Below are 144,179 nucleotides of genomic sequence, written 5' to 3'. Positions count from 1 at the left end.
AAAACTTTACCATCAAAGCTTCCCTACTTGTATTAGATATTTTTCTAAATGCTTTAAAAATTTTCCACTGAACCAGTATAATTTTTGTGTTTTTGTTTTTTTTTCTTATATAAAAATATGAAGTTGGATGTGTACTAAGGGAAAATTTTGGGAAAAGTTGGAGGAAGGGAAAATATATAAACAAAATATATTGTATGAAAAACAATATCAACTAACCAGACCCACCAGAGCTCTCAGGAACTAAACCATCAACCAAAGAGAACACATGGAGGGACCCATGGCTCCAGCCACATTTGTAGCAAAGAATGGCCTTTTTGGACATGAGTGGAAGGAGAAGCCCTTGGTCCTGGGAAGGTTCCATGCCCCAGTGTAGAGGAATACCAGGACATCGAGTTGGGAGTGGATAGCTGGGTGGATGAGCACCTTCATAGAAACAGGGGGAAGAAGGATGTGATAGAGGGTTTCTGGAGGGGAAACCTGGAAAGGGGATAACAGTTGAAATGTAAATAAAGAAAATATCCAATAAAAAAAGTACCTTTCAAATACAACAAAACAATGCTTGAGACAATAAAAACAGATGTGTTAGTGCACTCCAAACAGATAAATGTAAGTAAGATTTCTTTTGGATACATGGAAAAACATTTGATTTAGCATATTGAACAGCTAACCAGCTACTTTGCTCACTTCTCATAACTGTCCTCTCTGTTCATTTTCTTACAGATTCTGTTGTTAGGAGCTACATCCTGGAGTAGCTGTTAGGAACTGATCTCCTGGATCCACCCCACTTCTCATTGAGACTCCATTCTGTGGTGTGATCTAGGCTTTGGGATATAATTAGGTTACAAGCAGGGAACCTCCTAATTAGAGTGATACCCATGTAAATAGATACAGAAAAAACCTTCTATGTGCTCTATCAACTATGTATAATGTGTGTATGTGTATGGTATGGGTGTGTGTGCCTTTCTCTTTCTTTCTATCATATAGGTGTGCAAATAAAAGAGGCCCATCTGCAAACCAGGAAGACAGTCCTCGCCACCACCAAATAATGTATGTAGTACGCAAGTCTTCTCTAATTGCACATGGCCTTGCAGAGGCTCTGAAGTGTATAGGCCAGGGAAGACTAGGGGAGAGGACCTCCAACTTACATAGATGTATGTAGAAGACAGCAAACTCACTGGGTACTCACTTTTCTGGTACAACATTGCAGGGTGAAACACCTGCGCCTCTGTGTGTTGCCACTAACCTAAGCTCTGTAAGCCCTATCCTCATTGATTCCCAGAGTGGATCCTGTCAAAGTGAGTCACTGGGACCTTAGGAAGAAGTGTAGATGCTAAATCTCCCCCTTAGAAGTAATTCTACTGACAACTAATCTGGAAGGCTTTTATTTCCTTTCTTGTGTCAGAGCAGGAGATGTCCAGCAAGATTTGAATCTAGCAGGATATATAGGTAGGTGAATGACAGGAGGTGGGATGTCCAGCAGGGCCTGATACATATCCCTGTATCTCAGGGGGCACTGGAGTCAGGGGTTTGTCTAGCAGGTTTTGGTATCTGGCATTATATATGCCACAGTAGAAGAGACTTTGTCTAGGCAGGACTGATATCTAGAAAACTTTCTGATGAGTGTCCTTCATGTACTTAAGCTAAAAAATGTATATAGCATGTTAATGGGATGAGAGGTGCATGCTCAGCATATATATAAGATCCTAGGTTATCAAGCACTGTTGCATACCATATCTAACTCTACCTGCCAATATAATACTATGATCAGATGCAGCTGGAGAAACCATCTGTGCCAAACATAATAGGTTGGGGATCTGGTCTCACCACATCACACACTATACCACCACCACCCTTGAACATCTGTCCAGAGGTGACTAGATAGCCAGGCCAATGTCACACACTTTGAGGTACCTTTGTGCAATGGTGTTCTCATTGCTTGGTGAACTGAACATACCACTTGTGTGAAGATGTGCTGAGCCTGTTCCTCCTGTAGACAGCTGACATTTTCAATGTGGCTAATCAAGTCACCCTCAGGAGCAATTTCCAGCATGATAAAGATGTGTTTTCTGATGTGGAACAGCTTCAGGATGTTTGGATGGTTCAGAAGCTTAATGGTGTCAATTTCAGTCCAGTTGACTGACTCATTTTTCTCACCCCTTTCCAGACTCCTGAAATTAACCCACACCTCCTTGTGAAGGTTAGCACAGCTCTGTAAAGCTGCCTTAGCTAAGGATACTGAGGATGATAAGATGATCCAAAAGGGTCACATTTTCAGAGGGCCTACCCTCCAGGTCCAGCTACATACTTACTGAAAGCAAGTCTTGCCTCAACAATGACATTTTGTCACTTTCTAGAAAACAGGTGGAAAGAAAGGTAATGTTATATATGACAAGACAATTCTCTAAAGACAAAAGTGGTGTGTTTTCTCTCCTGTGCAGAACCTCCATGTTTGGAAGAGCCTGGACATGAAAAGGGGATAGAAAAGAGGACAGGACTCTGCTTCCCTGGTATTGTCCACAGAGAGTGAGCTTGGTAGAGCCTGGGTGTCTCAGTTACCACGGATTGTCTAAGGAGTGTGCTGCATGGAATTTTAAAACCACACTAACTCCTTTCCCAGGACTGGGGCCCACATTCTGGCTTAGTTCCACCAGTGGGGTGGAAGTGATACTAAAATCCGGTTGCCAAATTGGTTTTTGATTTGGTCAATAAAGAAGTAAGCAGCCAATTGCTGCACAAAAGGTAGAGGTTGGGTGTCTGGGTCCCAGGAGGAGAAAAGGATGCGAGAAGAGAGCGAGGTGCTTTTTGGTGCCATTCATTGGACTGAGTAGGAAACAAAATTCATAAAAGGACTTGGGTTACCTAGGCCCTGTAGCCTTCACTGAAGGCAGGGGCATGAGGAGGTTGATGAGATCTGGCTGATAGTGGTAAGATTAGGGCAGGAGATTTGTTGCCAGGACATTGTGCTAGTAGGCAAATTCTAAATCAATAAGACTAAGTGTGTGGGTTATTTTATCTGTGGACTCAAAGGTCTTTGGTGGGGCTGACAATGAAGTTCCCAGGCAAAAGTAGTAACTGATGGTTTGGAAGAGCTAATCTGAGAGGATCAGGCAAGTCAAGAGCAGGATTTGACTGTAGGTGGTCTCAGAGCTAACTCAGGAGCACAAGCCATGGTCCCTGGCAAAAGAACAATCATACGTATGACATTACACACATCAGGAATACTGCACAAAGTCTTGGATGGTTCAGAATCCAAACCTCTGCAGCCTTGAGGCATCCATTAGCCAGGCCATGGGGAGAATGGGTCAGTACCTACAACCCAACCAAAGTGATTCAACCAAGATTAGAATGCAAGTTGAGGGACCCACCTCACTAGTAAGCTTGATGTGGATGCTCATCTTCTGTCCTCTCAGTGGAAACTTCTTTTCCCCCACCTCTCTGGGAGGTTGTTCCCTCTCCACCTGGGTTCACAGAATGTAAAGGACACTGTCACATGATCCTCAGGACAACCAAATTGTTCCTCCATTGAGAAACACCCCCAGCTGTCCAGAATCCTTCTCATAACAGATATCTCAGACTCTTCATTTTCAAACACTGTTGTGGGGACTCTCTCTTTGCTGCACTCAGTGTTTGAGAGGAGTAAAGCTGTCTTACAGAAGACTTCTCAGGTGTCTGCCTTACCCTCCTTGTGCCCCAGCACTGCTAAAGTTTCTCCTGAATCTTCTTATATCCTTTCATTGCCTTACTTACATTCTTCTTGTGTCAGCACCAAGTCTAACCCTCATTGCCATCCTTGGTTATTGTCACTCTGTCTCATATCTCCACCTGCTGCTTGCTAGGTGGTAGTCCAAGATTAAAGAAATAAAATAAAAATTAAAGCCAAAAAAATTAAAAAGAATAAAACACAAAAAGGGGAATGAGACAAAGCTGGTCAGAAAACCTCTCCACAGCTGGGCGTGGTGGCTCTCGCCTTTAATCCCAGCACTCGGGAGGCAGAGGCAGGTGGATTTCTGAGTTCATGGCCAGCCTGGTCTACAAAGTGAGTTCCAGGACAGCCAGCTCTCCACAGAGAAACCCTGTCTTGAAAAACAAAACAAAACAAACAAACAAAACAAACAAACAAACAAAAAAAAAAACAAAAAAAAAAAGAAAAAGAAAAAAAAAGAAAAAAAAAAGAAAATCTCTCTAGCATGCTCCCAACTTGTCAGTAAGAACGATACTGCAACAGGATCCTTCTGCACACATTTATTGGGAGAGATTGACTGCAGAGTCAAATAGATCCCAAGCCCAGAACTGGTGCTGCTTATATAGGCCTAGGAGAGGCATGTCTCACACCCGGAATAGTTATGCATGGGTTATGCTTACCACCTCATATGCCTCATATGCATGTCTCACATCTGATTGGTTAACTTGTCTCTCATCTGATTGGTTAACTTGTCTCTCATCTGAGTGGGTAATTCTCAAAACCTCATCTTGGCAAAAAACCTTTACTGCCTATGTATGCATGGTGGCCAGTGGTGGCCAACGTCGCCCTGCAACGGCACATGTGGCTTCCCCCAAACCTCTCCACTGGGGTTTTGAAGATGGCAGACATATTGTCCTCTGAGAATAGTCCTGGGTAGGAGCTAAACTGCTACACACACACACACACACACACACACACACACACCATAATTTAAGATCCTAAGATGCAATAACAGTAACCAGGCAGGAACTGTTGTAGTTTGTTAAAAGACCCTCACTCACACAAAGACCCCAGAGACCGTCATCTTTGCAAAAAGTATGAAGATTTTTACCTATCCAACATGTTGGGGAACCCCCTCTTAGCATGCAGGCCAGAAGAGAGATCCAGAACAAAGAAAGAACATACTTTGTACACTTTTGTAAGGGCCGGATATAGGCACTAGGTAGTTTGGCTTATTTGAATTGTTATAGCTAATAACCTTTTTAGACATTGGCTGGTTTGGATAGGGTGACTCTCATTTTGTCTGTCCTTGAGGTTTTTAGTGTGAGGTGGGGCAGAGGGATTTTTCTGGGAGCTGCTATCTTGTTATGGTTATTTCTTTGAGAACAGCTAATATTGTTTTGGAAGCTTATAGGCTCAGTCATTTTGACCATTAAAACTATGTTTTTACATTTGTTTACTCAGCCAGCTTTCTTAACTGGCTCTGCACTTTGCCTGCTAGTACAGTTCAGAAAGTCCTTTACAAAGGGGGAAGGTACAGAGTGGTCTTGAATTCATTTTAAATATTACAGAACAATAAACATGTCATTCCTGGTGTTGGATGCATCTGGAGCTCCCTTCAGACTGGCATAACTTTTTGCATGACCCTTAGGCCTGAGCGAGCACACAGTAGAATGAATGTGTATGCACTATCAACAGCAGCAGGAAGAGTCACTATATCCCTGTATTTCTGATTCCTGCATATTAGCCTGAGATCACACAAAACTGCTTCTGGTACATTTGTCCCTCGGTGGTAGGAACCTAGCAATATAAATATATGTAATTCCTTCCTAGGCATCTCTTTGTCTATGGATTCTGAGGGAAGACACTCTAACAGGCCTGGCTCTTAGCCAGGGCCTCTGAGTGTGGGATCTTTAGACCATCACAGTCTTAGACCACCTACTCTCAGGGCAGAGAGTAGGCCTCAAATGTGTGTATGTTGAAGAAGGAAGATTACTAGGAGACCTGGTTCTGACCCTCTTTCTGTTTAATTAAAAGGGGGGGGGGTTCAAATGCTTTGCAGATTGTGTAGAAACCTGGGTTACATCAGGAGAGATGAACCTGGAAGCAATACCACCTGTATGTTGTTGTATAAGTAAGAGCAGAGCCTCCTGGTCCCTGGCAGGCAGATCTCTGGTGCACCTGCATAGCCAGCACTGAATGCTGGTTTGGAATACACTGCCACACTTTTAGACCAGGAAATCCAGGAGTGTGATGAGTTTGCTCTAGGAGGCTAGATACAGATCTGAAATTTAAAAGATCCAGGGGGAATGTGCCCTTCCCCAGCCTTGAATAGGCTAAACAAACCTCCAGTGGTTTTACAACCTGGCTGGAGGTTGCCCTTGGCCTTGCTGCATTTGCAACTTCCAACTTTGAGCTTTGAACTTTGAGGAGTTGACTACCTGCTGAGCTTGCTTTGCAACTCAATCCAGCTGAAACAAAAGGATGTGTCTTTGGGGTTTGCCTATATAAACACAAAGCTGAAAATTAAACTTTGAGCCCTCATCAGAAATCTCTGTCTTGGCTTCATTCTTCTCTCACCTGCCTGTCCTTTTTCATTCCCATCCTCCCTTTCAGGTGTACTCAATTCTCTGTGGCTGCTGGACAGATATAACTGGTGTCCAATGTGTGGTTGAACAAGGTTGTGGGGAGGTCAACTGAGGAACCCTGTCTTTGGTGAATCCACAGAAAATGGAAGAAATTACAGTAAACAACATACAGTATTGATACTAGCACTAGCCATAAATTTATTCTTTTGGAGGCTGTTGTTAGAGGTGCAAAAAGTCTATGGACTAGGGTAAGTTGGTGTAGACCAAGTGCTGAATTCACCTAGAGGTGTAACAGTGGGTTGGGATGAGGGAATTCTGCATAGGCATTAGTCTGCAGCCAAGAACTGCATCAGGTGAGTCCACAGCCAAGAGTTTCATCAGGGGAGAAGGGGGAGGGGAAGGAGGGAGGGAGAGAGGGAAGAGAAGCTGGGGAGAGAGAGAGAACAAATACAACAAAAACACTTGCTAGATGCTGCTGGCTAACTGCCATCCAGTGTGCTAAGCATTTTCAGACCTGACTCTGGAGGGAAAATGGAGAAAGTGAAGACAGCAGCTCTGCTCTGTATTCTTTTTGACGGAACCAGAACAGTAGAAGTAGCCAATCGTAAGACCTTCTGAAGACATTTTGAATGTCCCACTGGACTAACCTTTCTTTTGATGTGTGTTTTTAGTTTAGAAGTGCTATATTCCACAAGGGTTAAGTCAATGAGGTTGGAAGACACCACCTATTTTTTTTTTTTTTTAATTAAAAAAGCACAGTCTTTCCTTTGAAAATCTATATCAAGTACAACTTTTAGCATGATTATTTTCCTAAATACAAAGACAAATAATTTACTTATTTTATGTTAATTATGGGCATGAAGCAAAAGGTTTCTTTGGGGAAAATGCAGTTTTGTAGTGCTGAGGTTAGTTCACTGTACTGTCCTCTGGCACCCTGGCTTGTTGAAAGGTGGCTTTAGCTGTGTGCCATGTACCTGCTTATGTGGCCCGCTGTCCTCTGTGTGGTTAGGAGGGTTTCTGCTGGCCCTGCAGCTTGCTTCCCTGTGGATTAGGCCTTTGCTCATGCTATAGCCTTCGTGTGGGTGCTACCTAGGGCAGGTTGAACTACTGGGTGGTGATTGTGAGTTCAGACAACAAAAAAAATGTATTTTTTCAATACTGTATAAAAATAGTATTCTGAATACCTCAACCTCAATTTTAAATAAAAGTCCAGATTAAAAAAGAAAAAAAGAAAAGAATAGAAAAAAATCCAGCAAGTAGGGGCTGCTACCTTGTGGGGGACTACAGTTGTGGAGAGCCTTGCTGTGAGCAACGGCGTGTGTGCCGTGAGCAATTGCCATCATTAAGATGGCGCTGGCTTCCACTGCGCCTAACTAGTAAATAAGCCTTATGCGCAAGAGTAAGAGTGAACTCACCCCTGTCACTGCCCATCTCGCAGCGTAGTAATGGGGTGATGGGCGAGCAACGAATCAGGAGCTGTCACGCCACATCAGGTACTGAAACGTCACACTGCGGGCTATATAAGCAGCACCATTTTCCCGGTTCAGGGTCTTCCTGAGAAGTAAGCAATAAAGCTTTTGCCATAGAAGATTCCTGTGGTTGCATCTTTCTTGCCAGTCAAGTGGGACGCACTAAGTGGTGCCAAGAAACCCAGGAACTACCATCACACTGGCGCAAGGGAGATGCCTCGTTCGCGGGGTGGAACCAGAACTGCGGGACACATTACAGCTTTACGAGGTATGTCTGGCCTTGAACTTTCTCCAGTGTTAGAAGCCTTTTTGTTCCTTTTCACATGTCAACAAGTGGTTAAGGCAGGGCAGAGAATTCTGGACAAAATTCAAGACAGTCTATCAGAGGTAAAGCGGGGAGGGAGAGTAGGAGCAAAGAGGAAACATGGTGCACCATTTAAGCATACAGGCCTTTCCACGGGTCTTGAACCCGAGGAAAAGTTAATGTCAAGGAAGAATACCTGGGGAGAGATTGGAAGGAAGGAGAAGGAAAAAGAAAAGAAAAAAGATCAATCAGCGGAGGTTTCTAGGAGAAGGAACTTATACCCGCCACTAGATGAGTTTAAGCGGCTAGCTCTTAGTAGCTCAGAATCAGATGAAGGACTTAGCTCCTCTGAAGAAACGGACTTGGAGGAGGAAGCAGTTCGTTATAAGGGAGAAAGCTACCAGCAAGATAAAAAGCGAGCTACTCAGTCCAGATAAAGGCAAAAAGTGGCTGGCGAAAGCCAGCTTGCTGCTCAGCCTCTGGACTGTCGGCTTCAGGGTCCTAGTGCACCTCAGCCCTATGTGCAGAGGTACCATTCAGAGCCTTATGTGCAGAGGTACCATTCAGATTCATTCATCCCAAAAGAGGAACAGAGAAAAGTGCAGCAAGCATTCCCAGTTTTTGAAAGAGCTGAGGGAGGGCGTGTTCACGCTCCGGTAGAGTATATACAGATTAAGGAGCTTGCAGAAGCAGTCCGTAATTATGGAGTCAGTGCTAATTTCACTATAGCAAAAGTTGAAAGGCTTGCGAATCACGCTATGACTCCTGGTGATTGGCAGACTGTAGTAAAAGCTGCAGCCCCATTATGGGAATGTATCTTGAGTGGAAAGCCTTGTGGCAGGACTCCTGCCAGACGCAGGCAAGGGCCAATGCCACCATGGAAGGGGACCAAAGAATGTGGACATTTGAATTACTTAAAGTTCAGGGACAGCATGCTGCTAACCAAACAGATTATCATTGGGGAGCGTATGCTCAGATCTCAGCTGCTGCTGTTAAGGCATGGAAGGCACTCTCTAAAAAGGGAGAGGCAAGTGGGCATTTGACCAAGATTACTCAAGGTGCACAGGAGTCCTTCTCAGACTTTGTGGCCAGAATGATGGAGGCAGCAGGGAGGATATTTGGAGACCCAGAAGCAGCTATGCCTTTAATTGAACAATGGGTTTATGAACAAGCTACGCAGGAATGCAGATCAGCAATTACACCTAGAAAGAGTAAGGGGTTACAGGACTGGTTAAAGGTTTGCCGTGAGCTTGGAGGGCTGCTTATTAATGCTGGATTGGCAGCAGCCATTCTGCAGGGGAGGAGGTACTTGGATTCAACTGAGCTCAAACTTTGCTTTAATTGTGGCAAACCAGGACATTTAAAAAAGGACTGCAGAGCCCCTATAAAAAGGACAGCACCAGGATTGTGCAGTAAATGTGGAAAAGGATATCATTGGGCTGAGGACTGTCGTTCAATTAGAGATATACGAGGCAGACTCTTGTAGCCTACAAGGTCTTATTGTCCACCCTGGAGTTGTAGATCGGGATTATAAAGGGGAACTTCAGGTTCTCTGTTCTTGTCCTCAAGGTGTCTTTTCTATATCACAAGGGGACAGAATATCTCAACTAATAATTTTGCCAAGCCTACATGGCTGTTTTCCTTCCTCTGGTATTCCTCGAGCTGCCAGAGGGATTGGTTCTACTGGAAATGATTCTGCTTACTTAATAATGCCTTTAGATTCCAGGCCATCCTTGGAGTTAGTTATAGAAGGGGAACAATTTAAGGGAATTTTAGATACAGGAGCAGACAAAAGTATTATTTCTTCTCACTGGTGGCCAAAAACCTGGACCGTAACTCAGTCATCACACTCTTTACAAGGGCTTGGCTATCAGTCCTGCTCCACTATTAGCTCCCGTTCTTTGAGCTGGCAAATGGATGTCACGCATATTTCCTCCTTTGGGAAAAATCAATATTTACATGTTTGTCAATCTGTCTAGGCAGATTTCTTTGTATCTTGCAGGAAATTGGTCTGAAAGAATCGATGAGACCCTTGAGGCCCTGACAGCGGCTGTTCTTAGGATCAACTCGACACGAGTGGACCTGTCATTGACAGAGGGTCTCTCCTCCTGGATTTCATCTGCTTTTTCTTATTTTAAGGAATGGGTGGGGGTGGTTTTATTTGCTGCTGTCGTCTGCTGTGGACTTGTGTTTATGCACTGGTTAGTTTGCATGCTCAGAACCCAACAAACAAATGACAAGGTTGTGATTGCTCAAGCACTTGCAGCCATTGAACAAGGGACCTCCTGTGAAATTTGGCTGTCCATGCTTAAGACCTAAATGGCATCTGAGTTCTCTGCTATTGTGTCCCAAGGATTTGTGGATACATTGTACTGGGATTTAAGAGACTCAACACACATTGATCAGCACTTACACCTCGCTGAGGTTTATTAATTCGTTTTTTGGCTGGCCTCTTTTATAGAGTTCGCCCTAGGTCATTTAGCAGTTACTGTCACACAGTATGGCGGTATCCAGAGACGGGCAACTTTCCTCATGCACAGACCAACCTAAGACACGGGATCCAGTGGCGATAGGGTTACCCTATGATAGGAAAGGCTGTGACATTGGAGGAATGTCCTAAGACAGGAGCCACAGCAGATGGACATGACTGCAGAGGCTTAGACCAGCCTCAAATTTTAATAAAATATAAAGGGGGTGATGTGGAGAGCTGTGCCACGAGCAATCGCGTGCATGCCATGAGCAATCGCCATTATAAGATGGCACTGGCTTCCACTGCACCTAACTAGTAAACAAGCCTTATGCACAAGTGCAAGAGTGAACTCACGCCTAGTCACTGCCCATCTCACAGCGTAGTAATAGGGTGATGGGCGAGCAACAAATCAGGAGCAGTCACGCCACATCAGGTGCTGAAACTTCATGCTGCGGGCTATATAAGCAGCGCCATTTTCCCGGTGCAGGACCTTCCCTCCTGATAAGTAAGCAATAAAAGCTTTGCCACAGAAGATTCCGGTTGTCCTGAGTGTGTTCTTGCCGGCGGGGACAAAAGCTCGGGCAATATACAGTAAATATTTACATTTGCGTTATTGCAAAGCTCAGAGCAGCCTCAACAGAGGCTTGTGTGGCATTCTTTTTTTCTTGCAAACCCTGTGTACAGGAGTTTTAGGCCCTTGCCTCCAGAGACCTGGTGATTACATTTAGGCCAAAGCAGCATTATAATAAAAGGATGAAAATTGTGCCTGCCTCCCCCATGGCATTATGCTCCAAATACAAGGGCAGCCACATTCATTGAAGAAACTTTAGTAAAGTTCAAAGCACACATTGTACCTCACACAATAAGAGGGGGAAACCAACACCCGACTCTCACCAATGGTCAGATACTGGAAATAAAATCTAAACAGAGAGACATGGACACTAACAGAAATTATGAAACAAATGGGTTTAATAGATATTTACAGAACATTTTATCCTGAAACAAAAGAATACACCTTCTTCTCAGCACCTCACGGTACCTTTTCCAAAATTGACCACATACTTGGTCATAAAACAGGCTTCAACAGATACAAAAATATTGAAATTGTCCCATGCATCCTATCAGATCACCATGGACTAAGGCTGATCTTCAATAACAAAATAAATATTAGAAAGCCACCACACACGTGGAAACTAAACAACACTCTTCTCAATGATACCTTGGTCAAGGAAGGAATAAAGAAAGAAATTAAGGACTTTTTGGAGTTTAATGAAAATGAAGCCACAACATACCCAAACTTATGGGACAAAACGAAGGCAGTCCTAAGAGGAAAACTCATAGCCCTGAGTGCCTCCAAAAGAAACTAGAGAGAGCATACACTAGCAGCCTGACAGCACACCTTGAAGCTCTAGAACTAAAAGAAGCAAATTCACCCAAGAGGAGTAGATGGCAGGAAATAATCAAACTCAGGGCTGAAATCAACCAAGTGGAAATAAAAATAATTATTCAAAGAATCAACCCAACCAGGAGCTGGTTCTTTGAGAACCTCAACAAGATAAATAAACCCTTTGCCAGACTAACTAGAGGGCACAGGGACAGTATTCTAATTAACAAAGTCAGAAATGAAAATGGAGACATGACATAACAGAACCTGAGGAAATCCAAAACATTATCAAATCCTACTACAAATGGCTATACTCAACAAAACTGGAAAATCTGGATGAAATGGACAACTTCCTAGACAGATACCAGGTACCAAAGTTAAATCAGGATCAGATTAATGATCTAAACAGTCCCATTTCTCCTAAAGAAATAGAAGCAGTCATCAATACTCTCCCAACCAAAAAAAGCCCAGGACTAGATAGGTTTAGTGTAGAGTTCTATTAGACATTCAAAGAAGACCTAATTCCAACTCTCCTCAAACTATTCCACAAAATAGGAACAGAATGTTCTACCAAATTCATTCTATGAAGCCACAATTACTCTGATACCTAAACCACACAAAGATCCAACAAAGAAAGAGAACTTCAGACAAATTTCCCTTATGAATATCGATGCAAAAATACTCAATATAATCCTCACAAACCAAATCCAAGAACACATCAAAATGATCATCCATCATGACAAAGTAAACTCCGTCCCAGGGATGCAGGGATGGTTTAACATATGGAAATTCATCAATGTAATCCAGTATATATACAAACTCAAAGACAAAAATCATATGATCACCTCATTAGATGTGGAGAAAGCATTTGAAAAATCCAACACCCCTTCACGATAAAAGTCTTGGAAAGATCAGGAATTCAAGGCCCATACCTAAACACAATAAAAGCAATCTACAGAAAACCAGTAGCCAACATCAAACAAAAAGGAGAGAAACTCAAAGCAATCCTACAAAATCAGGAACTAGACAAGCATGCCTACCTTTTCCCTACCTATTCAATATAGTACTTGAAGTCCTAGCCAGAGCAATTATACATAAAAGGCGATCAAGGGGATAGAATTTGGAAAGGAAGAAGTCAAAATATCACCCTTTGCAGATGATATGATAGTATATATATAAGTGACCCAAAAATTACACCAGAGAACTCCTAAACCTGATAAACAGCTTCAGTGCATTAGCTGGATATAAAATTAACTCAAACAAATCAATGGCCTTTCTCTACACACAGGATAAACGGGCTGAGAAAGAAATTAGGGAAACAACATCCTTCACAATAGTCACAAAAAATATAAAATACCTTGGTGTGACTCTAAGGAAGTGAAAGATCTGTATGATAAGAACTTCAAGTCTCTGAAGAAAGAAATTGAAGAAGATCTTAAAAGATAGAAAAATCTCCCATGCTCTTTGATTGGCAGGAACAATATACTCAAAATGGCTATGAGGCAAAAGCAATCTACAGAATCAATGCAATCCCCATCAAAATTCCAACTCAATTCTTCACTGTGTTAAAAAGGGAAATTTGCAAATTCTTCTGGAACAATAAAAAAACCTAGGATACCAAAAACTATTCTCAACAAAAATGAACTTCTGGTGAAATCACCATGCCTTACCTCAACCTGTACTACAGAGCAATTGTGATAAAAAGAAAAACTGCATGGTACTGGTATAGCAACAGACAGGTAGACCAATGGAATAGAATTGAAGACCCAGAAAAGAATATAGACACCTATGGTCACTTGATCTTTGACAAGAGAGCTAAAACCATCCAGTGGAAAAAGACAGCATTTTCAACAAATGGTGCTGGCACAACTGGCAGTTACCACATAGAAGAATGTGAATTGATCCATTCTTATCTCCTTGTACAAAGCTCAAGTCTAAGTGGATCAAGAAATGCCACATAGAAGCAGAGACACTGAAACTTATTGAGGAGAAAGTGGGGAAAAGCCTGGAAGATATGGGCACAGGGGAAAAATTCCTGAATAGAACAGCAATGGCTTGTGCTATAAGATTGAGAATAAACAAATGGGACCTCATAAAATTGCAAAGCTTCTCTATGGCAAAAGACGCTGTCAATAAGACAAAAAGGCCACCACATATTGGGAAAGGATCTTTACCAATCCTAAATCTGATAGGGGACTAATATCCAATATATACAAATAGCTCAAGAGGCTGGACTCCAGAAATTCAAATAACCCCATTAATAATGGGGTACAGAGCTAAACAAAGAATTCTCAACTGAAATATACCAAATGGCTGAGAAGCACGTTAAAAAATTTTCAACATCCTTAATCATCAGGGAAAGGCAAATCAAAACAACCTTGAGATTCCACCTCACACCAGTCAGAATGGCTAAGATCAAAAATTCAGGTAATAGCAGATGATGGCGAGGATGTAGAGAAAGAGAAACACTTCTCCATTGCTGGTGGGATTTTAAGCTTGTACAACCACTCTGGAAGACAGTCTGGTGGTTCCTCAGAAAATTGGACACAGTACTACCAGAAGATCCAGCAATTCCTCTCCTGGGCATATACCCAGAATATATTCCAACTGGTAATAAGGACACATGCTCCACTATGTTAATAGCAGCCTTATTTATAATAGCCAGAAGCTGGAAAGAACCCAGATGCCCCTCAACAGAGGAATGGATATAGAAAATGTGGTACCTTTACACAATGGAGAACTACTCAGCTATTAAAAGCAATGAATTGATGAAATTCTTGGGCAAATGGATGGATCTGGAGGGTATCATCCTGAGTGAGGTAACCCAATCACAAAAGAAGTCACTTGATATGCACTCACTGATAAGTGGATATTAGCCCAGAAACTTAGAATACCCAAGATACAATTTGCAAAACACAAGAAAATCAAGTAGAAGGAAGACCAACTTGTGTGGATACTTCATTCCTCCTTAGACTAGGAAACAAAATACCCATGGAAGGAGATACAGAGACAACGTTTGGACCTAAGATGAAAGGATGGACCATCCAGAGACTACCCCACCTGGGGATCCATCCCATACTCAGGCACCAAACCCAGACACTATTGCATATGCCAGCAAGATTTTGTTGAAGGGACCCTTATATAGCTGATTCATGTGAGGCTATGCTAGTGCCTGGCAAATACAGAAGTGGATGCTCACATTCATCTATAGGATGGAACACAGGGCCCCCAATGGAGGGGCTAGAGAAAGTATCCAAGGCGCTGAAGGGCTCTGCAACCCCATAGGTTGAACAACAATATGAACTAACCAGTTCCCCCAGAGCTTGTGTCTCTACCTGCATATATAGCAGAAGATGGCCTAGTAGGCCATCATTGGGAAGAGAGGTCCCTAGGTCTTAAAACTTTATATGCCCCAGTACAGGGCAACGCCAGGGCCAAGAATTGGGAGTGGGTAGGCAGGGGAGCAGGGCAGGGGGCAGGTATAGGGAACTTTCAGGATACCTTTAAAATGTAAATAAAGAAAATATCTAATAAAATAAAATTTAAAAAAGGAATTGGAGAGATCTCCTGCTAGCATCTTAAAAGCACACCTTAAAGCTCGAGAACAAAAAGAAGCAAATTTAAGAGAAATGCACAGTAAGAAATCATCAAACTCTGGATTGAAATAAATAACCACAATAAAATAAATAAAACAATATAAAGAACCAGTGAAACCAAGCACTGCTTTGTGTGTGTGTGTGTGATAAAATCAACAAGAAATACAAACCCTTAGCTAAATTAAGGAAAAGGCAGAAAACAGTACACAAATCAAGAAAATCAGAAATTAAAAGAAGGACATATCAACAGACACTGAGGAAATCTGAAGAATCACTAGTCAAACTTCAAAAGCCTGATGCCAAAATATTTAAAAATCTATATGAAATGGATGGTTTTCTAAACATACCATTTACCACAGTTAAATCAAGACCAGGTAAACAATTCAAACAGTACCAAAAAAACTCCTAAGGAAATAAACACAGCCATTAAAAGTCTCTCAACCCAAAACTAGCCCAGGGCCAGATAGTTTTGAAGTAGAATTCTCCTAGACATTCAAAGAACAGCTAATATCAATACCCTTTAAACTACTCAAGAATATAGAAACAGAAGAAACATTGCAAAACTCATTTTATGAGGCCACAATCACACTGACACCTATCCCACAAAAGACTCAACAAAAAGAATTTCAGTCAAGTTACATTTATGAACATTGTTGTAAGAAAAATATTCAATAAAATACAGGCAAACTGGATCTAACTACATATCAAAGATTCCATCCACAATGATCAAGTAGTCTTGATCCAAGTGATGCAGGGTGGTTCAATATATGAAATTCCATCAAAGTAACCTACCATATAAAAACACTGAAAGAAAAACACAGAACAAGGATAATCTCATTAGATGCTTGATAAAAAAAAAAAAAAAAACCTTTGACAAAATCCAACAATAGTTCATGTTAATGGAGACATCAGGGGCACAAGGTATATATCTAAACGTAATGAAGGCCATATATAGCAAGCCATTCACAAAAGGACACACATGGTATAAACTTGCTCATAAGTCTATATTAGCCCAAACTAGATAGAGAAAGAACTCAAGGAGTTAGAGAAAGGACTCAAGGAGTTGAAGGGGTTCGCAACCCATAGGAAGAACAACAATATCAACCAACCAGACTCCCCTAGAACTCCCAGGAACTAAGCCACCAACCAACGAGTACACATGGCTCCAGCTGCATATGTAGCAGAGGATGGCTTTGTCAGCCATCAATGGGAGGAGAGGTCCTTGCTCTTATGAAGGCTAGATAGATGCCCAAGTGTAGGAGAATCTAGGGCAGGGAGGTAGGAGTGGGTAGGTAAGTGGAGGAACACCCTCATAGAAGCAGGATGAATGACCATAGGATAGGAGGTTTCTGGGATGGGAGGAAACCAGGAAAGGGGATAACATTTGAAAAGTAAATAAAGAAAATTAAAAAGAAAACACTGAAAGGAAAAACACCGACAGGAACATCTCATCAGTTGCTGCAACACCTTTGACAAAGTCCAACAACACTTCATGTTAATGGAGACAAAAAGGATACAAAGTGCATACCTACACATAGGGAAATATACAGCAAGCCCATAGCCAACATCAATTAAATGAAGAATAACGTAAGCATTCCACAAAAATCAGAGACAAGATGAGGCTGCCCACTCACTCCCTGTCTAACCAACATAGTACTTGAAGCTCAAGCAAAAAGACAAAAAAAGACAAAAAGACAACTAGAAGAGATCAAGAAGATACAAAGTGAAGAGGAAGAAGACAATTCAGCAGTTCAGATCACAGGTGAGCAGTAGACTCTCCATCCACTCACAGACACTTCACAGGTACATGAGCAGACAGTTCAGTATTGTCAGGATGGCAGCAGTGTAGCACAGACTAGCAGGAGGTGCTAGGCCTCAGTAGAATCTCAATGAGTCAGCAGGAGGGATTCGGGACCAGAAGGTATGCCAGGAGCAGCTGAGCCTCTCAGAACTGAGTGTTCAGTGAAGACACAAGATCAAGAAGAGTTTAGCAGCAGAAGCACAGTCCATTGTGTCCTATTTACATTCCTCCCAAAGATCACATGTGCTCCCTGGGTTTTGCCTCACCATGTGTCTTGCCTCAGCTCTTGAGTCTGTCTCAGCTGACATCGCTCTGCCAATTGGCTCAAGTGCTCCAATAAGCAAGAAAATGCAGCACAGCACACCACCAGAAATTTTGTGGAGAGTTTCTCTCAAGGAAGAAATGTAAGGTGGAAGTGGGTTGTTAGCAATGAATCACTCATCAAGTGTCCTTTCATGTGCTTGCTTTAGCAAAACATCCTTTCACCTGTGTCTGCTTCAAGGCACTGTTCCTTCATGTCTTTGCCCCAGCAAAACACCACCCAATGCAAATATTATTTTAAGAACCCTTAAGTTTCCTCATCATATCCCTGTTTCTGTTTAAGAATTGTCCTTTGGGCCAGCCCCACAACACCCAGAGGAAGCTCCACTCCCAGGTGCTCTAACATACCCAGGATCAGAGGATCACAGGATCACAGGAGCTTGGACACACCAGGATCTCAAGGTCCCAAAGGCAGCTTGACTCCCAGGAGCTCGGACATATCCAGGATCACAGGATCCCAAAATCACAGGATCACAGAGACAGCTTGATTCTGAGGAGTTCTGACACAACCAGGATCACAAGAAGGACAGGCTCCAGTCAGACATTGCTAGGACAGGTAGCACTAGAGATAATCAGATGGTGGGAGGCAAGCATAAGAACATAAGCAACGGAAACCAAGGTAACCTGGCATCATGAGAACCCAATTCCCCCTACTATAACAAGTCCTGGATACCACAACACACTGGAAAGGCAAGACTCAGATATAAAATCACTTCTCATGATGATGATAGAGGACATTAAGAAGGACATAAATAATTCCCTTAAATAAATACAGGAGAACATGGGTAAACAGCTAGAAGCCCTTAAAGAGGAAATACAAAATTTCCTTAAAGAGTTAGAGGCAAACACAATCAAAAATGCAAAGGGAAGGAACAAAACATCCAGGATCTAAAAATGGAAGTTAAAAACAATAAAGAAATCACAAAGGGAGACAACCCTGGAATTAGAAAACCTAGAGAAGAGATCAGGAGTCATAGATCACCAACAGAATACAAGAAGAAAGAATCTCAGGTGCAGAGGATACCATAGAAAACATTGACACAACAGTCAAAGAAAATGCAAAATGCAAAAGGATCCTAACCCAAAACATCCAGGAAATCCAGAACACAATGAGAAGAGGAAACCTAAGGATAATAGGTGTAGAAAAGAGAGAAGATTTCCCAACTTAAAGGGCCAGTAAATATCTTGAATAAAATTATAGAAGAAAACTTCCCTTACCCTAAAGAAAGAGATGCCCATGGACATACAAGAAGCCTACAGAACTCCAAATAGACTGAACCATAAAACAAATCCCACCTGTCACATAATAATCAAAACACCAAATGCACTAAACAAAGGAAGAATGTTAAAAGCAGTAAGGAAAAAGGGTCAAGTAACATAGAAAGGTAGACCTATCAGAATTACACCAGACTTCTCACCAGAGACTATGAAAGCTAGAGGATCCTGGACAGATGTCATACAGACCCTAAGAGAACACAAATGTCAGCTACTATGCCCAGTAAAACTCTCAACATAGGTGGAGAAAACAAGATATTCCATGACAAAACCAATTTTACACAATATCTTTCCACAAATGCAGCCCTACAAAGGGTAATAGATGGAAAACACCAACACAAGGAGTGAAACTACACCCTAGAAGAAGCAAGAAAGTAATCTTTCAACAAACCCACACAAACATAATTCCACCTCTAACAAGAAAATTAACAGGAATTAACAACCACTTTTCCTTAATATCTCAATATGAAAATTAATATTACCAACATATCCTAATCGATTGAGATTCAAAAACATAAGGAATTAGAAATTTGTTGGCTGTCATCTTGTGGTCTCTCTAATTTGGTAATGGTGAGGAATAGCTCCAATATTATACAAGCCATATACACTTTCTGCTTCTTTGTACATAACAGGGTCTTGTTGTGTGCCACATAGTGGTCTTGAAATCATGCTTCTCCTATCTCAGCCTCTCTATTAGTAGAACTGTTTATTTGATGTTTTTACACTATACTATGATTTTCAGAACACCTTACATATTTCAAAATTGTTTATACAGCCAACAGATACATAGACAATTAATTTGGTAAGTGGCTTGTAAGAGAACAGCAAAGAGTGAGACTGAAGGCTTTGCTTGATATTTATAATTATTTTATCAGTTTTGAAGAAGAGGACTTTATTTTGTCTTTTTTTTTTTTCCCAGAGCTGAGGACCGAACCCAAGGCCTTGTGCTTGCTAGGCAAGCTCTCTACCACTGAGCTAAATTCCCAACCCCAGAAGAGGACTTTATAAGTTACTCTTTTCCTGAGATGTATGCTTTTCAACATCATCACAGCCAATGAACCAGAATCTTACCCTCACCTAACATCTGTGCCACCTTCCAAGCAGAGCCATTGTTCACTGAAACAGTTGATAAATGACTTGATGGCTAGACCATCTTAATATACACACCATTTCTTTCTTTTCTTTTCTTTTCTTTCTTTTTTTTTTTTTTTTTTTTTTTTTTTTTTTTTTTTTTTTTTGGTTTTTTGAGACAGGGTCTCTCTATATAGCCTTGGCTGTCCTGAAACTCACTCTGTAGACCAGGCCGGGCTTGAACTCATAAATCTACCTGCCTCTGCCTCCCAAGTGCTGGGATTAAAGGTGTGCACCACCATCGCCTGGCCCATGCATCATTTCTTAAATGAATGTAACCTGTTCCCTGTGGTCTGAGAATGACGACAATCACTCAAGTCAAATAGCTTTGCCTATAACAGGAAATCTGTATGCAAAAATTGTGCCTACAATTCCTTGGCACAGCAGAACTGTCAAGTCTTAGCTTATCTACTATGGAGGTAAACCCCTTTGGTGATGTGAGGGACATTCAAGTACAGCCTTATTACAATGAACTCCAATCTCCAAAAACTGTTCTTATTTTGTGTTTGTACCACAGTAAGAGTCAAGATTTTAAACTCTACTAAAAACAAAACTAACAAACAAAAAGACTTTATTTATGTTCATTACAAAAACTAATAGTGACATATTATTATATTTGAAGTTATTTAAAATTTTTATTGAGAAAAATGGATGTATTTTCAGTATTGCTGTACACAAACAGCTACATAAGATTGTTCAATTGATTGTTGGTTTCTATCAACTTTTATAATACTCATTTTTATTGTTGCAACATTTTATGAATTTTAAAGAACAGGATAAAAAAATGAAAGGTTTTTGCAGGTTTTGAAAGGGGAACTCTCTGGGAGGATTTGGGGTACAAAAGGGAAAGAAGAATGTGATGTAATTCTATTTACTCACATTATGTTTTTAAATGTTAACAAATTTGGATAAATTGAAATTATATATCTTTTCTCATCATAATGCAATAAAACTTAAATAAAAAGAATTGTCTTTTATATCAACATTATCAATTTATTCATAATAGATATAAGAACCATCACATTTTATTAAAGTACTTTTTATATACAATACAGTCACAAAATAGGCTAACAAAACAAGCTTAAATCCCTATGGATATAAAATGACTAAATAAAAACCTTACATTTCTTTCAATAGAGAATACAATAATTAAACAACAACCTTAAATTTCTATTAATATACAATAATTCAAACAAACCCTCTCCATCACTATATAATAACAACCATAACACATCCAGTGACTAAAACTACCCACCTCAACTTAAGCGATTTAGGCTTCTTCTCCTGCTGTATTGGGTCAAAGGGTTCCTGTTTTGGGCCCCAAGGGGAAAATATGGTTAGTCTGAATAATGCTAGCTGTAGCATTTATTGCCCAATCTCTGTGTTTATCCAGTTTCTGTATTGTATCAGTCTATATATTGACCAATCTCTGTGTTTATCCAGTATGTGTGTGTGATCAAGAGCTTGAGCTAACCCTTTTGAAACTGATTTCCATGAATTGTTTAAAAATCAGATATTGAGACAGTCTGTGAATCACTTGGGCAATTTGCTTTGTGAAGATCTCCATGTCTCTGATGATAAGAGAACTTCCTGGATTTGATATAATCCTTAAAAGTTTTGCTGGTAAGCATATTTTTTCATTCCATGTACATACATAACTAAGACCACACCCCCACCGTGAAACTTTTGCATGTTCCATTCTACAGTCAACACATCATTAAGGTGTTTTTGATGACCTGGTTTGTTTTGGATTGAACTACCCTTCCTGATTCATGTGTGGTATCTACTCAATAGACTAGACTGCAGCTGCTGACTCATGTTTGGTGTTTGTTAGCAAACTAGACTGAGAACAACGATTGCTATGCCTGCTCCAGTGAAGTCTGCCTGTTGAGGTCAAAAGGCCTGGAGGCAGTCACGAGGAGGCAAAAAGGTTCAAGGAAACTCAGCCTCCCGAAACTTTGGCATTCTCATACCCCGTATACTCAAACCCTATCCCCACATATGGGGTATGCTCTCTTTCAATATTATTTTATTATAAGTGCCTTTAAAGATTGAATTTTAATATAGGTGAGCCTCTACCAGTTTTCCAACATCCTAGAAAATCCTTGAAGCCAATGAGCTTGGAATTCAGTAGGAATTCAGTGAGAATGGTACCTATTCAGTAACATTCAAATCTATTTCTAGGAGAGATGGTGAAACTAATTAGGCATTACAAAGATCAGAGCTACGATAGCTCAGGGATGGTCTGCAGAGTGATTACTTAGGACAGTAGCAGAGTCTCACCCAAACAAGGGAACACACAGTGGCTCAGCAAATAGGTAGAGGTTAACCATGAAAGAGTTAGGGAACCCCCCTGAGACAGGTTTCTTCACTAGGCCCAAAGGAACAGCATAATCAGGCATTTACTAAGAACCCCTGGTGGTGGGCTTAACAATAGACTAGCATTACACCTGGCTCCCTTCTTAGTGGTAAACAGCAGCTGGTCCCTGCCATCTTTTGTTGTATACATTCCTTTTGTTTTGTGTCACTGTAACTCTGGGGATGTGTCCTGCCTGGCTTTTCTTGATTTTCTTCTGCATATAAAAGTCTGGTGTTCATTTGGACAATACACTCAGAATCAACACACTCTCTCATGTCATGTCTGGCATTCGACTCCTTCACCCACCTGCAACCAGAGACCCATTCCTCGAAGATCAGAGACCCAAAAAATGGATTAGTGTGTGGCAGTTGGTGCCCAAACAGGTACTAGGACAGGAAATTCCCTAAAGAACTATTTATGAACAGTTCCACTTCCCCATATCCAAATGCCCTTCATTTCCCACTACCTCTTGTGGGTGGTAGGCCAGAGAGGAGGTTGAACTATATTAAAGTAGGTTGTGAAAAATATATGACTACAAAGAGAAATACTGGGGCTCAGAAAGAAGGAACAAAATATGGAGAGGATCTATTTCTGACTGATTCATAAGCAGTATTTGGAAGGAGGGAGCAGGGAAGGGACACAGGAAGTGCTGCTTGGTTGGAGGCTGGAAAGTGGCTGTGGCAGCCTCTCTACTGCCAGGATCCCTTTGTGATGAGGAGGCCACAGCAGTGTGATGTGCCCAGAGCCCTCCTGACACATCTCAAACTGAGCTTTAGGACTCAGTGTCCTGAGAGCTGCACTGGGTTTCAGAAGAAGGGGAATTTTCTCCTTCTGAAGAATAGTTTTATGGACTTTTGGATGAGCACCAGTTCCATGGACACAGCAATGGATGTATGCTAAGGAGCGGCTGCCTTTCCTACTATTCCCATTATTCACAGAGTATCCACTATCACCATCAGCTGAGACCTAAGGGGACATCCCAAAGGTGAGCAAACATGTGGTTCACACACAATGGAGCAGCACACTGTTGTTCACAAACTTTACTCCACATTCCATAGAAAGACAGGTGTACTGACAAATTATAGTATTTTGTTCTTTTTGTCCTGTAATGGGTGCTGTACATGGGAGTGTTGTTCAGTACATTAAACTGATGCTGTGCACCTGTAAGGAGGACTCCCAGATCCATGTAACAGCAGGTAGCTTCAATTCTCCCAGATACAAATCTCTCTCAGATAACAGCTCCGGTGGCCCTAACACTATTGTAAGGGAAAATGACAGGAGTAGAGGAAAGAGCAATGAAAGTGTAAATGGAGAGATGAGGCCCCTCCATTCCCCTGGCTCACGTTCAGTGCTCTGTCCTTACACTATGGTCCTTGAGCATTAGAGTCCTCTTGTGAGTGGAAAGTCATAAGAGAGATGCCTCACTCCTGGGTATTCTCATTCCTTGTCCTTATCCTACATCACTATCTCCAGGATGTACAAATGACAGGAAAAAAAATGTGAAAGAGACTCAGAATCCAGCACAACTTATGTAAATGTAAGAAATCTGACTTGTGAAATTTTTCATAAAAGGATGTGAGCTCAGGGCCTGGGGATCTTCATACTGAGGATGCTATGGAGGGTGAGATTGGAACACATCCCGGTTGAATGTGACACTAAGGGATATAGGATATGGAGGCAATGGAGGGAGTATATGGCTACAGGTGCCATATTTACAGAGACTGATGGGCCTCTTGATCCTCTGTTAGGGACTGATGTTTTCAACTCCTGTCTTTTACAGTCCCATCAAGCAACTTTTCCTGAACTCCACACCACAACCTTTTTCAAACCATAATAAGAAAATGGATCACTTTCCTTTCTCAGAGGTCTCAGAGGATCTTATACAGCAGAAATTTAGTGGAATTGTCTGGGGCATATCCTCTGTATTCTCAGAGACAGTTGTGGCTGCTGCCCAAGACATCTGAAGCCCTTCTTTACCAGGACATTAAACTACTAGATTTAATGCTGGATGTGGGTCTGTCAAAGGACTTTCACAGGCTCTAGGACCTCCATAGCTTTCTCAGGACAAGCCATTGCCTGAACAATTTGTAACACCAAGCTTTGTATTTGTAACAGGTTCAGAAAATGCAAGGAGTAACAAGTTCTACAGCAAACTAACACGTTTTTGTTTCCAGAGTAGGGCCCGTGGAAGAACTGTTCCTAGTACTGAGAGAGATACAGGCATACCTTCCAACTGAAAAGAACACTAGCAAAATGCAGTGAAGTGAAAAGGCGCTACAGATTCTAATGAACAAAAACATTAAGCAGCCATTAGCCAGCCCACTGGCAACTTGTTCAAGGGGGCCACACACAATAAAGCTATCAGGTCACCCTCCATCCTTCCTGAGCATTGTCAAATACTCTAGACTCATGAGGAGCCACAGAATGAAGACAAGGCAACTAATGAGGGGAACAACAAGGAACAGCTGTCAAATTACTCCCATCCAGGGAACTGAATCAGCTTCAGGAGCATTTCCAGCAGTAATCATAATTGCAATAACAGGCCTCAACTCTCCCAGCCTGTATAGCCCTCCATCTTCAACTCTAAAATCTACAAGTTGAGCCAGACGATATGGTCTGTGTCCAGGGAGATGCCCTCACAAACTCAAAAGCTAAGTGTAACATACACCATGCCTAAAATAAGAGCCTAGGTATCAGGGGAAAATACATGCCTTGCACTTCAAGCCCATGCCTGGGAAGAGGCTGACACCCAGGAACCCTGCACTGAGGACAGACAAGCTGTTCTATGTGAACACTGCGGAGCACCATTTCCAGCTTGACACCAAATACGGAGAGGAAGCTAAAATCAAACATCCCAGAGCTTCCTGAAAAATGCAGAAAAAGACTTTATCTGCAGATTCTTGAGGCCAGGGAGCTCATTCCACCTGAGTGAGTTCCAGCTGAAAACTTCCCCAGGTTGTGTATCCCTCCTCACACATCAGTGATTCCAAGGCTGAATACTATTCCAAGGCTGCTATCATCCTGGAAAATGTGCATCACCAAGATCCAGAATGGACAGGGGTAGAAAGCATATCAACTGCCAGGCTAGAGAGATCTGTATTTAAACAATCACCTGTAGACCCAAAACCCCTTCTGCCTGCTGCCAGTCATGGACCTCAAAGGTACAACCAGATTCATAGCAGAGTTACCTGAGTGAGAGTGATGTGCCCTTTGCTTCCTGCTTTCAGACAAAACTGATGAGAGCAAGACTATCTAAGGAACTGGAAAAGGAGCCTGGAACAATATACCACCTCAAAAAAGGACAAGTCAACCATAAAAGAGGCTTGAAGATGTGGACTTAGGACATCCCTGCTGACATGTGATAGTGGTTGGCCCTTAACAAAGTGTCCCACCTTCAGTGGCCAAACAAACGAATACATGGGAGGTGAAATAAGAGCCACCTCCTGCCTTGAGAGTGAGTCTGGAATCCAGTAAAATTCCCAATGGCCAAGCCATCAATATTAGTCCCAAGAATTCAAGTCTGTAGGGGCCAACAAAACACAGGACATCTGCAAACACCTACCTTAAAGCACTCACTATATTGAGCTCAAAAAACACAAGATTATAGTAACATGGACTTGGGATAAGCATGCAGTCAAAGTCTTGGACTGTGAGACCTTACCCTGATGGCCACAGAACAGTACACTGTGCCACAGTCAGCTTACCTTCACAGCACCCGCACCCAAGATTCCAGAATAATTGCCAAACCCAAAAACTTCCAGGGTTTATTTGATGTCTTCATGAGAAGACATCAGAGGTTGGAGACTCAGGAGTTCAGAATTCCCAAGGATAAGATCAATGTGAAGGATCACATGGGGTTTCATTCCCATGAAGAGAGGCAGAGTAATATAATATCTAGAGGGATAAGAAAGGGAGAAAGGATTGCGAAACTAAGGCCTTCTATTCCAAGCTCCACTAAGCTCAAGGATACAGCCAACACTTCCCTATATATATCAGGAAAAGGAGAGGCTCCTCCTAATACATTTTGAAAGAACATCTTAAGCAATGATATGGAACAATATGGAAATCTCAGCACAAAATACAAGGGGAAGGGGCATTCTTTGAAGAACAAAAGCCCAACACTAACTACTAAGCACAGAACTTACTAACAAGAGAAAAGACAATCTACTCTATGGCTGCTGAACTGCAAGCCCTCATGAATGCTCTGGTCCATATCCTGGTGTGTAACATACATAAGCCATCAAAGGTACAAAAATGAAAAGTAGAATCTGTGACATCTCAGCTGGGTGGCTCATACCACACTTCTGAGGTTCTCTATGACCTACACCATAGCAGACCAGCAAGCAGGATGAGCTGTAGCCAAGTCAGAATAGAGAGGAGTACAACCATCCATTCACATACAGGGGATTTGGAATCAAACTGCTATCAGATATTGATGCCAGAGGACCTGTGACCATCATCTAACTAAGTGAAGAGAGGAATGACCATTCATGTTGGTAGTGGGGAATTGGAGATGACCAGGAGCCAGGTCTTGCTGACCAGAGATTCTGTGACCGAGGTCAAATTAAAACAAAGATTGGAATGTGTGGATGTCCACATAGAGTCTAGAGGGGCACAGCCATGCATTCAGATATAGAGAAATTGGAGTCAACAGCAGCCAGGCATCATGCATGAAGCCATTGGTGCCAGGAGACATCTAGGAGAAACTCAAACCTAGCAAGTGATCTTCCCGAGATGGTTCCCTCATGAATTGTAAAGGATGTCAGATTTGCTTCTTTAGGCAAGGCCGAGAAGATTAAGTTGGAGAAAAGATTCCTGCTATTAATTTATTTTGGTTATTATTAAATTTATATAAGATACACTAGGCATTAGCCCACCCTTTGTACACATTTCTGAAGGGCAATGAAAATTTACGGCCTTGTAGGGATGCTATATTTCTTAATTCTTAATGATGATGATAAAAGAATTCCTAAAATTATATTACGAATTATAGAGATCTTTAATAATAGGACTGCTATTAAGACCTTTCCTATGTCAAAACTGCAATTAGAACTCTGCAAGTCTTCAAAATTTCAGAAGAGTTCATTGTTTCTGAGATAGAAAACAGGCTTTTAAAACTGAGAGCATATTCCAAGGGGTTATAAAACAATTAACCAAGGTCATAAAAATAGAACTAAGAATTTACTATAAGTGCAAGGAGAGAAGATAAAAAAAATTGACTGGGTTTACCAGTAGAAAACTTCCATAATAACTTAGTCACAAAAAGTATGTTCTTTTTACTTTCAATGAGCCTGTTGAGCTAGTGACAGATAATGTTTAGCCAGATAAATACTCCTAATTGATATGTATGTAAACATTCTCTGTTGTAAACTTCTTACTCAATTTATGATTTGAATTTATGTGTAAACTTGAGGTGATCTTTTTACCATGTGACTATATATTCTGAAAGATACATAAGTACTAAGGTCAAAGACAGTACAGAGAGTTCTTTTTTGAAATGGTATGGTTTCTCAGAGGACTTGTAGACATAGAACTTGCAAATAAAGATTAAAATCACTTTTTTCCCCCTGGGACTCCACAAGCAGGCTGAGAGTTAGATCTGAGAGGTTCCTGCAGAGAAGGCACAAAGGCTACTTTACTTAATGCCCTGCCTTTATGCTACAGATGTGAATTGCCTAAGCCAGTGGTATTTTAATCCTCAAAATGAGCAAGAATGGTTTTACAACTTCCTAGAAGGAATCAACAAGAACTCAGTATATTCAGGGAACAAGAACATCTGGAGACTCTCAGTCTTTAAAGATACACCTGCATCATATTCTTTGTCCAGCTGTGCAGGCTTCAGGCAGATTGACCCACACCAATGATAAAGAAAGGAACAGGCTGTGACTGCCTCACATTTACAATGGGAAAGGAAATTCCCAGTGAGTAAGAAAATTTTACCAGATGGTGAATCAAATTCAAACAGATAAATGTCAAGGACAGGAGTGATAGTGTCTGTGTAGAAATAAAACGACTCAAGAGGGCTTGTTGTCCTATAAAGAAATGAAACAATGTGTTGATGGCTTTCCATCACAGAGATGTAATATAAATAGCCTTTAGGGCCCAGAGGAAGGAAAGAAAACAGCTGTTCTGAAGCTGTTTTTCTATGTTATCAAAGCTAGATTACTACTAATCTGAAATAGGTTTGGGCACATCATTAGAGCATCTAGTAACTATGGTCACAAAATCAGCAAAATAATTAACATGATACAATAAATTATCTATAGAGAAAAAAGGAAAGAAGTGAGTAGTAAATATGAGCTGGAGGATGAAACAAAATATCAAAAAGAAAAATGCAATCCTAACCCCATCAGTGAACAGCCATAACAAGGTGCCTTAGAGGACAAGGCTGGTAAACTTTAAAAACAACATGGTTTGGGAAAGAAGTCTGTTTGTTCTTTCATTTTCTTTTGTTTTTAATGCAGCACATGTTGGCTAATAATGCCATAATTCTCCAGCTTAGCTTCCTTAGTTTTGGGAATGTTGGCATTGCTACCATGCCAAGATAAAAATGGTAGTAAATGTAATCTCTACTGCAGGATTCTGAGGTTGGAAACACAGAGGACTGGAAAAAGGAGGAGGTTGTATGAGAGGAGAGCAAAGAAGGAGGGAGGGAGGGAAGGAGGGAGGGAGGGAGGGAGGGAGGGAGGGAGGGAGGGAGGGGGGAGGATTAATTGTTCATCCCACTGGAACTGCTAGTAGAATATTCATTCATAAACGAAGTGAATCTATATGTTGAAAATCCCAACAAGCTCATAAAACAAAACTAAACATATCATACATAAATAAAATAACTAGAACTATTAAACTCTTGCAGGTTACAGAAAATTATATTACTATTAAAATTATGTTCCCAGAATGCTCCAGATGTCCACACTCTTGACTTGTCAAAGAGTCTCTTGGACTACAACAATTACTATCCAAAAATCTAGTCAGTGGAACATCATTTGCAGGTCACTGCCCTGGGAGAACACGCAGGCTTGGCCAGCGTTCACCTCTCAGTCTCCTCCTGTCCTGTGTCTAAAATCACAGATTAGTCTTTTGAAGCCTGCAGAAGGAATGCACAAGTGTTATGCAGAAGGCTTCAGTTGTCTCTGCTCTCCATCCTGCAGCAGGTTGGGGTCTTGTGTTCCTGAAACTCCCAGGACATACACAGCTGGGGTGGTCCATGGCAGTATGCACTCACTAATAAGTGGATATTAGCCCAGAATTTAGAATACCCAAGATACAATCCACAGATCACATGAAGCTCAAGAACAAGGAGGACCAAAGCTCAAGAACAAGGAGGACCTTCTTAGAAAGGAATCAAAACACCAGTGGGAGGAGATACAGAGACAAAGCATAGAGCAGAAATGGAAGGAAAGGCCATGCAGAGACCGTCCCACCTGGGGATCCATCTCATATACAGTCACCAAACCCAGACACTATTGTGGATTCCAACAAGTGCTTGCTGACAGAAGCCTGATATAGCTGTCTCCTGAGAGGCTCTGCCAGTGCCTGACAAAGAAGTGAATGCTCACAGCCATCCACTGGACTGAGTACAGAGTCCCCAGTGGAGAAGCTAGAGAAAGGACCAAAAGAGGTGAAGGGGTTTGCAGGCCCATAGGAGAAACAACAATATGGACCAACCATTACCCCAGAACTCCCAGGGACTAAACCACCAAACAAAGGGTACCCATGGCTCCAGCTACATATGTAGTAGAGGATGGCCTTGTGGGACATCAATGAGAGGAGAGGCCCTTGATCCTGTGACAGCTTGATGCCCCAGTGTCCAGGAATGCCACGACAGAGAAACAGGAGTAAGTGGGTTAGTGAGCCAGGGGCTAGGATAGAGGGGTTTTCAGAGGAGAAATGAAGAAAGGGATAAAATTTGAAATATAAATAAAGACAATATCTAACAAAAAAATTAAAAAAACAAACAAAACAAGTGGACCTAGCAGAATGAACTCACACCTCTCCTGTCACTGTACCCTATTCCTGTGTCTCCCTCAGAGTGGGCACATGAAGGACAGAGGTGTCCTTCTCTTGAAAGCACATTTTACCATGAATTAAGTCTGTTATATAATGTCATATATATTGTTGGGCCCCATTTTGGGCCTGGTATGGGCCTTGAGGACCAATCCCAAGCCTGGCTTAAGTTTTGAGGCCTGTCTCAGTCACTTCCCTATATGGATGACTCAGCAAGACCTCTTTGGTGTTGCCTCTGCCCTACCATTGATGATACAGAGCTATGCCATTGGCACTGTCAGTCACGCCATACCCTCCATCACCCTTCCCCTGCCTCCTACATCATCTTACCCCACCAAAAAATCCCACTATGTTCTGAAATTATATAAGTGAGAGACTGATGTCATAAAATTGAGTTTCTGCTTCAACAAGACTCCAGGCTGTGTATGTTTCTTTTGGGTCATCAACACTCACCATAATCCTCAACTCCATAGAGACCCGGCAGGACCACTCTCCTCTTGCCTGGACCTGCTAGCAAGGAGCCAGATAGAGAGATAGAGATAGAGATAGAGATAGAGATGATAGAAAGACAGAGACAGAGACAGGGACAAATAGATATAGATAGATAACAAAATTATGCATAAGGGTCTAAATATACCCATAGGTGAAAAGTTCATTGGAGGAAAGGGGAACTAGAAAGCACCTGAGGGGTACTGAGGTGCTTTCTAGTTCCCCATCACCATTTTTTACATCCTGTTTGGACACAAGTTGATGAACCTGGGGTCTAACACTGCACTGCCATTCAATCTTGGCCATCAGTGGACTGAAAACCATAATTTAGGTCCTGTTCTGAGGGCCCTGAGCAGGCCCATCTATTTCTGTTTTGGTTCTAATCAAGGGCCTTGTTTATAGGTCCTTGCTGGAACTAGCCTTCTATCTAACACAAGAACAGTGTGTCTTAGCTAAGGAAAGCCTGAGTACTCAGGCTAGTTAATGTCCTCTAAACACAATCTGTCCACCACAAGAATGGAGGATCCATCCTGGGAAAAGGAGGAGGTAGACCTGGGATTATCCCTGCACCATCACACTTCAGCAGTATAGATGGCTCATCACAGAGAATGGAGCCTTGTGGCAGGGAGATGTGCTCAACCATTGGACATCAGGCCCTCTCAGGTTTCAGGGCCAAGATGATATCCCTGCCAGAGATGCTTATAGTGGTAATTCTCAACCTGAGGGTCATAACCACTTTGGAGGTTGTAGATCAGATATCTTGCATATCAGATATTTACATTATGATTCAAAACAGTAAAATATTTACAGGTTGAAGGTAGCAATGAAGTAATCTTATGGTTGAAGTGTCACCACATCATGAGGAACTGTATTAAAATGTTGCAGAGTCAGGAAGGTTGAAAACCACAGGCTTATAGGAAGGAGATGAGGCAGGAAGGCCAAAGGGACAAGGAACTATGTAATGCTATAGTGTTTTGATCAGTGACTCCTGCTTACACTGAGTGAATTGTACATAGAATCCCAACATTACTTGAACATGAAGTCTATAAGAAACAGCTTCAAACTTCAAACAGGTCCATGTGTGCCCTGTGCCCAGGAACTGAAACAAGTCTCAGTGTCCATTGTGGTGTTCTTAGACATTGTCAGTGGTATTCTTAGCCACCCTGCAAGGAAGGAACCATCAAGAATCTGCTAAAAGGTAATGTCTTCTCTTTTGTCTGTCATTTATGTTTTTAGGGTATGTGCTCCATGAACATAAATTGAATATGCCCAGGAGTGGGGTGCAACATAGGAGTTTAGTGAACTCCTATACTGAGCATGCTCAGGGCACTAGTGTCTTCCTGCATGGAGCATGTGCAGGGAGAGAGCCACACTTCTACCCATATGCACAGGCTCATGGAGTGAAGTGCCCATGCTTTACTTGCTGGAGCAGGATGTGGCTTCCCAAATTGGATGCCAATGCTCTCCTCATCCCCTTCAGGTAATAAACCTTCCTCCTCTCTTTTGTCTCATCTCTGCTTAGTTTCTCTTTCACTCACTGCCAGGAGGATCCTTGGTGTTTGTCTTGCATTTAGACAATCAGTGTAGCCCACACAGCAGGCATTTGCCATGCTGCTCTCTACATTTCTTCTGCATCAGTGACATGACCTGCTGGGCCTACACAGTTGTGCCTACTTCAGGACGGTGAAAGTCCTTCAGAGATAAAAACTTACTGTGGACTTACTCCTCATATGCACAATAGCATTGTCCTGGGTAGGCTCACCTGGTGCTGGTGGTCCAGGTTCTAGAACATGTTGCAAACCCAAGTCAGGGGTTGGGATGAGGGAACCGTTCTTGACCAGCATGAGCAGGACATCATGGTTGGAGCTCCTAGAAGCTGATGGAACATAGATCTAGTAGCTAAATTCCAGCAACTGGAGAAAGGGCACAGGCACTTATATACAGAGTTGCATTGTTGGCTGGTGGGTGGTCAGGCATATGTCCCCTTGAATCTTGAGCCTAGCTCCTTCCTTAACCTCTCAGTCCTTGTCAGGATACTCCCTGCTCCCATGGTTCAACACCCACAGAGATGGGCCTTTTCTCCTTCATCTCTTGAGAGACACAGGAAACAGACTGTTGGAAAGGTTAAAATACCTCACTGATGCAGTCCTGAGTAGCCCTCAGCAGTATCAACAGCATCCTCTAACACTCTTGTAAATGTATTCTGGGCCAGAAAAAGCCATCACCCATGTGGGCCTGGCCAAAGACAGGTGGCAAAGGCCTCCTCTAGAATCTGAGCCTGCATGAGTAACTATGAAGGATGGATCAGTTTCTGACAAGTCCAGCTACTCTGGGTCACTCCACTTGGTCACAGAACTGTTCACCTTTACAGGAAGGTAAGGAGTACACCCAACTCTGCATTCATTCCTTGCAACCTTAAGTCTCTAGGACATTGTCTAAAACCTGTCAGCAGGCTCTACCATCTTCCATGTGTTCAATGTGTCTGACAGCAAGTTTGCTTCTCTTACTGAACAGAAATCACAGCATCAGGATTGAAGGCAAAAGCAAGTATGTGAACCTGCTGAACCTTGCCACTGCCCAAAAGTCATGTGTGAAATACATCCTCTTCCAACATGGTCCAGTAGATATGAGGACCAGTAGGGCAAACCTGCCAACACACACACACACACACACACACACACACACACACACACACACACACACACACACACACACACAAATGCTGCTAGCTATGATACCATGCTGATGCTGCCCCTCCCCCTATACTGCTAGGAATGGAACTATGAAAGAAGGAGGGAAGGCTTGTCAGAAGATGCATAACAACTCCTGAAACACAAAAGTAATGTAGCAGAGGGTGGAAGTGTGCATCAGGATGCCCAGTATGCTCTGAGAGCTGGCAGAGGGTGTGAGTTAGCTACAGGGATCAAGGGAATCCAAAGGGCTCTGATATACTAGTGTACATGGGACAAGCTGGGCAGCTGGTTAAAGGCTGGATACCTAGGAGTTTCTATGGGAAAACAGCAGGGCAGTGTCCACCATGGCTTGAATATGTGCAATGTGTGCAGATGGAAATGACTGGGAAAAGGGGAGCATGCCTCCCTAGGTCCTGTCCCTCCACACTTTGTGTATTAGGTAGGTCCAGTAGCACCTGACACACAGCACAGTGGTGGCAGGAGGAGGGGCTCCTGATTCTTCAGAGTGCCTTGAGTTTGGTAGTTGAATTCCTAACAAGACTAAATCTTAGCAGTAAACACAGGAGGTTAGGAACAGCAAGGTCTGATACCTAGCAATGTATGTGAGGTAAGGGGGTCTCACAGGGTCCCTGGATGGCCAAGAGAGATACAGAAGGGAGGAGAGGAGATTTTGCCATGTTGTGAGAGAGATAAGCCAAGCAGCCATGTGAGGTCTTGTGGGGAACGGTGGTCAGGGGTTTTTAATCAGGGATTACATGTATCTTAGCAACTCAATATAGAGCAGGAGAGAAGAGAGGAGATAAAAATTTTGTTTAGGGCACACTTTTACAGACAGGAGAAAGTAACACCCAACAAATGTGTCCAAAGTCAAGTTGAAAAGGAACTGAGTGTGTGTCTTTTATTCATGGATTCAAGGGAAGCTGGGTGGGGTCTGGTAGTGCAGCATGTTCCCAGAGCACAGGCTAGGTAGTGAAAAACTATACACAACATGAGCCCTTTCTTGGTTGTATAACTTGGCAGGAAATTTTTCCATGCAAAACACATTCCCCCTGAATACTGAGTGACAGATGGCTGTGTGCCACCATTTGAGTGCTGGGAACTGAACCCTGGTCCTCTCCAAGGCAGCCATTGGTATTAATTACTGAGCCACCTCTCCAGTCCCATAGGTCATATTAATATATGAAAGGGTTTTAACTATTTTATCCATCAAAATCATTATATTTTTCTTATTTATTTTTGTACACCTGTGAAAAAACCTTAAATTTTATCATAATATTAAATCTGAAAATAGTATTGACTTCTCGTTTTCATTACATTAGGATATATCAATTACAGTAAATAGTATATTATAAAATTGATTCTTTTAAATTATGACAAGAATGTTACTACTTTAAGATTAGGACTTTTAAATGTATCTTTTCAAAATTTGGAAAAACTTTACCTTCATAGCTTTCCTACTTGTATTGGATATTTTTCTAAATGCTTTAAAAATTTTCCACTGAACCAGTATAATTTTTGTGGTTTTTTTTTTGTTTTCCTTATATAAAAAAATATGAAGTTGGATTTGTACCTAGAAAAATTTTGGGGAAAAGTTGGAGGAAGGAAAAAAATATAAAGAAAATATATTGTATGAAAACAATATCAACTAACCAGACCCACCAGAGATCACAGGAACTAAACCATCAACCAAAGAGAACACATGGAGGTACCCATGTCTCCAGCCACGTTTGTAGCACAGAATGGCCTTGTTGGACATGAGTGGGAGGAGAAGCCCTTGGTCCTGGGAAGGTTCCATGCCCCAGTGTAGGGGAATGCCAGGACATGGAGTTCTGAGTGGGTGGCTGGGTGGATGCCAGACCTAAAAGATTGGTTGACTGCTTTCCCTAGAGCATGGGCAGAGACTGGAGGCATGGAAATGGTTGTCACAATTCCCCCTGTGGTTGTGGGACTGAAGACGGATGCAACCCCTATAGGAGTGCAACAATACCCAGTGAGCCATGAAGCAAGAGATGGAATCAGGGAACATATTCAGAGACTATTACAATTAGGAATTTTGGTATCTTGCCAGTTACCATGGAATACTCCTTTACTGCTGGTAAAGAAATCTGGCAAGAGTGACTAACAACCCATCCAAGATCTGAGAGAAGTCAATAAGAGGGTCCAAGATTTTCACACATCTGTTCCTAATCCCTATAACCTCCTCAGCTCACTCCCTCCGGAGCAAAAATGGTACACAATACTTGATTTAAAAGATGCTTTCTTTTGCCTGAAGTTACATCCCTCCAGCCAGCCAATATTTGCCTTTGAGTGGAGAGATCCTGACACTGGACAAATGGGACAATTGACCTGGACACGGTGACCCCAGAGGGTCAAAAAATCCCCCACCCTTTTTGATGAGGCTCTACATCGAGATTTAGCCTCCTTCTGAGCTGAAAACTCCCAGATAACTCGGCTTCAATATGTTGATGACTTGCTCCTTGCTGCAACCATGGAGAGAGAATGCTGGCAGGGAGCCAAGAGATTGCTAGCAGATCTGGGTGAGTTGGGTTACCGGTCCTCTGCTGAAAAAGCCCAGCTATGTCAGATAGAAGTAGTCTACTTGGGATATACCCTCCGGGATGAAAAATGAGGCTGACAGAGGCTAGAAAAAGGACTATGACTCAAATACCAAAACCGGCTACTCCAAGACAGGTGAGAGAATTCTTGGGCACTGCTGGGTTCTGCAGACTTTCTATACCTGGGTTTGCAACACTGGCCGCCCCCCTGTACCCCCTGACCAAGGAAAGTGGAGAATTCAGATGGACATCAGAACATCAGAAAGCCTTTGAAAATACTAAGGAGGCCCTGCTGACTGCACCAGCCTTGGCATTGCCAGATCTAACCAAGCCCTTCATCCTCTATGTTGATGACAATGTGGGGGTAGCCAGAGGAGTTCTTACTCAGGCTCTAGGGCCGTGGAAGAGACCGGTGGCATATTTGTCTAAGAAGCGGGGCCCAGTGGCCAGCAGATGGCCTACATGTTTAAAGGCCGTTGCTGCAGTAGCCCTACTCGTTAAGAATGCTGACAAATTAACTCTGGGACAGCAAATAACTGTGGTAGCCCCCTACTCTCTTGAAAGCATTATCTGCCAGTCCCCAGACTGATGGATGACAAATGCCCTTATGACTCACTACCAGAGTTTGCTGCTGACTGAACGGGTCGTGTTTGCTCCTCCTGCTATTCTCAACCCTGCCTGCAAAGTGATCTACGTGACCAGCCATGGCCAGGTATTCCAAACTGGTACACAGACGGAAGCAGTTTCCTAGTTTAAGTTTTTATAGATACCTTTTCAGGATGGGTGGAGGCCTACCCAACAAAAGAAGAAACTGTCAATGTTGTGGTTAAGAAAATCCTAGAAGAAATTTTTCCACGGTTTGGAATACCTAAGGTAATAGGGTCTGACCATGGACCCACCTTTGTTGCCCAGGTAAGTCAGGGACTGGCCATCCAACTGGGGATTGATTAGAAATTACACTGTGCTTATAGACCCTAGAGTTCAGGACAGGTAGAAAGGATGAATAAAACTTTAAAAAAAAATTGACTAAATTAATCTTAGAATCCAGCGGGAATTACTGACAGCCCTCCTCCCCTTTGCCTTGTTCTGCGTCAGGAACACACTGGGAACATTTAAGCTTACTCCACATGAAATCTTGTATGGGGGGCCTCCCCAGCTAATTGAAGTAGAGAGAGTGTTAGATCCTTTAAAATTTAACCCTGGTCCTTCAGTGTTTACACACATGAAAGCCCTAGAAGTGGTCAGAAACACCACCTGAGAGCAGCTCAAGGAGGCCTATGAACCAAGAGATTTGATGGTACCACACCAGCTCCAAGTGGGAGATACAGTTCTTGTCTGATGACATCGAGCTGAGAATCTGAAACCTTATTAGAAAGGACCTTGCATGGTGCTGCTGACCACCCCCACTGCTGTCAAAGTAGAAGGCATCTCTGCTTAGATTCATGCCTCTCACGTAAAGAGAGCTCCTGAAGAAAAAATCCCCTTGGTTGACTACCCTCATTTCTACTCTGATAGACCCTCTAATAATTTTGCTCTTACTGCTGGCATGTGGCCCAATAGTTCTTAATAAGTTGGTGACCTTTATTAGAGAGAAGATTGGTGCCACCCAGCTGTTAGTACTAAGACAACAATACCAGTCTCTGCAGAACATTAAAAAAGAGGTTGCAGTTTAGTTCTAAGATTAGAACTAGTAACTAGAAGAAGTGGGGAATGAAAGATCCTGACAGAATGTAAAAGGACACAGAAGCCCTGAAATTGGCAAGATAGATGTCAGTGTTAGCAGAACTAGCTTCACTGATTTAGAAAAATAGAGGTGCACAATGCTCTGGCCACTCCTTGAACCTGTGTGTCTGCCAATGTTTTGACCATTCCTTGACTCATGTGTGTGCCCACTGAAGAAGCCCATTACCAGGTTTTATGATATTGCTTGCTGAGAAAGAGTCAGAAAATCTCCCCAGCAACCACAGCCAGGCTAATCCTGAGTTGCTACACCTGCACCAGACTTGTTCCTTGTATGCCTCCCATACCCATTTCTTCAGAATAGACATTGTTTAGATCTGGAAATCCCCTACTCCCCCCCCCCTTCTCCTTACTCCCCTGAGGGCCTATAAAAACTGGATCTTCTTTCCCCTCGAGGTCAACTTCTCTACCCCTGAGTGGGATATGAGTCGTCCCCAGAGTTCTGGCTTTCCCCTAATAAAGCCTCATGTGGTTTGCAACAAGCTCAGTATATCGTGAGTTCTTGGGTGTCAGCTATTGTCCTGAGGCCTGAGCGAGGGGCTCCTTTCAGAGTCTTTCACTACATACTTACTGAAAGCAAGTCTTGCCTCAACAATGACATTTTGTCACTTTCTAGAAAACAGGTGGAAAGAAAGGTAATGTTATATAAGACAAGACAATTCTCTAAAGACAAAAGTGGTGTGTTTTCTCTCCTGTGCAGAACCTCCATGTTTGGAAGAGCCTGGACATGAAAAGGGGATAGAAAAGAGGGCAGGGCTCTGCTTCCCTGGGATCATCCACAGAGCATGAGCTTGGTAGAGCCTGGGTGTCTCAGTCACCACGGATTGTCCAAGGAGTGTGCTGCATGGAATTTTAAAACCACACTACCTCCTTTCCCAGGACTGGGGCCCACATTCTGGCTTAGTTCCACCAGTGGGGTGGAACTGATACTAAAATCTGTTTGCCAAATTGGTTCTTGATTTGGTCAATAAAGAAGGAAGCAGCCAATTCCTGCAAAAAAGGTAGAAGTTGGGCGTCTGGGTCCCAGGAGGAGAAAAGAATGTGAGAAGAGAGCAAGGTGCTTTTTGGTGCCATACATTGGAATGAGTAGAAAGCAAATTTCATAAAAGGACTTGAGTCACCTAGGCCCTGTAGCCTTCACTGAAGGCAGGGGCATGAGGAGGTTGATGAGATCTGGCTGATAGTGGTAAGATTAGGGCAGGAGATTTGTTGCCAGGAAATTGTGCTAGTAGGCAAATTCTAAATCAATAAGACTAAGTGTATGGTATTTTTTAATCTGTGAACTCAAAGATCTTTGGTGGGGCTGACAACAAAGTTCTCAGGCAAAAGTAGTAACTGATGGTTTGGAAGAACTAATCTGAGAGGATCAGGCAAGTCAAGAGCAGGATTTGACTGTAGGTGATCTCAGAGCTAACTCAGGAGCACAAGCCAGGGTCCCTGGCAAAAGAACAATCATGCTTATGACATTACACACATCAGGAATACTGCACAAACTCTTGGAGGGTTCAGAATCCAAACTTCTGCAGCCTTGAGGCATCCATTAGCCAGGCCATGGGAAGGGTGGGTCAGTACCTACAACCCAACCAAAGTGATTCATCCAAGATTAGAAGGCAAGTCGAGGGACCCACCTCACTAGGAAGCCTGATGTGGATGCTCATCTTCTGTCCTCTCAGTGGAAACTTCTTTTCCCTCACCTCTCTGGGAGGTTGTTCCCTCTCCACCTGGGTTCAAAGAATGTAAAGGACACTGTCACATGATCCTCAGGACAACCAAACTGTTCCTCCATTGAGAAACACCCTCCAGGTGTCCAGAACCCATCTCATAACAGAGGTCTCAGACTCCTCATTCTCAAACAATGTTGTGGGGACTCTCTCTTTGCTGCACTCAGTGTTTGAGAGGAGTAAAGCTGTCTTACAGAAGACTTCTCAGGTGTCTGGCTTACCCTCCTCGTGCCCCAGCACCACTAAAGGTTCTCCTGAATCTTCTTATATCCTTTCATTGCCTTACTTACACTCTTCTTGTGTCAGCACCAAGTCTAACCCTCATTGCCATCCTTGATTATTGTCACTCTGTCTCATATCACCACCTGCTGCTTTTTAGGTGGTAGTGCAAGTTTAAAGAAATAAAAAATTAAAGCCAAAAAAAATTAAAAAAGAATAAAACACAAAAACCTGAATGAGATAAAGCTGGTCAGAAAACCTTTCCACTGCGGTTTTGAAGATGGCAGACATATTGTCCTCTGAGAATAATCCTGGGTAGGAGCTAAACTGCTACACACACACACACACACACACACACACACACACACACACACACACCATAATTTAAGATCCTAAGATGCAATGACAGTAACCAGGCAGGAACTGTTGTAGTTTGTTAAAAGACCCTCATTCACACAAAAACCCTAGAGACCGTCATCTTTGCAAAAAGCATGAAAATTTTACCTATCCAACATGTTGGGGAATCCCCTCTTAGCATGCAGGCTGGAAGAGAGACCCAGAACAAATAAAGAACATACTTTGTACATTTTTATAAGGGCCGGATATAGGCACCAGGTTTGTTTGGCTTATTTTAATTAGTGTAGCTAATAACCTTTTTAGACATTGGCTGGTTTGGATGGGGTGACTCTCATTTTGTCTGTCCTTGAGGTTTTTAGTGTGAGGTGGGGCAGAGGGATTTTTCTGGGAGCTGCTATCTTGTTATGGTTCTTTCTTTGAGAACAGCTAATATTGTTTTGGAAGCTTATAGGCTCAGTCATTTTGACTATTAAAACTATGTTTTTACATTTGTTTACTCAGCCAGCTTTCTTAACTGGCTCTGCATTTTGCCTGCTAGTACAGTTCGGAAATTCCTTTACAAAGGGGGAAGGTACTGAGTGGTCTTGAATTCATTTTGGATATTACAGAACAATAAACACGTCATTCCTGCTGTTGGATGCATCTGGAGCTCCCTTCAGACTGGCATAGCTTTTTGCATGACCCTTAGGCCTGAGCACACAGTAGAGTGAATGTATATGCACTATCAACAGCAGCAGGAAGAGTCACTATATCCCTGTATTTCTGATACCTGCATATTAGCCCGAGATCACACAAAACTGCTTCTGGTACATTTGTCCCTCGGGGGTAGGAGCCTAGCAATATAAATATATGTAATTCCTTCCTAGGCATCTCTTTGTCTATGGATTCTGAGGGGAGACACTCTAACAGGCCTGGCTCTTAGCCAGGGCCTTTGAGTGTGGGATCTTCAGACCATCTGTCTTAGACCACCTACTCTCAGGGCAGAGAGTAGGCCTCAAATGTGTGTACATTGAAGAAGGAAGATTACTAGGAGACCTGGTTTTGTCCCTCTTTCTGTTTAATTAAAGGGTGGGGGGGAGTTCAAATGCTTTGCAGATTGTGTAGAACCCTGGGTTGCATCAGGAGAGATGAACCTGGAAGCAATACCACCTGTATGTTGTTGTATAAGTAAGAGCAGAGCCTCCTGGTCCCTGGCAGGCAGATCTCTGGTGCACCTGCCATAGCCAGCACTGAATGCTGGTTTGGAATACACTGCCACACTTTTAGACCAGGAAATCTGGGAGTGTGATGAGTTTGCTCTAGGAGGCTAGATACAGATCTGATATTTAAAAGACCCAGGGGGAATGTGCCCTTCCCCAGCCTTGAATAGGCTAAACAAACCTCCAGTGGTTTTACAACCTGGCTGGAGGCTGCCCTTGGCCTTGCTGCATTTGCAACTTCCAACTTTGAGTTTTGAGCTTTGAGGAGTTGACTACCTGTTGAGCTTGCTTTGCAACTCAATCCAGCTGAAACAAAAGGATGTGTCTTTGGGGTTTGCCTATATAAACACAAAGCTGAAAATTAAACTTTGAGCCCTCATCAGACATCTCTGTCTTGGCTTCATTCTTCTCTCACTTGCCTGTCCTTTTACATTCCCATCCTCCCTTTCAGGTGTACTCAGTTCTCTGTGGCTGCTGGACAGATATAACTGGTGTCCAATGTGTGGTTGAACAAGGTTGTGGGGAGGTCAACTGAGGAACACTCACTTTGGTGAATCCACAGAAAATGGAACAAGTTACAGTGAACAACATAAAGCACTGATACTAGCACTATCTATAAATTTCTTCCTTTGGAGGCTGTTGTTGGAGGTGCAAAAAGTCTATGTACTAAGCTAAGTTGTTGTAGACCCAGTGCTGAATTCACCTAGAGGTGTAACAGTGGGTTGGGATGAGGGAATTCTGCATAGGCATTTGTCTGCAGCCAAGAACTGCATCAGGTGAGTCTACAGCCAAGAGTTTCATCAGGGGAGAAGGGGGAGGGGAAGGAGGGAGGGAGAGAGGAAAAAGAAGCAGGGGGGAGAGAGAGAACAAATACAACAACAAAAACATGTGCTAGAAAAATTATTAGCTCAAGTATATTGATGCTGTGCAAGGTTCCGAGAAGTAGTGAAAGAAAATAAGATTTTGTATCTTGTGATTCATGTAAAAGAGTTGTCTATAAGCCCCCAGCCTGGGGCTGAGAACAAAGCAGAACAGACAGGGCTGTTGTTAAGACATTCCTAAGAACGGCTTGATTGTACAAGCAGGGCTATCTTGTCTGGGTCAACACCACCTGGCCGGAACCTCCCCTCTGTCTACTGCCCCTTGAAGCCTGGTAAAGTCATACATCAACTGGTTGCTATGTGAACAAAATAAGCTTCCAGCCCACAGGAACAAAGTCCTGATGCCCTTTTGATAACATGTAATCTTTCTGTTAATGTTTAAATAAGCCAATAGTGTGTCACTATGCTGAATTATACACCCCTAATCCCCTTACCCCATAAAAACCCCTAGCTTTCGAGCCACAGGGCTGACATCCGTTATCTCCTGTGTGGGATGCATGTCAGCCTGGAACTCTGTCATTAAACATCCTCATGTAATTACATCAAGAGATGGTCCTTCGTGATTTTTTTGGTGCACGCCTTATCGCAAATTGGGTGGGGTTTCCTCACTAGGTTCTTTCAGTAGGAATGGTAAATATACATATGACAAGAGAAAGAGAGAGAAAGAATAGGTTTCAGAGAAAGTCTTGCCCTCTTTGCAGGATGCATTAGCAAAAAAATGGATATAAGTTATCTCAGAGATCTCCTAGGGACAGAAGGAAATCAGATGTCCTGCTTCCTCTCTGTTTCCTGGAAACATCCTTAGTTCTGGTTACATCAAGTTCTATTCCCTCTCTGTGTATCTGTCTTTGGTGCACCAATCTGTCCACTTGTGTCTGTTTTTGTTATGTTGTTGGAATAATTGTTCTATGTTTCATGTTCTGTAGTTACCCCTCCCCCAGCCTGAAACCTGCTTGTTTAGGGGTGGAGCTTCCTGCTCAATTGTTCTGCCATGCACACTGCTGGAACCTGCCGCTTTGCTGTTTGGAGCCCTACACGTGGTCACCCTGTTACTGGACTCCAACATTATTTGGCGGGAATCAGGCACCTCCCGCTTTCTTCATAACAGAGTGCCGGAATAGTAAAAATTGAACCTTGAGCAGAGACCTTTGTCTTGGTTTTTTCCTTATCTCGTGCAGCCCAGCCCTTCTTCTCTTTCAGGTTTCTAAAATGCCTTTCTAGGCTAGAACCCAGGCTGTGATCTGCTTGCTGGGACACAATATTGGCGAAACAACGTGGGACTGAGAAACAGCAAAGGATTTTTGGAAGAGGCACTGCTGGTTTGGAGCTCCATAGAAGAAGAAAATAATTAAAAGATAAAGGAAATTCATACCAGAGAAGGTCGGTATGGGCTAAGCTGAAACAGCGTTAAACCCGAGCGCTGGTTCACTTAGGTTCAGCAGTGAACCTTAACAGGAGTTAGGTACTATAACAGGCGGTAGGCTGTGGCTCGCAGAAGCTACATTTTTAGGCGTGAGAAAAGAAAGGGTTTATTAAAAGGAAATTAATAATCAGGCAGATTACATCATGAGGGAGAAAAATGTCCCAAAATGCAGAGAGAAATTTCAGGAGTGCCATGCTTTGTTCTCTCTGGGCCTTACAGCAGAAGTAGTACTGTGTCCCCTTCTGTGTCTTGTCTAATGTCTGGTGCACCAATCTGTTCTCGTGTTCAATTCATGTATGTTCGTGTCCAGTCTGTATGAATGAATGTTCTATGTTTTATGTTGGATAATAAAGATGGTATAAAAAAAAAAAACTTTATCTACAAAGCCGAGAGCTGCCACGTGCTTCAGCCAAAAATCAGACACATGGCAAAAGGGCCCCTACTAAAAAAAACTGTTCGTTTTTTTAAAAAAAAAAAGATGAGTACCCAGCCTCTTAGTTTCGGGGTAAAAAACCTAATAAATAGTTTATAACTAATGTGTTTGACAAATGGTAAAGTGCCTTTTATTCTATGATTATAACTACAAAAATTAATATTCTCTGATTGGTCTAAATGTAACTGCTTCATTTGGTTCCTTTTTATTGATAATGTGCTCTACTTGTTTTCACATTCAGCTCATAAGTTGTTGGTTAAGATTATTAAATGTTACATTGCTACAGATGGTTAGTGTTAAATTTGATAACTCAAGTTTAGAGTCCTTCCGACATGTGACATAAGATAGGCCAAGAGCCTAGGTCTCTAAAGATATTTCTAGTTTAGATAATAATTAATGTGGTTCCTATACTAAATAGTAAAATTTAAGATAAGATTTAAAACAATACCTCTTTATTAAAGCATTAAAGCTTGCTTTAATATATATTCATAAGTATTAATTGACAGCCAAACTTTGTAATATGATAGTAATATTCTAATATTAATTTTAAAGATAATAAATTGTTTTAAACTTAAGTTTTACTTTCCCCAGATTATAAGTATTATCCTAACCTTACACAAAAAAACTTAAAAATTATGGTTAAAACTGCCAGTGTTCCATTGACTACAGCTTACAGTTTAATTACAAATTTAAGATTTTCTACTCACCCATATATTGTTAATTAAGATAATTATAAGAGTAATCATCTTTTAAAAGCGCTAATACAGCTCACTTCATACAAAACTATCACAAAGTTATTTAGTTATGTTTATCTTTATAAATAGATTAGACCCTCAAACAATCAGTTTGGCTGTAGTCACTGCCTGGCAAAAAACTACAGTATAGACAATTTTTTCACAACACTAAAGTTGTAAAAAACATTTTAACTATAAGTCATCTTAAAATAGAGTATCAAAAATTAGAGACATAGACAGTTATATTGTTCCTCTAAAATTAGTCCTTATTACAAGAGGGCCAAGGGAACTGCAACCCTATAGGTGGAACAACAATATGAACTAACCAGTACCTGGGAGCTCTTGTCTCTAGCTGCATATGTATCAAAAGATGGCCTAGTCGGCCATCACTGCAAAGAGAGGCCCATTAGACTTGCAAACTTTATATGCCCCAGTACAGGGGAACGCCAGGGCCAAAAAGGGGGAGTGGGTGGGTAGGGGATTGGGGGGGTGGGTATGGGAGACCTTTGGGATAGCATTGAAAATGTAAACGAGGAAAATACCTAATTAAAAAAAATATATATTTTTTACGTTTAAGTCAATACAGGGCTCTGGACAGCCCCAGAGCAACTTGTGGCCTTCTTGTAGTATACAAACAATACCTAAAAAAGTATTTCCCTGTGTTCAAAAAAAATTTCTTTTTAACAGTGTTACAGATCTATTCCGATATTTAATAGTGCTTAAATTCAAAGAATTTTACTTCTGGTAAACTAATAATCACTAAAAAATTTTATCTCTAAGTATAGCTAATGTAACTTTACATTATATAAAAACCTTTTTATTGTTTCTACTTCTATACAAGAAACCAAAAGTTTTAATCTTTCAGTATATACTATTTCCTAAGTAAAAAGTATTTTATTAACTAATGTTTTTCAAAAAAAGTTTACCTTAAATCCTTACTCTCACCCAAAAAATTCAGAAACAATATCCTTTTATTACTTTAGGTTTTAGTTTACTACAAAAGGTTTTACAAAAAATAAAAAATATATTTTATAATTATTATTAATTATATTCATTAATAATTAAATATTAATTATGCCCAAAACAATTCTTTGACCAAAAAAAAACCATTATTGTAAAGTCATTTTTCTCATCCTCCCAGCCTATCGTTGGCCCACGTGGGCCCAACTAACTATTGTAAAATAGAGTTTTAAGACACAGTTTCCCCTGTTTCAACACAAACAATCTAGTTGTGTACTATAAATGTTGTTTTAAAATGCTAAACAATCAAACCTTAATTTATATACTAATAGTCAATGCCATATCTCTAAGCTCACAATTACTTAAAATTGTTCGTCCCTCAGATACTATTAATTCTCAAATTTACAATTACTTATATATATTTCTAGTTAATAAATAAATAAATAAATAATACACATGTGACTCTTAATAAATTTACAAGCTTTCTAGTTACAACCACTCCTTAAAAAATAATTAAAAGTACAATTAGTCACTACCCCTTTGCAGCCAAGTATTTAAAATATTTTATCAACAAGTTATTAATTCAATAAGTTAAATATTATAAAATTTTAAAACTTTAACTTCTTAAAAGACAAAAAAGAGAAAATTATATACCCTTACATACTATTTAGTATATTCCTATACACACTATTTAAATCATACTTTATTTTTAAATTTTAAGATTTAAATATCAAAAATTTAATAAATACTTTATAATATCTTTAAAAGATCTACTTATTAGCTTATAAATTGTTCCTAAAACAACTACCTTATTAAAAAAAAAAAAAAACAAGTTCTCTCCACAAAACGCTACAAAAACATATTAGTTAATTCGTGTGACGAACTAACAAATAAGTTAACTCAGTGTCCTGATCAAAATGACTAAAAAACTAAATTAAATTCATGTTTTAAATCCATCCTTACTTGTCATTTTTCCAGTTTAAACTAGCTTCTAGCCTTTTAACTTTATGACAATAGTTCATCAGAGACTATATATACTAACTTAATAAAATTAGTCATTTAATAGAGTCATAATAATTTTTCTCTTTTCTTCAGAATAACCAGTCATTCTAACTCAATCTTAGACTGGTCTAATAATCAGTCCAATGTTAAAAATTCCTATAGTCTAAATTACCTAACAAAGTTAAATCAAAACACATCCCCCACTTCCCCTAGATCCCTAACCTCAAAAAGATTACTGGCCTTACAACTAGTAAAAAAAAACTATTAAAAAACAATTTGTCACTTATATAGATTACTCCTTGCCCCTACATCTGTTAATTTTTAATACAACTCATATACCTATAAAAATACTATAACAAAAAATTTCCTATAATGTAGATACATTCAAAGATTTCTCCTAAATATAATAACTTGCCACATCACAAAACAATAACACAAATAATAATCACTAAAAAAAGACAGACATTAACTTATTTCAACAAAAAGCCAGATATCATTGTTCAGCCTTTTAAAAAAACTATAAACAGCCACTACCCCCAAAATAAGTTAATAAAATTTTTAAATATACATAACGTAATATTTCCTAAAATCACTTCCTTATAGCCTTTATATAATACTCTATTAATTTTTACTAATAACTCCTCTAAAAGACAAGCTAAATATCTTATTAATAATCAACAAGTTATCATAAAAACTCCTAGCCTTTCGGCTCAGGTAGCCAAATTAACAACAGTACTAAAGGTCTTTCAGTCTATACATAAGGCTTTTAATATCTTTACTAACAGTTTATATGTTACACATTCAATAACCTTATTTAAGACCTGTAATACATTTAACTTCAATAAGCCGTCAAGATCCCTTCTCTACATACAAAAATGACTTCTAAAAACAAAATTAATCATTGCCTACAAGCCTTTAATACCATAAAATTGCCTAAACTTATTAAAACAAATAACGGGCCATCCTATTATAGTAAAATTTTTATTTCATTCTATAAAAAATTTAATATCAAACATAAAACTAAAATTCCTTATAACCCCATAAAACAAAAAAATAGTTAAACGTACTCATCACACCTTAAAAAAATGGTTTTTTAAAACAAAACAAAAACAGTTATATCCCCCAAGGTCACCAAAGGCTCATCTTGCCTTTACTTTATTTGCTCAAAATTTTTTGCAAACTGATATTAAGGATCAGTCTGTAGCGGATGGCAGCTGGCATCCAGTTACTTCTAATTCTTATGCATTGGTAAAATAGAAGGACCCACTGACTAACGAATAAAAGGGTCCAGATCCGGTTCTAATCTGGAGAAGGGGCTCGCTTTGTGTTTTTTCACGAGATGAAGATAGATCACAATGGCTACCAGAGAGATTAATTCGTCAGATAAAAACAGATTCTAAATCTTATTATAAGTATCACCTTAAGGACTAAAATTCCTCTATTGCTTAAAATTCAGCTAGAAACTAAAGTTCCCAGAAAAGCTGTTTTATTGCTACTCTCTGAGCCAGCTCCCCGACAGGAGGCCAAAGACTAGCCTTAGCTTTACAATTTGCAACTAAATAAAGTACCTGAACTTCCCCAAAAGAAGCTTTGTGATGTTACTCTTCACTGTCTAAGATTTTTGTCTTTCAAGCAGGTCAATCTCCACCTTCAGCTAGACTGCAGTGGACATGCATCCCAGCCCCCTAGAACATACAAGAGGCAGCTACTATTTTCATTTCAACATGTTTTGTGACTTTTGGTCTGAGTTGAGATTTAGGTTTACGAAGAAGGCTAGTAAGACAGATATTTCTAATATTAAAAGAGATTGGTTTTTATTTTGATAGACGGCCTTAGTCCCTTAACTGGCCTCTGGCTTTTCACCCTTGCTGTTATTGCAAGGTCCCCTTAGTTCCTCAGAATGTAAAAATAACAGAGATAAGGAAGATGACTTCCAGCTCCTATTTCAGCCACAAATCATGATGTTACTAATGACATAATTCTTGCCTAGGCCTTGCTAAATCTGAGGTTGACAATTCTCCTTTAAGAGCTGCACAGTACTCAGAACTGTGCATACTAGTTCGTAATCATACAAATACAGTATGGATATCGCTTAGTACAGAGAATTACTACAGGGGGAGGTCCATCCTGACCATTTCTGAGTTCCCTGTGCGATATACCCTATTTGACGGAGGTTGGTATCTATTGACAGCTAAAAACCAAAAATATCTAAGGCTCTGCGTGTTCTCCCCAAAAGATACCAAGAGCCACAGGTGTAGGTCGTGTCAACCTCCATGAGAGAAATCAGGTCAATGTCCACCCAAGCCAAGGTTAAAAGCCCACTCATCTACAGATGAGAAAATCATATAATCACCTCAGTTAAGCGTGGCCTTATTAAACTTAATTATAGGGGAGGAGAAAGGTTAGAGACCGTACTGTTAAAAGGACAAGCCCTTCACATCCTCCCACCCTAAAAAAGCCAATTGGCCTTGTACTACGGAGTCAGTCGTTACCCCCTTCTCCCTGTTTCCCACCTGTCATCCAAAAATGTGGAGGAATATCAACTCAGTGTTATTCTTAATATAGTACATTTCAAATTTGTTCAGTCAAACTTTGCCAGGGTTCCAACACCCTACTTAACATTCAACTAGGAAGTTACCTATTCAGCACTAATTAGCATTATAAAGTCAGAGCCTTCTGCTTAGGGCTTTTCTGTTAGTTGTTTACTAGGATAGAAAGGACAGTCTTATCCAAAAACGGTTTACCATAAGAAAAGTTAGGGAATCCCACAGAGATAGGTTTTTTTCTTTAGCCCTAAAAATTCAGGCAGAACAATTGAGCATAGATAATTTTTTTTTTGCCTCAGGCCAGCCTTTTCTTTTTTTATTTTTATTAACAACAGGGAGGAGATGTAGTCTCCTCTCCCCCAGCCTAAAACCCGCTTGCTCAGGGGTAGAGCTTCCTGCTCAATCGTTCTGCCATGCCCACTGCTGGAACCTGCCGATTTGCTGTTTGGAGCCATACACGTGGTAACCCTGCTACTGGACGCCAAGATTATTTGGCGGGAATCGGGCCCCTCCCCCTTCCTTCATAATGGAGTGCCGGAATAGTAAAAATTGAACCTTGAGCAGAGACCTTTGTCTTGGTTCCTTCCTTATCTCGTGCAGCCCAGCCCTTCTTCTCTTCCAGGTTTCCAAAATGCCTTTCCAGGCTAGAACCCAGGCTGTAATCTGCTGGCTGGACACAACAATGTTCAAAAGAAAAACTGGTTATATCTTTATTTGCTTGCTATCCATCCCTTGATTTAGTTTAACTTGTTTAAAAGGCAGTCTCAATTTGCACAACAAAAAATGATGAGCTACCCTGCACCCTTAGCTAGGAGTCAAGCACAGCAGGAGAAGCACTGCCAGGAGCCGAAAAGATGGTCTTAAAGGGGCCAGCAGCTTCTCAAATTCTATGGCAAGTAAGTTGATGGCTGTTTTTTCCTACCAAAATCATGACAATTGTGATTTTTAGGCTCAGGAGGTAACAGGGTGCTCCTTTCTTGAAATTATTGCTAGAAAAATAAAAATTTTGTTTGGTCTAAATATAAAAGATGTGTGTAGCTACTTCATTTTTGTTACTGACTAGTTTTATAGGTATAAAATGTTCTGCATGTCTTGGTTATAGAATATTGGCTTGTAAGTTATTGGGTGTGATAAAAAATTGTAACATTGGTAAAAAGAAAGTTAGTTTAGAACTCGTAACTCATGGTTGGAGTCATTTTAATCAACCACACATAGCATGAGCCAACCCAGGAAAGCAGGTCTCTAAAGTTACTTCAAAATTGGGATAATATTTTGTGTAATTCGTATCCGAGAAACTGAACTTATAAAGGATAGGATTTAAAACATTATTTTTTAATGAGATATTTTGTCATGCATTCATGTATAAGAACTGGAAGCAAAAAAAATCCTTTGCTATGGGAAAGTAGTGCTTTTGGTATTGATTTTAAAGAGTATGGACTGTTTAAAATTGGGCTTTGGTTTCCTAAGTTATGGTTATTATCTAATATTGCCAAAGAAACTTTAAAATTATAGTTAAACTGCCAGTGTTCCATTGACTGCAGTTTGCAGTTCAATCACAGGCTCAAGGTTTTTAGTTCACCCGTATTTGTAATTAGGAAAATATCCAGTGGTGGTCTTGTGGAGGAAGAAGCTGGGAGCTAGCAAGAGTGTGAGCGAAAGGGTGGGCAGGTGAACAAGCTAGCTAGGGCAGGTGGGAGCAGTGCACAGCACAGAGCAGTGGCAGCCCCGGCCACAGCGGAGCCTCAGTCAGAGTGCAGCCAGAGAATGCACCATGGTCCACACCCCTACTTGGCGGGGCAGTGCCCTGTGTTCCCCCGTGTGGGGGCGGCGGCTGAGCGGACCCCATGGAACCACGTGGGTGTTGCCACCTTGGCCTAGGACCCAGAGAGGTCTCAGGCGGCTGTGGCAACACCATGTCATCCCCCAATCCAGGCAAGAGGTGGATGGACATGGACTTAGTCAAGCTCATTGAAAGCAAACATGAGGTTACAATCCTAGGAGGACTCAATGAGTTTGTTGTCAAGGTTTATGGACCACAAGGAACACTATATGAAGGCGGGGTGTGGAAAGTGAGAGGGGACCTTCCTGATAAATGCCCTTTCAAGACTCCATCTATAGGATTGATTCATGAATAAAAATATCCATCCCGACATCGATGAAGCGTCAGGAACTATGTGTCTAGATGTAATTAATCAAACTTGGACAGGTCTCTGTGATCTTACCAATATATTTGAGTCCTTCCTGCCCCACTTGCTGGCCTATCCTAACTCCATAGATCCTCTCAATGGTGACTCTGCAGCCATGTACCTCCACCTACCAGAAGAGTACAAGCAGAAAATTAAAGAGTACGTCCAGAAGTAAGCAAAGGAGGAGGAACAGGAAGAGGACACTGGCAACAAAAAAACCATCATTGGAGAGTTCTATGTCTGACTTCTCAGAAGATGAGGCCCAGGACATGGAGTTGTAGTAGAAAAGGCATCTGCTTTTCAAAAAGTCTACTATTTCCTAACGGCTTGGGGGATACCATTTGAAATGTAAATGTAGAAAATATCTAATAAAAATGCCTTGTTCAAAAAATAGAAAAAGAAAAGAAAGGGATTTCATTTTCCTTACCATTCTATACCTGAAGACAAAAAGGTGTATTGTTTCAGATTATACTAAATTATGACAATGCTAAATAAATAGGAGACAAATTAAGTTTTGTGTCTGACTTGAGATGAGGTGTGATCATAGACAGACATGGATCTACAGGAAACGACAACCTGAGAGAAACAATCACTAGGTAAAAGTTGAGTTCCACAGACAAGCACATCTTGTCAAAAACTAAGAACCCGATGAACTCAAGCCAATTATCTTGCAGGAGAGAAAGGTAAATCGTAAGCTTCTGGTTTCTTTGGAGACTCAGGTAAGTTATAATGATGTTTTGCTGAGGCTGACCAGTGAAAGCCTGTTTTGCTAAAGTAGACACCTGAAAGGATGTTTGGGTGAAGCAGACACAGGTGAGGATGTTGTATACGTGTGAAGGGATGCATGGTGTTTAGAAGGAACATTAGTGTGACCCCACAGACAGGGGGAGCTCCAGCTTTGGCTCACCTTGCTCTGCCTTGCTAATCATTGCTGTTGACAAGCTTGTATTGGTTCACCCTACATTTTATTGCTGAGCTTAGCCTATGGTGTCTTCTTCAAAGACTCACCAGGGAACTTCTGATGAGATTCCAGAGGCTTCTTGCGATTTCTTTGGAAATGGCCCTACTGGTGAACCTCACAGTTTCTTCTCGAATGAACTGCCCTTGCTGACTGACTCATGTGTGGTGTCTGGAGTAGACTGGACTGGAGCTGCTAATTCATGTTTGCTATTTGCTAGGGGACTGGACCAGTAAGAAAGAAGATTGGGATTTTTGAAAAGAACCGTTTCCAAGTTGGCCTACTTCACTCATGTCCCAATAACATTCCTTCTCCACAAGTTCTGGTGGGTTGTGGGTCAGAGGGGAGAGTAAACTCTTATAAAAGTAAGTTGGGTAAAATATATGCCTACACAGAAAAATATTGATGCTCAGAAAGAAAGAACAAAGGATGGACAACGGTCTATTTGTACCTGATACAGCAACAGGATTTGGAAGGAGGGAGCAGGGAAAGGACACAGGATGGGAGGATAGGCTGGAGGCTGGGGAAGGGCTGTGGCATCCTCTCTCCTGTCAGGAGCCCTTTGTGATGAGGAGGTCACAGCTGCGTGATGTGGCCTGAGATTTCATGACACACATCAACCTGCATCCTAGGACTCAGTAGCCTGAGAGCTGCTCTGCTGTTCAGAAGATGGAGAATTTTCTCGCTCTGATGAATAGCATTAGTGACTCATCGATGAGTCCCAGCTGCATGGACATAGCAATGGACATGGGCATTACCTATGTGTGTGGAGCTGGGCTCTTTTTCCTACTACTGCCCTTCCTGAAGGACTGCCCAGTGTCACCACCACCAGAAAGTGAAAGTGACATCTCAGAGGTGAGGAGGCTCTTGGTTCACACACAATGGAGCAACATTCTGTTGTTCATGAATGCTACTCCCACATTTCATAGAAATACAGGTGTAGTGACAAATTCTGGTGTGTGTGTGTGTGTGTGTGTGTGTGTGTGTGTGTGTGTATAATTATATATATATATACTTTTCTAAACTGAGGTGTGGTATATGGGGCTTCATCAGAATGCTCACAGCAACTGACTGTGAGTGATCTCATGTTTAAGCAGTAGCATGAATTTGTCAACAGCAGCAAATTTCATTGTTCTTATGATTTTTGGAATTCTAGGAACTTTTCAGAGGATATATAAATGCTATGTCCTTGAGAGGCACATTAGGCTGTTGGTTGTTGTTGGGTGCTATCCATTGCTGGTGTTGTGGCTTCTTAACTAGTCTAGAGCACAGAAGAAACAAGAAGATATTCTGGATATCTCGACAATAAAGATTAAATTTGCCCTAAGTAACAAAACCCACCTAATCAGCAGAAAATAGCCTAAGAATAATGTCTCCCAATTTCCCCTCAATCCATTTTTTTTTTCCTATCTAGTGTTTAGGGATGGAATGGGTGGAAGAAAAATGGTGCAGAAGGATGGAAGAAAGACGAACCTACAAAGTAGCTAAATTCTAGCTACAGACTGGTGAGGGGAAATCTCCAGAAAGAGTCTGAAATGGCAGACAGGCAGGGCAGAGGTGAGAGTGGCTCTGAGGTGTCTGCCTGGAGCTCCCAGAGCATCTGTACACGGAGACCACTAAGGACCATTGAGACTCCATGGACAGACTGTATATCTGAGTTGGTGGGGACACAGGAGAAGCTCAGAGGAGATCATCTGTCCTCTGCTGAGACACTTGATTTTTCTGTGATGAGCTGACAACAAGCAGGTGATGAGACCAATGGCCTAAGATCAGGGCTTGAGTCTCCTCTGCTCTTAGGGACCAGGTATCACCTGACATCCCAAAGGCAGCTGCAGAGCTCATCCTTTGGTAGGATCCTGTCTGAGGAACACTGACTGAGGACATCTCTGGTATGTGTAGCATACATAGCCACTGTTGCTGCTTTTCCAACAGGCAATAAGGAGGTGAGTAGTGTGAATGAGGCAAGGATGGGTGAGAGAGTTCACTGGGAAATGCAGATTTCATGTATTCAAGGACCAAAGAGAGCAGGCAGCTTGTATACCAGAGAAAGGAATAACAGACCCCAGCTCATTTGTGTTGTTTCTAAATGGCAGGACGTGAGGAGGGGGCTGAGAAAGACCAGGAAGAAAACTTCTACTGGAAAAACTAGGCTTCTGCTTTCCTGTGGAGAGATATTCCATCTGGCCTGCCCTTTAGTGACCAGGTTCATGATGAGAGAGCCAAGCGTCCAAGGACATGATAGGCAGGAAGGAAGAGGGACTTCTGGGAAGGAAAGTAAAATCAAGGAACACCCAAGTTTTGTGACAGAAAGAAGCTGTGGTTGGGCTAGGATGGGAGCTACACATGTGAGTATTGTTCAAGGCACTGGACTGATGCTGTGCCCCTGTATAGGGAACTCCATGGTCCACCTGACAGCAGGTAGCTTCAATACTTCCATCTGTATTTCTCTTTCAGATAATTGATCCTGGGGGCATTATATGTTGTAAGTGGAATTACACAAGTTGAGGGAGGAGCAGGAAAGTGTAACGGAGACATGAGATCCCTTTATTCCACTTTCTCACTTTCAATGTTCCTTGCACTATGATAGTTGAGCATTAGAGTCCTCGCAGAGGTGTTCATAAGAGAGATGCCTCACTCCTCTGTGTTCTCATTCCTTGTCCTGTTCTTACTTAACTATCTCCAGGTTGTAGAGATGGAAGAAAAAAATGTGGAAGAGACAGAGACTCCATCACAACCTATGAGAACGTAAGAAATCTTTTGTCTTATGGAAAATTTCAATCCAGATTATGAGCTCAGGGTCTGGGGCTCCTCATAGTGAAGATGCTATGCAGGGTAGGATGGGAAGACAGCCCTGTTGGATGGGAGAATAAGGAACATGTGATACGGAGGCAATGAGTGGCTGTATGGCTACAGGTGCCATATTTACTCAAACTGACTTGCCTCTTGATCCTCTGCTTGGGGCTGATGCTTTGTTTTCTATCTTTTGCAGTTCCACTAATCAACATCTCCTGGACTCCTCACCAGAACCCGTGTGGAACCCTCTTCAGAATATGGATCACCTTCCTCTCTTTCAGCAGTTGTCTTACCTGAAGGTCTTGGAGCATCTTATACGAAAGGAGTTTAGTCACATATTCTGGGGCAATTCCTCTCTGTACCCTGAGTCACTTTTAGCTACTGCCCATATCCTCAGAAGCTCTACCTTGTCAGAAGGGAAAACCATGAGATTTTGTGATGCCTATGGCCCTGCCTAAGCTCTAGCCCAGGGGCAAGGACAACCACAGCTTTCCCAGGACCTGCCATTGCCTCTGAAACTTGTGACACCAAGCTTGGAAGGTGTGGCATGGTTCCAAGAAATGGAAATGGTCCCAAGCTCTACATCAAACCAAATGTCTCCTTGTTTCAAGAGAAGGACCTGTAGAATAGCATGTCCTACCATTGAAAGAGGGACACAGACACCACTAATAACTGAAAATCAGTCCTTGCCACAAGAACTATATTGGAAAAACACCACAGTGTCTGATATCCAAAAACACCAAGAAGCCATTTGTAAGCCCACTCATAACTTGTCGAAGGGCACCCAGCACACTACAGATTCAGGTCAGCATCCAATCTTCCTGAGAATTGTCAGATCATCCATAACAACGAGGAGCCACAGAATGAAGACAAGGCACCTAATATGGGAGAACCACAAGGAACTCCTGTCACACTCCACCCATCCAGGAAACTGACCCAGTTTCAGGGACATTTCCCAGCAAACAGTGATCATTATTGTAAAAGCAGGTCTCAACTTTTCCAAGCTGCCAAGCCCTCCATCGTCAACTCCAAACCCTACAAATGTAGTAAAATGATGGAGTCTGTTCCCTTGGGTGTACCTGTAAAGAAGGACATAGCAACTTGTGATATACATAACACCATCAAGAAGGGTATTGGTCTAGGAGACCAAGATGTGCCTTCCACTTCAAGCAACAACCCTGGGAAGGGGCTAAAATCCAGGAACCCTGCACTGAGGAAAGACACACTGTCCTACATGAACCCTAGGAGGAAGATTCCTTCCTTGACTCAAACACTGAAAGGAAGCTGGAATCAAACAGCACAAAGCTCCCAGAGAAACGCAGGAGACCATATCAGGAGAACCTTGAGGCAAGGGATCTGACCCCAGCTGGGGTTCCAGCCTCAAAAGTTCCCCAGGTTGCGTTTGCCTCCTCACCCATCTGTGGCTCCAAGGCTGAATACTATTCTAAGGCTGCCATGGTCCTGGAATTTTTACATCACCAGGATCCAGGAGGGACAAGGGTGGAAAGTATTTCAGATGCCAGGCTTGAGAGTGCTGAGTTTACATTCTCAGCTGCAGAGGTTCAGGAGACCCAAAGAACACCTGCACCTGCTGCCAGCGATGGGCCCTCAAAAGCACAACCAGATCCATTTCAGGGATACCTGAATGTTCAGCAACCTGCTTTTTGCTTCCAGGCAAAACCCCCACAGAGCAGAACTATCCAAATGCACAGGAAAAGGCAAGCTGCAACCAAATACCAGCCCCAAAATGCCCAAGCTTCCACCATGGAAGAGGTTTATGCATGTGGACACAGGACAACCCTGCTGGAGGGTGATAGTGTTTGACCCTGAAGAAAGTATCCCACCTTCAACAGCCAAACAAAGCAATATAGTGGAGAAAAAAGAAGAGCCGCCTCCTGCATTGAGAGTGAGTCTGGGATCCAGTGATATTCACAATGACCAAGCCATCAGTATGGATCCCAGGAACTTTGGATCTTTAGAGGCCAACAAAAATCCAGGCCATCTCCAAACACCTACCACACAGTACTCACAGGACTCAGGTCTAAAACCACAAGCATACCGTAAGGTTGACTTAATATCAAAGGAGCAGCCAGAAGCCTGGCTTGTGAAACATGAACCAGATAGACCCAGTACAGTACATTGTGCCAAGGTCAGCTTGCCTTCACAGCACTCATGGCCCCAATGCCAGAATACATGTCAAAACACCCAAGCATTCCAGGGTTTAGGTGATGTCCTGATAAAGACAAATGAAGGGGTGGAAACTAAAGAGATCAGTGTCCTGCAGGATAAAATCAAACTGTTGGATCCCAAGTGGCTTCATCACCATGAAGAGAGGTAGAGTATTATAAGATCTACAGGCAAACATCATGGAGAAAGCCTTGGGAGAGTAAGGCCTTCCATCCCAAGCTCCATCCAGCTCAATGATACAACCTGGATACCAGGAAAAGGAGAGACTACTTCTAAATGCTCCTGGAAGAACATCAGAAAGAATCCATTTCAATATAAAATCTTCAGCAGAAAATACAACAGTTCAGGGGATTCTTTACAGAATGATCACCCCCCAGCATCTACTGTCCAAATGCAGGAGGTTGTAACAAGATGCAAGGTCATCTACAATATGGTAGCAGAAATACAATCGCTCATGAATATTCTTGTCCAGATCCTGTAAAACACCGAAGGAGAACAACCAAAGGTACAAATGTGTAAAGTGGAATCACTGACATCCCAGCTAGGTGGCGCATCCTATCTTTCTGAGGGTCTGTATGACACAGATCATAGCAGAGTACAAAGCAGAAGGAGCTGTGGCCATGCTGCAATCCCTGAGATGCATAACTGTCCTTTCACATACAGAGGAATTGGAGACAAACTGCAGTCAGGGACTGAAGACCTGAGAGCTTATGATCAACATCAGAACCAAGTAAAGAGGGAGATGGGCTTGGACCAGTTCTGCATGCCCAAGGAGACTGACCTTCCATGTAGGTACAGCAGAATTGGAGACAGACACGAGCCAGGTCTTGCAGACCAGAGAGCCTGTGAAGTATGTAGAGCAAAGATTGTAATGGGTCACTGTCCACCCAGAAGCCCCAAGGTGCAAAAGCATTCATTCAGATACAGAGAAATTAGAGAGGAACAGCATCCAGGTGTTGACCATAAAGCCTTTGACCCAAATCAAAGTACAAGAAATGGAATGGGCTGTGGCTGGTTTCTGAGTCCCAAAGAGAACCATCAAGAAAAGCACAGGGGAACTGACTGCTCTTGGCCTTCAGTTGCTGCTAAGCGAGCCTCTGAACCCAGGTAGACCTTACCAGAGTAAGTCAATGAGCAGGGGGCCCAGGCCATCCATGCCTTCCCACACCAGGATCTTCCAGAAGATGTCCCATCTTCCCAGCCATTGTTTTCCCCATGCCTCCTGGTAATAAACTTGATGTTGTCCCTGCAACGAAATGCTTTTTCTTTCTGGAGTTCTTCCTTGCCTGCTCATGGCTCCTTCCCAGACCAGAGTTGCTTCCTGGTTCCTGCTCCTGTCTTTCAGCACAGTGTTTTCTGTCCTACAGTGATGGAGCAGGGGAAGGACAGCATTGCTTCTGCCTCAGTGCAGTTTATGGAGAGACAGGGCCCATGGGAAGGCATGGTCACTTAGAGGTGTCATCCTCACACAGTCCCATTGCTGTGCAGTTAGTATTAATCTTGCTGTCCTTACAGATACGACAAAAGGCTATAGTTTTTCAGGATGAGCCAACCATGTAAAGATTCCATTCAGATCTGTGGCCCAATGTCTTCCCTTTGCTGTCACACCTTGATGTATTTGTTACTGTACAGAATGATGTGCAGAGACAACAATCATGAATTTTCATCCCCAGTTCCAAGATAAGAAAATCTCTACCTGCATGAGTAGGACAGGCACAGAGGCCTATCCCAGGAGGCCCTACACAACTTGATGCATCCTGAGCCCCTATGAACACAAACCTAAGACTTGGTGATAGGGCAGTGACTGCCCATGGTCTGCCTTCCTCTCTGATGAGAGCAGGGTCCAGAGTTGATCCTGCAGTGTTTTACCATGGGTGGTACTGAGGGCCATGTCACACAGGCCTGCCCAGTAACACAGCAAGGCCTGCAAAGAACCAGAGACATCCCATTGAGTCCACTCAGTGCCCTCACTGGAGACCTGGATCCATCCTGCCCGTGCCATCACCTTGCTGACATGTGGACATGCAGCTCAAAGGATGCTGCACCTGTGCCACTCTGGTGTAGACAATGTCTGTCAGCTTATATATTGTTTTCTGGTGGACGGTTTCTTTGTGGATATTTGGAGACCTACATTCTCAATGTATATTCTTTCTGACTCTGATGAGACCACAGACCGTATCTGCATCCATCGTCTGCCCAAGTTCAACCTCCCTTCTTTCCTTCCATAATTATCTTTCAATTCCACATCCCTCTTCTAGCCCCAAAGGAAACAATCCATTTTCCATCCCCCACTGCTTCACCAGATCTCATCTCAACTTCCTCTTTGCATTTTCTTCATATATTTGTTTTTAGTGTAGGATAAAAGAAAATATAGACCGAGAAGATGGGAGGGCATAATGTGGATGCTTCAGTGCTTCTTAGAAGGGTGAACAAATATTCACATTAAGAAATATGGATTCAAAGTGTTGAGCAGAGCCTGAATAGATGACCACTCAGAGACTGCCCTAGCTGGAGATCCATCCCATATACAGCCACCAAACCAATACACTATTGTGGATGCCAGGAAGTGCTTGCTTACAGGACCCTGATATAGCTGTCTCCTGAGAAGGCTGTGCCAGAGCCTGACAAATACAAAGGGAGATGCTCACAGCCAACCCTTGGACTGAACACTGGGTCCTGGATGGCAGAGATGGAGAAGGGACTGAAGGAGCTGAGGGGATTTGCAGCCCCATGGAGGGAGCAATAATGTCAACTAGCAAAATACACCCTGGAATTCCAGGGGTCTGTACCACCAACCAAAGAATACACATGGAGTGAACCATGGCTCTGGCCACATATGTGGCAGAGGATAGCCTTGTTGGACATCAGTGTAAGGAGACGCCCTTGGCCTGAGTGTGTTTGATACCCCAGTGTAGGTAAATGCCGGGAAGGGAAAGACGGGAGTGGGTAGGTGGGTAGGGGAGCATCCTCATAGAGGCAGGAAAAGCGGAATGGGATAGGAAATTTCTGAAGGGGAGACCTGGAAAGGGGAAAACATTTTAAATGTAAATAAAGAAAATATCCAATAAAAATAAAAATTTAAAAAATGAATAAATAAAAGAAAATATAGCAAAATATATATGTAATGTCAATTCACTACTATAAACAAGTGCACAAACAAGGTAAAATGAAGGATGCTGTCAGCCCCTCAACGCCCATGTGCCTCTCTATCATCACTCCTGCCTACTGCAAGGGATGCCACCTTGGTTTAGGAATCTCCTCCTCACATTAAGTAGACTCTTGATACACTGAGCTTGTTCTGCTCAACTCAGCAGTCTGACTCAATCAAACTGTCTCCTCTCTGTCCGACAGCTTCCATTTTATATTATAGCATAGCATGATGCATCCTTGCTCAGTAGAGGCACATATGAATCATTTATATTAAATACTTTCACATTATTTTAATATACCCAGATTTCTCTGTTCTTTTCAAAGTTGACAGTTGTCCACATTTCCCCGTTTAATTGCTGTGACTTCCCTGGAGCCTGCTTCCTCCCTGCATGGTGCTATTATTAGCTTGTGTGCTTCTAGGGCTCCAGCTCAGGTGTACACAGGTTCCCTCTGGCATGTGGGTGGGTTTATTTTGTGACCCTTTGAATCTTCTTTTCCCAATTTCACTTGCTTTAGTCACTTTAGTGTTAGCCGATGGGGTTAGGGACTTTTATGATGTTTGGTGCCTGGTCACATTTCCATTTTAATGCATACAGGTGTGCCATTCTCCTACTCTTAACAACCTTTCTCTTCATTGATTCATAGGAACACATTCTGGGTGTGAGTCCTTTATTAGCTGTATATCTTGGCAGGAAATTATTCTATACCAAGAACTTTTCCCCTGAAAGTTGAGTTACCCATGGTTGTGTGCCACCATGTGAGTGCTTGAAACTGAACCCTGGTCCTCTCCAAGGCAGCCAGTGCTATTAATTACTGAGCCACCTCTCCAGTCCATAGGTCCTGATATTGTTTGGGAGGACGTTAAATAGGTCATTTCTCAAAATAATTTCATTTTTCCCCTACATATTGTATAGCTGTCCAATTCCAAGGAGAAAAAAACCTTAAATTTTATAGTGATTATATTGAATCTTAAAATTCTATACTGAATTCTCATTTTCATTAAGTTAGAATATGTATTGATTACAATAACCAGTACTATTATAATAGATTATTTTAAACTGTGAAGGTGATGCTACTACTGTAAGTTTAGAACTATTAAATATATCATTTCATGATTTTGTAAATTTTACCATCAAGGCTTCCCTGCTTATATTATATATTTTTCTAAATGCTAGTCATGTTTTAAAATTATGTCCACTGAATCAGTATGATCTTTGTGTCTTTACTTCTTTTGTTTTCCTTAAAATAAAAATATGAATTTGGGTGAGTAGCAAGGAAGAATTTTGGGAAAAGTTGAAGGAAGGGAAAGAATATGAACAAAATATATTGTATGGAAAACTTACAAATAAAACAAAACAAACAATGTTTGGGAAAATAAGACCAGCTGTGCTCGCACACCATGGTCAAATAATGTAAGATTCTTTTTGTTATATGGAAAAAAAACATTTTCTTGCTGCATATTGAACAGCTAACCGGCTACTTTGCTCACTTCTCAGAGCTTTACTCTGTTCATTTTCTTATAGATTCTGCTGTTAGGAATGACATGGTCTATCCCTGCTCTACTCCACTTCACACTGATACTCCATTCCCTCCTGTGATATGAGCCTTGAGACACAATTAGGTGACTAGCATGGAACCTCCTAATACAGTAATATGCTTATACATAGACCAGAGAAGAACTTCTATGTGCTCAATCATCTATGTGCAGTGAATGTGTGTGTGATGTCTCTCTCTCTCTCTCTCCCTCTCTCTCTCTCTCCCTCCCTCTCTCTCTCCCTCTCCCTCCCTCTCCCTCTCCCTCCCTCTCCCTCTCCTTCTCCCTCTCTCTCTCTCTCTCTCTCTCTCTCTCTCTCTCTCTCTCTCTCTGTGTGTGTGTGTGTGAGACCTTTCTCTTTGTTTCCTTCTATCAGGCAGGTGAACAAGAGGACCATCTGCAAACTAGAAACAGAGTCCTCAGCACAACCAAGTCATGTGTGCAACTCTGCCCTAATAGCACTTGGCCTGGCAGAGGAGCTAGAGTATACACGCCAGGAAAGACTAGGGGAGGGGGCCTTCATCAATGTAGGCTTAGAGAAGACATCAACCTCACTGGGTAATAACATTTCTGATGCAATTTTGCATGGAGGAACACTTGCACCTCTGTGGGTAACCCCTAACCTATGCTCTGTAAATAATGCCTAAGTGCTCCTTGCCTCTCAGAGTGGATCCTGCCTTAGTTTGTCACTGGCACCTTAGAAAGAAGGGTAGATGGTAAATCTCCTGGGAAGACATTCTATTGACACCTAATCTGATAAAGTTTACTTCCTTTCTTCTGGAGTCCAGTTTTCTTAACTATTCCATTCTCTGTCAGTACCTGAGGAATAGGAATTTAAATATTTTTCTATCATTGTAGGTATGAATAGATTTCTTATAGATTTCTCTTATATACTACATTCTGTGGCTCTCCATTCTCCCTGGAGGCTACTGCCACATGAATGGACAGAGTCAAAGAACAGGATTTGGATGGCCCTGGATACATGACAGACTTTCAGGATTAGCTTCACAGAGGTAGCTCAACTTTATTTGGTGTAAATCAAGGACTAAATAATCTTTGGAAAGAGGATAGCGATTTCCTAGATGGGTACGTATTACTGACTAGAGCTGGTACCAAAGAATGCCTACTTTGAAAGGAGAGGAATTCTAGGATTTTATGAACAGGTTCTTATCGGGAGAAAAGAAGCTGAACCTGTAACCTCACCAAGGCCATGTGACAGTTCCTAAGTAGAGGATATATGGGTCAGGCTCCCCAGATGAGGCAGAGAAGAAGCCCAGCTAAGAAAAGGGAGTCTTATATCCTGCACTGAGCTCAAGAAAGCTGTCTGGACATTGAGGACATCAGCAGCCAGTGCTTTCTTAAAGTCTGTTCATTTGTCAACTTAGTTGCTTGTTTGTTGAGATTCATTTCAATCATCATTGGTCCATACCACACTCAAGGGAGAGATAATGAAAGGGTGTGGCAATGTGTAGTAGGAACCCTATCTCCTCTTTAGAGTTCGTGAAACACATACTTTGAACTTTATCTACAACTTTTAGAGCTAGACACATACCTCAGGTGTTGAGTGTTTGGCCTGTCATGCTAAAAACTCTGTGTTCATGCTCCAGAACTGAAAAAACAAAGCAAAACTGTTTCTCTGTCTAGGAACCAATAATTTATACTGAAAAAACGTGATGACTTCCCTCAAAATGAGAATATGATTACAGCAATATGATTACTTTTCTCAAAGAGGAAGTTAAGGTCAATGCTACATTTTATCGTCTCCCAACAGTGCTAAAGTTACATAAACAGTTTTCAAACAGATGATATTTAAATGTAAATACTAAACAAAAACGAAGCATGCATTGTAATGTCCTTGACACACATGACTCGAGTCACTGCCAGCATGTTTAATTTTGCTTGAGTCAGTCACTCAGTGACTAAAGTTGTATGTTCACAAATGCCACATGCCACTCCAGAATACTTTTTTGCTCCGTGGTATTTAAAGAATTTATAGGGGAAAGATGAAACTGTCCATCTAAAAATGAATGTCATTTTTAAAAAATATGGTAGATGTTCCTGGTAGAACATATGTATATTTCTTCTCTCATTGAGTTTGAAAATAATAGTAAAAACTGGCACCACCTCTTTTAACTAGTCACCACAAAAGATCAAAGCAGCACTCACTTCATGTGGAAAGCCTTTGTGTGGGCAGAGACCTGGATGTGCTGGTGAGTTACAGCACCCACCACTGCTTCCACCTCTGCTGTTTGCATTGCAGTATCCCTGAGGCACTGACACTCATCCCTGTGCAGCCCTAATGTAGTTTCCTGATGGCTCTGCTTCCATGGTAACCTTTACTGCCAAGCCTTGAGCTTCCTTTCCATCCCTGAGCAGATGGCAAATGTGTAACACAAACCTGGGGAAGTCAGACAACCCAAATAAAGATCTGCAAAATATCAGTGGCAATAATTCTGAGCCTGGGACTGCTTAACAGAAAATAGCTCAATGCCCACAGCATAGAGGAACAAAATTATTGACAAAATGTATCACACAGTAGGTGAATAATGCCTGTAGAGTCAGGCCCTGGGACATGGAGGATGCCGTGACTAGGAATAGAGCTATGCCTGGATTCTAATTGTTGGCTTGGAGACATGGACAAGTCTCTTAAGATCAAAACTAAGTATTTGGCTCCTAGAATACTAGAAATTAATTTAAACATTACTGTAGGCACTGAATCCACACTATTACCTCCCCAGCTACAGTTTACTGATGAAAATCACACAGGCTGCAAAACGTTTATTCATGTATCCCCAGTGAGCCTCACCCCTAGAAGCAAGTCTACCCACTGGGTGGTGACCCCCATCACTCACTGCCATGTTCTAATATGGAAAAGTAAAATTCACCAGTGAAAACAAAGTAACAGTGATGACTTATGAAAGTCTAGGATACAATTCTCAGACAGAATTCCTCCAGACACACTCAAGAGCAAAACAAAAGTAAATTCAAGAAAAGATCATACCTAGGACACAAGAACAGTGGCAACACAAATAAAATTTATGAAAATAATAAAATACGGCCAGTGAACAAGAATAGCCTTGAACCTAAATGCTGGGTGACATAGCATATGAAAACATGGGAAGCCTGGGACATGAGGTGCTCTGTATACTACAGCAGTTCTGCTTACCCATCAGCTCTGGCAGCAGGTAATCTGGGTGCACCTTGGACAGGGTCAGTCTTTGGGGAAACTACCAGAGCCCTCTGATCTGCATAAAAGACAGTCATGTGGGGCAGTTCAACACTTATATTTCTCCAAGGGTTTCAGTCCAACTGTCCAAGATGGGTACCAACCTTACTGCCTGGGGGTTATACAGCAGATGAGTTCTGTGCCTCATAGTGTTCCCAGGACTATGAGCCATGTTCTGGGAAATGAGTGCCCTGGTCATTGATAACCTGGTTAGTTAGCTGTGCATCACATGAATTGCTCACAGCTTTAGAAGGTAGACATTGAGTACCTCCCTCACTAAGGAAAGCTTGCTGCAGCCAGTGACTGTGTCTACTCAGCTTAGAGTTGCTTCACAAAGGAGAATGTCTAACAGTCCCATACTCATGTACTGCTGCTCATGTAGTCACATGATAGGGCAAGAGGTAGGAATATACCTGTCACTGGGTTGTGACCACCAAAGAGTCATGGTATTTTAAGGACAATCCTACCCAGTTATTTCTGCTTTACTCCATTTTAGCACTTTCAAAAGAACTTTCTACATTTCCACAGCACCATGTCTGCTGCCTGGGTCAGGGCTACACCTTCCTGTGCACCAGTAAAGCCATCTCCATCTTTCAAGCAGGTGGGTTAGTTATGAATCAACACAATAGCTAGGGTCAGTGAGATGACCACAAAAATTGCCAGTGTGGTTACTCAGATAGACTATATATCCCTCATTAGAGAACAATATATTCTCTTCCACACACGTAGGCCTGACTACTCTGCCCAGGTGTTAGTAAAACAATCCTGCAGCCATGTTTTGGAGATACAGGAAGTCATATAGTCAAAATTCACCCTTGCATTGCCAATTTCCTGTGTTAGGCCTGCTTGATTGAGAGGCAGACTGTAATGCAGGAGTGTTCAAGACACTTGGGTTGTTTGCTAGAGTCTTCTGTTTGTCAAATATGCCAGGTATGTGCTGCCTTCCCTCAAGCCTCTGAGGTCACAGATGCTGGGAAGCCACCAGAGATGGTGAGGCATTTGAATAGATTAAATGAGCCCAACAGCAGCCACAAGAGGGTCAATAAGCTGCTGGTGAGGCCTTGGTGTTGTGAATCCACATGTCACTAATACAGAGCAAGGTCTGCTCTCTCAGCCTGAGGCTGAGTGGCCCATCAAACAGGACTCTATGGAGGACATTGAGTGACACAGGCACCTATCACAGACACTGCACAATGCCAGACTGTTCTCCATGGGTGGGTGAGCCTTAGCGCCACCTAATGGAGCAGTGGAGACCGTGCTAAACTTTAGAATAGATGAAGCTTCACTATTACCTAGAAAAAGGAAAATTCTTAGAAATATTCAGGATAATCGGGGAAAACAAGGTTCTTCTTCCCATCTACTGACATTTTCACTTTCAAAATCAGGGGACAGTTGAGAAATTTTCAGAAAACAGAGCATCACGCCTGGGAACTGGCAATAGGGACAAGGAAGGGAGTGGGCCCATGTTGTCTACACAAAGCTTCAGAATGTGTGGTGAAGCAGAGGCACCTAGCTGAAACTGGAACTCACTGGACAAGGAGTGAGCTTCTGAAACTTGTGGGACTATTTATCCACATAACTAAGAAGCAAAAAGAAAAGAAAGACACGTAGATCATCCTGGCAACATAGAAAGCCGAACTGACCAGGAAAACTGGGAGCAAGAGCTCCTTCAGGTACAAGGGAGGGAATGGAGCCACACCCCTTTGTGTCTATCAGGGAGAGAGAAAAGTATGAAGAAAAATGTACTAAGAAAGTTAGGCTCTGCTCTTCCTCTACAAAGGAGACTTTGCTGGCCCGGGTCCTGAGTGAGGAGAGCTATGTGACTGAGGATGTGAGTTGCAGAACCCTGACAGTGAAGCAATCAAAACTGGGGGTACATTGTAGGCTCTACACGAACAACGAAGCTATCCACATATAATGCTCATAGAGGGGAGCATATGGGGAGGGGAACTGTGCTATCCAGATTTGGAGGAGGATCTCCGGGCCCGTCTGTGGACAAACTGCTTCACTTCCCTTAGACCTAGTCTTCTTCGAAAGGATTCCTTCTTTCTCACTCATGCAGTAGCTTTGGAAACACAGAAATTGGTAGAAGAAGCACTCTATAAATGATAGGGCCAAATGAAACTTTCTTTGCAGTCATTGTCACTAGCCTGAGTCCAGGGACACCGGTGCTGGGGTTTTGCTTTCCTGGGCTCCACTTGTCAGTCAGTGGTCCCATCCTCTGTCTAATCTCTGAGTCCAGCCTGTAGAGATAGCTGGTAGTAGAACAGACTCAGAACCTATAAGGAACTTGCCACACATCTGCATAATGCTTACCAGTACCTCTAAAGTGACCCCAAGGCCTGGGCCTTACCTTGTAGGAAAAGTAAAAGCAGAATTCAAGTGTCTATGGAGCATGAAATAGGAAGGATATCTGAGGTCAGGGCAGTTGTGGGCCCATGGGCAATAGGGGTGACCCTACTCTGCCTACCAGGCCTCTTGACCTCATCCAACCCAGGCTGCCTCCTGAAGCCACCACAAGAGCTCATAACTGAACCACGATGAGTTCACTCTTGCCTCTCCTGCAGCATAAAATGGAAGAGCGACTCCCCACTTCTCAGCAGCCATCTCCCCCAAGAGCTTGGAGGGTAAGTTGGAGCAGAGATGCAGCAGGTACTGCTATGGCATGTGCTCCCTGCTCAGTGAGTCTCTGCTGGCTCCTGCCTGGTCTCTGAAAACTCTTCCTCTGCCCACCCTAAGCTGCTTCATTCCACAATCTCTCATTCTTTCCCACCTTGATATCAGGCTCCGTGACCTCCATTCTCCTCCCAGGCCTAGTACTACCTTGCAATGAGACCTAGCCCCAACTTAGGACCTGTGCTTAAGGTCAAGACCCAGGCCAAATTCCTATCCACTCAGCAAAAAACAGATCCTTCTAAATCTTTGACTAGACTGTAATAACAGCCTTCTATCTCAGCAGAAGGTGCCAATTAAATGAACTGTCCTTCCTGGAGTGACTGAAATGAGCAAAGGTAAAATTTCTCCTCCAGGAGTATCAAGATATAATTAGTGACCCCACTCTTAACCTTTCCCTGGGCAACCAGGCCACCCAGATCTCCTTGTCAGTCTCTGTCATTCATGCAGATTCCATCATCACAAGTGAAGGAGCAACACAGCCAGGAGCAGACACAGGACATGAACAGCACCAAGGCTCCCACTTCTCATGGGGCAAGTCTGATGTGGGGAGGGTAAATTCTCAAGGACATGTCAATGCCAGGGACAGAAAACTCCACAGTTGCTTGTGAAGGCAGCAAGGCTGTGCAGATGATGGGGTCCTTTAGCTCTAAAAGGCTGTCTAAGACAGGCCAAGATGTGAACCTGAAAGACAGAAGGAAGAGACTAGAGGAAAATGAGTGGAAGAGAAGAGCTACCTGAAATTGAAGCATCACCCACACACTGAGGCCTGGCAAGTGCCAATCCAGAAATCCCTTTAATGACTCAAGCAAGAAACATTTCTAGAACAACTTGCAAGTCAATCATGGCAGGAAGTCGGAGCAAAATACGCAGGGTGACCTCTTTGAGTGCTGCTGATGGTCTGCTGTCAACCATGCTTGCCCAAAGCCCAGCTTCCTCAGCCCATAAAACCAGCATCCTAGAATGGTTGAACATCCCATGAGAATGCCCACACCCAGGAGCCTATTCCTTGACCTGAGGTCTCATCTAAGTCAGAAAGTAAGACACCTGGCATCTTGTGAGGCTCAGGTTGGGCCCAAACCTGCAGGTTCTGGAGTCATGGGATCTCACACTGAGGGACACTCCAGCCTCATCGCTTCCCTGGCCTGCCTTTCCAAATTCTACCATCTGTGTCTCTTGCTAATGTTCCTATGTTCCTGGAAAAACTTCATCAAAAGGTTCAAGTCAGCTGCCATGGTACAGAATCCTCTCTCTTCCTGGTTATCTGCAGGGTTTCAGGGGCCTCAAAGCAGGACCCTATCTGCTTCTGCCTGGGCCATACAACTGCACAGGAGCACTGCCTGCCTTGTCAGGACCATGCTTGCTCTCTCCTGTTTAGAACCTGCCAGAGGAAGGCTGTCCTGGGAGCCCAGAGATTCAGCATGTAGTCAAGCCGGAGCCTTGCAAAGATGACGGGTGACACACAACAGGTGGGTAGGTGGGTGGCCTCAGAAGACACTGAAGACGTGAGACTATCATGAAGACTGAAATAGGATTCCAGTATCAATGATGAAAGCACCATGACTGTGGAGTCACTGGAGGTGCATCAGTGATGTCACTGCTGAGGGCTAATTGAGCCTCCCTGACAGCCTGATGTCACTGCCTGAATTATCAATGAATCTGGCAAAGTCAGGCTTGAGACCTGTAAAAACCTTTCCTCTACTCTAGAATGCAGGCATGTGGGCCTGAAAGCACAATAGTGAGAGGTGTACACTTAACAAAACAGTCTCCAGAATGGTCCCCTTGTCTTCTGCCACCTCACCGAGCCACACTCCCCACCTCAGCCAGCCTGTTCTCTGTCTCTCTCTCCCTCTGAGCATCTTCCAGAGCATCTAGAAGCATCATGGAGACTTTGGTGACTCTCTGCTCTCTGAATGAGCTTGAGGTACAGCAGAGAGCAGAAGGAGCATTTTGCCAAAGAGAAGGTTTCAGAAGGAGCCCCAGCAGGATACTTCTACAACCAGGAGAGAGGTGGCCACCAAAGGCCCAGAGCAGAACAGCAAGGAAACAGCATGGGCTCAGCTCAGGAAACTAGGTGGGTACTTTTGGGAGCACGCCCTCCCTACGCCCATCAGAGAAGTGACAGTCTCCCCCAGAAAGGCATTTTAAGGGAAGGATTGGAAATGTTCTGAAGTATGTGAATGACATTGACTAGGAAATGGATTACTTTTAGATTATTGTAATGTCCCTGCAGCTACTGTCCAGAGCTGGATCTAAGTCCAAAGGAATCTCTTCCCATACCTGGGAGAGTAGGATGTTCATGACATCATTAGAGACAGCCTAGTGCAAAAGAGCCTCTGACACAAAGAGGCCCATCATAATGAAGATGCCATGCTGAGGAATGCCCAGCCCTCTGAGGGCAGCTACTCCTATCAAGAGTGGGGGTCGCTATGACCTAGAACAAAGCAGAGTGATGAGAGACATAAGCCATGGCCATCAATCATATCAGCCCCAGAGGCCACAGACATCCAGTGAAAAACAAGGTGATCACAAACAGGGACAGCAATCAGACCTTGCTGCCCAGAAAGTCTGTGTCCAGGAGACTCTCCCCACAAAGTCCATAGGAGACAGGATTCTGGGTCAACTTTACCATGTCCATCAGGCATCAATCAGTAAGGTGGCACATCTGATCAACCCAATGCTTCTCATGTATGTTAGCAGAAAAAATATTTTTCAATAAAAATATATCCTCACAAAGGAAAGCTTTACTTCTTATGTAAGCATACCATCTGTGTACTAATGGCTGCTTCTTCTCAGGGCAGGGACTGCTTCCTTCTCTCAGTGTAGTGACTTCTCTCTGCACTGAGCTGGGCACAAGGCAGGGCAAGCATTTGGTCATCCTTGAAAAAGCTTCAAGAAGGAAAGGGCACATAGAGAAGTAACAATAACACTGACACTCACACTCACCCATATTCCCTAGCTGCACTGTGAGACTCGCCATCCCAGTACCAGAGAAAACGTCTTCACATATGAGGAGAAACACCATCCCTCCAGGGACCCCACCTCAGGGACTTGCTCAGCCTGACCCTCTGGCTAGGTTCTACATTTGTGCAGATGTAGGTATGGGTATACAGAGGCATAAGAAGGCCCAGCATCTCACACATCACAAGGAGGGCTCAGGAATGTTGGGGTTGTGCTAGTCTCCTGTGCCCTAGGCTTCCTGGAGAGAAATGAAATCCCCAGGACAGAAGCCAGTTCTCCATGATGAAGCCTGTGGGAGCTGAGCCTGGCAGCCCCTCAGCTTGCCCGGGTGACAAAGTAGTGTTTTCCTCCTCAGTTTTGGTTTGAATAAAAATGGCTCCCATAGGCTCATAAGGAGAGGAGGGATGTCCTTGTTTGGAGTAGGTGTGGCCTTGGTAGAGGAAATGTGTCACTGTGGAGGTAGGCTTTGATGTCTCATAGGCTCAAGCCAGGCCTAGTGACTCAGTCTTACTTCCTGCTGCCTGCGGACCCAGATGTAGAACTCTTAGGTACCATTCCAGCACCATGTCTGCCTGAATGCTGCTATGCTTCTTGCCAGGATAATGGACGAACCCTCTCAACTATAAGCTGGCTCCAATTAAATGTTTTCTTTTATAAGCTTTGCCATGGTGTCTCTAACTAAAATAGCAGTCATTGTTTGCCTCCCTGCCCCAAGACCCCTTGGAGATGCCACACTGAACCTGTATCCCTGCAATGTGTGGTCACTATGAATGGCATTTGAGGGATGCATCACTCTGACAAGGGCTCTCCTGCTTTCCATCTTCACAAGCCTATGTGTGTAGTCGTGGTGTCCATGGGCAAGCAGCCTCTGCCCTCACAGGACATAGCACTAACTCTAGTGATGGGACCATTGGCTCTGAGATTTCTCTCTCTAACACCATCCCAGTGACCCTTGCTCTTGGCCTAAACCACAAGCCTGGAGAAACCTCAGCTCCATCACACACTTCTGAAAGCAAGCAGAGCCTTTAGTCAGGAAATACTATTTCCTAAGAGCCCTTTTAACTCCAGAAAGCATGAATTCCTGATTGACGGGAAAGCCAGACCTAAGAACTCTGTACCCTGGTGACGTTTATACATACACAAAGCACTAACACTACACTCAGGGCAGAGGAGGGTACCTAATGCTATCGAGAGCATGACCTGGGATCATACAGCAAGTCCTTCTGGATTTCCAGCACTTGCTGTCCCATGAGACCAGCCGGAGGCCAGGCAATGGCTATCCTACAGGACTGGCTCACACAAAGGAAGGGGCTTGTTCAAAGTGCAGGAATTACCTGGGCACTGAGCAGGTCAGGAAGGGCCCTGGCTAAGCAGCACTCAACTCGAGGCAAGCTTCAAGTCCTAGGGTCTGTCCACTTGGGCATACAGATGCATCAAAACAGAAGAGCAGCCTGTTTTCCTGCTCTAAAGCCTTCCAGAGATTCCCACTATGAGAACACAGGTCACCTTTCCCCTAATTTAGGTGCAAATGCGTGCATATCTGTCTGTCTGATTACATGTGCGTCACAGACTTGCAACACTTGTGGAGGCTACTGATATGAAATCCTGCTTCATTTCCTGTGTTGGTGTAGTTCCTTCTTCCTCCAGACAGGTCCCTGGGATGAAGAGGAAGTGAAGTTGGAGGCCTGTACCTGTTCTGTAGCCCACCGGGGGGCAGTATAGGGCCTGAGTTCCCAGGGGCTCCTCCCACTTCCCCTCCCCCTTCCAAACATTCCTTCAGCACTCCCCCTAGAAATTGCCTCCCCGTTCTGGTCTCCACAGCCCTGCTCTAAGACTTCCTTGTCTCCTCCCAAGCCAGACTCTGCAGGACTCTCAGGCTAGGCTCTCAGGTTGGTAAAGTCATCTCGAGCAGGTTATTGGCCCCGGATGCTATGGTTTCAATATTGCCAGGCATGTCAGCTCCCCCAGTCAAGTCCCAGCACCCCAAGCACCTATGAATTCCCCCCAAAAGCCATGGGAGACACAGGTTCTCTGTTGGTTCCTGGGTAGGGATCCTTACAGGAAAGCTTCCGGGAGTTACATTAACAAGGTCCAGATCTGTTCTACTCCAGATTCACTGCACACCCGGCAGTTAAACAGCTGAAGAACTGCAAACCTTTCAGATATATCCTGATTGGCTGTAGGCATCAGGGCCACGGGGCTCCATGTGATCCTCTGACAGCCTGTGATTGGCTCCATTTCTGTGATTGGCTGGAATTTCTTTGCTGTGAATGGCTGACACTCGATTGCTTAGTTTCAGGATTAACCTACCCTTGGTTCATATGGCAAATGAGGTCACAGGTCTCTGTATGGTGGCCACATTGGACAAACCTCATTGGTTTTTGTCCAAACTAGAGTTCAACAGTCCCATTTCTTTCGTCCTTCCAGGTCACTCAAGTATAGGCGTTGATGGGCCCTGCCACTGTCTGCCAGGTTTGAAAGGAATATTAAGGATTCCTTACAAAGTTCACTGTTCACAGTGCCAGGTTAGCCCCGCACTCTTAGGGATACCTTCTTCGGCATTCTGACTATAAAGACACGATTTGGTGGGAAAGAAGAGCAACTCTTTGTTCAATAATTAAGGAGAGTCCTAAGAGATACAGGCAGACAATATTGCTGACATTCATTCTTCCTCAGAACCCTCTCTGAGGCTCAGGGAGCAAAGCTGCACAGCTTGACAGTCAGGCCTCAGAGGCAGCTCAGCAGCTTGTGAGCCCCACTGCTCACAGGCTGCAGATGGACTCCGGAGTGCAGGGTGACTGACTGAGAGATGCCCATTCCTGCAGGCCACCTGGCAACAGGCATCTTAGTGATCCGCAGGCCAATCCATTGCCTGCTTTGATTAATTTAACCATGATGATTTGAGTCAATGGTCTTTCCCTTCCCATTTGTGGGATTAACACTACCCTGACACTCTCTAAAATCAAACTTTGAAAGAGGAGAATCAAAAAGAATTGTTTGATGATGTTTTGAGACAAGGACTTGCTATTAGCACAGGCTAGACTAAAACTTTCTGCAATCCTGACTTAGTCTCCCTAAAGCTTGGAAACACAGACATGAACCTCTACACCCAAGACAACATCAAGAGTAGGCAAATCTCAACTCAAAATGATGAGCGTATCCTCCTGCCATCAGGAATTTGGGAGGCCAGAAGGCAGCGGGCTGATATAGTCAAAGTGGTAAAATTTGAGAACATTCCTGTCAGTCGTGTTAACTGGATATATGTGTGTGTCCCCAAAAGACAATTATGCTGTTGGTATTCTATTTATGGTGTTTCAGGTAAATGTATACTTTGTATCGCTGTTTTAGATAGAGAAAAAAAATAATCAGCCAATCAGTTTATTCCAATGAGGATTTAACGCATGCTCTGTGGAGATGTCATTTCTTTGGCATTCCTCCCAAATGGGAATTTATTATGCCACACTTCAGAAAAACAAAACATGTTCCCTTCCTGCTTGGGAACATGATTCCAGAGTTAATAATTTGGTTAGTGCTGTCTAGCTTGAATTTTGTATATATGTATACATAAACATACATATGCATACATATACACGTGTCTCTGTGTGTGTGTGTGTGTGTGTAAATAGCCATGTAAACCACTGTTCCATATTTCATGTGGTCTATAGAAGAAGTATATTTTCATTTTTTAATGTATATATGAGACTAAGCTGCGGTCTGAATAATTTTCTGTAGTGGTTTAAGCAGTTGAACTGTTGCAGTTGGAGATTAATAAACAGACAGTGCTGCAGAGGCTGCCTAGAGATTCTCAGGTTAAACCCAGCTTTTAAAGGTCGATGCCAATGTGTTTTAGTAGTGGGGCAAGCAGCTAGGCAAATGACTCCTGGGACCACCAGGCCTGAAGTTACCTGTCAGCTGAGATCTGTGAATCTGGAGAACTGATCCTGCAGGAGTGCAGCTTCAGTTGTACATTGCTAGTCTGCCTCCAGTAGGAGGCGTAGTCCCTGGGAGGCAGACCCTTCACAGAACCACTGCCCTGGCTAGTGATCCCCACCCCTTCACAGGATCCCAGAGCTTAAGAACTGGGCAAGTGGGCGGAGCTTTCTTATTTGGGGCAAGGCTGGGGGGGGGCGTTACTGTGAAGGTGATTCTGTAGGGGCATGGTCAGACTGTGAAGTTGGATCCTCAGGTGAAAGGGTTCTAGGTCTTCAAGCAGTTGATCTCCTGTGCAGCACTTGGTTGTTGAGTTCAGTGGTCACAGATGTTGGAGCCCCAGTTTCTTCTTGCTCCCCACTTAGTTGCTGCCACTGACAGAGCAGCTTAACAATGCTCAGGCTTTGCTGCCCCAGGGCCATTGTCCAGGCCGCCCGAACCTGCGGTGGTTACTGAAGGGCCAAGGCCAATCAGGGAAGCTGCACCAGGCCAGGCTGATGGAAGAGGAAGAAGACTGAGGTAGAGTGATTTCACTTTTTAAACTGCAGCTTACTTGCCATTGTGTTTATACAACAACTGTCGCCTCCCTCCTGGTCCCAAACAGGGTTTCTCTGTGTAATTCTGTCTTGGAACAGCCTATAGTTCAGCCTATAGATCTACCCAAGTACACTAAAGAGTTTTTTTTTATTATTTTTAGTTATTTATCCCAAATGATGCGCCCATCATCCCTCACAGAGTTCCTCCCCCATCCCCTCCCTTAAGCCTTTGAGGCAGCAGCACTCTCCCCAGTGTCCCAGTATCCCCTCACCCCTATAGTCTCTGCAGGATTAGGCCCACCCTCTCCCACTGAGACTAGACAATGCAGCCCTTCACTACAAGTAAGCTGGGGGCCTTGGACCAGCCCCTGTATACCCTGGCTGGTGGCTCAGTCTTCTGGGAGTTTCAGGGGTCCAAGTTGGTTGACACTGTTTGTCTTCCTGTGGGGTTGCCATCTCATTAAGATCCTTCAGTCCTTCCCCTAACTCTTCTACAGGGATTCCCAACCTCCATCCAAGGTTTTCCAATGTTTTGTGAGTATCTGCATCTGTCTCAGTCAGGCGCTGGGGAGAGCCTCTCAGAGGAGCTGCTAGGATAGACTCCTGTCTGCAAGCATCACTAATAGTGTGCCTAACCATAGAATGGGTTCAAAAATAGGCAGGTCACTGGTCAGCCATTCCTTTAGTCTCTTTTCCATCTCTATCCCTGCATTTCTTTTAGATAGGACCAATTTGGGGGTCAAGCGTTTTATAAGTGGGTTGATGTCCCCAACCTTCCACTGAGGGTCCCATCTGGCAACTGGAAGTGGTTGCTTCAGGTTCCATATTCCTACTGTGGGGGATTTCTGCTAAGGTCACCTACACTGACTCCTGGGAGCTTCCTTATCCCAGGTCTCTGGAGCTTCCTAGAGAACTGTCTCCCAAACCCCATCCCAGCCCAGCAGCTGTGTATTTCCATTCATTCTCCTGGCCCCCTGGGCCTCTCTCCTGCTCTCTCCAAGACTTTTATCAGGAAGGGTTGTTGGTTTGTCAGATGCTTTTTAGACATCTAGGCAAATAATCATGTGGGTTTTTTCCTTTCAGTTTTTTTACTTAGTGGATTACAATGTATTGAAGGATTTTCATATATTTAACCACACTTGGGACAAAGCCTACTTGATCATGGTGGTTGCTTTCTTTGATGTTTTCTTGGATTCAGTTTGCAAGTATTTTCTTGAATAATTTTGCATCAATGGCCATTAGGGAAATGTGTCTGAAATTTGCTTTGTTGATTCTTTATGTGTTTTAGGTATTGGGGTGACTGTGGCCTCATAGAGTTTGTCACTATTCCTTCTCTTTATGTTTTGTGGAATAGTTTGAGAAGTATTGGCATTATCTTTTCTATGAAAGTCTGGTAGAATTCTGTGCTCTCTCAGCATTGTATTGGTACAGAGACAGGCAGATGGATCAATGTACTAGAATTGAAAGTACAGAAATAAATTCACACACTTATGGATTGTTCATCTTTGACAAGAAGTCAAAAATATACAATAAAAAAAGCATCTGCAGTAAATGGTGCTAGTTTAAGTGGTAGTCAGTATGTAGAAAAATGAAAACAGATCCATATTTGTCATGATGTACACAGCACATATCCAGCTGGATCAAGGACCTCAACATAAAACAGGATACACTGAATCTATTAGAGGAGAAAGTAGAAAAGAGCCCTGGACTCATTGGCATGGGGCAAAATTTCCTAAACACAATTCTGAGGTCAAAAATTGACAAACGGAACCTCATGAAACTGAAAAGCTTATGTAAAGCAAAGGACATAACCAATACAACAAATTTACAACCTACAGATTGGGGAAAAAATCCTCACAATCCCCAAATCTGATAGACGGCTAATATCTAAAATATATAAAAAACTTAAGAAGCTAACCTCTAAAAAGTCAAACAACCTAATCAAAAAATGGGGTATGGAGCTAAACAGAATTCACAACAGAGGAACCTGGAATAGCCTAGAAGCACGTAAAGAAATATTCAAAGTCCTTAGTCATCAGGGAAATGCAAATCAAAATGATCCTTGAGATTCTGCCTTACACCAATCAGAATGGCTAAGGTCATAAACTTGGGTGACAGCACATGTTGGGGGGAATGTGGAGAAAGTGAAACTCTCCTCCATTGCTGTTTGATTGCAAACTGGTAGACCAGTCTGGAAATCAATCTGGATGTTCCTCAGAGAATTGGAAATAGATCTTCCTGAAGACCCAGCTATACCACTCTTGGAAATATACCTAAAGATTCCCCACCATGCCACTGGGACACCTGTTCCACTATGTTCATAGCAGCCTTGTTTGTGATAATCAGAAGGTGGAAACAACCTAAATGTCTCACAATGGAAAAATACATACAGAAAATATGGTTCATTTACACAATGGACTATTATTCAGCTATTAAGAATGAGGACATCGTGAGTTTTGCATGCAAATGGATGGAACTAGAAAATATCATCCTGAATAAAGTGGAAGATTCAGAGACGAGCCCCTTGCTCAGGCCTCAGGACAATAGCGGACACCCAAGAACTCACGATAGACCAAGCTTGATGTAAACCACATGAGGCTTTATTCGGGGAAAGCCAGAGCTCTGAGGAAGACTCATATCCCACGCAGGGGTAAAGGAGTCGACCTCGAGGGGAAAGAGGTCCCAGTTTTTATAGGCTATCAGGGGGGAAAGGAGAAGGGGGAAAGTAGGGGATTTCCAGATCTAAACAATGTCTATTCTCAAGAAATGTGTATGGGAGAGGTACAAGGAAAGAGTCTGGTGCAGGTGAAGCAACTCAAGATTGGCCGGGCTGTGGTTGATGGGGAGATGTTCTGACTCTTTCTTGGCAACCAATATCACAAACACCTGGCAATGGGCTTCATCAGTGGGCACACACATGGGTCAAGGAATGGTCAAAACATTGGCAGACACACAGGTCAAGGAGTGGCCAGAGCATTGTGCACCTCTATTTTTCTAAATCAGTGAAGCTAGCTCTGCTAACACTGACATCGATCTTGCCAATTTCAGGGCTTTCTGTGACCTTTTACATTCTGTCAGGATCTTTCATTCCCCACTTCTTCTAGTTACTAGTTCTAATCTTAGAACTAAACTGCAACCTCTTCTTTAAGGTTCTGCAGAGACTGGTATTGTTTTCTTAGTACTAACAGCTAGATGGCACCAATCTTCTCTCTAATAAAGGTCACCAATTTTTTAAGAAGTATCGGGCCACATGTCAGCAGTAAGAGCAAAATTATTAGAGGGTCTATCAGAGTAGAAATGAGGGTGGTCAACCAAGGGGATTTATTCTTCAGGAGCTCGCTTTACGTGAGAGGCATGAATCTAAGCAGAGATGCCTTCTACTTTGACAGCGGGGGCGGGGGGGTGGTCAGCAGCACGATGCAAGGTCCTTTCTAACAAGGTTTTAGATTCTCAGCTTGATGTCTTCAAACAAGAACTGCATCTCCCACCTTGAGGTGGTATGGTACCATCAAATCTCTTGGTTCATTGGCCTCCTTGAGCTGCTCTCAGGCAGTGTTTCTGACCACTTCTAGGGCTTTTGTGCATGTAAACGATAAAGGACCAGGGTTAAATTTTAAAGGATCTAACACTCTCCCGACTTCAGTGAGTTGGGAAACCCCCCCTCCCATACAGGATTTCATATGGAATAAGCTTAAATGTTCCCAGTGTGTTCCTGATGCGGAACAAGGCAAAGGGAAGGAGGGCTGTCCAGTTATTATTACCGGTCTCTAAGGTCAATTTAGTCAAGTTTTTTTTTTAATCCTTTCTACCTAGCCTGAACTCTGGGGTCTATAAACACAATGTAATTTTCAATCAATCCCCAGTTGGATGGCCAGTCCCTGACTTACCTGGGCAACAAAGGTGGGTCCATTGTCAGACCCTATTACCTTAGGTATTCCAAACCGTGGAAAAATTTCTTCTAGGATTTTCTTAACCACAACATTGGCAGTTTCTTTTTTTGTTGGGTAGGCCTCCACCCATCCTGAAAAGGTATCTATAAAAACTAATAGATATTTATTACCATACTTAGCTGGCTTTACTTCAGTAAAATCTACTTCCCAATAGGCTCCAGGGCGATCTCCTCGTAGTCTTCTCCCTGGAGGATAGCTTGAATGTCCTGCATTAGTCATGGCACACGGTACACAGTTCTTAACTACTGCTTCTGCAACATCAGAGAGTCTGAAAACATAAAAAGTAGATGCTTTGACCAGTGTTTGCAGGGTTGACTCCCAGGTGGGACAGCAGATGTATATTTTCAATAAATCTTTTCCCTTCTTTTTGTGGTAATATTATTTTACCATTACTGACTGCTCGTTGGCCCTGTGAATTTTTTTGCTGTAAACCCTAAATTGTCCATTAGTTTCATATCTTCAGGGGTACACCCAAACTCTGGCTGCACAGTTCCAGTTCTGGCAGAGCAACTTTCCGGAGAGGTTCTATCTGTTGAGTCCTGAAGGGCCGAGTGCAGCCTGTTTAGCTTTAGCATCAGCCATGTTATTCCCCCTTGTCACAACATCGTGTCCTTTTTTGATGTCCAGGACAATGTATAATGGCCACTTTGGCAGGCAGATGAATAGCCTCAAGGAGGCTCAGAATCTCCTCTTTATTTTTTATGTCTTTGCCTTCTAACGTCAGCAACCCTCTTTGTCTATAGATAGCACCGTGGACGTGGGCTGTAGCAAAAGCATACCTGCTATTGGTGTAAATGTTGATGGACTGCCCTCAGCCATTCGAAGGGCCTGGGTCAGGGCAATTAACTCAGCTTTTTGAGCTGAAGTGCCTTCTGGCAGGCTGTCAGCCCACACGACTCGCTTACCATCTACCACCGCCGCCCCTGCCATCCTCTTACCTTCCATTAGGAAACTGCTTCTGTCTGTATACCAGTTCGGAACACCTGGCCATGGCTGGTCACGTAGATCACTTCGAATCCCAATTTCTTCTGAAAGAATGTCTGCACAGCAGTGAACAGGTGAGGCATTGTCTGTTTTAGGCAGGAAGGTGGCAGGGTTGAGAATAGCAGGAGGAGCAAACACAACCTGTTCAGTCAGCAGCAGACTCTGGTAGTGAGTCATAAGGGCATTTGTCATCCATCAGTCAGGGGGCTGGCAGATAATGCTTTCAAGAGAGTGAGGGGCTACCACAGTTATTTGCTGTCTCAGAGTTAGTTTGTCAGCATCCTTAATGAGTAGAGCTACTGCAGCAACCGCCTTTAAACATGTAGGCCATCTGCTGGCCACTGGGTCCCGCTTCTTAGATAAATATGCCACCGGCCTCTTCCACGACCATAGAGCCTGAGTAAGAACTCCTCTGGCCACCCCTGCCTTCTCATCAACATAGAGGATGAAGGGCTTGGTTAGATCTGGCAATGCCAAGGCTGGCACAGTCAGCAGGGCCTCCTTAGTATTTTCAAAGGCTTTCTGATGTTCTGATGTCCATCTGAATTCTCCACTTTCCATGGTCAGGGGGTACAGGGTGGCAGTCAGTGTTGCAAAACCAGGTATCCAAAGTCTGCAGAACCCAGCGGTGCCCAAGAATTCTCTCACCTGTCTTGGAGTAGCCAGTGTTGGTATTTGAGTCACAGTCCTTTTTCTAGCCTCTGCCAGCCACCGTTTGCCATCTCAGAGGGTATATCCCAAGTAGACTACTTCCATCTGACATAGCTGGGCTTTTTTTAGCAGAGGCCCGGTAACCCAACTCACCCAGTTCTGCTAGCAATCTCTTGGTCCTCTGCCAGCATTCTCTCTCTGTGGTTACAGCAAGGAGCAAGTCATCAACATATTGAAGCAGAGTTATCTGGGAGTTTTCAGCTCAGAAGGAGGCTAAATCTCGATGTAGAGCCTCATCAAAAAGGGTGGGGGAGTTTTTGAACCCCTGGGGTAATAGCATCCAGGCCAATTGTTCTGTTTGTCTAGTGTCAGGATCTCTCCACTCAAAGGCAAATATGGGCTCGCTGGAGGGATGTAACTTCAGGCAAAAGAAAGCATCTTTTAAATCAAGTACAGTGTACTATTTTCGCTCCGGAGGGAGTGAGCTGAGGAGGTTATAGGGACTAGGAACAGTTGGGTGAATATCTTGGACCCTCTTATTGACCTCTCTCAGGTCTTGTACTGGTTGATAGAGCCTCGTGCCAGGTTTCTTTACCGGCAGTAGAGTAGTATTCCAGGGTGACTGGCAAGGTACCAAAATACCTAATTGTAATAGTCTCTGATTATGTGGCCTGATTCCATCTCTTACTTCACGGCTCATTGGGTATTGTTGCACTCCTATAGGGGTTGCATCCGTTTTCAGTCCCGCAACCACAGGGGGAACTCTGACAGCCATTCCCATGCCACCAGTCTCTGCCCATGCTCTAGGGAAAGCAGACAACCAATCTTTTAGGTCTGGCATCTCCGTTTGCTTTATGCCTTCATGCAATTTGTATTCTTCCTCAAGCTGCAGGGCTAAGACTACGGAGGTGGGAGATTTCCAACTTACTCTCGGCCCTTCTTGGGTAAATCTAATCTGGGCCTTTCATTTAGTCAGAAAATCTCTTCCTAGAAGCAGTGTGGGACACTCAGGAATGACTCACTTGGCCTTTACCCAGATCTACGGTGTGCACAGTGGTCCAGGGGTATTGTTTCTGACCAGTGGCTCCAATCATTATGGTTCTTTTATTTTTTAATTTTCACAGTGGATGTTTCAACACAGAATGTTCTGCCCCTGTATCAATTAAAAAGTGCATGGGAGTCTCTTCCACCATCAGGGTTACCCTAGGCTTGGGGGCAGGGTCCGAGCCTCGTCACCCCCATTCATCATCTTTCAGAGTCAGGACCTTAGGGGCCCTTCCCTTTTTCTTTGGGCATTCTCGTACCCAATGTCCTTTTTCCTTGCAATAGGCACATTGGTCCTTCTCTAAAATCTTCTGGACAGATCTTCTTCCTTCAGGTCTGGGTTCCTTGTTGCCCAGGTACCCTGTCTGTCTATTCTCTGGCCTGTTCCTTCCTTCTTGTTCCCCTACTACTGCAGCCAAAATCCTGCTTAAATTCCTCTCCTGTCTTCTTTCCCTCTTCTTCTCGATTTTCCCTCTCTCTCTTCTCTCCCTCTGGTTCTCTCTTGTGATATACCTTTTCTGCCTCCTTAACTACATCTTGTAAAGCCATGGCATGTAATCTTTAAAAGCCATAGCAACCATGGCTTGTTGACCCTCAAAGGTTGGGTTAAAAGGAGTATAGTATCTATAAGCTTCTATCAATCTTTCTAGAAAAACAGACGGGGGCTCTGTAGGGCCCTGCATCACTTCTCTTAACTGAGCCAAATTGGTGTGGCATCTCATTGCTCCCTTTAGACTAGAGCCCGGCCGGTAAACTGTCAACCTCTCCCTCCCTTGAGCCGTGTTGTAGTTCTAATCTGGCCGATCCAGAGGGAACCCAGCGTTCCAATTATACAGATCAGCTGATGAAAAAAGACTAATATTGGAGGGTCTGCAGAGACTGTGGGTCTGTGTGCGGGTCACCTACAGCTTGCAAAGGAAAAGGCAGAAGTGGTGTCAGGAGCTCTATCTGCTGGGGACTCTGGGCTCCTCGGCTCCGGGTCCCAGCTACCAGTCCTCTGTCTAATGACTGCTGCCAGCAATCCCACAGTCGGGCGCAGGGACCTGCAGAGGCAGTAGATAGGGCATAGGGGAAGGGGACTCTGGCCACTTCAATTTCAGGATAGATCTTGGGGGGAGCTGTGGGTTGAAGAGGAGGCTCTGTTTTGGCAGAGCCTGTGGTTTCAGTTCTGTTCAAGCCTGGGGGCTGCGCGCTCGCCCGGGGAGTGGGAACAGCTGAAGGAGGAGCCCCTCGCCTTCTCATCACCAGGCCAGAAAGTACGCTGGTCCAGGCAGGGTCCTCACTGCCTCTGCCACCACCACTGTGCTTACTGCTTCTTAGGGCAGAAAGTGAGGGCGCTGTGCTGACCCACCCGCACACATGGAAGCAGCTGGGGGAGGGCTCTGAGACGCTCGGGAATCTATGGTTTGATTTATGGCAGTGAATTCTGGATGAGGTAAGGCTGTTGATCGGGGTAGGACCCAGGTCCACTCTGAAAAACAATGACTTTAACTTTAAAGATAAGAGTCAAACCAAAATTCCCCTCCAGTGACCATTTTACATTAAAAGTCGGCCACTCAGAGGCACAAAAAGTCTGCCAAGGTTCCTTCTTAATTTCTACTGAAAGATTATGGGCCCTTGATCTACCTTCAGTCCAGTGGTCTAAAGTCAAACTGGGGGGGGGGGGGGAGGGTCGTTACAGTCTGTCCAATATCACAGAAAACAGACACAAAACACACACACACACACACACACACACTCACACTGACAAATACCTGAAAACAGACACAAAAACCAAACACACACTGACAAATGCCCGTCTTCTAACAGACAAACAAAAACCAACTCAGAAATGTAAAAAAGTCGGGGGAGTGCATAAGTCTTCCAATCTAGGAAGACTACCAACTCTTCACTCCTGGAGTCCTTCCCCTTGCTCAGGGCATCCCCCAAGTGAGCAGAAGCCAGTGATTCCAGCACATCTACTGTTCACACTCAGTGCCTCATCCCGAGGCAAAGGTCTCCCTGTCTCATGAAACATAGCAGCTGCAAATTTCAGCACTGAACCTCGCCGGCTCACAGAAATATTTTTAGACAAAAAAATTTCACCTCCAAGTGGGTCTACGGAGAAGTGGGTGGTCACAGCAATCCTGGGACAAGCCCCCAAATGAAAGACTCCAAGAGGAGCCTCTCGCTCAGGCCTCAGGACAATAGCGGACACCCAAGAACTCATGATAGACCAAGCTTGATGTAAACCACCTGAGGCTTTATTCAGGGAAAGCCAGACCTTTGGGCACAACTCATATCCCAAGCAGGGGTAGAGGAGTCGACCTCGAGGGGAAAGAGGTCCCAGTTTTTATAGGCTATCAGGGGGGAAAAGAGAAGGGGGAGAGTAGGGGATTTCCAGATCTAAACAATGTCTATTCTCAAGAAATGTGTATGGGAGGCGTACAAGGAAAGAGTCTGGTGCAGGTGTAGCAACTCAGGATTGGCCAGGCTGTGGCTGTTGGAAAGATTTTCTAACTATTTCTCAGCAACCAATATTACAAACACCTGGCAATGGGCTTCATCAGTGGGTACACACATGGGTTCAAGAAATGGTCAAAACATTGGCAGACACACAGGTTCAAGGAGTGGCCAGAGCATTGTGCACCTCTATTTTTCTAAATCAGTAAAGCTAGTTCTGCTAACAGTGACATCGATCTTGCCAATTTCAGGGCTTTCTGTGACCTTTTACATTCTGTCAGGATCTTTCAAAAGTAACTGAGACCCAAAAGGACATGCATTGTACATACTCACTAAGTAGATATTATCCATAAAAGCACATAATACATAGGTTAAAATCCAAAGAACTCAAGAAGGTCACCAATAAGAAAATGCATCAACCCAGTTTGGAAGGGAGAAGAAATCAATCTCAGGGGTGGGGGGCAGAGGGAAAGAGAGGAACTTGTGTGGGAGAGGAGACAGGGAAGGGAATGTGGAAACATGATCATAATTGAGGTGGGGCTTAGGAAACAGTATTGAAGCCTAGAGGACCAGCAGAAAGAATGGAAACAGGCAAATTCAGGAGGTAGGGGCTGGGAGAACCCTCCAGAATGTACCAGAGACCTGGAAGGTGAAAGACACTCAGGACTCAGAGGGAGGGACCTTAGATGAAATTCTCAACAGTGGGGAGAAAGAACTTGTAGAGTCCACCTCCAGTAGAATGACAGGGCATCAAGTGGAGGAATGGGGTTGCCATCCCACAGTCAAAAACTGTGTTTCAGAATTCTCCCTGTCTAAAGGAAGTGAAGGAACAAAAATGGAGAACAGACTGAGGAAAAGAAGGTCCAGTGACCAGCCCAAATTGGTATCCAGCTGAAGGGGACATTCCAAAGTCTGACACTATTACTGATATTATGGTGTGCTTACACACAGAAGCCAGCATGGCTGCCCTCTGAGAGGACCAACAAGCAATTTAAATTGTCAGATGTAGTTACAGTGAACCAAAAGACAGAAGCTGGGGCCCCTGTGGTTGAATTAGGGAAAGGCTGGAAGAAGCTGAGGAAGAGGGTGAGCCCATAAGAACACCGGCAGTCTCAAACAAACTGGGCCTCAAGATCTCTCAGGCAATGAGCCACAAATTAGGCAGCATACACTAACTGATATGAGCTTCCCAACACATATACAGCAGAGGACTGCCTGGTCTGGCCTCAGTGAAGAATATGTATCTAACCCCTGAGACACTTGGTCCCCATGGAGTGGGGTGGGGAGGGATTTTGCAATATCTTCATGGAGATGTGGAAGGAGGAATGGGGTAAGGAACTGTCAGAGTGCAGCATGAGAAGGAGATGACAACTGGATTGTAAAAATGATTAAGTACTAATACTAATACTTCTAATAAATAAAAGACAATGACACCAATATATTTGCAGGCAAATAGATGGAACTAGAAAATATCATCCTGAGTGATGTAACACAGATTCAGAAAATCAGGCATAGTAAGTAGTCACTAACAAGTGGACATTAACTACAAAATATAAAATAACCTATTATTCAATCAACAGGGAGACACTACAGAACATGGAGGGCCTAAGAGAGGATGATTGAATCACATTCAGAAGAAGCAATCCAATAGACATCAGAGTTAGATGGAAGGAAAGACCTGGGTGGGAGAGGGTTTGAGGAGCAGCAGATGGAAATAGATGCAGACACCCATAGCCCAACATTAGGCAGGGCTTGGTGAGTCTTGTGGAAGGTTTAGGGTAAGGGTTGAGGGAACCCGAAGGGTCAAGGCCACCACCAGACAATCTGCGTTGTCAAATAACAGGGGCACATGGGGGCTAACAGACACTGAATCACCAACCAAAGAGCTTGCAAAGGTTGGCAATTGGCCCCCTACACATTTGTAGAGGGTGAGCATCTTAGAATTCATGTGAGTCCCTGAAAGTTTGAGCAGGAGTTGTCTCTGATTCTGTTGCCAGCTTTTGAATTCCCTTCCCTCAGCTGGACTGCCTGGGTGAGCTTCAGTGGCACAGGATGCACTGCTTCCAGTTGATTGTTGAGGCTGGTTGGTACCCAAGGCAGGGGGTGTCTCCCCTCTCTGATGAGAAGAAAAGGGAGTAATGGGGGGAGTGATTTGTGAGGTTGGGACTGGAAGAAGGGACTACAATCAGGATGTGAAGGGAATAAAAATTTAATGGGAAAAAGGAACTCAAATAGCAAAGAAAAGAGCCCATGAATTGAAAATGAATTTACATGAAATTAAAAGACCCTGTGCAGAAAAAGATGCTTCCTTCTCAGGCCTAGATGATCAGAGATCATCCCACTAGTGAAATTCTCTGTGGGGTCTTATCGTCTAGAATGTATAAACAATGGTGATTAACTAAATATCAAAATTCAACCAATAAATAAATTGACTAAAGTATAGTTTTTAAAAGGTCATACACAGAGGATGATAATTATTCTACCAATACTTCAACATTCTCAGCTTTTCAGGTTAATTAAGGTTCAGAATATATAAAGAATACAAGAAATTTGATAGAAACACCCAAAATAATCCAACCAAATGATAAGGTACAGAGTATAATGGAGAATTCTCAACAGGGAATACTTCAATATTCTTTGCCTTCAGGTAGTTAAGATTATAGCAACACTGAGATACCATTTTACTTAATGACAATGGCGCAGATCAAAACAAAAGAGAAATTCTAGCAAAGATGAGGGAAGGGACATATCAGAAGCTGCTATTGGGTGTGTAAACTGGAGCAGCATGGTGGAAATTGGTACAGAGTTTCCTGAAAATAGAACTACCTTAGGGCCAGGTGTACTATTTCTGAGCATGGACTCAAAGGATGTAGTCTACATCCTGCCAAGGATATACCTGCATATCCATGGTGATTGTGGTACTATTCCCAATGGCAAAAGAATTAGGTATTTTAAAACACCTAAATAAATTCTATTAGAGTTTGCTAATTTAAAAAAGTGAATATGTAAAGGAAAGTATCCAACCATTACTAAGCATTCAAACTATCACAGGCAATTTAGTTCATAATAAGCCACATGCATTCTTATATTTAAGAAATTAATTTCATTTTCCTTACAATTCTGTACCTGAAGATGAAAAAGTACATTAGTTTTGATTATATTAAATAACAACAAATCTAAATAAATAAGTGACAAAGGGAAGTTTTGTGTCTGACTTGAGACAATCTGATCACAGAATGAACAGACTGGGTTCAGCAGACAGAAGACAACCTGACAGAGACAATACCAAAGAAACAATTCAAGTCCCATCGAGAAGCTCAGTTTGTCAAAAACTAAGATCCTGAACTACTAAAGTGGGTATCTTCTAGGAGGCAAACATACAATGTAACTTTCTGGTTGACACCTGAAAGACTCCTGAAGGAATGTTTGGCTGAAGCAGACACAGGTGAAAGAATGTTTCCTATAGGAAACATAGGAAATGACGAATAATGTTCAGATGGAACATTAATATTATCCCACAGACAGTGCAAGCTTGAGGTTTGGTTTGTCTCGCTTATTAGTGAAGAGGACATGGTATGCAAGAAAGAAGTGGGGGCTTGTGGAAAGGAAATAAGAATTCTGGAATCCACAGGTTTTGGAATAGAAAGGAGCTGTGGTTGGCCTGGGATGGGTGCTACATATGAGAGTGTTTTTCAAGGCACTGGAGTGATGCTGTGACACTGGATGGGGGGACACAAGTTCACCTGACAGCAGGTAGCTTCAATCTCTTAACTGCAATTCTCTTTCATATCCTGTGGCCATTCCAATGTTGTAAGTGGAAATTTAAATTTTGAGGTAGGGGTAAGAAAAGTGTACATGGAGAGATGAGGCCCCTCCATTCCCCTCGCTCAGGTTCAGTGCTCTGTCCTTGTGCTATGGTGCTTGAGCACTAGAGTCCTAGCATGCGGAGTCACAAGAGGATGCTTCACTCCCGTGTGTTCTCATTCCGCATCCTGATACTATTTAACTATCTCCAGGTTGTACAGATGGAGGAAAAATTGCAGAATAGACCAAGACACCATCACAACCTATGGAAATGTAAGAAATCTTTGTTTTTAATCGATTTTCATACCAGGATGTCGGCTCAGGGTCTGGGCATCTTCATTCTGGATATGGGTGGGATTCGGAGGAACTTTGTTGGATATGAGACTAAGGGGCATAGGATATGTAGGCGATGGAGGTGCCAAATTTACACAGATGGATGGGCCTCTTGATCCTCTGATTGGGGTTGATGCTTTTGCCTCCTGTCTTTTGCAGCCCCAACAAGCAACGTTACAAAAATCTTAGTCGATTTTTCTGGGGTACATACTCTATTAACTCTGAATCAGTTGTGGCTACTGTCCATGAGCTCAGAAGCCCTTCCTTGGGAAAATGTAAATCTGTGAGGTTTAGTGATGACAGTGGCCCTGACAAAGCTCCATCCAAGGCTAAAGGACTTCCACAGCATTCCCAGCATCAGCCATTACCTCACCACCGTGTGATACCAAACTTGGTAGATGAGAAACAAGTCCAAGAAAAGAAAATCCTCACAAAATCTACCCAAAAACAAATACCACCTTGTTTCAAAAGTAGGACCTATGTGGTGCCACATCCCACCACTGAGAGAAGGAAACAGGCATCCCTACCAGCTGGAAGCCTGCCTGGGAAACATGGACCATATTCAAAAGAAACCAAAGATTATGATGAGCGAAAACATCAAAAAGCTATTAGCAAGCCCACTGACAACTTGCCCAGGGGCACCCTACATTCTAAAGCTATCAGTCCAACCACCATCCATCCTGAGCATTGCAGGAGGCTCCAGCTCCATAAGGACCCAGAGAATAACGAAAGACAACTAGAGTCAGAGAACAACAAGGAACCCCATTCAGATTCCTCCCCTACAGGAAACCGACCCAGGTACAGGAATATTTCCCAGCAAACACTGTTCATTATTGCAAGAACAGGCCTCAACTCTCCCAGCCTGCCCAGCCCTCCATCTTCAAAGCCAAACCCTACAAATGCAGCAAATGGAAGGGGTCTGTGCCCACAGGGCTGCCCTTACAGAAGGACAATACAAAATCTGATGTGCATAACACCATCAAGAAGGACCTTGGTGTGGGGGCACAAAAGGTGCCTGGCCCTGCAAGCAGCAGCCCTGGAAAGGAGGTGAGACCCAAGAAACCTGCACTGAGGACAGAGAAGGTGTCCTCCATGAAACCTACTGAGCACTATTCCCTGCCTGAGGCAAAGAGAGCATCAAATTTCACAGAGCTTCCAGTGGTAGCTCCATAAAGCTCAAGGATACAGCCAAGTCTAGGATAGCAGAAAAAGGAGAGGCTACTTCTAAAAGCTGCTCTCGGGAAGAACACCTTAAGCAATGATTTACCAGAAAGAAACCTCAGCAAAAAAGACAGTGGTCAAGGGGATTCTTTAAGGATTGATCAACCCACAGCAGCTGCTGAGCAAACAAAAGGCTTAACCATTAAAATGGTCATCTACAGAATGATAGCTGCACTGAAATCCCTTGTGGATGTTCTGTTCCAGATCTTGGAGGACAGTGAAGGGGACACATCAGAGGTGTGAAGTGGAATCACTGAAACACAAGCTGACATCCCACTCTTCTGAGAGTCTGTTTGACACAAACTATAGCAGACCAGCAAGCAGGAGGAGCTATGGCCATTCTTTCACATATAGATGATAGCTATTCTTTCACATATAGAGGAATGGGAGACAAACTGTAGTCAGGGATTAAAGCCAAAGAGCCTGTGACCCATATATGAACCAAGAGAAGAGAGGGATGTGCTTTGACCAGCTCCACATGCCCAAGGGGAAAGAACTTCCATGTAGTACAGGAGAATTGGAGCCAAGCAGGAGCCAGGTCTTGCTGCCCAGCAAGCCTCTGACTCTAGGTTTTGGGATAGAAAGGAGCTGTGGTTGGCCTGGGATGGGTGCTACACATGAGAGTGTTTTTCAAGGCACTGGAGTGATGCTGTGACCCTGGATGGGGGGACACAAGTTCAGCTGACAGCAGGTAGCTTCAATCTCTCAACTGCAATTCTCTTTCATATCCTGTGGCCATTCCAATGTCGTAAGTGGAAATTTAAATTTTGAGGTAGGGGTAAGAAAAGTGTACATGGAGAGATGAGACCCTCCATTCCCCTCGCTCAGGTTCAATGCTCTGTCCTTGTGCTATGGTGCTTGAGCACTAGAGTCCTAGCATGCGGAGTCACAAGAGGATGCCTCACTCCTGTGTGTTCTCATTCCCCATCCTGATACTATTTAACTATCTCCAGGTTGTACAGATGGAGGAAAAATTGCAGAACAGACCAAGACACCATTCACAACCTATGGAAATGTAAGAAATCTTTGTCTAATCGAATTTTCATACCAGGATGTGGGCTCAGGGTCTGGGCATCTTCATTCTGGATATGCTATGCAGGGTGGGATTTGAAGGCATCTTTGTAGGATGTGAGACTAAGGGGCATAGGATATGTAGGCAATGGAGGTGCCAAATTTACACAGATGGATGGGCCTCTTGATCCTCTGATTGAGGCTGATGCTTTTGCCTCCTCTCTTTTGCAGCCCCAACAAAGCACTTTTACAACAATCTTATTTGATTTTTATGGGGTACATTCTCTATTAGTTCTGAATTAAGTTGTGGCTACTGCCCATGAGCTCAGAAGCCCTTCCTTGGGAAAACTTAATCTGTGAGTTTTATTGATGCCAGTGGCCTGATGAAGCTTCATCCCAGGCTAAAGGATTTCCACAGCATTCCCAGTATCAGCCATTACCTCACCACCGTGTGATACCAAACTTGGTAGATGGGAAACAAGTCCAAGAAAACAAAATCCTCACAAGATCTACTCCAAAACAAACACCTCCTTGTTTCAAAAGTAGGACCTCTGTGGTGCCATATCCCACCACTGAGAGAAGGATACAGGCATCCCTATCAGCTGGAAGCCTGCCTGAGAAACATGGACCATATTTAAAAGAAACCAAATGTTATGATGACGAAAAACATCAAAAAGCTATTAGCAAGCCCACTGACAACTTGCCCAGGGGCACCCTGCATTCTAAAACTATCAGTCCAGCCACCATCCATCCTGAGCATTGCAGGAGGCTCCAGCTCCATAAGGAGCCAGAGAATAACGAAAAGACAACTAGAGTCAGAGAACAACAAGGAACCCCATTCAGATTCCTCCCCTACAGGAAACCGACCCAGGTACAGGAACATTTCCCAGCAAACACTGTTCATTATTGCAAGAAGAGGCCTCAACTCTCCCAGCCTGCCCAGCCCTCCATCTTCAAAGCCAAACCCTACAAATGCAGCAAATGGAAGGCGTCTGTGCCTACAGGGCTGCCCTTACAGAAGGACAATACAAAATCTGATGTGCATAACACCATCAAGAGGGACCTTGGTGTGGGGGCACAAAAGGTGCCTGGCCCTGCAAGCAGCAGCCCTGGAAAGGAGGTGAGACCCAAGAAACCTGCACTGAGGACAGAGAAGGTGTCCTCCATGAAACCTACTGAGCACTATTCCCTGCCTGAGGCAAAGAGAGCATCAAATTTCACAGAGCTTCCAGTGGTAGCTCCATAAAGCTCAAGGATACAGCCAAGTCTAGGATAGCAGAAAAAGGAGAGGCTACTTCTAAAAGCTGCTCTCGGGAAGAACACCTTAAGCAATGATTTACCAGAAAGAAACCTCAGCAAAAAAGACAGTGGTCAAGGGGATTCTTTAAGGATTGATCAACCCACAGCAGCTGCTGAGCAAACAAAAGGCTTAACCATTAAAATGGTCATCTACAGAATGATAGCTGCACTGAAATCCCTTGTGGATGTTCTGTTCCAGATCTTGGAGGACAGTGAAGGGGACACATCAGAGGTGTGAAGTGGAATCACTGAAACACAAGCTGACATCCCACTCTTCTGAGAGTCTGTTTGACACAAACTATAGCAGACCAGCAAGCAGGAGGAGCTATGGCCATTCTTTCACATATAGATGATAGCTATTCTTTCACATATAGAGGAATGGGAGACAAACTGTAGTCAGGGATTAAAGCCAAAGAGCCTGTGACCCATATATGAACCAAGAGAAGAGAGGGATGTGCTTTGACCAGCTCCACATGCCCAAGGGGAAAGAACTTCCATGTAGTACAGGAGAATTGGAGCCAAGCAGGAGCCAGGTCTTGCTGCCCAGCAAGCCTCTGACTCTAGGTTTTGGGATAGAAAGGAGCTGTGGTAGGCCTGGGATGGGTGCTACACATGAGAGTGTTTTTCAAGGCACTGGAGTGATGCTGTGACCCTGGATGGGGGGACACAAGTTCAGCTGACAGCAGGTAGCTTCAATCTCTCAACTGCAATTCTCTTTCATATCCTGTACAAATCAATCTTAGTAGAGTTTTCTGGGGTACATTGTCTATTATCTCTCAATCAGTTGTGGCTACTGACCATGAGCTCAGAAGCCCTTCCTTGGGAAAACATACATCTGTGAGGTTTATTGATACCTCTGGCCCTGACAAAGCTCCATTCCAGGCTAAAGGACTTCCACAGCATTCCTGACATCAGCCATTACCTCACCAACTTGTGACACCAAATCTGGTAGGTGAGAAAAAGTACAAGAAAACAAAATCCTCCCAAGATCTACCACAAAACAAACACCTCCTTGTTTCAAAAGTAGGGCTTATGTAGTGTCATGTCTTACCAGTGAGAAAGGGATACAGGCATGGCTACCATATGGAGGCCTACCTGGGAAACATGGACTGTATGCAAAAGACACCAAAGGTTATGATGAGCAAAAACATCAAAAAGCTATTAGCAAGCCCACTGAGAACTTGCCCTGGGTATCATGTATTCTAAAGGTATCAGGCCAGCCACCATCCATCCTGAGCATGGCCGGAGAATTCAGCACCACAAGGAGCCAGAGAATAACCAAAATGCAACAAATACGGAAGAACAACAAGGAAACACATTCAGATTCCTCCACTTCATGAAACCAACCCAGGTTCAGGGACATTTCCCATCATACACTGTTCCTTATTGCAAGAACAGGCCTCAACTCTCCCAGCCTGCCCAGCCCTCCATCTTTAAAGCCAAACCCTACAAATGCAGCAAATGGAAGGGGTCTGTGCCTACAGGGCTGCCCTTACAGAAGGACAATACAAAATCTGATATGCATAACACCATCAAGAAGGACCTTGGTGTAGGGGCACAAAAGGTGCCTGGCACTGCAAGCAGCAGCCCTGGGAAGGAGCTGAGACCCAGGAAACCTGCACTGAGGACAGAAAAGTTGCCCTACATGAAACCGGCCTAGCACTATTCCCTGCTTGAGACAAAGACCAAAATTAAGCCAGCATCACACATCACAGAGCTTCCACTGAAACACGGGAGACCCAATCTGCAGATGCTTGTGGCAAGGGATCTGACCCCACCTGGAGTTCCAGCCTCAAACCTCCCCCAGGTTGTGTATCCTGCCTCACCCATCTGTGATTCCAAGGCTGCCAGGGTCCTGCAAAGGTTGCATCACCAGGATCCAGGAGGGACAAGGATGAAAAGTGCATCAGTTGCGAGGCCAGACAGAGATGAGTTTATACACTCAACTGCAGAGGCTCAGGAGACCCAAAGAGCCCCTCCACCTGCTGCCATTCATGGGGCCACAAAGTCCCATCCAGATCCATTGCCGAGATACCTGAGTGTTCAGAGACCTGCTGGCTACTTCCAGGCAGCAAATCCCCAACAGATCAGGACCATCTGAGGCATTGGAAAAGGCAGTCTGAAGCCAAGTACCAATCCCAAAATGGCCAAGCATGCAACACAGAAGAGCTTTCAGGAGATGGACTTAAGACATCACCCCAGGGTTATGACAATGGAAGGCCCTGGAGAAAGGGTCCAACCTTCAGCAGCCAAATAAACTATAGTGGAGGTGAAAGAAGAGCCACCTCGTGCATGGAGAGTGAGTCTGGGATCCAGTGAGAGTCACAATGGCAAGGACATCAATATCATTTCCAGGGTCTTTGGGTCTTTTTTTTTTTTTCCATTTTTTATTAGGTATTTAACTCATTTACATTTCCAATGCTATACCAAAAGTCCCCCATATCCACCCACCCCCACTCCCCTGCCCACCCACTCCCCCTTTTTGGCCCTGGAATTCCCCTGTACTGGGGCATATAAAGTTTGCAAGTCCAATGGGCCTCTCTTTCCAGTGATGGCCGACCAGGCCATCTTTTGATATATATGCAGCTAGAGTCAAGAGCTCCGGGGTACTGGTTAGCTCATAATGTTGTTCCACCTATAGGGTTGCAGATCCCTTTAGCTCCTTGGCTACTTTCTCTAGCTCCTCCATTGGGAGCCCTATGATCCATCCATTAGCTGACTGTGAGCATCCACTTCTGTGTTTGCTGGGCCCCGGCATAGTCTCACAAGAGACAGCTACATCTGCGTCCTTTCAATAAAATCTTGCTAGTGTATGCAATGGTGTCAGCGTTTGGATGCTGATTATGGGGTGGATCCCTGGCTATGGCAGTCTCTACATGGTCCATCCTTTCATCTCAGCTCCAAACTCCGTCTCTGTAACTCCTTCCATGGGTGTTTTGTTCCCAAATCTAAGGAGGGGCATAGTGTCCACACTTCAGTCTTCATTCTCCTTGAGTTTCATGTGTTTAGCAAATTATATCTTATATCTTGGGTATCCTAGGTTTGGGGCTAATATCCACTTATCAGTGAATACATATTGTGTGAGTTTCTTTGTGAATGTGTTACCTCACTCAGGATGATGCCCTCCAGGTCCATCCATTTGGCTAGGAATTTCATAAATTCATTCTTTTTAATAGCTGAGTAATACTCCATTGTGTAGATGTACCACATTTTCTGTATCCATTCCTCTGTTGAGGGGCATCTAGGTTCTTTCCAGCTTCTGGCTATTATAAATAAGGCTGCTATGAACATAGTGGAGCATGTGTCCTTCTTACCTGTTGGGGCATCTTCTGGATATATGCCCAGGAGAGGTATTGCTGGATCCTCCGGTAGTACTATGTCCAGTTTTCTGAGGAACCGCCAGACTGATTTCCAGAGTGGTTGTACAAGCCTGCACTCCCACCAACAATGGAGGAGTGTTCCTCTTTCTCCACATCCTCGCCAGCATCTGCTGTCACCTGAATTTTTGATCTTAGCCATTCTGACTGGTGTGAGGTGGAATCTCAGGGTTGTTTTGATTTGCATTTCCCTGATGATTAAGGATGTTGAACATTTTTTCAAGTGCTTCTCTGCCATTCGGTATTCCTCAGGTGAGAATTCTTTGTTCAGTTCTGAGCCCCATTTTTTTTTTCCATTTTTTATTAGGTATTTAGCTCATTTACATTTCCAATGCTATACCAAAAGTCCCCCTTACCCACCCACCCCCACTCCCCTACCCACCCACTCCCCCCCTTTGGCCCTGGCGTTCCCCTGTACCGGGGCACACAAAGTCTGCGTGTCCAATGGGCCTCTCTTTCCAGTGATGGCCGACTAGGCCATCTTTTGATACATATGCAGCTAGAGTCAAGAGCTCAGGGGTACTGGTTAGTTCATAATGTTGTTCCACCTATAGGGTTGAAGATCCCTTTAGCTCCTTGGGTACTTTCTCTAGCTCCTCCATTGGGAGCCCTGTGATCCATCCATTAGCTGACTGTGAGCATCCACTTCTGTGTTTGCTAGGCCCCGGCATAGTCTCACAAGAGACAGCTACATCTGGGTCCTTTCAGTAAAATCTTGCTAGTGTATGCAATGGTGTCGGCATTTGGAAGCTGATTATGGGGTGGATCCCTGGATATGGCAGTCTCTACATGGTCCATCCTTTCATCTCAGCTCCATACTTTGTTTCTGTAACTCCTTCCATGGGTGTTTTGTTCCCACTTCTAAGGAGGGGCATAGTGTCCACACTTCAGTCTTCATTTTTCTTGAGTTTCATGTGTTTAGGAAATTGTATCTTATATCGTGGGTATCCTAGGTTTTGGGCTAGTATCCACTTATCAGTGAGTACATATTGTGTGAGTTCCTTTGTGATTGTGTTACCTCACTCAGGATGATGCTCTCCAGGTCCATCCATTTGGCTAGGAATTTCATAAATTCATTCTTTTTAATAGCTGAGTAGTACTCCATTGTGTAGATGTACCACATTTTCTGTATCCATTCCTCTGTTGAGGGGCATCTGGGTTCTTTCCAGTTTCTGGCTATTATAAATAAGGCTGCTATGAACATAGTGGAGCATGTGTCCTTCTTACCAGTTGGGGCTTCTTCTGGATATATGCCCAGGAGAGGTATTGCTGGATCCTCCGGTAGTACTATGTCCAATTTTCTGAGGAACCGCCAGACTGATTTCCAGAGTGGTTGTACAAGCCTGCAATCCCACCAACAATGGAGGAGTGTTCCTCTTTCTCCACATCCTCGCCAGCATCTGCTGTCACCTGAATTTTTGATCTTAGCCATTCTCACTGGTGTGAGGTGGAATCTCAGGGTTGTTTTGATTTGCATTTCCCTGATGATTAAGGATGTTGAACATTTTTTCAGGTGCTTCTCTGCCATTCGGTATTCCTCAGGTGAGAATTCTTTGTTCAGTTCTGAGCCCCATTTTTTAAGGGGGTTATTTGATTTTCTGAGGTCCACCTTCTTGAGTTCTTTATATATGTTGGATATTAGTCCCCTATCTGAATTAGGATAGGTAAAGATCCTTTCCCAGTCTGTTGGTGGTCTTTTTGTCTTATAGACAGTGTCTTTTGTCTTGCAGAAACTTTGGAGTTTCATTAGGTCCCATTTGTCAATTCTCGATCTTACAGCACAAGCCATTGCTGTTCTGTTCAGGAATTTTTCCCCTGTGCCCATATCTTCAAGGCTTTTCCCCACTTTCTCCTCTATAAGTTTCAGTGTCTCTGGTTTTATGTGAAGTTCCTTGATCCACTTAGATTTGACCTTAGTACAAGGAGATAAGTATGGATCGATTCGCATTCTTCTACATGATAACAACCAGTTGTGCCAGCACCAATTGTTGAAAATGCTGTCTTTCTTCCACTGGATGGTTTTGGCTCCCTTGTCGAAGATCAAGTGACCATAGGTGTGTGGGTTCATTTCTGGGTCTTCAATTCTATTCCATTGGTCCACTTGTCTGTCTCTATACCAGTACCATGCAGTTTTTATCACAATTGCTCTGTAGTAAAGCTTTAGGTCAGGCATGGTGATTCCACCAGAGGTTCTTTTATCCTTGAGAAGAGTTTTTGCTATCCTCGGTTTTTTGTTATTCCAGATGAATTTGCAAATTGCTCCTTCTAATTCGTTGAAGAATTGAGTTGGAATTTTAATGGGGATTGCATTGAATCTGTAGATTGCTTTTGGCAAGATAGCCATTTTTACAATGTTGATCCTGCCAATCCATGAGCATGGGAGATCTTTCCATCTTCTGAGATCTTCTTTAATTTCTTTCTTCAGAGATTTGAAGTTTTTATCATACAGATCTTTCACCTCCTTAGTTAGAGTCACGCCAAGATATTTTATATTATTTGTGACTATTGAGAAGGGTGTTGTTTCCCTAATTTCTTTCTCAGCCTGTTTATTCTTTGTATAGAGAAAGGCCATTGACTTGTTTGAGTTTATTTTATATCCAGCTACTTCACCGAAGCTGTTTATCAGGTTTAGGAGTTCTCTGGTAGAATTTTTAGGGTCACTTATATATACTATCATATCATCTGCAAAAAGTGATATTTTGACTTCCTCTTTTCCAATTTGTATCCCCTTGATCTCCTTTTGTTGTCGAATTGCTCTGGCTAATACTTCAAGTACTATGTTGAAAAGGTAGGGAGAAAGTGGGCAGCCTTGTCTAGTCCCTGATTTTAGTGGGATTGCTTCCAGCTTCTCTCCATTTACTTTGATGTTGGCTACTGGTTTGCTGTAGATTGCTTTTATCATGTTTAGGTATGGGCCTTGAATTCCTGATCTTTCCAAAACTTTTATCATGAATGGGTGTTGGATCTTGTCAAATGCTTTTTCTGCATCTAACGAGATGATCATGTGGTTTTTGTCTTTGAGTTTGTTTATATAATGGATTACATTGATGGATTTTCGTATATTAAACCATCCCTGCATCCCTGGAATAAAACCTACTTGGTCAGGATGGATGATTGCTTTAATGTGTTCTTGGATTCGGTTAGCGAGAATTTTATTGAGGATTTTTGCATCGATATTCATAAGAGAAATTGGTCTGAAGTTCTCTATCTTTGTTGGATCTTTCTGTGGTTTAGGTATCAGAGTAATAGTGGCTTCATAAAATGAGTTGGGTAGAGTACCTTCTACTTCTATTTTGTGAAATAGTTTGTGCAGAATTGGAATTAGATCTTCTTTGAAGGTCTGATAGAACTCTGCACTAAACCCATCTGGTCCTGGGCTTTTTTTGGTTGGGAGACTATTAATAACTGCTTCTATTTCTTTAGGTGATATGGGACTGTTTAGATGGTCAACTTGATCCTGATTCAACTTTGGTACCTGGTATCTGTCCAGAAATTTGTCCATTTCGTCCAGGTTTTCCAGTTTTGTTGAGTATAGCCTTTTGTAGAAGGATCTGATGGTGTTTTGGATTTCTTCAGGATCTGTTGTTATGTCTCCCTTTTCATTTCTGATTTTGTTAATTAGGATTTTGTCCCTGTGCCCATTAGTGAGTCTAGCTAAGGGTTTATCTATCTTGTTGATTTTCTCAAAGAACCAACTCCTCGTTTGGTTAATTCTTTGAATAGTTCTTCTTGTTTCCACTTGGTTGATTTCACCCCTGAGTTTGATTATTTCCTGCCGTCTACTCCTCTTGGGTGAATTTGCTTCCTTTTTTTCTAGGGCTTTTAGATGTGTTGTCAAGCTGCTAGTATGTGCTGTCTCCCGTTTCTTCTTGGAGGCACTCAGCGCTATGAGTTTCCCTCTTAGAAATGCTTTCATTGTGTCCCATAGGTTTGGGTACGTTGTGGCTTCATTTTCATTAAACTCTAAAAAGTCTTTAATTTCTTTCTTTATTCCTTCCTTGACCAAGGTATCATTGAGAAGAGTGTTATTCAGTTTCCACGTGAATGTTGGCTTTCCATTATTTATGTTGTTATTGAAGATCAGTCTTAGGCCATGGTGGTCTGATAGGATTCATGGGACAATTTCAATATTTTTGTATCTATTGAGGCCTGTTTTGTGACCAATTATATGGTCAATTTTGGAGAAGGTCCCGTGAGGTGCTGAGAAGAAGGTATATCCTTTTGTTTTAGGATAAAATGTTCTGTAGATATCTGTCAGGTCCATTTGTTTCATAACTTCTGTTAGTTTCACTGTGTCCCTGTTTAGTTTCTGTTTCCACGATCTGTCCTTTGAAGAAAGTGGTGTGTTGAAGTCTCCCACTATTATTGTGTGAGGTGCAATGTATGCTTTGAGCTTTACTAAAGTGTCTCTAATGAATGTGGCTGCCCTGGCATTTGGTGCGTAGATATTCAGAATTGAGAGTTCCTCTTGGAGGATTTTACCTTTGATGAGTATGAAGTGTCCCTCCTTGTCTTTTTTGATAACTTTGGGTTGGAAGTCGATTTTATCCGATATTAAAATGGCTACTCCAGCTTGTTTCTTCAGTCCATTTGCTTGGAAAATTGTTTTCCAGCCTTTCACTCTGAGGTAGTGTCTGTCTTTTTCCCTGAGATGGGTTTCCTGTAAGCAGCAGAATGTTGGGTCCTGTTTGTGTAGCCAGTCTGTTAGTCTATGTCTTTTTATTGGGGAATTGAGTCCATTGATATTAAGAGATATTAAGGAAAAGTAATTGTTGCTCCCTTTTATTTTTGTTCTTAGAGTTGGCATTCTGTTCTTGTGGCTGTCTTCTTTTTGGTTTGTTGAATGATTACTTTCTTGGTTGTTCTAGGGCGTGATTTCCGTCCTTGTATTGCTTCTTTTCTGTTATTATCCTTTGAAGGGCTGGATTCGTGGAAAGATATTGTGTGAACTTGGTTTTGTCGTGGAATACTTTGGTTTCTCCATCTATGGTAATTGAGAGTTTGGCCGGGTATAGTAGCCTGGGCTGGCATTTGTGTTCTCTTAGTGTCTGTATAACATCTGTCCAGGCTCTTCTGGCTTTCATAGTCTCTGGTGAAAAGTCTGGTGTAATTCTGATAGGCCTTCCTTTATATGTTACTTGACCTTTCTCCCTTACTGCTTTTAATATTCTATCTTTATTTAGTGCATTTGTTGTTCTGATTATTATGTGTCGGGAGGAATTTCTTTTCTGGTCCAGTCTATTTGGAGTTCTGTATGCTTCTTGTATGATCATGGGCATCTCTTTTTTTATGTTTGGGAAGTTTTCTTCTATTATTTTGTTGAAGATATTAGCTGGCCCTTTAAGTTGAAAATCTTCATTCTCATCAATTCCTATTATCCGTAGGTTTGGTCTTCTCATTGTGTCCTGGATTACCTGGATGTTTTGAGTTAGGATCCTTTTGCATTTTGTATTTTCTTTGACTGTTGTGTCGATGTTCTCTATGGAATCTTCTGCACCTGAGATTCTCTCTTCCATTTCTTGTATTCTGTTGCTGATGCTCGCATCTATGGTTCCAGATCTCTTTCCTAGGGTTTCTATCTCCAGCGTTGCCTCGCTTTGGGTTTTCTTTATTGTGTCTACTTCCCCTTTTAGTTCTAGTATGGTTTTGTTCATTTCCATCACCTGTTTGGCTGTGTTTTCCTGCTTTTCTTTAAGAGCCTGTAACTCTTTAGCAGTGCTCTCCTGTAAATCTTTAAGTGACTTATGAAAGTCCTTCTTGATGTCCTCTATCATCATCATGAGAAATGTTTTTAAATCTGGGTCTAGATTTTCGGTTGTGTTGGGGTGCCCAGGACTAGGTGGGGTGGGAGTGCTGCGTTCTGATGATGGTGAGTGGTCTTGATTTCTGTTAGTAGGATTCTTACGTTTGCCTTTTGCCATCTGGTAATCTCTGAAGCTAGCTGTTTTAGTTGTCACTGTTAAGAGCTTGTTCTTCAGGTGACTCTGTTAGCCTCTATGAGCAGACCTGGAGGGTAGCACTCTCCTTAGTTTCAGTGGGCAGAGTATTCTCTGCAGGCAAGCTCTCTTCTTGCAAGGCAGGTACCCAGATATCTGGTGTTCGAACCAGACTCCTGGCAGAAGTTGTGTTCCACTCACTAGAGGTCTTAGGATCACGTGTGGAATCCTGTGTGGGCCCTTGCGGGTGTCAGGCGACTCAGCTGGCAAGGTAGCCGGGGCTCGAGTGGAGTGGAAGGGGTTTGTGCCCCAGATCAAGCCCGGGTAGCCTGCTTCCCTATGTACCACAGTCTCAAGTTCCACGCGATTGGATTGGGGTAGGCGCTGTGTTCCACTCACCAGAGGTCTTAGGGTCCCGTGGGGAGTCCCGTGTGGGCCCTTGCGGGTGTTGGGCAAGACTCTGCTGTCAAGGTAGCCCGGGGCTCGAGTCTCGAGTCGAGCGGAAGGGACTTGTGCCCCAGATCAGGCCCGGGTAGCCTGCTTCCCTATGTACCGCAGTCTCAAGTTCCGCGCGATTGGATTGGGGCAGGCACTGTGATCCACTCACCAGAGGTCTTAGGGTCCCGTGGGGAGTCCCGTGTGGACCCTTGCGGGTGTTGGACAAGACTCTGCTGGCAAGGTAGCCCGGGGCTCGAGTCTCGAGTCGAGCGGAAGGGACTTGTGCCCCAGATCAGGCCCCAGGGTCTTTGGGTCTTTATGGGCCAACAAACTCCAAGCCCATCTACAAATACCTAACTCACAACACATGCAGGAGTCGTCAAAATATTTTGAGTTCAAACCAGCAGACAAGAGCCTGGTCTGTGAGTCACCATCCAGTTGGCCCCAGTAGAGTCCACCATGCCAGGGTCAGCCTGCCCTCACAGGACTCTCTGCCCAGCTTCCAGGTTAGTTGCCAAAACACAAGAGTTCCCAGGGCTTATCTGATGTCTTCATGAAGAGACAGGAAAGGGTGGAAACTAAACACATCAGTGTTCCAAAGGATCAGAACAAAGTGATGGATCTCAATGAGTTTCACTTTCATGAAGAGAGGCAGAGCACTCTAAGATCTACAGACATAAGTCAGGGAGAAAGGAATGTGAGAGTAAGACATTCCATCCAGTGCACCACCGAGCTCAAGGATACAGCCAAGACTTGGATACCAGAAAAAGGAGAGGCTATGTCTAAGACCTCTCAGAAGAAAATCCTAAGTAATGCTTTTCAGTGTCGAAACCTTAGCACAAAAAGCAAGGGACAGCAGGATATTCTAAAGAATTCTAGCTCCCCACCAGCTACTGAGCTGAAGGTTGTAACAACAAGAGTCCATCTACCATATGCTAGGTGAAATTACATGCCTAGTGAATATTCTGTTCCAGATCTTAGAGAACACTGAAGGGAAGGAATCAAAGGTAAAAGAGTGGTGTAAGTGGAATCACTGAGATCCAAGCTGGGTGCCTCATCCCAGACCTCTGAGGGTCTGTATAACACACACCATAACAGAGCAGCAAGCAGGATGAGCTGTGGCCTTGCCAGCCCAGAGGAGCATAACCGTCCATTTACATACATGAGAAGTAGAGACAAAGTGCACTCAGGAGATGATATCCAGAGAGCCTGTGAACAACATCCAAAGCAAGTGAAGAAAGAAATGGGCTTTAAGCTGTTACCTACTCCCAAAGGGAATGAACATCTATGTAGGTACAGGGTAACTGGAGACAAACACAAGCCAGGCCTTGAAGTCCAGAGAGCCTGTACATCTGGAAAAATTAGGATCAAGTTTGGATTAGGGCACTGTCCACATAGAAGTACTGATGGGCAGCACCATTCCATCAGATACACACAAATTGGAGAGAAAGAGGAGCCTGGTTTTACCCATAAAGCCTTTGACCCACATCAAAGTTCAATGAAAGGAATGGGTGGTGGCTGCCCTATAAGTTCCAAAGAGAACCATCCAGTCAAGATCAAGGAGAACTGGAATCCAGTGGCACTCAGGTGTTGCTGGCCAGAGAGACTCTGACATCCAGTAGACCAGAATAGGTCAAGGAGCAGGTGGCTCAGGCCACCCATGCCTCCACACACCAGGAGGTTCTAAAAGATGTCCCATCTGCCCAGTCATCGTTTCCCCCGTGCCTCCTGGTAATAAACTTGTGTTTTTCCTACAAAGAATCTTTTTCTTTCTCGTGCTCATTCTTCTGTGCTCATGGCTCCTGCCCAGAAAGGAAGTGATCCTTGGTTCACATTCCTACTTTTGAGCAGAGCTGTTTCTGTCCTACAGTGATGGAGCAGGGGAAGGTTCCTTCATGCATGTTGGTAGTAACAGCTTGTGTACTCTTGGGCTCCAGCTCAGGAGTACAGGGGCTTCCTCTGGCACATGGCTGGGCTTAGTCTCTGGTCCTTTGAAGCCTGTTTTCCCAAGTCTACTCACTTCAGTAACTAGTATTAGCCAGTGGGGTTAGAAACTTTTAGTATGTTTGAGGACTGTTTATATTTGTGATTTATTACATATGCTGAGCCTTGAGCACTCTCCCAATTTACTAGTAGTCTTTCTCTGCAGTTTAGAGGAGCATATATTTTGGCTGTGAGCCCTTCATTGGTTGTATATCTTTGCAGGAAATTATCCTATTCAAAGAACTTTCCCCTGTATATTGAGTTACAGGTGGCTGTGTACCACCATGTGAGTGCAGGGAGTTGAACCTTGGTCCTGTCCAAGGCAGCCTGTGCTTTTAACTACTGAGCCACCTCTCCAGTCCCATATGTCCTAATATTGTAAGAAATGACTTTAACTAGTTCATTCTTCCAAAGAATTTCATTTCCCCTTTATTTTTGCATATCTGTCAATTTCTAAGAAGAAAAAAAATTAAAATTTATCATGATCATTTTGAATCATTTAATAGTATACTGAATTCTTGTTTTCATTACATTACAGTGTGTATCACTTATGATAACCAGTATGACTAAAAAACTGATTTTTTTTCAAAGATTTCTGTTTTTATATGTTAGTATAATGTAGTTGTCTTCAGGCACTCCAGAAGAGGGCATCAGATCTGTCATGGAGTTGTTCTGAGCCACCATGTGGTTGCCGGGATTTTAACTCAGGACCTTTGGAAGAGAAGTCAGTGCTCTTAACCACTGAGCCATCTCTCCAGCACCAAAATTGATTCTTTTTGAAGATGAACATGATGTTACTATTTTAAGTTTAGAACTTTTTTTTTTTTGGTTGTCCTGGAACTCACTTTGTTGAGCCTGGCCTCGAACTCAGAAATCCACCAGCCTCTGCTTCCTGATTTCTGGGATTAAAGGCGTGTGCCACAACACCTGGCTCATGCTAGCTCTAAGTTTAGAACTATTAAATGTATCTTTTCATAATATTGTAAAACTTTCTAGGGTTTCCAACTTGCATCATATATTTTTCTAAATGCAACTTTTGTTTTAGAATTATGAACACTAGACCACCATAATTTATGTGGATTTGTTTTGTGTTCCATAAGGTAAAAATATATAAGTAAATGTGTAGTGAGGGAGAATTCTGGGAAAAGGAGTAGGAAGTGAAAGAATATGAATAAAATATTGTATGAAAAACTTACAAACAAAACAAAACAAACAATGCTTTGGAAAGTAAAAATAGATGTACCATTACACCCGGTCAAATAACTTTAACTAAGAGTTCTCTCTGCTATATAAAAAAAAAACTGACTTCTGCGTATTGAACAGCTAACCAGCTACATTGCTCACTTCTCAGAGCTTTCCTCTTTACAATTTTCCTATAAGATCTGCTGTTGGGATGGACATGTCCTATCCACTTCCAGCCCACTTCTCACTGAAACTCTATTCCCTAGTGTGATATGGGCTTTGGGACAAAACTGGGTCAAAAGCATTGCAGTGAAACCCTTGTACATAGAAATAGAGAAGAACTTCTATGTGCTCTGTCATCTATGTATAGTATATTTGTATGATAGGTGTATTTGTGTATGTGTATTGTGTGGTGTCTGTGTGTGTGTGTGTGTGTGTGTGTGTGTGTGTGTGTGTGTGTGTATACCTTTTCTTTATTTCCTTCTAACAGATTGGTGTACAAATACATGAGGTGAATCTGCAAACCAGAAAGGAAGTCCTTACTGCTACCCATTCATGTTGTATGCAACTCCTCCCTAGTTGCACATGGCCTTGCAGAGGGTCTGAAGTGTATATCCCAGAGAAGACTCTGGGAGGGGACCTCCAACTTGCATGCATGTATGTAGAAGACATCAAACTCACTGGGTACTAACTTTTCTGGTCCAGTTTTGCAGGAAGAAACACCCACACCTCTGTGGGTAACCACCAACCTAAGCTCTTTAAGTGAACCCTATACACTCATTGGTTCCCAGAGTGGATCCTGCTGCATGTGTCACTGGGAGCTGAGGAAGGAGGGTAGATATTAAGTCTCCCCAGGGGAAGAAATACTATTGACACCCAATCTCATAAACTTTTACTTCTTTTAATATGTCAGGGCAGGAGGTGTCTAGCAGGATCTTACTCTACCATGATATTTGGGTCATTACAAGAGGAGGAATGTCCAGCAGGACCCTATACCTATCCCTGTATTTCAGGTGACACTGTCATCAGGGGGTTGTCTAGCAGGTTCTGGTACCTGGCATTGTACATGCCACAGTAGAAGAGATGCTGTCAAGGCAGGACTTTTATCTAGAAATCTATTGAGTGTCCTACATGTCTTGAGCTAGCAAATATCTATAGGGTGTTAACAGGGAGGGAGGTACATGCTCTATACATACATATGTCTCTGGGATATTAGGCCCTGTTGCATACCAAGTGCAACTTCACCTGCCAACAGAGTGCTATGATCAGTTCCAGCTAGCAAGCTCTTCCCTGCCACACATAATATGCTGGTAATCTGGCCTCACCATACCACACTATCCCACCACAGTACTTGAACTTCTCTCCGCAGGACACTTATTATCCAGGGCAAATTCACACAATGTGATGTTGCTGTGTGCAACGCTGTTCTCATTGGTTAGTGAACAGAACACATCATCTGTGCGAGGAAGTGCCATGACTGTTCCAACTGTACACAACCTTCCTTCTCAGTGTGGTTCACCAGATCTCCCTCGGCAGCCTGTTCCAGCACCATAAAGATATGTTTTCTGGTTTGGAGTATGTGGAACAGCTTCATTATATTTGGATGCCTATCTCAGTCAGGTTGACTGAGTCATTTTTCGTATCCCTTTCCTGGATTCTGAAAGTGGCCCACACATCCTTGTTGAGATGGCACAGCTCAGGAAAGTAGCTTTCATCAAGGGTCATGAAAATGAGATGATCTGAAAGGGGCACACTTTTGGAGCACCTGGTCTACATGTTAGCTTCATTGTTGCCTGCTCTGTATATTTGCTTGAATGTTGCTTGACAATTTCCATCCTAATACCAGCTGACAAAATCCTGAGATGAAAACCATGATATTTTATGCAAGAGAAACAGGTCAGGAAACAAGATTTACTGCTCTCATTTCACCCTTGGAAAAGTGAGAGGGAGTTGAGATGGTTCCACGGTGCACTTCAGATTCATAGAAAAATAACAGCAAAAACAAAACAAAACACAATACCCTAAAGCAGTAGCCGAACCTAACCAAACAGACCAAAATGAACTATGAAAAAATTGCATGGTCCTTGGAAAATCATGTGAAACTGAGGAAGAATTACTACAACTAAAATGAGATGATAGAGAACAAAACTCTAGATACTTGGAAGAAATACTGTAGCACATACAATAAGGCTTTAAGAACCATTAGAACATATCTAAGAATCTATAGAATAGATATAGCAAACTTATGACACAATCCCATGTGAATGAGGTAGAAATGGATAAATTTCCAACTACATATAAAATGCCTGAATAGATCAGTAAAAGGCAATGAAGAAATATTAATAAACAAATACAAATCAACAAAGTGCCCAATACCACAAATATTCTTGAATGAAAACTCCCAGGTGTTTAAAGAACACCAAAGTTCCTAAAATAATTCCATAAAATGGAAGGGAAGAGACACTTCCCAATGTGTCCCAGAAAGCCAACGTTACGCTGTAACCAAAATCAGATAAAGTGAAAATAGGTGCTGGTTCTTTAATGGATAGAGTTGGTTACCACCAGACCTGATGACCCAAGTTTTATTTCTCATGCCCACATGATGGATTGAGAGATCTGTCCTCACAATTTGTCCTCTGATTTTCACATGTGTGCAGACACACATATGCAATTAAAACTACAATAACCAAATATTATGTCAAAATTTCCATGTAAAAATGTGAAAACCTAACAAGACTGCTTGATACTTCACGATAGTTCAACACACATTTAAAAAATCATATTCATGATCAAGATCATTCATGAATATGGAATGAGTCTTAAATACACAGATCCTTAAATTAAAAACATATGAAGCATAATCAAGACCAAAAAAAGTGTGTAGCCTTAAGAATGTCCTTTTGTCTTTTTCCAGAAAGTAGGTGGAAGTACAGATCCTGCTCCATGTGACAAGCCAAGTCCTTAAAGACAAATGTGCTGTGTTTTCTCTCCTATGCAGAATGTGCACGTTTGGTGGAGCCTGGAAACAAGAGGACATGAAAGAGGGGAGAGTTCTGCTTCTCTAGTGTGTTCCATAGGGCATGTGCTGGCCTGGGGTCTGGTTGTCTCAGTCACTACCGACTGTCCAGGGAGTGCTGCACAGGGTCCTGGGAGCTTCAGAATCCAGACTCTTGCAGCCCCAAAACATCCATTAACCAATCAGCGGGGAGAGAGACTCAATGCCTAGGACCCGACCTAATTGATTCAGACAAGATGAGAAGGCATGGTGAGGGACCCACCTCACTAGCAAGCCTGGTGTGGATGCTCATCTTTTTTCCTCTTAGTGGTAGCTCCTTTCAGCCCAACTCTTTGGGAGGTTGTTCCATAACCATGTGGGTTCACAGAACATAAAGGACAGTGTACATGAACCTCAGGGCAAACAAAGTCTGTTCCTCCATTGAAAACAACCCTAGAGCACCTCCCCCACCAAAAAAGGGACAGAAACCAAATAACTGTACAGAACAAAGTTCTCCAAAAATCCTCACCACCAGGGTAATTAAAAATGTCAGACACACTGTCCCCTGAGATAGTGCTGTGAAGGTGCTAAAGTGTTTTACACACACACACACACACACACACACACACACACACACACAAAACCACATGCACATTCACACACGCACACTGCATAATTCAAGATTCCAAGATGCAATGGCACTTCTCAGTCAGGAGCAATAAACATTTTGTTCCTATGTGGGAGGCATCTGGAACTCCCTTCAGGCTGGCATAACTTTTTGTCTAACCCTCAGGCCTGGGCACACAGTAGACTCAATGTGTATGCACTAGCCAGTGCAGCAGGACCTGTCACTATGTCCTCAGGAGTTTCTTATATGTACATATAAATCTGGGATCACACAAGGTAATCAAAGTCTGTTTTCAAAAGCCTTGCCCTGGTTTTTAGGTACCCAGAAAGATACTTAGATAAAATTCCTTCCCAGGCACCTCCTGGTCTGTGGACTCTGAGGAAAGAGTCTCTAACAGGCCTGACTCATAGCCTGGGCTCTGAGTGTGGGATCTCCAGACCATCACAGTGTCAGCCTGCCTTCGTTCATAGCAGAGAATAGGTGTCCAATGTGTCTATGTTGAGAAGTGGGGATTACTAGGAGACCTGGTTCTTCCTCTACTCCTCTTTAGTTAATTGTTGAGAGAAATATGAATTCTTTGCTTGTATGCAAAAGCCTGGGATTCAGCAGGAGACATGAACCTTGAAGCAATTGCACCTGGATGCTGTTGTATAGTAGTATTTTGCAACATGTAAGAGCAGAGCGTCCTGGTCCCTTGGCAAGCAAATCTCTGGCACACCTGGCATCACCAGCACGGAAGACTGCATTCGAATCCACAGACACACCTTTAGATGAAGAAGTCAGGAGGGAGATGAGTCTGCTACAGGAGGCTAGATACAGACCTGGAATTTAAGAGACCCTGGGTGAGTGCTTCCCCTTCCCTGAACCTGGTTGCTTTCGATAAATATGGCAGAGGAACAAAGAGCAGCCTCTTCCAGAGCATTGATGCTCATGCCAAGCACACGACAGTGGGACCCTGCCAACCCAGGGCTGAGAGCTGCAGTTTACACAGAGATATGCCAGCTTTCAGGTCCAGAAGACATGAGGTGAGAGTGACCAGAGGCATGGTGATCCCTACACTAGTACACTTTAAGCATGGCTGACAGCCTGGCAACACTGCACCTCCCAGCTGGACTTCCCAGGCCTCTGCTCATGAAGATGATGGACAAGCAATTAAGGCCTGTCCTCTTCCCATGCCAGTTACAATAAACTCGGGCTTGCAGGGAATAGGAATAGTGTTTGACACCAATTTAGAGACAGAAATAATCAGCATTTGTATGAGCCCATAGCCTGCTGCATCAGCTGTGTAGGCCACCACATCTAGCAGAGCAGCTGACAACAGGGTGTAGTGGCTGTCCTTCATGCTTCCCATATAAACAACCTCTCTGCAAGCTCCTCTCCCTGAATGCACCCAAGGACAGCACCCACCACTTATCAAAGAGACTCCTGGTCTTTTTTAGTTACTAGTCAGCAAACAAGTCCCAGGAATGCTGTTTCTCGAATCCCGTCTATGGCAGAATGCTCCAGCCAGGCCAGCTCTCACCTCCCAACATCCTCGTTCATGATGTCCAGACTCATAGAATGTGAGAATAAAGCAGAGGTTGACTTCATTCCACTCTCCTGAGAGAAAAAAGAAGGCATATGATTCTTTTTTTTTGTTTTGTTTTTCAAGGCAGGGTTTCTCTGTATAGCCCTGGCTGTCCTGGACCTCACTCTGTAGACCAGGCTGGCCTTGAATTCAGAAATCTGCCTTCCTCTGCCTCCCAAGTGCTGGGATTAAAGGCCTGGGCCACACTTCCTGGCAAAGTACATGATTCTTAAAAGAATCTCCACGAAAGCAGGTTCCATAAACTGAGCTCACATGTCCAGGAAGCCAGCTGTTTAAGGATTGCAGGGGAAATACAGCTGACCCCACCACTGAAAACTGGTGTTTGCAAAAATGCACAACAGAGCTCACACTTTCAAAAACATTATCTAGAGAAAATTGCTAACTACCCCATACTGCCCCTGCAAACCCCCTTTCCCAATTAATGAACATTAGATGCAAAACTCCTGCTTTGTATGCAGGCTAAATCATCTCAGTCTTATGTGCCCTGCCATCTTGTAGCAGCATATACTATCCTAAGCATCCATATGCCCCACCCATAGAATTTATTAGAAATCAGGACCTATTACACACATCACTGGGGGCAGCCAGGTGTTTCATCAGACTCTCATGGACACCTCCATATCAGTACCACGTACTGACATGCCTCCATGTCACAGACAGGGACTCTTAACAGTGTAGTAAAGCAGTGCCAGGCTGATGGCATCCAGGAGGGCCTGTTACATAGCAGTATATGATTGATGTGCTGTGTTGAGTACGAAACATATCAGGTTCAGCTTGTCCCCCCTGCAATCCAAAATAAAAAAAAGTTGGATATAGAGTATTGTTACACACCTCACACCTCACATAAGCAACTAGCTATCAGACCCTCTGGTCTTCTACACATTCTGCAGGCACTGCTAATGAACAGCCCTAGTATAACCACATTGCTTTTGAAAACACTCAACAGGCACTGATGCGTGGCAAGCCACCCCTGAACCTACACTCACTGATAATTGCTGAACTCTTCGCAGAACTATCACTGGACTCTCAAACCTCTAGCTACTGAATAATGACACAGAAACTTATATTTGTTTATTGTAGCTTGGGCCTTAGCTTGCTACCCCACAACAAGCATGTATAACTTCATTAACCCATTTATTCTAATTCACATTTTTCACATGTCTCATACCCTCATGTTCAGTACATCTGACTTCCTGCATTTCTGGTTGGAAAATCCCTCCCACCTCAGATTTCTTCCCACAGTTCCTCTCTCATCCCGTAAGTTCCAACTTCTGTACTCTGCACAGATATAGGCTTGCAGCTCTTTATTAAAGCCAGAGAATGCCTTAGGCTAGTAAGGAGGACAGAGATAACCTACACACAGTGCACAGAAATGCTACTCCAGTAAAGTCCCAAGAGGGTGTCATACCCTCTAGCAGACCCCATCACCACCACAACCCCTGCTGGAAATCATCCCCTGACTGACACCCCCTCCATGCTGTCCATCACCATGGGGTCTAAGTGTAAGGATGGGTTGCACAATACTCTAGAGCCGTACATACACAACGATGTGCTAGTCTCCAGTGATCTATGCCCTCTAACAAACCAAACATATGGTCATTGATTTTAGCGCCTCACCTTTGCCACCCAAACTACACTGGACTCCCATGTACTACTAAAGGTCGGCCATGTACTGCCCTCCAACCAAAATTTTTAGAAATCAGGCTTTGTTGGAAAACACTCCCAGGCTGTCATTTCAAATACAATGCTGGATATTAGAGCCTTCTACACAAATGTTCTTCTTGCACCCCACGTAGATCACTAAGCATCATGCCCAACTGAACAGTGGGGGTTATGGCCACATATACACATCTAGGTATCAGGTCATGTAGTACTCTTAACCACAAGCACTGTTAGAAGCAGACCTCGCAAGATATGCCCCTCTGTTCAAGGCAAAGCCACATGTGTTTGGCTGGCCTTGCTGGGCTCACTATCCCTAGACTCTGGAAATTCAAACATACCTCTTGCTATCAGGTCTTCTCCCTCCTTCATCCCTAACCAACATTTACTCTTATGTGTTTTCCCATGATGGTAGTCCTCTGCCATGTTTCAGGTACACATTAGGTTACATGACAACAGTACACACACACACACACACACACACACACACACACACACACACACACACAAAGACTGCTAGGAATCAGGTCCTCCTGGATACTTCCCCTGTCTCTGCCACAACATACACATTGTTATGCACTGGGCTCTCTTGGACAACCTTCATCAACCCTCCATACAATGTTACCTTGCCCTATTGGACTCTACCCAGCATACTGTGATAGGAGCAAGGTTTTCTTGAACAGGGTCCCTACAACACTGGCAGCAAAATATTTATTTTTAAGCCATACTAACTAGACTTAGCATTTTTGCCATCATTTTTAAACTTACAGGTGTCAGGCCTCCTAGACAACTCCGTCAGCTGACAACCTACATATAATTCAAGGTATCAGGCCCTACTGGACACCCTTCTACCACAAGTGCCATCCTACTATAAAACCCTAAATCTCAGCTGCCACTCACTGCCACCATGGATATACTAAAAGGTATCAGACCATGCCTGGCACAGCCTCAGACCCTGACTGGATACCAGCATAGCCTCACCATCTATAAACTTGTAGGTATCAAGGATCCTTGTCAAACATTCATCCAACATTTCATTATTTATGTAAAAATGAATCAGAGTATGCATCTCTCTTGTGTGAAGATGGTTTTCATCTTTAACAAATACTACAGCAATATTCACACAATACTGTTTTCAAACAAATGAAGGATTATTTGAAGTAAATATTGATGGACACATCAGTATTGCAAGTAGAGACACAGTTTAGGTCCTGTGAAAATGTTCTCAATTGAAAACTTTGGTCCTGAATGGATGAAGTTTAAAGGACCTTTGCTCTTCACCACAAAGACTGACAGCCTCCTGCTGTGTGGGTCACAGAGAAACCCTGATAATCTCATGATGACCTGGGTGATCCTAACCACTAAAAGATCATTGGCACTGAGGTCCCAGGGTTCCCAAGGTCAGAATATGTGACTAGGTAAATGTCTCAGGAAGACACACACAGCCCTAAGCTCACCCATACTCAAGTTATAAGATATCCTGGTAGACCACCATCTCTACTACACTGTCATCTATCAGGATTTGTTAGATACCCCACCCTCCTAACATCAAATCCCCAAATAATATTAGTCAGAATGGCTAAGATAAAAAATTCAAGTGACAGCAGATGCTGGCAAGGATGTGGAGAAAGAGGAACACTCCTCCATTGTTGGTGGGATTGCAAGCTTGTACAACCACTCTGGAAATCAGTCTAGTGGTTCCTCAGAAAATTGGACATAGTACTACTGGAGGATCCTGCAATACCTCTCCTGGGCATATATCCAGAAGATGTTCCAACCGGTAAGAAGGACACATACTCAACTATGTTCATAGCAGCCTTATTTATAATAGCCAGAAGCTGGAAAGAACCCAGATGCCCCTCAACAGAGGAATGGATACAGAAAATGTGGTACATTTACATAATGGAGTACTACTTAGCTATTAAAAACAATGAATTTATGAAATTCCTAGGCAAATGAATGAACCTGGAGGGCATCATCCTGAGTGAGGTAACACAATCACAAAAGAACTCACATGATATGTACTCACTGATAAGTGGATATTAGCCCAGAATCTTAGAATACCCAAGATACAAGATAACAATTTGCAAAAGACATGAAACTGAAGAAGAATGAAGACCAATGTCTGGACACTTTGCCTCTTCTTAGAATTGGGAACAAAACACCCATGGAAGGAGTTACAGAGACAAAGTTTAGAGCTGAGACAAAAGCCTGGACCATCTAGAGACTGCCATACCCGGGGATCCATCCCATAATCAGCCTCCAAACGCTGACGCCATTGCATACACCAGCAATATTTTGCTGAAAGGACCCTGATATAGCTGTCTCTTGTGAGGCGCTGCCAATGCCTGGTAAACACAGAAGTGAATGCTCACAGTCAGCTATTGGATGAAACACAGGACCCCCAATGGAGGAGCTAGAGAAAGTATTCGAGGACCTAAAGGGGTCTGCAACCCAAAAGGTGGAACAACAATATGAACTAACCCCAGACCTCCTGTCTCTTGCTGCATATGTAGCAGAAGATGGCCTGGTCGGCCATCATTGGGAAGCGAGGCCCCTTGGTCTTGCCAGCTTTATATGCCCAAGTACAGGGGAATACCAGGGCCAGGAAGAGGGAGTCGGTGGGTTATGGAGTGAGCGGGGTGGTATGGGGGACTTTTGGGATAGCATTTGAAATGTAAATGAAGAAAATACCTAATAAAAGATATAAAATAAATTCCACTCAATATCCTATCATACACTGTACATAACAGTAAGCAAGATTTCTATAATGTACATATATTTTTCAGTTCTGATAGCTCTCCTAATAATTATCATTTATTAGAGATCACTTCTCATTCTGCCCAATACCTTTTCTCTTCATGGACTGTTCATGACTAGTTTGTAAAGCATCCAACATAGAAGCTCATCATTCTTACAAACCTCCTCTCTATGAAAGTTCCAGGACTCAGTGTCTTGATTCTTTGTCAATCTAATCTCTTGATTTCTACTTAAAATAAGAGAATATCTGTTTGTTCTGTGAATTGCTTTTTTTAAAAATTAAGAGAAAAAATAAAATAAAAATAAATCTTTCCGAACAATAAAATTTCACATGGCTACTCAAGTGTGATCAGAGGTGGATTTTGGTATATGGTAAAAAAAAAAAAAAAAAAAAAAAAGCCTTCATTAGAAAGAATTAAAATATTTTAAATTTATGCATTGAAGATTTATAAAAAATCATGGGTTAGATGTTAAATAATAATTGACCATATAGGGCTGGAGGGTTAGCTCAGCAGTAAAGAGCACTGACATTTAAAGATTTAAAGATTTAAAGATTTCTTAACCTGCTCATGGAAATATGCCACTAGCCTTGGACGACCTCCCCCATTGAATACATCCTTTTAGAATTGTTATAGTTTGATGATTGAAATTAATAATGATGTTACTTGTTCTGTTTGTGATTGTTTCACTGGATACAGTTTCTAAGAGATATCTTTGTGCTATAATATTCCAAATGATTTTTTTGGTATTTGTGATTTTTTCACTTGATACAGTTTTTAAGAGATGTAATGTTTGGTTTTTAATGTATAAAATTCCCTGCTAAAGAGCTGCAAAGTATGCTCAGATTCAAACTGCCTCTGTGTTTGTTTCTGTTTGTCAGCACCTAATCCTTACCCATGTGGCCTTGATAACCCACATCTGAGGGACCCCCATACACAGCTGGGGTGGTCCATGGCAGTATGTAATCACTGATAGGTGGATATTACCCCAGAATTCAGAATACCCAAGATACAATCCACAAATCACATGAAGCTCAAGAACAAGGAAGACCAAAGTGTGGATACTTCAATCCTTCTTAGAAGGGGATCAAAATACCAGTGGGAGGAGATACTGAGACAAAGCATAGAAAAGAAACTGAAGGAAAGGCCATTCAGAGATTGTCCCACTGGGGACCCATCCCATATACAGTCACTAAAGCCAGACACTATAGTGGATTCCAATGAGTGCTTGCTGACAGGACCCTGATATAGCTATCTTCTGAGAGGATCTGCTAGTGCCTGACAAAGAAGTGAATGCTCACAGCCATCCACTGGACTGAGTACAGAGTCCCCAGTGGAGGAGCTAGAGAAAGTACCAAAAGAGCTAAAGGGGTTTGCAGCCCAATAGGAGAAACAACAATATGAACCAACCAGTATCTCCAGAACTCCCAGGGACTAAACCACCAACCAAAGGGTACCCATGGCTCCAGATACTTATGTAGTAGAGGATGGCCTTGTGGGACATCAATGAGAGGAGAGGCCCTTGATCATCCTGTGACAGCTTGATTCCCCAGTGTATGGTAATGCCAGGACAGAGAAGCATGAGAGCGTGGGTTTCTGGTGGTGGGGGGAGGATAGAGGGTTTTTCAGAGGGGAAATGAGGAAAGGGGATTTGAAATGTAAATAAAGAAAATATCTAATAAAGAATTAAAAAACAAAACAAGTGGGCCTATCAGAATGAACTCACACCTCTCCTGTCACTGTACCCTTTTCCTGGGCCTCCCTCAGAGTGGGCACATGAAGGACAGGGATGTTCTTCTCTTGAAAGTACATTTATCCATGAATTAATTCTGTTATATAATGTCATATATATTGTTAGGCCCCATTTTGGCCCTGGTTTGGGCCTTGAGGACCAACCCCGAACCTGGCTTGAGTTTTGAGGCCTGTCTCACTCACTTCCATATGGGGATGACTCAGCATGACCTCTTTGGTGTTGCCTCTGGCCTACCATTGTTGATGTAGAGATATGCCATTGGCCCTGTCAGTCACTCCATTCCCTCCATCACCCTTCCCCTACCTCCTACATCATCTTACCCCACCAAAAATACCCCTATGTTCTGAACTTATATAAGTGAGAGGCTGATATCATAAAATTGAGTGTCTGCTTCAACAAGACTCCAGGCTGTGTGTGTTTCTTTTGGTTCATCAACACATACCATCCTCCTCAGCCCTGGAGTGTCCTGGCAGGACCTCTCTTCTCTTGCCTGGACCTGCCCGAAAGGAGCCAGATAGATATAGATACATGCAGATGCAGATGCAGATGCAGATGCAGATAGAGATAGAGATAGAGATAGAGATACAGATACAGATACAGATACAGATACAGATACAGATACAGATAGATATAGATAACAAAATTATGCATAAGGGTCTAAATATACCCATAGGTGAAAAGTTCATTGGAGGAAAGGGGAACCAGAAAGCACCTGAGGGGTACTGAGGCTGTCCATCACCATTTTCTGCATCCTGTTTGGACACGAGCTAATGAACCTCGGGTCTAACACTGCACTGCCATTCAATCTTGGCCATCAGTCAACTGAAACCCCTAATTTAGGTCCTGTTCTGAGGGCCCTGAGTAGGCCCAACTATTTCCGTTTAGGTTCTATTCAGGGGCCTTGTTTGTAGCTCCTTGCTGGAACTAGCCTCCTATCTAACACAAGAACAGTGTGTCTTAGCTAAGGAAAGCCTGAGTACACAGGCTGTTTAATGTCCTCTAAACACAATCTGTCCACCACAAGAATGGAGGATCCACCCTGGGAAAAGGAGGAGGTAGACCTGGGATTATCCCTGCACCATCACACTTCAGCAGTGTAGATGGCTCATCACAGAGAATGGAGCCTTGTGGCAGGGAGATGTGCTCAACCATTGGACATCAGGCCCTCTCAGGTTTCAGGGCCAAGCTGATATCCCTGCCAGAGATGCTTATAGTGGTAATTCTCAACCTGAGGGTCATAACCACTTTGGAGGTTGTAGATCAGATATCATGCATATCAGATATTTACATGATGATTCAAAACAGTAAAATATTTACAGGTTGGAGGTAGCAATGAAGTAATTTTATGGTTGAAGGGTCACCACATCATGAGGAATCGTATTAAAATGTTGCAGAGCCAGGAAGGTTGAAAACCACTGGCTTATAGGAAGGAGATGAGGCAGGAAGGCCAAAAGGACAAGCAACAATGTAATGCTATAGTGTTTTGATCAGTGACTCCTGCTTACACTGAGTGAATTGTACATAGAATCCCAACATTACTTGAACATGACATCTATAAGAAACAGCTTCAAACTTCAAAGGGTCCATGTGTGCCCTGTGCCCAGGGGCTGACAACAGTCTCAGTGTCCATTTTGGTGTTCTTAGCCATGGTCAGTGGTATTCTTAGCCACCCTGCAAGGAAGGCACCTTCTGGAATCAGCTAAAAGGTAATGTCTTTTCTTTTGTCTGTCATTTATGTCTGTAGGGCATGTGCTCCATGAACATAAATTGAATATGCCCAGGAGTGTGGTGCATGCTTAGGAGTTTAGTGAACTCCTATACTGAGCATGCTCAGGGCACTAGTGTCTTCCTGCATGGAGCATGTGCAGGGAGAGACCCACACTTCTACCCATATGCACAGGCTCATGGGGTGAAGTGCCCATGCTTTACTTGCTGGAGCAGGATGTGGCTTCCCAAATAGGATGCCAATGCTCTCCTCATCCCCTTCAGGTAATAAACCTTCCTCCTCTCTTTTGTTTCATCTCTGCTTAGTTTCTCTTTCACTCACTGCCAGGAGGACCCTTGGTATTTGTCTTGCATTTAGACAATCAGTGTAGCCCACACAGCAGGCATCTGCCATGCTGCTCTCTACATTTCTTCTGCATCAGTGACATGACCTGCTGGGCCTACACAGTTGTGCCTACTTCAGGACAGTGAATGCCCTTCAGGGATAGAGAGTTAGTGGTGGACTTACTCCTCATATACACATTAGCAGTGTCCTGAGTAGAGAACGGGAATATTGATGGTCCTTCCTCAAGTTGTCCCATCCAGGGGACAGGTGCCAAGGTATGTTCACCTCTCAAGGCTCAGCTGAACCACTTTCCCATCCTGTTCAGGAATTTTGTTACAGCATCTGCTGGAAAAGAGAAGACATGACCATTCAGCCTAATAAATGGGCAAATGGAGGACCACAAGGGAAAACCTGACAACACACACACATACACACACACAAACACACACACATGCTGCTAGCTATGATACCATGGTGTTGCTGCCCCCCTGAACTGCTAGGAAAGGAACTATGAAAGAAGGAGGGAGGTTTGTCAGAAGATGCATAACAAATCCTGAAACACAACAGTATAGTAGCAGAGGGTGGAAGTGTGCATCAGGATGCCCAGTATGCTCCAAGAACTGGCAGGGGATGTGCTTTAGCTACAGGGATCAAGGGAATCCAATAGGCTGTGATATACTAGTGTACATGGGACAAGCTGGGCAGCTGGGGAAAGGCTGGATACCTAGGAGTTCCTATGGGAAAACTGTAGGGCAGTGTCCACCATGGCTTGAATATGTGCAATGTGTGCAGATGGAAATGACTGGGTAAAGGGGAACATGAATCCCTAGGTCCTGTCCTTCCCCACTTTGTGTATTGGGTATGTGGAGTAGGACCTGACACTTACACAGCACAGTGGTGGCAGGAGGAGGGGCTCCTGATTCTTCAGAGTGCCTTGAGTTTGGTAGTTGAATTCCTAACAAGACCAAATCTTAGCAGTGAATACAGGAGGTTAGGAACAGCAGGGTCTGATTCCTAGCAATGTATGTGAGGTAGGTGGGGTCACACAGGGGGGATCTCACAGGGTATAAGACTTAGTATTGTATGTGGGGTGAGGTACAGTGAATTTACCGGCATAGACCAAAACATAGCAGCATCTTTATGAGTGATGGGGACAGGGAGGGAATGTGTCCAGCAGGGTCAGATAAAAAACCCAATATCCAATAGTGAGGCTAGGGTTCCAGCAGCATCAGTTTTATGACAGTATATATAGGGCTCTAAGTTAAGGTCAGCAGCACCTGCAATCTACCAGTTTATGTGGGGTAGGGCCCAGTAGGTCCTGAATTATGGAATATTGTATTCACCCAGGTATATGCAGCTGGCGTTGATAGCTTCCAGTGTATATGGTATATCTGTGAGGGAGGTGTCATCAAGGCCTGATACCTAGAAGTTTATAATATCCACTCTCCCATGCTGCTGCCCCAAATACAATGATAATTTTCAGGCAGGGTTGGACACACTCATCTAGAAACCATATAATGTTTAAGGTGTCAGGACTCAAAGGACAACACACCAGAGTGGCTACACCACTTACTATACCAGATGACAGATGCTACTGGACCACACCAATTCCCTGCTGCTATCTGAAAAACACAAGCAAGAAATCAGGCCTTACAGCTTGTCCCCTGATGAAGCCCCACATATAGTGCCATATTGAGATCCTTCTGGACACTCTCCACAATCCACATGACACACACTGAGGTTAAAGCCCTCTAGGAATTCCGCTCCAATAGCAAAAACAACTTCTAGGCCCTTGATCCTGCTGCACTCGCCTTTCCCCTTTCCCACAGCCCTAAATACCCTGCTATTATCACTCCATGCTGGGTGCCCACACACACAGTGCTATTTTCAGGCAAGGATGTCCATTCAGGCAAGGATGGACACCCAAAGCCACCTTCCCACATAGCATTCAGGTGTCTAGGCCTTCCTAAATACCCCTTCCCTGAGGTACCACCCCACCCACGGTGCTAGCTATCTGACATTACTAGAAATTCCATTGACACTGCCACATAGCTTGGCCTAGGGGACAGTGTGCTGGCATTGTACACACACAGACTTTTAAGGGCATGTCCATCACAACTGATGTCCTAAGTTTATCCAGCAGGGCCTATGACATAGTAGATTATAGACTGTGACAGGAGTACAGGAGTCTCCATCTAGGCCTGATAACTAATGTAGTAGGTGCTGAATGTGGCTGATGTCTAAGAGGGTCCTGACACCGAGAAGTACATGTGAACTACATTAATGTGAGGCTGTCAAGCAGGGCCCGGGCCATAGCAGTGAGTTGATGGTACAGTGGCAGGGAGTATCCATCAAGGCCTGATGACTATCAGTCAACATGAGGTTTTTTCAGGCATCAGGAACAGATACACAGAACTAATGTGCTTCATATGTTGGTGTGCTGTTCAGCATGCTTCAATACCCAGCAGTCAGTGTGGTGTTTGGTGGGAAGTAGTGCATGGCCCAATACTTGGGAATGTATTCAAGGCAATGGGGAGGTTGTACAGTAATTCCTGGTGCCTCCAAGTATAAGTGCTATTTAACAGTGTATTACACCTGGGGTATATGCCAGGACAGGAGGTGTCCTGCAAGATGTGAATCTAAGAGTATATGTTGGTTAATGGCAGGGGGTGGAATGACAAGCAAGTCCTGATACCTGTCCCTGTATATCTGGTGGCAATGTGGATGGGGAATGCCTAACAGGTTCTGGCACCTGGCATTGTATATGAGACAGCAAAACAGCTGATGTCTAGCCAGGACTGATGTCCAGAAATCTGTATGTTAATTGTCCTTCAGGTACTTGAAGTAACAATGTATATAGGGTATTAATGTAAGGCTGTAGGAGATCAAGTCCTATTGCTCACCCCATCCCACACTACCTGACAAAGCAGTGCTATGATCAGATCATTAGAGAGTCCCTCTCTGCCACACATAATATGTTGGGAATCTCTTGTAACCTCACCACACACTATACCACTACCACCCTTGAACTATTGCCTAGAAGACCTTTGATGGCCAGGCCAAATACATACAATTTCATGTCCCTGTGTGCAATGGTGTTCTCATGGCATAGTGAACTGAACACATTATCTGCTTGGGGATGTGCTAAGCCTGTTCCTCCTGAAAACTGTCAACCTTCTGTGGCTCAAAACATCTCCCTTTGCTGTATATTCTATCACCATGAAGATGCATTTTGTGATGTGGAGCAGCTTCATGATGTTTGGATTGTCCAGAAGCTTAATTTGTCAGTTTCAGTCCTGTTCTCTGTGTCATTTTTCTCACCCCTTTCAGAAGATCCTGACAGCAGACCACACCTCTTTGAGGAGGTGGCAGAGCCATGTAAAGCTGCCTTTAATGAGGCTCCTGAGGTGACCCAACAGTGTCTCACTTTCAGAGGGCCTGACCTCCAGGTCCAGCTGCATCACTGCCAGCTCTCTTCACTTCTCTGCAAGCTGCTTGACAATTTCCACCCTAATATCAGCTGACAAAGAAAGAGATGAAAACCATGTTATTACAAACAAGAGAAACAGGTTTGGAAGAAGCCTTACTGTTCTAAATTCCAACATAGAAAAGTAAGAGAGAGTTGAGATGGCCCCATAGTGCACTTCTGGGTCATAGAAAACTAACAACAGAACACTGGAAGTTACTGGGACCAGGGGGATCTAGGCACACAGGAACTCCACCTGACCAGTGGCATAGGTTCCTTCTGGTCTGCATCCGTGCCCTGAGCAGACCTTGAGCATTAACTCCACAGTCAGTCCCACAACACCCAGAGTAAGCACCACTCCAAAGCTTTCTAACAACCCCAGGATTGCAGGTTCGCAGAAAAACAGGATAGCAGGTTTGCAGGATCTCAGAATCACAGGATCCCAGGATCCCAGAGGCAGCTTGACTCCCAGAAGCTCTGACACACCCAGGATCTCACAATCACAGGATCCCACAATCACAGGATCCCAGAGACAGCAGAACTCGGAGTAGTCTGACAACCAGGATCACAGGAAGGACAGGCTCCAGTCAGACATAGCCAGGGTAGGTAGCACTAGAGATAACCAATGGAGTGAAGGCAGGCATAAGAACATAAGCAACAGAAACCTAGGTTACTTGGTAGCATGAGAACCCAATTCTCCCACCAGAGCAAGTCCTGGATACATCATCACATCAGAAAAGCAAGATTTGAATCTAAAATCACTTTTCATGATAATGATAGAAAACTTTAAGAAGGACATAAATAATTTCCTTGAAGTATAGCAGATTACAGGTAAACAGCTAAAAACACTTAAAGAGGAAACACAAAACTCCCTTAAAGTACAGAAAACACAATCAAACAGGTGAAGGAAATTAACAAAACCATGCAAGATCTAAAAACAGAATTAGAAACAATAAAGAAATCACAAAGGGTGACAAACCTGGGGGTTAGAAAACCTAGGAGAGATATCAGGAGTCATAGATGCAAGTATCACCAGCAGAATACAAGAAGAGAGAATCTCAGGTGCAGAAGATACCATAGAAAACATTGACACAACAGTCAAAGAAAATGCAAAATTCAGAAAGATCCTAACTCAAAATATCCAGGAAATCCAGGACACAATAAGAAGACCAAACCTAAGGATAATAGGTATAGAACAGAGCAAAGATTCCCAACTTAAAGGGCCAGTAAAAATCTTCAACAAAATTGTAGAAGAAAACTTCCCTAACCTGAAGAAAGAGATGCCCATGGACATACAAGAAGCCTACAGAACTCAAAATAGACTGGACCAGGAAAGGAATTCCTCCAGTAACATAATAATCAAAACACCAAATGCACTAAACAAAGAAAGAATGTTAAAAGCAGTAAGGGAAAAAGGACAAGTAACATAGAAACGCAGACCTATCAGAATTACACCAGACTTCTCACCAGAGACTATGAAAGCTAGAAGATCCTGGGCACATGTCATACAGACCCTAAGAAATCACAAATTCCAGCCCAGGCTACTATTTCCAGCAAAACTGTCCATTATCATAGCTGGAAAAAACAAGATGCTCCATGACAAAACCAAATTTTACACAATATCTTTCCATAGATATGGCCTTACAAAGGATAACAGATGGAAAACACCAACACAAGGAGGGACACTACACCCTAGAAAAAAGCAAGGAAGCAATCTTTCAACAAACTTAAAAGAAGATAGCCACAGAAGCATAATTCTACCTCTAGATACAAAAATAACAAGAAGTAACAATCACGTTTCCTTAATATCTCTTAACACCAATGGACTCAATTCCCCAATAAAAGACATAGCATAACAGACTGGCTATGTAAACAGAGCCCAGCATTTTGCTGCATACAGGAAATCCATCTCAGTGGCAAAGACAGACAATACCTCAGAGTAAAACGTTGGAAAACAATTTTCCAAGCAAATGGTTCCAAGAAACAAGCTGGAGTAGCCATTCTAATATGGAATAAAATCAACTTTCAACCAAAAGTTATCAAAAAAGATAAGGAAGAACACTTCATACTGGTCAAAGGAAAAATCTACCAAGATGAACTCTCCATTCTGAACATCTATGCTCCAAATGCAGGGCACTCACATTCATAAAAGAAACTTTACTAAAGCTTAAAGCACACATTGTAACCCTTACAGTAATAGTCGGAGACTTCAACACTCAACTCTCAGCAATGGACACATCATGGAAACAAACTAAACAGAAACACAGTGAAGCTAACAAGTTATGAACCAAATGAATCTAACAGATATTTATAGAACATTTCATCCTAAAGCAAAAGAATATATTTTCTTCTCAGGCCTCATGGTACCTTCATGTAAACTGACCATATAATCAATCACAAAACAGATCTCAATATATACAAGAAGAGTGAAATAATCTCATGCACCCTATCAGATTACCACAGACTAAGGCTGGTCTTAAATACCAACAAAACAATGGAAAACACACATACACATGGAAACTGAACAACACTGAACTCAATGACAAATTGATCAAGGAAGAAATAAAGAAAAATTAAAGGCTTTTTAGAATGTAGAGAAAATGAAGACACATCATACTCAAACTTATGGGACACAATGAAAGCATTGCTAAGAGGAAAACTCATAGCACTGAGTGCCTCCCAAAAAAACTGGAGAGAGCTTACACTAGCAGCTTGACAGCTCACCAGAAAGCTCTAGAACAAACAAAAGCAAATACACCCAAGAGGAGTAGATGGCAGGAAATAGTCAAACTCAGGGCTGAAATCAACCAAAAAGAAACAAAAAGATCTATACAAGAATCAACAAAACCAGGAGCTGGTTCTTTGAAAAAATCAACAAGATAGATACACTCTTAGCCAGACTAACCCGAGGGCACAGAGACAGAATCCAAATTAATAAAATCAGAAATGAAAAGGGAGACATAATGAAATATATCTTAAAATAATTGTTCTATTTGTGGAATAATAACAGTTGGAAATATTAAAATCATGTTTTACAAACATCATGGAATTATTATTGATAATTTTTTATCACTGTGCTTGAAATTAGCATTTTCTTAATGTTTAACTTCAAAGAGTTTTTTCCACTTTAAAAATTTTAAACTATATTTATTGATGAAATGATTTCTCTCCTAGAAACACTGATAATCTTATTTAAGCAAACTTATACTTAGATACTGTACACAGACATATAGTGTGTTTTCAATACCTATGTCAGGTGGTATCACATGAAGGCTTTTGAATATATTTCTTAATGATTCATTTTTCATATTTTATGCTCTTATAATATGCTTAATTCCTAAAGAATATTTTGTATGTTTTGAAACAATTTAGTATTCAACATTAGATATAGGATCCTCAGATACGGGCAGTATTAGATGTTCATTAATGATAATTTTAGGGTTAGGAAGGCTATGAATATAAAAGTTGAACAAAATTTTTGCATTTGATTCTCAAAATACTCATTATTAATATGTTTGATGTATGTAACGCATTTAAGTAATAAAAAATTTTAAGATTAAAAAAAAAAGGAACACAACCCCAAACCAGTAGCTGATAAAACAGGCTGAAAGTGAGAGCTGAGACTAACCAAACAGAAAATAATGAACATTGAAAAAAAAAAAACATCCTGGTCCTTGGAAAGGAGAGAAACTGAGGAAGCATTCCCATATCTAAGGATATGAGTAGATACAGAGTAAAACTAGAGAAAAATGAATGAGATACAGTAGCAGATACATCAAGGCTCTAAAAACCTTTAGAACAGGACTGGAGAGATGGCTTGGGCTTTAAGAGCAGTGACTGATCTTTCAGAGGTCCTGAGTTTAATTCCCAGCAACCACATGGTGGCTCACAACCACCTGTAATGGGATCTGATGACCTCTTCTGGTGTGTCTGAGGACAGCAACAGTGTACTAACTCACCACAAAAAAAAAAAAAAAAAAAAAAATTATAGATCTTAAAAAGAAAAAAAAAAAAAAAGAAACATTAGAACATATCTAAAAATCTTTGAAACAGATATAGGAAACCTATACTGCAACCAATTGTGAAACAGTTTCAAAATTTCAAAATATATATAAAATGCTTGAATAGATCAATAACAAGCAATGAAGTTAAACTATTAACAGGAAAAAAATCAACAAAAGTCCAAGGGTTGACATATTCATAAATGAATTCTACCAGACTTTCACAGAACACCAATGTTCCTAAGATAATTCCATGAAATAAAAGGGAAGGGACATTTTCCAATGTGTTCCAGAAAGCCAACGTTACCCTGTAACCAAAACCAGACAAACAGAAAGCACAGTGCCTCTGTGGATAGAGTTGCTTACCACCAGACCAGATGATCCAAGCTTTCTTCCTGGAGCCCACATGGTGGAATGAGAAAACTGGCCTCACAACTGGTCCTCTGTGCTTCCCATGTGTGCAGACACACACAAACAATTAAAACTAGAGTAAACCACACACTATTACTAATATTTTCATGTAAAAGATGTAATAAACCTGAAGGATAGTCCGTGATACTTCACGATAAACAACACATTTTTAAGCTCATGTTCATGAACATCAGTTCACTCAGGAATATAAGGTGAGTCTAACATACACGAATCCACAAATAAAATCATGTGAAGAGTGTATGAGATGAAAATGGACCTAGTTTTAAGAATATAAAGTGTCAGCCAGGTGTGGTGGCTCATGTCTTTAATCTTAGCACTTGAGAGGCAGAGGCAGGCATATTTCTGAGTTCGAGGCCAGCCTACAAAGTGAGTTCCAGGACAACCAGGACTACCCAGAGTAAACCCTGTCTCGAAAATGAACAAACAAAAACAAAGAATCAAAAGTTTCATTTCCAGAAAATAGGTGGAACTAAGGATAATGCTTCATGTGACAAGCCAAGTCTCTAAAGCAACTGTGGTATGTTCTCATTTCTATGCATAATGTGCCGTTTTGGAGGAACCTGGACATAAAAGGGGGACATGAAAGAGGGCAAGGCTCTGCTTCCCTGTGATGGTCCACAGGGCTTGTGCTGGGCAGGAGCCTGCTTGTCTCAGCCACCCCAAACTGTCCAGGGAGTGCTGCACAGAGTCCTGGGACGTTCAGCATCTATATTCTGCAGCCCCAAGGCCTCCAATCGCCAGGCAGTGGGAAGAAAGGGTCAGTGCCTACAACACAACTAAAGTGGTTCTGACAAGATGAGAAGGCGGGTTAGGGAGTCACATCAGCAGCAAGACTAGGAAAACTAGGCTGTACCTGGGTGCTGGGGGAGTAGACAGGAGCAGCTCTCCTGAAATCATGCCTGAGCACACTGACTCTACCTCTGTAGCCCCGGAGTGAAAACTTAACCTCAGTTATAACAGGTCAGTTACCAACTGTCTCAGCAACCTCGCACCAACTGTAACTCCTGGTCAAGACCTAGTTGGTCACATGTCCAGAACTTGGCCAATTAGACTGGCTAGTGATCCAGGACTCTCCTGATTGGTCACCCTGAGGTCATGTGACTCCTGTATGCACAGGAGAAGGTAAATGTTCCTACCAAAATCAGTCTGTCTTATTACAGCAGGGTTAAGGAGAGAGGCTTTGCATGCTCTGTGCTTCCTTTCCAGGACTGTGCCAGCTAGGGTGCACCTTCCCATCCCATTGCCTCTGTCCACAGGAGAGCTCGCTAGCTATTACACTTCCTTTCTCAGGTCCGGAAATACAGACCTATTTCTGAAGAGCAGATTTTCGGTTTGCTCTCAGCTGCGGGTCGTCCCTGAGTACAAAAGTCTTCAGTTGTGTATTCAGTCAGTGATCCTTCACCTTTCACAAGGGATCACCTCCTGGGTCCAGAGGGCAACAAGACTGAAGGAATTCCTGTCTTCAAAAAAACTCACAATATAAAAGAAATAGTGCGACACATTTAAACATAGTCTATGTCTACAGTGTGTCCTGTCCTTTGTCTCAGAGAAGGGGATCTTAATGCCTGCCCTATCATGTGTGCTAATAACATTAAATAGTGAACTCCAAAGCTTTATCATAAAATAGTCATGGCTTGTCATACTTGGTTTTTGCTCTCAAAGTGTCTCAAAATTAAATGTTATTTTCCACTGCCTTTTCTGATCATTCATTGCACTGCTATAGTGATGGATAATTTTAATCCACAATTTTTTTCTCAGCTGTAGAAACTTCCCCAATTTTTTCATGAGTTATCCAGTACTTTTGGAAAATAGTTTCAATCTCTTGCTAACTAGCCCTCATGGTCCATGAGGACTTTCTATGTTTCCTCCAAACCTTCCATTTTTTAATTAATTTAATGATTTCATATATTTTTGAGAACTCTGTACAGGAGAACTGTGTCCATTTCAGTCATGCCCCAGCCTCTCAGCTCTTCCCATCCCCCCACCAGCTCATGGTTTCTTCATTGTTGCACATTTATGTGTGTATAATAAGTTCAGGGTCTGAGATGCAAGTTCTGGAAGAGAGCAAAGAGCAATAGTGACAGCTCATCTTGTTGGTGGAGACTCTTGAGATCTGGGAAAGGGAGATTTCCCAGGCATCAGGACTGTTTTAACTGTAGCCCTTGGAAGAATCATTATTAATCCAAGTGTTACAAGTTCATTTAAATTAAGTTCACACTTGGACACAAAAATGTCTATGTGTGTTGTCAATGATTCCTTTTAATAGCCCCCATCGCTCTGAAAGAGGAGTGTCTTAGAGCTTCCATTGCTGTAAAGAGACAACATGAACAAGGCAAGTTATAAAATATAAATGGGGACTAGCTTACAGGTTCAGAAGTTCAGCCCATTATCACCACAGCCAGAAACATGACATCTTTCAGACAGGCATGGTACTAGAAAAAAAATGCTAAGAGTTTTATGCCTTGATCAGAAGCCAGCCAGGAAAAGATTAGTTCATGCAGGTAGGAGGATCTCAAGGCCCACCCATAAAGTGATACAATTCCTCTGACAAGACCACTTATTCCAACAAGACAAACTTCTTAATAATGTCACTCCCTGTGGGCCAAGCATTCAACCACAAGAGTATAAGGGGGCAAATCTATTTACAAGACCACACTGAGTATAAATGGCACTGCAATTGCAAGAGATTTTCACATGATAATGTTGCCTTGATTTAAGGCTATGCCCAAACTTTCAAAGACCCTTTCCCACAAAAATGACTCTTAAAGCAGTCTTGTTGTTCTGTGATGCCAGACTCCATTGTCTGTTATATAAATGATCCATGTTCCACATGTCAATCTAGACTCAGCAGAAAGACAATCTCTCACCCTTGGAAGGCCCGAACCTAGAAATGAAGCTGCTGTTGTTGATTGCAGAGAATACTGGCAAAGTATTGGTGGGGAGTCATTCATGGCCCAGTACTTAGGAATGTATTTGACACAGTGCATAAGTTTTAAAGCCAGGCCTGTCAACTAGCAATGCAAGTGCTGTCTATCAGTGTACTACACCTGGTGGTATATGTACCTCCTCAGTTTCTCCGGGAGCTCAAACAAGGCAGTGATGAGGTTGCAACTCATGGAGATCTGGGAAGTTCTTTAGGGTAGCAGTCTTCAGCTTCCACATGGACCAGCCATCCTTACCAAGGTGATGCCAAAATATGGCTATGCCACACAGGATGACCTCAGGGGAGTGTTTGCACTTAAACTCATCCAGAAGAAACTTACACTTGGGATTAGAGTAAACCTTAGGCTGAGCTGTCAGTGCAGACTTTCCTTTCTCCAACCTCTTAGTAGGTGGGAAATTAGCCATCTTTCCTCTTTCCACTCACTCTGGGGATTCTGCTTATTATCTTTTCTACCTTGCTCTTTCCATGGGGTAGCCATTGTAGATTGGCTCCCTACAAGCTCCCTACCATCAAACTGCAGATTCATCTCAAGACATCCCTGAAATGAAATTGCTTAATAACGATGAGGAAACATCATTTGGTACCGTACAGAAGGCCTCGAGAAAAGAAGGGCCCTGACCTGTCATGGAGTGCCACAGGCTGGCTCAGTTGGCTCCTCAGCCCTCTGGAGAAATCAGTGTCCTAGTACTCAGGTGGGAAAGGAGTTGGTGAGTGACAAACAGACACGAACACCAGAGAGTGTTGGAACTGAATGTAATTTTCCAAAGCGAGCATCAGATTTACATTACAGAAGAAAATAAGGAAGTTAGGTGATAGATACATTGAGGTGATCTGATGCATCATGATTCTTTACACAAAACAGAGTAATGCATACATAAAGACTGAAAGGAACCAGTCAGTGGCTACAATTGAGATAAAAGTGGCCCTATCTAAAGTCAGCTATTCTAGGAGCCTGCTGAGGATTTCATACCCTAGTCACAATTCTAGTCTATTGTATAAGCCACCAACAGGGGGCTTCTTCTCTTGCTAAACTTTTCCTGAATAATGCAATACTCTAGTTCCTCCTAAACCACAACCCTCCTACTTCCTAGACCATTGAAAATTCCAGCATATGAGAGTGACTTGGCTGTTATTCTAAGTTTACTTTGTAGAACTTGCCCTGAGATTTCTACTCTTACCCAGTAAACTGCAATGCCTGATTTGTTTCACTATCTCTTTCAACACTGAAGGCATTTTTGTCTGAATAAGTCAAATCATTCCTTCGGGGCACCTATAATGAAACAATCCTGAAAGAAAGCACTCTAAGCCCATCACTGACCATGGCCAGGACCTATCTGGACCACATCCCTGTTATGGAATGACAAAGACTCTCCAGGAGACCAGTTTCTGTGAAACTTTGTATCTCAGGACTACAGCCAAGCTATTGGACTTGTCATGCACACTCCACTGGAATGGGTGTGGCAATGGAGCCAGACCAGGATTCAGAATATCATGATGCCAACCAGTGCTACTTGCCTGTGCACCTGGAAAGTCCTCAACTTATCTCAGTGACCAGCTGACCTAGGTTTCCCCTCGACAGCTCTCCTGCCACTTGAGTGGACTGTATGTCATGCATGATGCTCAAGGTGAGGGCACCCAGGTGCTCCCCGGAGAAATGATGTCACAGAAATAATCATTTCTGATAGGTTGCTTCAAACATACCCTACTCTTTCACCAGTATCCCTAAAGTTTTTCCTGAATTTTCTTTTAATTTTTTATCCTGTTTTGCCTTACTTGCATTCTTCTTATGTCACCAGGTCTAAATCTCACTGCCATCTTTGGCTAGTGTCACTCTAACTGTTCGAGCCCCTTCCTGCCCAGAAGGATGTAGTAAAATCTCAAAAAAGGAGAAGAAAAAGGAGTATGAAGAGGAGGATAATGAGAAGGAGATGAAGAACAGGAAGACAAAGTACAAAACCACACTTCAAGGGACAAGGCTGTCCAGAAATCATTATCACCAGGGTCACTGCACACACACAGCCCCCACTCCCACACAAAACAAACAAACACACCATAAATTTAAAGATCCAAAAGATGCAATGATAGTAACCAGGAAGGAGCAATATACATTTCATTCCTGTTCTTGGATGGAACTGGAGCACCCTTCAGGTTGGAATATCTTTCTGCATGATACTTAGGTCTGGACAAAGAGTGGAGTTAATGTGCATACACTATCAAAAGCAGCAGGAGCTGTCACTTTGTCCCAAGTATTTTCTGATAACTGTTTATATGCCTGGGGTCACACATGAAGTCCAACTCTGCTTTCAATAGGTGTACCCCTCAATTTTAGAAACTCAGCAAGGTGCATATATAGAATTCCTTCCCAGGAAAAGTATAGACTATGGACTCTAAGGAAAAGCTCTCTAACAGACCTGGTTCTTAGCCTGGTGCTCTGAGTATGGGAAGCCTAGACCATCACAGACTCAGAGTGATTTCTGTCAGGGCAGAGATTATGCCTCCAATGTGTCTTGTGTTGGAAAGAAGGGAATTACTAGGAGACCTGAGTCTTCCTGTATTTCCCTTTAATTGAGGGTTGGGTGGAGTATAATCTCTTTGTGACTGTACAGGAGCCTCAGTTAGACCAGGAGAGATGGAGCTGGAAGCAGACCTACCTGGATGTTGCTGTATACAAGAGTATTGCAACATGTAAGAGCAGAGCCTCCTGCTACCATGGTAAGCAGAACTCTGGTGCCCCTGGGATTGGCAGCACTATATGCTTGTTTGGAACCCACAGCCCCATTAGTACACCATGAAGTCAAGAGTGAGATGAATCTCCTACAGGAGACTTGAAATTTAAGAGACCTGGGGTGAGTCCTGTTCTGGACTTGGTTATTTTTAATAAATGTGGCAAAGTTAGGAAGACCAGGTTCTTGACCAAGACTTGACTTGGGGCTCCTGGCTAATCCAGGAAAGAGAGCTGGAGTTTCCCCAGAGCTATGATAAATTTCAGGTCCAAAGGACAAACAGGATTCCTTGAGGATAAGTGTGACCAGAGGCAAAGTGCTCCCTTCATGAGTACACTTCAAGTCTCTTCTTCATATTTCACTTCATGAAGACAGATGTCTACATCATTGACAATGAACTCACAGAGGCCATACCTTTGTTCATAAGAGCACAAGTATATTTACCAAAGAGGTGGGTCAGGAAAATGTTACTAAATATTTAGGTGTAATAATCCAGGGTGTGCTCTACTTCCTGGCTCCGGAGGAACTCTGATAAATTCGAGAAGTCCATGAAGAGGGAGGGATGACAACATTGCCCACTGACATCTTCTCCCCATGAATGTATGCTCTTCCTGTTCTCATTGGCAGACCTTGGTCCCTCTAAGACTAGAGAGCAAACTCTCTCCTTAGGCTGCCTAGGCTCAGTTCACAGTTGAGGAGGATCCAGCAGGGACACCTGTGAAACACAGGACAGCACAGCTTACACATGGTCTCGGCTCTAGCCCATGAGGGTTTGGTTTAGAGTAGGGCTCCATGCAACCCAGGAGGACACAGCTTACAGGAGGCATCCACTGCAGTGCAGAAGAGCATGGGTTATAGCCTGGGTCCACTGCAGCCTCCCAGCTGGACTTCCCACCCTTCTGCTCATGACGATGAAGAACAGGAAGATTGAGACCTCTTTTTCTCCCAGGAAACGTAAGGAAATATTGGGCTTGCAGGGAACTGAAGATGTAGTCTTGACACCTCCTAGGAGCTGAGAATAATCAGCATTTGGATAAGTGCATAGCCTGCTGCAACAGCTGTTTGTGCCATCACATCTCCCAGAACAGCTAAGACCTCTCTGCAGGCTCCTCCCCCTTCATTTATTCTATGAAGCCACAGTCACTTTGATACCCAAAACACACAAAGATACCACAAAGAAGGAGAACAGTTTTGCTCATGAATATTGATTCAAACATACTCAAAAATTTCTAGAAAACTGAGTTCAAGAACACATGAGAACCATCATTCACCAGAAACAAACAGGCTTCATTCTAGAGATGCAAGGTTGCTTCAATATACAAAAATCCATTAATGTAATGCATTATATAAACAAACACAAAAGGAAAAAAATCACATGATCATCTAATTCAATGCAGAAAAAGAATTTGACAAAATACAATACCTCTTTGAGGGAAGCCATTCCGGGCTCCCTGGCCAGCTGGACAGAAATCTACTCCAGGCTGTAAACAAGCCCATGTTTGGTGCATGGCCCGCCCTTAATTCCTGATTGGCTGAGCAAGCCTGCCTGGTAAGGTGATGTGACCTGTGGTGATTGGTGGGGGCGTGGTTGTGGCTGGAGTGGAGAAAAACACTTGTAACTAGAGAGGCAGGGGATTTGAAGAAAGAAGCTGCCTGAGTAAACGGCTTTAAGTAGAAGCGGTGGTTGTGTTTTGCTTGCTTGCCGTGTTGGACGCGACACCTCTTCATGTTAAAAGTACTAGAAAGATGAGGAATTCATGGTCCATACCTAAATATAGTAAAAGCAATATACAGCAAACCAACAGCCAATATCAAATTAAATGGAGCGATACTTGAAGAAATTCCACTAAAATCAGGAATGAGACATGGCTGACCACTCTCCTTGTATCTATTCAATATAGTTCTTGAAGTTGTAGCTAGAGTAATAAGACAACAAAAGGATATCAAGGGGATAAAAAACAGCAAGGAAAATGTCAAGGTATTATTTGCAGATGATAACATAGAATACATAAGCAACCCTAAAAATTCTACCAATGAACTTTTACAGCTGAGAAACATCTTCAGCAAAATGGCTGCATGTAAAATGAACTTGAATCAGTAACTTGCATTTATACCAATGATAAAAGAACTGAGAAATAAATTAGGGAAACAACATACTTTATAATAGTCACAAATACTATAAAATATCTTGGAGTAACTCTAATCAAACAGGGGAAATATCTATATGACAAGAACTTCAAGTCTCTCAAAAAAGAAATCAAAGAAAACCTCAGAAAAAGGATTGATATTTCATGGTAATGGATTGGTAAGATTAACAGTCAAAATGGCCATTCTACCAAAAGCAATCCACAGATTCAATGCAATGGCCATCAATATTCCAACACAGTTCTTCACAGACATGGAAAGAACAATTCTCAATTTGATATGGAAATACAAAAACAAAAACAAAAACAAAAACAAGTATAACTTAAACAATTCCTTTTTTAAAATATTTTTATTAGGTATTTTCCTCAATTACATTTCCAATGCTATCCCAAAAGTCCCCCATACCCTCCCCTCTACTCCCCTACCCACCCATTTCCACTTTTTGGCCCAGGCGTTCCCCTGTACTGGGGCATAAAAAGCTTGCATGTCCAATGGGCCTCTCTTTCCAGTGGTGGCCAACTAGGCCATCTTTTGATACATATGCAGCTAGAGTCAAGAGCTCTGGGGTACTGGTTAGTTCATAATGTTGTTGCACCTACAGGGTTGCAGATCTCTTTAGCTCCTTGGATACTTTCTCTAGCTTCTCCTTTTGGGGCCCTGTGATCCATCCAATAGCTGACTGTGAGCATCCACGTATGTGTTTGGTAGGCCCCGGCATAGTCTCACAAGAGACAGCTACATCTCGGTCCTTTTGATAAAATCTTGCTAGTGTATGCAATGGTGTCATCGAACTTAAACAATTTTTAACAATAAAAGAACGTCTAGGGGAATCACCATCCCTGTCCTCAAGCAATACCACAGAGCAATAGTGAGAATAACTGCAACAGAGACAGCCAGGTTGATCAATGTAATAGAACGATTGAGCAGCAAGCTCCATCCAGGTGTAAACAGTGGAACCATTAAGGCTGGAGGAGGGGAGGCTACATCTCCTCCCTGTTGTTAATAAAAAAATAAAATAAAATAAAAGGCTGGCCTGAGGCAAAAAAAAAAATATGTATGCGCAATAGTTCTGCCTGAACTGAATTCTTAAGGCTAAAGAGAAAGCCCACCTCAGTAGGATTTCCTAACTATTCTTATGGAAAACCGTATCTGGATGAGACTGCCCTTTCTGTCCTAGTAAACAACAGAAAAGCCCTGAGCAGTATGCTCAGAATTTATAATGCTAATTAGTACTGAGTAGGTAACTTCCTAGTTGAATTTTAAGTAGGTTGTTGGAACCCTGGCAAGGGTTGACTGTACAAATTTGAAATGCACTTTATTAAGAATAACACTGAGTTGATATTCCTCTGAATTTTTGGATGACAGGCGGGAAACAGGGAGGAGGCGGTAACAACTGGCTCCGTAGTACAAGGCCAATTTGCTTTTTTAGGGTGGGAGGCTGGGAAGGGTTTGCCAACCTCTTCCCCCCCTCCCCCCATTAATTAAGTTTAATAAGGCCATGCTTAACTGAGGTGATCAAATGATTTTCTCATCCGTAAATGAGTGGGCTTTTAACCTTGGCTTGGGTTGGACATTGACCCAATTCCTCCCTCCCGTGTATGCTGTCAAGACCCACACCTGTGGCTCTTGGTATCTTTTGGGGAGGGGAGGCAGAGTCTTAGATATTTTTGGTTTTAGCTGGAAGTAGATACCAACATCCATCCAAACCAGGTATATTGCACAGGGAACTCAGAAATGGTCAAGTTGGACTTCTTCCTGAAGTAATTCTCTGCACCAAGCGATACCCATACTGTATTTGTATGATCACGAAACAGTATGCACAATTCTGAGTATTGTGCAGCTCCTAAAGGAGAATTGTCAACCTCAGATTTAGCAAGGCCTAGACAAGAACTATGTCATTAGTAACACCACGATTCGTGGCTGAAATAGGAGCTGGAAGTCATCCTCCTCATCTCTGTTATTTCCACAGCCTGAGGAACTAATGGGACCTTGCAGTAACAGCAAGGGTGAAAAGCCAGAGGCCAGCAAAGGGACTAAGCCCGTCTATCAAAATAAAAACCAATCTCTTTTAATATTTGAAATATCTCCTTTTCTTTTACCCTCTTGGTAAACCTAAATTTCAACTCAGGCCGAAAGCCACGTGCTAGAACGTCCTTGGAATGAAGATAGCAGTTGCCACCTCTTGGGGGCGGGGGGGGGGGGGGGGGAATACATGCCCGCTGGTCCGGCTGGAGAATGTTGATTGACCTGATTGAAAAACAACATCTAGACAATGAGAAAGTAGCAAAGCAAATCTTCTTTTGGGGAAGTCCAGGTACTTTATTCAGTTGCAAATTGTAAAGCTAAGTCTAGTCTCTGACCTCCTGTCGGGGAGCTGGTTCAGAGAGTAGCAGGAAAACAGCTTTTCTGGGAGCCTCAGTTCCCAGCTGAATTTTAAGCGAAAGAGGAATTTTAGTCCTCAGAATGATACTTACGAGAAGATTTAGAATCTGTGTTCATCTGACGAATTAATCTCTCTGGCAGCCACCGCACTCCATCTTCATCTCGTGAAAAAACACAAACCGAGCTACTTCCCCAGATTAGAACCGGATCTGGAACCTTCCATTCGTTAGTCAGCGGGTCCTTCCATTTTACCAATGCATAAGAATTAGAAGTAACTGGATGCCAGTGGCGATCTGCTGCAGACTGACCTTTAATATCAGTTTGCAAAAAATTTAGAACAAATAAAGGCAAGATGAGCCTTTGGTGACCTTGGGGTATATAACTATCCCTGTTTTGTTTTAAAAAGCCAATTCTTTAAGGTGCGATGAGCATGTTCAACTATTCTTTGTCCCATGGGGTTATAAAGAATTCCAGTTTTATGTTTGATACCGAATTCCTTGCAGAATGAAATAAAATTCTTACTAGAATAGGATGGCCCGTTATCTGTCTTAATAAGTTTAGGCAATCCCACGGCATTAAAGGCTTGCAGGCAATGATCAATTACGTTTTTAGAAGCCTCTCCTGTATGAAGAGAAGCAAAAAGAAATCTTGAACAGGTATCGATACAAACATGTATATATTTTAGTTTTCCAAATTCTGCATAATGGGTTATATCCATTTGCCAAATATGATTAGGCATAAGGCCTCTAGGATTGACTCCTAAATGTGGCACTGGAGATAATTTAATACATTTAGGACATTGTTTTACAATCATTCTTGCTTGCTCCTTAGTGATCTTATGTCGGAGCCTTAGGGTATGGCTAGAGAGATGAAACCTTTCATGATCACGTTGGGCCAAAGCAACAGGATCTGAAATTAAGGTTTCTCCTATTAGACCTCTGTCAATGTGATCATTGCCTTTAGCTAGAGGCCCAGAAAGACCAGAGTGAGACCGTATGTGGCCAATATAAAATGGATTTTTCCGGGCGAGAATGATGTTTTGCAATTCTGAAAATAAAGATCCTGACAGCATATTGAAGTTAAACATACCACAGGTCTCCAATAAGGGTACTGATTGTGCAACATATAAACTGTCAGTAAAGATATTAAAAGCCTCATGTACAGACTGAAAGACCATTAGTACTGCTGTTAACTCGGCTAACTGAGCCGAAAGGCCAGGAGTCTCTATGATAACTTGTTGATTATTATTAAGATATCTAGCTTGCCCTTTAGAGGAGCCATCAGTAAAAATCAATAGAGCATTATATAAAGGCTGTAAGGAAGTCATTTTAGGAAATATCACATCATGTACATTTGAAAATTTTATCAACCTATCTTGGGGGTAGTGGCTGTCTATAGTTTTGTTAAAAGGCTGAACAATGATATCTGTCTCTTTGTCGAAATAAGTTAATGCCTGCCTTCTTTTAGTGATCATCATCTGTGCCACTGCTTTGTGATATGGCAAGATATTACATTTAGGAGAAATCTTTGAGTGTATCAACATAATAGGAAATTTTTGCCATAGCAGTCCCATAGGCACATGAGTTGTATTGAAAATTAACAGATGTAGGGGCAAGGAGTAATCTATATAAGTGAGAAATTTCTCTTTAATAGCTTTTTCCACTAGCTGTAAGGCCAGCAATCCTTCTGAGGCTAGGGATCTAGGGGAAGTGGGGGATGTGCTCTGACTTAACTTTGCTAGGTAATTTAGAATATAGGCATCTCTAATATTGGACTGAATATTAGACCAGTCTAAGATTGAGTTAGAATGACTGGTCACACTGAAGAAAAGAGAAAAATCATTATGACTCTATTAAATGACTAATTTCATGAAGTCAGAATATACAGTCTCTGATGTACTATTGCCATAAAGTTAAAAGGCTAGAAGCTAGTCTAAGCTGGAAAAATGGCAAGCAAGGATGGATCTAAAACATGAATTTAATTTAATTTCTTAGTCATTATAATCAGGACACTGAGTCAACTTACCTGCCAGCTCATCACATGAATTAACCAATATGCTTTTGCAGCGTTTTGTGGAGAGAACCTGTTTTTCTCTTTCCTAATTAGGTAGCTGTTTAGGATCAATATATAAGCCAATAAGTAGATATTTTTAAGATACTATAAAGCATTTATTAAATTCATTTTCCTTTAAATTTTAAATTTTGAAAATAAAGGTATGATTTAAATAGTGTGCATGGGAATGCACTAAATAGTATGTACGGGGATACAATTTTTCTCTTTTTTGTCTTTTAAGAAGTTAAAGTTTTAAAGTTTCACAATATCTAATCTTTTGAATTAATAACTTGTTGACAAAATATTTTAAATACTTGTCTGTAGAGGGGCAGTGACTAATTGCACTTTTAATCATTTTTGTTAAGGAGCGGTTGTAACTAGAAAGCTTGAAAAGTTATTAAGAGTCACATGTGCATAATTTATTTATTTATAAACTAGAAATATGCATAAGCAATTGCAAATTTGAGAATTAATAGTATCTGAGGGATGAACAATTTTAAGCAATTGTGAGCTCAGAGATATTGCATTGACTATTAATATACAAATTAAGGTTTGATTGTTCAGCATTTTAAAACACCATCTACAGCACACAACTAGATTATATGTGCTGGAACAGGGGAAACTGTGTGTCTTAAGACTCTACCCAGGAGCAGCTAGATGGGCCCACGTGGGCCACAACGATTGGCTGGGAGGATGAGAAAAATGACTTTACAATGTGTTTTCTGGCCAAAGAATTGTCTTCGGCACAACTAATATTTAATTACCAATGAATATAATTAATAACAATAATAAAAGCTTTCTTTATTTTTTGTAAAACCTTTTGTAGTAAACTAAAACCCTAAGTAATAAAAGGATATTGTCTCTGAATCTTTTGGGTGAGAGCAAGGATTTAAGGTAAACTTCCCTTGAGAAGCATTAGTTAATAAAATACTTTCTACTTAGGAAACAATATACACTGAAAGATTCAAACTCTTAGCTTCTTGAATAGAAGCAGAGACAATAAAATTTTTCTTACATAATGTAAAGCTATATTAGCCATATCTAGAGGCAAAATTTTCTAGTGACTACCAGTTCACTAGAAGCAAATCTCTTTGAATTTAAGCATTATTCTAAACATCTGAATAGATCTGCAACACTGTTAAAAAGAAATTATTTGAACACAGGGAAAAACTTTCTCAGGCACTGTTTGCAAAACACAAGAGGACCACAAGCTGCTCTGGGACTGCCCAGAGCCCTGCATTGACTCAAAGGTAAAATATTTTTTAATCTGAGCATCTTGGCCCTCCTGTAATAAGGACCGATTCTAGAGGAACAGTTTAACTGTCTACGCCTATAATTTGTGATACTCTTTTTTAAGATGACTTACAGTTAAAACGTTCTTCACAACTTTAGTGTTGTGAAAAAATTGCCCATACTGCAGTTTCCTTCCAGGCAGCAACTATAGCCAAACTGATTGTTTGAGGGTCTAATCTATGCACAAAGACAAACATAGCTAGATAACTGTCCCAGTTTTGTATGAAATGAGCTGTATTAGCGCTATCAAAAGATGATTACTCTTATAATTATCTTAATTAACAACATATGGGTGAGTAGAAAATCTTAAAATTGTAATCAAACTGCAAGCTGCAGTCAATGGAACACGGGCAGTTTTAACCATAATTTTCAAGTTTCTTTTGTAATGTTAGGATAATATTTACAACCTTGGGAAGGCAAAATCCAAGTTTAAAACAATTTATCATCTTTAAAATCAATATTAGAAGCACTACTATCATATTACGAAGTTTGGCTGCCAATTAATACCTATGAATACATGCAAGCTTTAATGCTTTAATAAAGAGGCATTGCTTTAAATCTTATCTTAAATTTTACTTTTTAGGATAGGAACCACATTAATTATTATCTAAACTAGAAATATCTTTAGAGATCCAGCCTCTTGGCCTGCCTTATGCCACGTGTGGGAAGACATTAAACTTGAGTTATCAATTTTAAGACTAACCATCTGTAGCAATGTAACAATTATTCATCTTAACCAACAACTTATGAGCTGATTGTGAAAACACACAGAGCACATTACCAATAAAAAGGAACCAAATGATGTAGTTACATTTAGACCAATCAGAAAAAATTAACTTTTCTAGCTACAATCATAGAATAAATGCACTTTATCATTTGTCAAACACATTAATCATGAACCATTTATCAGCTTTTTTACCCCGAAACTAAGAGGCTGTGCACTCGCCCTTTTTTCCTAAAACGAACAGTTTTTCCAGCAGGGACCCTCCTGCCATGTGTCTGATTTTTGGTTGAAGCACATGGCAGCTCTCAGCTTTGATGATAAAGTTTTTTATTCCATCTTTTTTATCTAACATAAAACATAGAACATTCATTCATACAGACTGGACACAAACATACATGAATTGAACACGTGAACAGATTGGTGCACCAGACATTAGACAAGACACAAAAGGGGGCAGAGTACTTCTGCTATAAGGCCCAGAGAGAACAAAGCATGGCACTTCTGAAATTACTCCCTGCTTTTTGGGACATTTTCCTCCCTCATGATGAATTTTTTTTTTTTTTTAACTGTGGCAATCTACCTGATTATTAATTTCCTTTTAATAAACCTTTTCTTTTCTCATGCCTAAGAATGTAGCTTCTGAGAGCTAAGGCCAACCGCCTATTACATTTCTTAGTTCCTGTTAAGCTTCACTGCTGAACCTAAGTGAATTAGCGCTCAGGTTGAACGACTCTGTTTCAGCTTAGCCCATACCCCTTCTCCGGTATGAATTTCATTTAATTATTTTCTTCTTCTATGGAGCTCCAAACCAGCAGTGTGTCTTCCAAAAGTCCTTTGCCCTTTCTCTGTCCTGAGTTGGTTCGTCAAATGTTGTGTCTGGCTAGCCGACCACATGTTTTGAGTCCTAGGTTGGAAATGCATGTTGGAAACCTGGAAGAGAAGAAGGGCTAGGCTGCGAGAGATAAGGAAGGAACCAAGACAAAGCTCTCTGCTCAAGGTTCAATTTTTACTATTCCAGCACTCTGTTATGAAGGAAGAGGGAGGGGCCTGATTCTCGCCAAATAATCTTGGGGTCTAGTAGCAGGATGACCACATGATGCCTTTGGAACAGCAAAGCGGTGGGATCCAGCAGTGGGCATGGAAGAATGATTGAGCAGCAAGCTCCATCCACGTGTAAACAGTAGAAACATTAAGGCTGGGGGAGGGGAGGCTATAGGCTGGAAGAAGCTGAAGAAGAGGGTGACCCCATAGGAAGACTAGCAGTCTCAAACAAACTGGGCCCCCAAGATCTCTCAGACGACAAGCCACAAATTAGGCAGCATACACTAACTGATATGAGTTTCCCAACACATATACAGCAGAGGATTGCCTGGTCTGGGCTCAGTGAAGATGTATCTAACCCCGAGACACTTGACTCCCTATGGAGTGGGGTGGGCTGGGATGTTGCAATATCTTCATGGAGATGTGGAAGGAGGAATGGGGTGAGGAACTTTCAGAGGGCAGACTGAGAAGAGGATAACAACTGGATTGTAAAAATTATTAAGTACTAACACTAATACTTCTAATAAATAAGAAACAAAATCACCATTACAATTACAAGCAAATAGATGAAACTAGAAAATATCAACCTGAGTGATGTAACACAGATTCAGAAAGACATGCATAGTAAGTAGTCACTAACAAGTGGACATTAACTACAAAATATAAAATAACTATTCCTCAATTAACAGTCAGAGAGACAAGGCAGAACATGGAGTGCCCAAGAGAGGATGATTGAATCACATTCAGAAGAAGCAATCCAATAGACATCAGAGGTAGATGGAAGGAAAGAACTGGCTGGGAGAGGGGCTGGAGGAGCAGCAGACACAACTAGATGCAGACACACAAAGCCCAACATTAGGCAGGGCATGGGGAGTATTGTGAAAGAGTTGGGGTAAGGATTGAGGGAACAATAAGGGTCAAGGACACCACCAGATGACCTAGTTGACATAGTCAACTATCTGGGGCATATGGGGGCTCACAGAGACTGTATCACCACCCAAAGAGCTTGCAGAGGTTTGAAATTGGCCCCCTACACATTTGTAGCAGGTGTGCAGCTTAGAGTTCACTCAGGTCCCTGAAAATTTGAGCAGGAGTTGTCTCTGATTCTGTTGCCAGCTTTTGGATTCCCTTCCCTTAGCTGGACTGCCTGGGTGAGCTTCAGTGGCACAGGATGTACTGCTTCCAGTTGATTGATGAGGCTGGGTGGTACCCAAGGCAGGGGGTGTCTCCCCTCTCTGATGAGAAGGAAAGGGATTAATGGCTGGAGAGATTTGTGAGGGTGGGATTGGAAGAAGGGACTACAATCAGGATGTAAAGTGATTAAAAATTTAATGGGACTAAAGGAACTGAAATAGCACAGAAAAGAGCCTAAAAATTGAAAATAAAATGACATGAAAATAAAAGGTCTTGTACAGACAAAGAAGCTGGCATCTCAGGCATAGATGATCAGAGATCATCCCACCAATGAAATTCTGTGTGTGCCCTGAACATTTAGAATCTAGAAACAATGGTGATTACTGAATATCAAAAGTCAAGCAATCAATAAAGGACTAAAGAATAGTTTTTAAAAGGTAATACACAGAGGATGATAATTACTCTACCAATACTTCAACATTCTCAGCTTTTCAGGTTAACTAAGGTTCAGAATATATAAAGAATACAAGAAATTAGATAGCAACAGACAAAGCAACCCAATCATATAATAAGGTACAGAGCATAATGGAGAATTCTCAACAGGGAATACATCAATATTGTTGGCCTTCAGGTTGTTAAGATTATAACAATACTGAGATAGCATTTTACTTAATGACAATGGCTGAGAAAAAACAATGAGAAATTTTAGCAAAGATGACGGAAGGGACATGTCAGAAGCTGCTATTGGGTGTGTAAACTGGTGTTTAAACAGCATGGTGGGAATTGGTACAGAGTCTCCTGAAAATAGAACTACCGTAGGTCCAGGTGTACCATTTCTGAGCATGGGCTCAAAGGATGCATTCTGCATCCTGCCAAGGACATCCATGCACATCCATGGTGACTGTGGTATACTCCCAATGGCAAGACAATCAGGCATTTTAAAAATACCTAAATGAATTCTATCAGAGTTTGCTAATTTGAAAAAGTGAATATGTAAAGGAAAGTATCCAAACACTACTGAGCATTCAAACTATCATAGGCGGTTTAGTTCTTAATTAGCCACATGCATTCTTATGGCTAGGAAATGAATTTCATTTTCATAAAATTCTGTACCTGAAGACAAAAAGGTACATTAGTTTTGATTATATGAAATAATAACAAATCTAAATAAATAAGTGACAAAAGGAAGTTTTGTGTCTGACTTGACACAATCTGTGATCACAGAATGAACAGACAGGGTTCTGCAGACAGAAGACAATGTGACAGTGACAATACCAAAGAA

At 42.8% G+C, this 144,179-nt stretch overlaps 2 long non-coding RNA genes and 3 pseudogenes across 9 annotated transcripts; 3 read left to right on the top strand and 2 right to left on the bottom strand.

Moving 5' to 3' along the window:
* On the top strand, positions 51,253-51,803 carry Gm8739 (predicted gene 8739; annotated as a pseudogene).
* Gm46385 lies at positions 53,198-92,810 on the top strand (annotated as a pseudogene).
* Positions 92,811-92,953: 143 nt separating this feature from the next.
* On the top strand, positions 92,954-103,575 carry Gm46384 (annotated as a pseudogene).
* A 2,006-nt stretch (positions 103,576-105,581) lies between these two features.
* Gm31126 lies at positions 105,582-127,553 on the bottom strand. 8 transcript variants are annotated; one of them, XR_001780939.2, is made up of 8 exons: positions 127,313-127,553; positions 126,394-126,511; positions 121,882-122,080; positions 120,134-120,182; positions 118,744-118,905; positions 110,910-111,122; positions 110,274-110,350; positions 105,582-109,572 (listed from the first exon to the last, which is right to left on the bottom strand). It is a non-coding gene; the product is annotated as a predicted gene, 31126 (long non-coding RNA). The 8 variants fall into 8 exon arrangements; XR_001780943.2 differs by having other exon boundaries at positions 105,582-109,515; XR_001780940.2 differs by having other exon boundaries at positions 105,582-110,350; positions 110,899-111,122.
* Positions 127,554-132,544: 4,991 nt separating this feature from the next.
* 2310081J21Rik (RIKEN cDNA 2310081J21 gene) lies at positions 132,545-133,599 on the bottom strand. The gene is made up of 3 exons (NR_045474.1): positions 133,550-133,599; positions 132,945-133,138; positions 132,545-132,841 (listed from the first exon to the last, which is right to left on the bottom strand). It is a non-coding gene; the product is annotated as an RIKEN cDNA 2310081J21 gene (long non-coding RNA).
* Between the last annotated feature and the right edge of the window lie 10,580 nt (positions 133,600-144,179).

The sequence above is a fragment of the Mus musculus genome, chromosome 13 (assembly GCF_000001635.26).
Source record: "Mus musculus strain C57BL/6J chromosome 13, GRCm38.p6 C57BL/6J".
NCBI lineage: Eukaryota > Metazoa > Chordata > Mammalia > Rodentia > Muridae > Mus > Mus musculus.
Note: the sequence above shows the minus strand (reverse complement) of the source record. Positions and strands in the feature narration are given on the sequence as shown.